Raw genomic sequence first — 139,201 nt, forward strand, 5'->3', positions numbered from 1 at the left:
ACCGGGAACGGCACCAATTTCCCGAAGACTCTATCATATGTCACCCAATGAGTTAGCCGAGCTAAAGAAACAATTGCAGAAGTTGCTTGATAAGGGTTACATTCGTCCTAGCACTTCACCTTGGGGCTATCATGCACTCTTTGTTAAGAAAAAAGATCAAAGCCTCAGGTTGTGTGTGGACTATAGGCTTCTGAATGCCGTCACAATCAAGAACAAATATCCTCTTCCTAGGATTGATATTTTGTTTGATCAGCTATTCGGGGCCAAAGTATATTCTAAGATTGATCTCCGCTCGGGTTATCATCAGATCAAAATCCGAGCCGAAGATATTCCTAAGATGACTTTCTCTACCAGATATGGACTTTATGAATATCTGGTGATGTCCTTCGGGTTAACAAACGCCCCGGTACATTTTATGTATCTCATGAACTCAGTATTTATGCCCGAGCTGGATAAGTTTGTCGTGGTTTTCATCGACGACATTCTTATATTTTCCAAGAACGAAGAAGGGCATGTAGAGCATCTTCGCATTGTCCTTCAGCGTCTCAGGGAGCACAAGTTATACGCCAAATTCAGCAAGTGCGAATTTTGGCTCAAAAAGGTGCAATTTCTAGGCCATGACATCTCGAAAGACGGTATTTTTGTCGACCCCAGCAAAATCCGAGATGTGCTAGATTGGAATACCCCTGAGACAGTTCCGGAAATTCGAAGTTTTCTTGGGCTAGCAGGATATTATCGCCGGTTTGTACCGGACTTCTCCAAAATTGCTAAGCCCATGACAGAATTGCTTAAGAAAGGGGTGAAATTTATTTGGGACGACAAATGTGATCAGGCTTTCCAGACATTGAGAAATCTTTTAAACGTCGGCCCCTGTTCTGGCTCAGCCAGATATCACTCGACCCTTCGATGTTTATTGTGATGCATCAGGTACGAGTCTTGGCCGCATTCTCATTACTGCCTTTGGCTTAGCCAGGTATTACTCTGGCCTTGACGTTTGTGTCTAATGCATTAGGTATGGGCCTCGGCTGCGTCCTTATGCAAGATCAGCTGGTGATTGCTTATGCCTCCCGAGCACTTCGCCGGCATGAGGAAAATTATACCACCCATAATTTGAAACTAGCAGCAGTGGTGCATGCATTAAAGATCTGGCGCCATTATCTTCTGGGCAATCCAGTGCATATATACTCAGACCACAAGAGTCTCAAGTATATCTTTACTCAGAATGAGCTGAACTTGCGCTAGAGACGGTGGTTAGAATTGATTAAGGACTATGATCTGGAGATTTATTATCACCCGGGCAAGGCTAATGTTGTAGCCGATGCCTTAAGTCGCAAAGCCAGTTGCAGTTGCATCTCAGCCACAATGGTTTGTGCAACTTTATGTCAGGAAATGGAGAAATTAAATTTAGCTATTGTATCTGAAGGCACAATTGCCAATATCACCCTCACACCTACGCTACGAGATCAGATTGTTGATGCACAGAAAAATAATGCAGGCATGGAGAAGATCAGACAAAGGCTTATGGAAAATGACCCTAGGGCTGCATGTTTTCACCAGGATAGTGAGGGTGTTTTGTGGTTTGATAATCGCCTGGTCATACCTAAAGATTTAGAGCTACGGAAGCGAATTCTTGATGAAGCTCATCTCTCGAGGTATTCAATTCACCCAGGCAGTAATAAAATATACCAAGATTTGAAGCAGCGCTTCTGGTGGACAAGGATGAAGCGGGAAATCGCCAGATATGTGTCGGAGTGCGACACTTGTCAGAGGGTTAAAGCGAGCCATTTGAGATCAGCCGGCCTTTTACAACCCTTGAGTATTCCATCCTAGAAGTGGGAGGATATTAGTATGGATTTTATTGTCGGCTTACCCAAAACTTCCAAGGGTTATGATTCCATATGGATTATTGTGGATCGTCTCACCAAGTCGGCACATTTTCTGCCGGTAAAGACAACACATACGGCAAAACAATATGCCCAATTGTATATGGACCGTATTGTGAGTCTCCACAGGGTTCCAAAGACAATTATTTCGGACCGGGGTACTCAATTCATTGCCTGGTTCTGGGAACACTTTCACGCTGCTCTTGGTACACAACTGATCCGCAGTTCAGCCTATCATCCTCAAATAGATGGCCAGACCGAGAGAATAAATCAGATTCTGGAGGATATGCTCAGAGCGTGTGCGCTCACCTATAGCCAGAAATGGGATGAATGTCTACCCTTAGCAGAGTTTGCTTATAACAATAGTTATCAGGAGAGCATCAGAATGGCTCCTTTTAAGGCATTATATGGGTGAAGGTGTAGGACCTCATTGAACTGGTCAGAAGCCGGAGAAAGGAACTTTTTCGGACCTGATATTGTTTGCGAAGCTGAAGAACAAGTCCGGGTTATTCATGAAAATTTAAAGATTGCGAAATCCCGACAAAAGAGTTACGCGGATAAGAAACGTCGATCTGTCCTGTTTCAGGCGGGAGATTATGTTTACCTGCGGGTCTCTCCAATGAAAGGGGTTCAACAATCCGGGGTGAAGGGAAAGCTCGCACCTCGCTATGTTGGGCCTTTTCTTGTTGTTGAGCAATATGGACCAGTGGCATACCATCTGGAACTCCCTGCCCACTTATCCGCGGTTCATAATATATTCTATGTCTCCTAGCTCAGAAAATGCCTCTGTGACCCTATCAAAATTGTGGATATAGAGGAGCTACAATTGGAGCCCGATCTTGTGTATCCCGAGCATCCGGAGAGAATTGTTGATTTCAAAACCCGAGTTACACGAAATCAAACTAGCAACTTCTATAAGGTGCAATAGAGTAATCACTCCGAGCGGGAAGCTACATGGGAGACGGAGGAATTTGTTCGGACTAAATGTCCGGAATTGCTACAAGCCTATCGAGGTACACACCAATTTCCGACTTACCATTTAGCACCTCCTTTAAATCTCGGGAGGAGATTTCTTTTAGGGGGTAGGATTGTAACACCCAGGTGTTAATCACCTTTACTCAAGGCTAATCACGACACATAAAAATCAAATCGATATGACAAACCAATAGTTAAATTCTTTGTCAAACTTTGGATGGCCCAGGCTGGACCGGTCTGACCGGTCGGACCAACCGGACTGACCGGTTGAGCTAGGCTGAACCGTTTTGAGGGGGCCCACAACATTTAAACCCCCCCCTCTCTCTCTCCCAACAACTCACTCATCCTCACCACGCTCAGGTCACGCTCTCTCCCGAGCTCCCCCTCACCCAAACCCAAACCTTCCCAAATCCACCCTTTCCACTTGATTCCAAGTCCAAGGAAGGATCAAATCGGCGTGGTGGGTCACTCTCTCCACGATTTCCTCCCTGGGGTGGCCAGGATTCAAGTTCTTGTGCATAAAGGAGCTCACTCAAGGTATATACACTTGTGTCGGCCGATCTCTTTTCCTAGGGGGTTCTGGGTGATTTCCTCTGGTCAAAAGTATTCACATGTACCCCTGAACCAGTACCTCTGGGTGATTTTCACCGCGCCAAGGAATCCTAGGTTTTGGTCTGGGACCGGTCTGACCAGTCGGGTGGACCGGTCTGACCGGTAGGGGTCCGGACAGTCCGGCCACTGGTTCGGATACTCCGGGTTTGTGGTGATTTAGACATTCCGGATTTAAGACCGGAAACTCCGGACTTGGGAGTCTGGATACTCCGAGTAGGTGCCCGGATACTCCGAATTTTTGGTCTTGAGTCGCACACAGGCCAGACCGGTCTGACCGGGTTGGTATACCGGTCTGACTGGTGTGGCAGTGACTGAGAGGGGTTAGTAAGGAATAGTTGGTACAAATAAATGAAAACTAATTCGGGTATTGCTTACTTATAATTTTTGCAAATCATGCCTGCATTCCTCATGTCATATGCATGTGCACACGTGTAGCAGCCGCGGCAGAGGAGGTGGTGTACGAGGTGGTTGCGGAGCCACCGGAGCCGCTAGAGCAGGCCCAGCAGGAGGAGAGGTGTGAGGCCCCGGCCCAAGGCCAAGTTCACCCCAGTTCTGAGCATCAGACACAAGGAAAGCCCCGGTGCACATCCTACTATTTCAAATTATGACACCTATATATGTTTTAATTATTTGTGCATTAAGTTTAGAAACTGTTTGGAACCCTAGTTGCATGATCCCTAGACTTCCTTGAGTTATACTAGTATGTATAGGACGATAGAAGTGCTATGCTTAATGGTTCTCGATAGAAGTCGAGTGAATTCTTGTCACTCGCGAGATATAGGATATTTAGAAGTCGAGTAATTTCCGGTTACTCGCGAGAGATAGGATATATTCGTATTCCAGTACATGAGTATTGAATTTGATATGTAATGAATGGAGAATTGAGATCGGACGGGAATGATGAGGATATGTAGGTATGGCAGCAGGACTGGGTTCCTGGGTGTCTTAGTCCCGTCTGAGTTGGTTAAGGACCGGTCGTTGTCGGCAGTGCTGATCGGGAATTGAACCGTACTAACCGCATACCGGGAGTAGGAGGTAGTCGAAACCGGTAATCCGAGTACTGCTTTGTTTTGAAAGTACAAGAAATCGCACCCAACTCCTGGGGCGAGTTGAGTAGTCGCAGAGAAATGGGGATGCCTGTGTTTCCTTTTGGTGGTCTCACGTTGAGCTGGCTGACCATATGTCATTGGGCTGGTTCCTGTAGTTCGAGGCGGGGAGAGGAAAGGTTGGTGCGTGAGGTCCGACGAGGCTTTTGCGTGCCGAGTTTGTTAGGGCCACCTTGCAAGGTTAAATCGAATCGATTCGCCGTGTCTCGCGGTTATGAGGGCCTTGATCTCTTTGCTGCATCGTAGTTCATGATAGAATGAGGAGGATATGTATAAATATGACAATGAACACATGGAATTATTATTTGATTGCACCAACATGTTTGCCATAGTTGATCCATGCAAACATTAGATTAGAGTTAATTTGTATAGAATGTGGAGCTAAAATACTGAAAGTAAGGAATTACTTTAGTCGCTTTTCTGCAAAATAACCACCAGCCAAAAAGTCTTGCATGTCTAGGTATGTGGGCGAAGTTATACCCGCTGGTCGGGTAAGTCTTGCTGAGTATTAGTTGCTCAGGGTTGTTGACACCATTAATTTATTTCAGGGCACCCGACATCGATTTCTGCCCCTGCTACGTCAAATTTATCCGCCGAGATTCAGAGGGGAGGAAAGTTGTGGAGAGAGACCAGTAGACTATAAAGTCGGCGGGTTGCACACTTGTGGGCAGAGTGTGCCGCCTCAGTTTTGTCCAGACCAGTCTGACCGGTCTGACGCACCAGTCTGACGCACTGGTCTGACCGGTGGGACGCACCGGTCTGACCGGTGATGTTAGGCAGAACCTCTAGGGGTAATGTAGTATAGTCCTTTCCTAGTGTAAATTCTAGTTTTATTTGTTGGAAGACTTGTATATCAAGTATGTTTTTAAACCCGGTTTATAAAATTATTGTATCTGAATTTGGTTTGTAAGAAGTTATGTATTATTTGTGTCGCGTTGTTCTATTTTCAAGTATTATGTCGTGCTTGTACCATCTGCGCCCACCTTCGCGTGGGACTACCGGTGTTGTTTCGATCGGGCCGTGGATTAAGAAAGGATCGCCAAATTAAGCCATTAAGCTAATGCTCCCGATGTGTTCAAATGACGGCCATTACGTTTAATTTAGAGTTTTAATTTGTCGGTTCCGTCACAGGACCGGACCGCACAGTCGCGGCTCCCGCCTGCCACCGCAGTACCGCGCGCTCGCCGCACCAAACACCGCCGGAGCAGGAGGGGAGGGCAGCACGGCGGGAAGGGAGGAGGCGGCGTGGCGCACCCCGCACGGCGGCCGGAGCCAGAGAAGAGGTGGTTCGCATGGCAGCCGGAGCTGGAGGGGGGAGGGCGGGGCGGCGAATCTCGCGCGGCGGTCGGAGTGCGAGGGAAGGAGGGCAGGGCGGCGGTCAAGACGAACCTGTAGAGGGGCTTGGTCGGGGTTGGGATAGCCCGTGGTGGCGGCACCACGGGTACAAGCGGCCGGCGCCACGGGTACACGGAGGGGGTGGCCGGGCTTGGGAGCTTCACTGGGGCGAGGGCAAGCTTGTGGGATCCTCGATTTGGGGAGGGGGAGGGCGGTGGCGCGGGGCGCCGTAGAGGCCGTGGGCAGCAGCGCCATTGGCGCGACGGCGAGCTCTGCTCGTGGCCGCGGCCCTGGCAGCACTGGGAGGCGGAGCGAGCACCGGCACGGCCGGGCGGTGCCGGCGCGCAGGCGGCTGAAAGCATCTAGGCCCCTAATTCGAGTTTTGGTAATTAATGACAACGGATTGTGGATTAACAATTTCATTTGAGATGATGAGCATAGGTTGATCCACGGATAAATTGGATTTGATTGTGATCATACGACGTTTTGGAGTTGATATGCAGAGCTCAGGCTCAAGGCAAAGGTATCAAATAGGGCTTTTGCATTTTACCGGTCATGAGGCATTTAGTGGTTGAAAAATGACCAGATTTGTTGGATACATAGCCGTACTATCAAGAGGGGTTGTGTACTCGTGCTTGATGGGTCTCTAATGCCATTTTGCTCAAATTGTCTAGATGCATGCATGAGAGCTAACAAAGTTTGAAAATGGGCTCAAATGTGTGCTGACTGCCCAAGTGCGGACAGTCCGGCCCAGATGGGTGGACAGTCCGCCACACAACTGAAAAACGTCCAGAGACTTGTTTGTCTCTGGTGGGGCTGATTGTTGTAGGGCGGACGGTCCGGCCAAGTTAGGCGGACGGTCCGCCCCTCTAACTCAAGTTGTCCAGACACATGTTTTGTCTCTGGTGGAAAAGAGAGTTGGTCGGCGGACGGTCCGCCCCTGGGGTGCGGACAGTCCGCCGGTCATTTGAAGATTTGTCCAGAGATGGTGCATCTCTGTTTTGGGCTTGATGGTTGAACGGCGGATGGTTCCGCCCCTAGGGCGCGGATGGTCCGCCGATCAGTTTGAAAAGTGACCAGAGACGTTTTTCGTCTCTGGTGGTTTGGAACTTATAACCTCGGACGGTCCGCCCCTAGGGCGCGAACTGTCCGCCATGGCTCTAATGGCTAGTTCTGACACACAATCATTGCACTCTATATATACCCAGGGCGGACAGTCCGGTTTTTGAACCGCGGACGGTCCGCGATTTTGCAGAAAAGAATGTAATGGCTAGTTTTTGAGGGGATCTCTATATATACCCAATGCCCGGCCTTGGGAAGGCTCTCTTGGCCATTTGGACTGCATACTTGACATACTTGAGTTGGTTTGCATTCTTGAGAGTGTGAGAGCATCCTAGTGCATTGCATCAAGAGTTTGAGCTTTGTGGCACTAGGGAAACTTCAAGCAAGCATCATCGACTTGTTACTCTTGGGAGTTACCGCTTCCTAGACGGCTTAGAGAAGTGGATTTCGTGGAGCACCTCCAAGGAGATTGTTGAGGAGCCCCGATTTCGGTTGTGAGAGGTCTTGTGCTCATCTCATCGGAGTGGTGAAGAGCAACTTTAGTGGAATCGAGGTGTGGAGCGGTTCTTTGATTCAAGCCGGCTCAAGATCAAGAGAGTTCTTGATAGAAGAGCGGTTGATTCTTGGAATCCACCTCAACGTGGAGTAGGGGTGACCGGCAAGTCATCGACACCACGGGAAAAATTTCTTGTGTCAAGCTCGGTTATTTCCTTTGCTCTATTCAATTCTTGCATTTACTTTGAGCAATCTACTTTACTAGAGCTTGTTTTGTCTCTTGCCATCCTAGGTTGCAAACCCAAGTTAGATTTTGTAGTAGTATGACATAGAGCTTTTTTGTGTTACTAATTAAATTTTTCTAGTGTTTGTGATTTTAGTTTTAAACCGCATATTCACCCCCACTCTAGTCCGTGTTCCTGATCCTACAGCGGTGCAGCGCGCATGGAGGGGATTGGAGGATCCCGCGCGACTAGAGCGGTTGAGGAGGAGGGTGGGGCGATGACCCCACGCGTCGGTGGTCGGAGCGGGAAGGAGCCGCGGCGGCAGAGCGGGAAGGGGCCGCAGCGGTGGGCAAGCTAGGAGAGCGAGGAGAAGCAAGGTAGGGAGACAAGGATGAGGTGGGACCCACATAAGCCTAGGAATGCTTACATTGTGGTAAAAATTTTGAACCCTTAGAATGCTTACATATTGGGATGGACGGAGTAGTAATTGCAACTAATATATTCTTCTACTATGATGGTGTTGGGAAATTAGGTTGTCCGCACCGGGTACTGGAAGCCATCCGGTACCCGGTCCTGCAGGACTCTTTTGACGTAAAAAGTCCTGCTACGGGGTAATCTAAGTGGCACGGTAAAATAGAGGGAGCTCGCTGGCACACCACATACAGTGGATGCCGCGGATCCGCCACGGTGCGGACGTGGCGTGGGACCCGCACGCGCTTGCGCCATTGCCCAACCACCAGCGCAGAGCAGCCAACCAGCGGTGCGGAGGGAGAGGGAGGAGGAGAGGGCGGCGGATCTAGAGTAGCGGCGTGGCATGGCCGCCGCCACCGCCGTTGGGGGCACCACGCCGCCATCCCACGCGCACCGCCTCGCCGTGCAGACCGGGAAGAGGGACGCCGGGCCGCCACCACCGCCCGCTCCGCGGCGAGGCAAGCTAGCTGTCGAGTGCTCTGCCTCGCATGTGCAGGGGCCGGAAGGAGCCGCGGCCGCGCCAGCGCGCAGGAGGGAGCCGCCGCGCAGGCCTCCGTCGCGCACCGCTACTCTAGATCCGCCGCCGCGGAGGGATGGAGCGGAAGGAGAGGGATGGAGGACGCGCGCCGGGGAAGGAGGACGCGTGTGCCGCCGGCCACCTCCACGTGTACGCCACGCGCTCGCCATGGCACCGCGCCGGCCGAGCTCGAGCTCGAGCTCCATGCCCCGCGGCTTGCTTGCAGAGAAAGGGCTCCGACCGCAGCCGCAGGGGGCGCCGCGGCGGCAACCGCCACCCCTGCTCCAACGATAAGCGCCACATCATCCATCGTCCCCGACTACGTCGGCGGCTGCAGAGGGTAGCGCCCCACGCCCGGCCGCCCGGTGCTTCGCGCGGACGGAGCCGCCACCGCCGTCCCAAGAGCTCGTGCTCCCGTCCGGGGAGCATGAGCTCTTGGGGCGGCGGAGACGGAGGCGGAGGCCGCGAGCTTGGGGGGCGGCGGGGCTCATGGCCGGCTTCCGCGAGGAGCGGCGGCGACCTCGCATGCGCGCTTCCCCGCTAGTGGCGGCCGTGAGGAGCGGCGACGGCCATGCGTGGAGGAGGAGGGAGGATGGGCGAGGGGGCACCGCCTCCGGTCTGTGGAGCCATGGAGGAGCTGCGGGCCATGGAGGAGGAGCGCACGGCCCGCTCCGCCGCTACCACCCGCCGCCCCTCACCTTTCCGTCCATGCGCAGAGGGAGGGTTGCTATGCCGGAGAGCGCCGCTGGCCGGGGGGAGGAGTGGGAGGAGGAGGGGTGCGGGGGGAGGACGTTCGCCGTCGGCAGAGGGAGGCGGCAGTGAGGCGATGTGGACGGAGGGAGCGAGGCGAAGGGAGAGAGAGGAGGGGGAGATAAAAAAAATCTGATATGTGGGCTCGCTGCTGGTAGTTGATATAGAATAGAGGTATAGAGGATGAATGACTGCAGCAAAACTGAATATAGAGGACAGAATCTCGATGATCAGACAAGAATATTCCTTTTAGAAGATGAATTTAGAGTATGACGAGTGCGGACAGCCTTAGGACGAGTCAGTCTTCTCCTTAAGTTGGCGTCCTTAATTTTTTTAACACAGATCTTGAGGAAACACGAGCAAAATAGACTATATAAATATACGAGTGCAGTGCGCGCGCCATCGCGCGCGTAAATTTTTTCTTTGATTCCGTGTGGCAATATATTTTCATTAGCATTTGCCTAAATTCAGGTGGTACAGTGCGCGCGCCATCGCGCCTTGGCCAGCGGGGGATGCATATGCGCGGCGTCTCGCGCGTCTTGCGTGCGTCCAGAACGCGCAGCGAGCGGATGGAGAACCTGGGTGACGGGCGCGGCGGACCAGGATGGCCGGAGTGACGGTGGCGCGGCGCACCGTAGCGGAGGGTCTGCGCGGCGGCGGCTCGGGGCTGAGGGCCTCCGCGATGACGGTGGCCCGGGGCAGAGCACCTCCGCGGTGGCAGTGGCCCGGGGCGGAGGACCTCCGCGACGGTGGTGTGGTGAGGTGGTCCGAGCATCGCGAAGGAGGCGGGAGCCGCAGAGCCGTCCTCGCCTGAACCCGCGCATGGCAGACGCCATCGCTGCACCAGGATGCGGCCCCGCACCGCACCGCATTGCCGCCTCGCGCCACCTCTGCCCCGCGCGTGCCCCTGTGCGTCGCGCCACCCCGCCGTTGACGGCTCCAGGCCTTGTGCTTGTCGGTGGCAGCGGGCCGCCCATGCGCCGCATCTCCGGGCGCCGTTCGCGCCGCAGCGGCCATGCGGCTGGCGGGGCTGGCGCGGCAAGGCGCGGCAACCCGTTCTGCCCAGATCCCGGCGCCTCCCCATCCACCTCCGGCGGCGCCCCAGCCCCTCCCTCTCCTCCACCTGGCTCGGCGTAGTGCGCGCGGTGGAGCAGAGCTGCTCGCGGCGCGCGATTGGAGGCAGAGCAGAGCAGCTCGCGGCGCGGCGGCGTGCGAGTGGAAGCGAGCCAGAAGCGACGGCTAGTAGGGGCTCGCGGCGCACGGGAGCCAGCGGCTCGCGCGGGGTGCGGGCCGCGAGGTGCGCACGCGCAGGCGGCCAGGAGCAGCAGCGGCGAGCGGCGCGCAGGAGCGGCGAGGAGGAGCGTGGCAGCAGCGTGCGCGGCAGCGGGAGCAGCGGGCGGCGTGGGTTCCGGACGGGAACGGAGCGGGAACGGGCGGGCAGCGACGCAGCTGGGCGCGAGGGCGGGCTAGGGACCCAGCCGCGCTACGCACGCACGTGGGAGCGCGCGGTCCAGGAGCGCACAGCCAGCTAGCCAGGGGCGGAGCAGGCCACCAGCAGAGGAGTAGCCACGGCAGCTCGCCCGTGGCAGGAGGAGGAGGTGTAGCGGCAGTTCTGCTCGCGGCTGGGAGGAGGGTAATCAGCGACGCCGCCTCGCGGGGAGCAACCCAGGGGCTGCGGCGGGCGGCGGCAACGGACGAATGGACGCGGAAATGGAGCAAGGAAGGAGACGGACTTTGACCTTATCCAAGAGGGCGGACAACCGACGTGGGGGGCAGCTGAGCTGGAGGCACTAGAACGTTCGAGTTAATAGGATCTCGCCACAGCAGCCGGCTCTATAGTTTGCCCCACGAGAACGGTTTCCTGGGAAGCAAATCGCTGCCGCTTATGCTGAGATGGACGACGTTGATTTTTTTCGCCGACGTGGACGCCTTCCCTGGCCGCCGACGTTCGGGGCATGAACATATAGAAATAACTGATACATTATACATGCCCAAACTCTACAAGGTTGGGTGCGCCACCTCTTCCGGCAGCAGGAAGCAAGCCAGGGACCAATGTTGCACTTCATCTTTGATCGTCAAGCTGACATGGCTTCACATTGCCGGCAGGGGCGGCCCTGACTTTTTGGTGGCCAGATGCGGAACAAAAATATAGAGGCCCCCTTTCACCATAAAAATACAAGAAGAAGTTAAATTGGCAATCCGGCATAACAAGCAGGTGGCGAATCGGTGATCTGCAGACTGCGGCGGCGTCTCGTGAGGAAGTCAAGTGCAGACGGTGCAGAAGTTATCGATTGGTCTTCCTCTTTATTAGGTCTACTCTCTCTATGTAAATCTGCAACTGGGCTTTGTTGGCACTTGCGATTTTTTTAATCTCAAATCAGTTCGTTGCTTTATTCATCTAATTAATCAGATGTCACGCCAATAATACGGATTACAAAGTTTGGGATGGGATCATACCGAATACTTGGATGATTAGGTCCTTTTCAACACCTAAACAAGCTAACTTATAAACATAAGTATTACTTGTGACTTGACAAGTTTCTTAGCATAGCAATTGCCGGAGATGCCTGGCATAGGGTCCGCAGCCGCCTTGTATGCCCGGCAGCGTGATTTAGAAATAGGTAAAGACAGGCAAATACAACTATGCGTTCTAAGACAAAATTGGTATAATTATGGGATACATAAACATTAATCTATAGGGATCTACGTGATCGAGTCGTGTATGGAGGGCTTGTCCAACTCGCATATGGGATGAACTAAGGCTCACATGTCAATAACACAAGATGGACCAAACTAAAAATTTAGATTGAAACCTTACTCGCTTTAGTAATAGATATAGATATATGAATCTGTACTCAGTGGGCTTTCAAAATAAGGCTCAGTTTAGCACTGCTACGCCCTCGAACAATAGCTCCAGCTCCACCTCTGGTGGGGTGGCTTCTTTAGTACAACTTGAAAAATATTTGACAAAATGGCTTCTTCAGTTGATTGAATAGGTTAAATATCCATAGTACTCTTATTTTTTTAGTTTTCTTTCCATTTCTTTTTCTTCTTGTTTCCTTCATCCCAAAATATAAATTCATGTTTAGTGCATTTATTACTCATATTTGGCAGTGATTGATTCTTACATGCACGTAAACTTTCTAAAGACTTGATTTTTTTGGGATGGAGTATTGTTTTCTTTCCTTCCATTCTCTATCCTTGTCATCGCCCCCATCTTGTACGCTCCTACTGCTCGCGTTGCTGCCTCCACCGCCTCACAGTCACGCCAGTGCCTCCTCCTCGGGCTAGCGCCAGTGCGCCATCACCTCGAGCTCGCGCCGGCGACCTCATCCTCCTGCACTTTGGGCAAGCGCCGGTGCCCGCCGCTTCCTCCACCTCGGGCTCGCACTAGTGGCTGCTGCCTCTGCATCAGGTTTGCGCTGGTGGCTGCCGTCAGCGCCTCGATCTTGCGGCACGAGCCTTTGCTCGCGCCACCCGAAGGTCAAAAAGGTAAATGAGAGGGAGGAGTCATGCAGAGCCACGATTTCCGGCTCCTGCTCGCCCAGACTGCTCGAGTCACCACATTTTTTATGGGTTGCTGCGCTGAACCCCTTCCAATTCCACCGTTTGTTATGGCTTCATGAGAAGCCGGATTTGCAGCCACTCAAGAAACCCGGCCAAACAGGCTCTAAGATGTGGAAATAAAATGCTTTTTGTCTCAAGTACCGGCTTAGAAACATAAAACAAAACATGAAGATTCAATAAAAGATTCAATAAATTTGAAATAGATTCACATAGTCACTATCAATCTATTATCAATGACAAGTAATCTCTTAATCCTATGTGATGTCTGTGACCATCCATATATTTGTGTTCTAGCTGATGTGTGCTACACTAGAATTCTCTTTTCATTTTCTAGATTTCTTGAATCTTATATTTAAAGTTTTTTGAACTTTTTCCATGAACTAATATGTATTGTGGGGATTCAGATTCCTTTGCAGTCCAAAAGGATTGTATTTTTTAAAAAAATATACATTTGATAATTATTTCCTTGTAAAAAATTTAAAACCCACTGCCATATCTGCCCTAAACCACTTTGATTGTGTGTATTAGGTTTGGGGGGGAGAGGGGGTAAAATTTAATGAAATTGAAACTTGGGTGTAAACTAGGGTCACAAAAAAATTGAAGAGCTGATGGATAAAATATGGACTATTCGTTTTTTTATTTTTTTGAATGGAGAAGGAAATGTTGAAAAAATTGGGTTTCTCTTCGCCACCCTTTTTACACACACTATAGAATATACCATGGCAAACGTCCTATCACCGTGATTTGAACCAAACCGATAGTGATAGATTCAACGAGCATTACCCTCTTATTATTTCCCATTTTCCTCTTCCTTCTTTCCTTCTCATTCTTCTCCCATCTCCCCCTTTCTCTCCCACACCGCTCCTCACATCCATCGCCTCCCCTCCCCTCCCCTCCACCATGCCCCTCTCCTCCCCTCTATTCCCGGCCGCCCCTCCCCCGCAACGCAGTGTGCAGGGACATGACGACCAGAAGGGCCGCGGTATGTAGCAGCAGCGGGATTTTTTTTTTTGTGAAATGAGCATCACCAGCAGTGATGGTTTCCAATGGGTCTCTGAGCCGGTGGTAATGCCATTTTTTGAACCGAAGGTGATGAGTGCTCTGTACTAGTTATATTACCATTACATTAATTTTTTTGGTAATATAAAGTGGGTGACACTCTATAGATCAGAGATATAGTGACAATGGCAGCGCATGGTGTGATCCCATTATTTAGCAAGATACATTTGCATTCTCTAGAAAAAGAAAAGAAACCATCCAATATGACCGTGTGGTGTCAACTCAACTGTCAATCATCACTTTGACGCTTCACAAAATGCATTATAATGAAATCCACCCAGATCGATTTTCAGCTTTCAAATCTTTTCATGTACACATACTCACTAAGACAATTATGTGGAACAAGAACAACCATTCAATATGCACCGGTATGTATCGGCCAAAGTGGTTGCTTGATCAAAAAAAAAATCAACATTAGCAGAAATAGGCAACACTACCAGTTAAAAGCATTTTAGCAGTAACAGGAACTAGGCACCACGTCACTTTAATCGGTATATGCTTATTATGATTGCATTCCGTGTAATAGTATTCTTTTTTCTTCTCCCTTGGCCTCAATTAAAGAAACGAGTACTGCAGAAAACTTGAGTAATTACACTTTAATCGGTATATGCTTATTATGATTGCATTCCGTGTAATAGTATTCTTTTTTTCTTCTCCCTTGGCCTCAATTAAAGAAACGAGTACTGCAGAAAACTTGAGTAATTTGGCGCATGCCATATTTTAATATATTGCTGAATGAAAATATCATGATATAAAAACGACAGCAAGGCATGTTCTTTATACAGCAACACGGATAAAAAACAGTAGATACAAAGACCGAGCAATAGCTTGAATGGTTGCCTCCTGTGTTTGGCACGATGTGCGCCTCATTATTTTTTGTCATTTTAAACAGTAGCAAATTTGCCTATCAACAGTGAAACACTTATTGTGACTTCACTGATCTCAAAGTATGCTGTGTCCTGCTCTCTCGTATACATGTTTATAAAGATTTTATAAGATAGGGTATTAGGGTGTCCATGCATGCCTTTCATAGGGATAAATGTGCATAAGAGTGAGCGCGCATACATGCCTTGTTTTGAAGAAAATGGCAGGTGACGGGTTATAGATGAGGATGGTTGCTCTATGGAGTCAACTGCATTTGATCCATCGCTCCATGTCTGGTGATTAGGTGAACCGATTAATCCATTTAGCTATAGCGGCTTAGGCCCAAAGCTCCAACAGATCTATTGAGTCGACCCACCCGCAGGTAGCACACATAGTCGGCGGCGGTAATGTTTCTGGTGCACCACCCGAGCTTGAAGATGGTCGTCGTCAGGTCGAGCTTCGTCGTCTCCCTGGCCAGCCTGCTGGTGACCGTGTTCGCTGACCTCGGCGCCACGCGCCATGAGCCTGCTCTCCGCGCGCGGTCATATTCTGGGGGTCCCCGCTGGTGTTCTTGGTTGAGGACGAGCGTGTACCCGGTGTCTGGCAGGCTGCTGAAATCGGCGCCGTCGTCGTAGCGCATGAAGCAGTAGTTGTACCAGACCCACGTGTCTGCCTGGCCTCGACACACCGTGACGAGGTGGCCGGCGGCCGCGAAGACGCAGAGCACGGGAGTTGGACGACGGGACGTCACTGCGGCACTGGACAAGGCCCTAAACAGCGAAGCCGCCGCCGCCGCCGGCGGTCATGGTGTAGTAGTCGCGTGACCGAGGCACCCGGGACAAACACGCCGAGCTCCTAGCTGATGCTGCTCACCCCCAGTACCCGAATTACCCGAAATCATGAAGAGACAAAATATGCATTGAAGTATCCGACCCATTTCTACTGGCCCACAAATTTTCCAACCCTAACTCTAAATCATCCTCATCCATGCCCCATCTTCCATCTCCGCACCAACCTGTCGCCCGCCCACCCACGTAGACCCCCGCGCGGCCGCACAGCAGTAGGCCTCGGCCGCTCGCGCCCCCACGCCGCCGCCTCGCCCGCATCATAGGTGGATGACGCCGGGCGGCGGCACCCGATGATGCCCACGCACCTCGCTGCCATTGTCCTGCATCCAGCCAGCCATCCACCTGCTCCACTCTCGCAACCGCCGCGCTCGCATCGCAGGCCGCTATCACCAGCGCTCGCTCGGTGCCGCCCGCCGCCCTGATGCACCCTGCCAGCTGTCGTCCAGCGCCACAGCACCCCGCCACTCTCGTCCTACTCCACTTGTCGGTCGTACATCGGGTAATCCGAATTACTCGATACCCGAACCTAAATTTTCGGGTATTCCTTTTTTTTGGTGAATTTTGGGTAGCATTTTTAATTACCCGAATTTTTCATTACCCGAGTCACCCAAAATACCTGAATTACCCGAACGCCTACAGCTATCTGTGTCTGTGCAGCCTATGGGGCACGTTGGCGGCCATGGTTGGCGGATGGGCAGCGGCAGCATGGAGGGGGATAGGCCTGGGCAGCGGCGCGGCGGGAGCTGGCTTGAAGAGCGTGTCCAGCGAGATAGAAGGAGAAGTGTCGATCCACATGATCCTTTGGTTTGGGTGGTTCTGATCCGTTGCCCCTCCAATGCAACGTGTTGCGGATTGGATTAGAAGCCCGTTAGGGTCGCTTGTATGGATCAGTTTGATGAACCAACGGGTCAACCCGAACAACCCCTCATCTATAAAGGCGGTGAGTTGACTCGTCAGGGTTGGTAAGGTGGAATTAAAAGGAGAAGAAAGCCCATCCAGTTGAGCTTTGCATTTTGCAACTAGTGAGGGTTTGGCTTGACCAACAAGTGTTAACCTTCTGTGACAACCTTTTTTTTTTTTTATCGAATACGCAGGAGAGCTGCGTATCATTGTATTAAGAAGAATAGAGTTTTACAAACAACGCGAGCTGAATCGCCTGACTCGCCACGCAACCACTCACACAAGCGCTTATATTACACGCCTGAAACAACAAAAAAGGACCAGCGCTGAGGCGTAATTTACGTAACAAACAAACAACCTAACTTACATGCACCAGCATCGATCCACCATAAGCCTTCCTGTCTGATCATATGGATGACCAGGTTAACACCAACTGCAGCGCCTCTGAACACCCGGGCATTCCGCTCCTTCCAAAGATGCCAGGTAATTAGCGAGAAAAGGGTGTCGAACCCCTTCCTCTTGTAGCCTGGAAGTTGCTGCCGCAGATGCCACCACCAGTCTGCAAGGGACATGTCTTGCTCTGGCGCAAGGACAGTGAATCCTAGGTGCTGCAGAATTTCCCACCAAACTTGCAAAGAGAAGGAACACTGAAACAGCATGTGTTCACTCGTCTCATCAGCTTGATCACAGAGCTTGCAGGTAGCATCAGCTTGCAGCCCATGTCGCAACCTTCTATCAGCAGTCCATAGCCTACGATGAAATGCAAGCCAAAGGAAGAACTTGACTTTTAGAGGAGCCCAGCAGCGCCATATAAGCTGAGCTCCATGCAAGGCAGTCGACCCAAGATGCAGGGCACGATAGGCTGATTGTGCAGAGTATCTTCCATCAGCCGACCATCGCCAAGTGAAGCGATCACTTATACCTGGTTGTAGCTGAATGTTGGCTAGTCGATCCCCAAGCCGGTTCAATTCTTCAAGCGCTGTAGCACCAGGTACACCAGTGATATCTCTCGTCCACCGATCCTCTGCAAGAGCTTGAGCCACAGTGCGCACCTTCTTAAATCTTGGAGGCACAAGTGCTAACAGCTTGGGGGCAATGCACTCGATTGATTTCCCTTCCAGCCAGCTGTCCTTCCAGAACAGAATCGAGGAACCATCACCAAGAACTGCGAGAACAGAAGCACGAAAGAAGGCCTCAACATCTGGATCCACACAAATTTCAAGTGCTGACCAAGCCCTGTCCCGATCAGTAAGCTGCAACCACAACCACCTGGACTGAAGTGCAATCCCTGCCAGCTTCAGGTCCAAAATTCCTAGTCCCCCAAGCTCAGTCGGGCGACAGGCTGAAGGCCAGGCAACAGCACATTTCCCCCTCACGTCCTGATCACCACCAGCCCAGAGGAACTTGCGGCAAATCGCATCAATCTCTTGAATGGCCCAAGGTGGCAAATTGTTAGCCATAAGCATATAAATAGGAACTGCAGTAGCTACAGACTTCACCACCACAAGCCGGCCACTTTTGTTCATCAGAGAGCCATGCCACGGAGGCAGCTTGGCGGCCACCTTCTCTATCACCGGCCGAATGTGGGACTTGGGGATTTTCTTTAAGGACAGTGGCAATCCCAAGTATTTAACTGGAAATTCCACAACCGGGCAGGGAAATTCACGCTGAAAGTCCGCCATCATGTTCCCAGGATCAAAGATGGCCGTGACAGAGCACTTCTGCAAATTTGTACATAGGCCTGAAGCCTGACCAAAAATGCTGAGCAGCTTGGCAACAGCATGGCCTTCTCTCTCAGTTGGTGCAGCGAACAGAATCACATCATCCGCATAGAAACTGCACTGATGTTGCACCTCCTGTCTGCCCGAGCTTTCCAGAATACCATGCTCAGCAGCTCTCTTGAAAATCCTGTCTAGAACATCCATGGCAATTATGAACAGCAAAGGGGAAAGAGGGTCCCCCTGTCGAACCCCGCGACAATGCTGTATGGGCTGCCCTGGAATGCTATTGAGAATAATACGAGAGGAGGCAGTGGATAAAAGAGTAGCAATCCAGCCACACCACTTGTTGCCGAAACCTCTTGTCCGAAGCACCTCAAGCAAAAAAGGCCAAGCTAGGGAGTCAAAAGCTTTGGAGATATCCAATTTGAGCAGCAATTTGGGCACTTTACGTTTCCTGAGGAGTGCCGCAGCTCTCTGAACATATTTGTAATTGTCCAATATTGATCTTCCCTTGATAAATGCGCTCTGATTTAACCCGATCAGCTCTGACATGAATGGCCTAAGCCTATTAGCCAGCAGCTTGGATATCAACTTGCCAAAACTATGCACCAACGAGATAGGCCTGAAATCCTTGGCTTCCAGAGGAGTCGGCACCTTCGGCAAGAGCACGATGAGCGAATTGTTCAGACTGCGGAAGCTGCAGCGACCAGAGGACCAGAATGAGTTCAACGCCCACATGACATCATTTCTGATGACCGGCCAGGCAGTCTGATAGAACGCTCCAGTGAAGCCATCTGGCCCCGGAGCCCGGTCAGTAGGTAGCTCCTTAATGCCAGCCCAGACTTCCTCTTCGGAGAACGGTACATCCAGCGCCGAGAGATCAGTAAGAGAAATATCAAGCACTGAGAGATCAATAGTTGTCTCTCTTGGGGTTTCCCGGCCCAGAAGATCAGTGAAGTAGGAATACAACACCTCTGCCTTTTCATCATGTGTCGTTGCAACACGGTCTCCATCCCTCAGGCTAATGATCTGCTTTCGACGCCGCAGACTGCGAGCCTTGAGGTGAAAGTACCGGGTGTTTGCATCACCCTCCCGGAGCTCGCGCACTCGGGATCTTTGCCGCGCGATGGTACGCTCGAGCGACGACAATCCTAGGCACCGTTGCTTGAGCCCTCGACGCAGCTCAGATTCGAGCTCAGAAAGTTGCCTTTTGTCCTGCTCCTGATCGAGCCGCAGAATGACTTCCCGAGCTAGCAACAACTGAGCCTTGACGTTGCCAATATGCTTTGCAGACCAGCTCTGCAATTCCCTACCAACATTCCGGAAGAACTGATCAAGACGCCGGAATGGATCATGTACCGAATCCGGACAGTGCCATCCTCGGGAGACAGCATCAAGGTACCCATCAAATTTTGGCCAAAAGATCTCGAAATGAAATCTTGGCTTCGAGGAGAAAGATGCATTCGTCTGTAGGAGCAGCGGGCAGTGATCGGAAGCATCGGAAGAGAGAGCATGCAACAGGCAGGAGTGAAAGCGCTCCTCCCAATCCAAGGAAACAAGAACACGATCGAGTTTTACCAGTGTCGGTCGCCTGCGCTCATTGCTCCAAGTATAGGTGCGTCCGAACAAGTGAATATCCTGGAGCTCCAAATGATCAACCACCTGCCGGAAGCGACACATGTTACGTCGGTTGATGCGGGCATTGTTTTTATCTGATTCCTCCAGAATCAGATTAAAATCGCCCGCTACTGCCCAAGGGCCGTGACAGGCATCCCTGATAGCTTCAAGCTCCTCCAAGAACAGCTCTTTCTCCGCGTCGGGCTGCGGGCCGTACACCGAAGTAAGCCACCAAGCCTGCTGCTCGGCATCGCTAGGTTGCACCCGAACAGTGAGGGAAAAGCACCCCAACTGAACCTCAGAGAGCGTGGCAGCTCCCTGACGAGCGGCAATGAGAATGCCACCACGTGTATCAGACGCAGGGAGATACGCATAGTCCATAAACTGGACACCAAGCATGCTCATCATGAGGAAGTCAGTTACAACATCCAGCTTTGTTTCCTGGAAACAGACGATGGATGCACCAGATTCTTCCACCACCAATCTAACTGCATCACGACGGGCTCTCGAGTTTAGCCCATGCACATTCCAAGATAAAATGTTCAGATTATCCATGGAACATGACAACCTTGTCTTCTGCTATTCAAGCAGGGGTGGCGTTTGCTAGATGCTGGGCATGTTCACCCGCAGCAGCCTTCCGTGGTGGGAACGCCCCGTTGATAGCATCAACATGCCCACGTAAAAGACCATCATGGAAGACAGTGGAGAGGTTGCGCCTAGCCGCCTCCGACACCGGAGCAGAGTCGTCCAGGATGTCTAAACGTCGCATGAGAAGGACCTCCCCCCGCCGAGCAACAGGAACACGAGAGAGCTTGTTGTTGGCGAGGCGTGTGCTGCAACGTCTTGTCGTAGATTTGTCGGAGGAAGGCAGGGGAGCGGGGCGCGCACGACTGATTTTTGGCGCCATTGGTGTAGAGGTGGGTTTCTGAATAGATTTAGAGAACTGGTCAACCTCCGAGTGGTGGGCGGCGACCACCCGGCCCACAATCTCAGACCCCAGCCCATCAGGCGCGGCAGAGCCACGGCCCAGCAAGTCAGCGGTAGCCGCCGGATCAGCAATGTAGCCCAAATCCTCCGACTGTGCTGATGGAGGCCCATTGGCCTGAGAGACGCCAGCCCTCGCGCACGTTGCCACAGAAGAGCCCAACGGCACCTCCACCGCAGCTTCGACATCAGTACCCGACAGCTGCCGGTCGAGCGTACCGACAGATGCGAGCTGGGAATCCGCCGAAGCGCGGGCGCCTTCCAGCCGCATCGGGTCCGCTGTGCTGTCTGCTCCCCGGATGTCAGGCATGCGGAAACAGACAACCGCAGGATCACTTTGACCGCCAGGACAGGATGAGACAGCTGCACGCCTACAGGCTACAGCTTGGACAGACCCACGCGTCGCCGCCACAACGGGAGGGAGGGGAGACAGTTGCACGCCTTCGGTTTGAACAGGCCCGCGTGTCGCTGCCGCAGAGGGTGGGAGGGGAAACTCCTCAGTCGCGCCAGCGACCGTCTCTTTTTCAGGGAAGTGCACAGGAGTAGCGCTTTCCGAAAAGGCTGGGGTGCCGTTGCAGGCCCCCGTGACCCCGTCAGTGGTGGGGTTCTCCCCGACGCCATCGCTCGTCGAGTCCCCCGCCACGAATGCCGGTGCAGCCGCCATGATCGCCGGCGAGCCCGCCATGGCCGCCGCCGAAGAGCCCTCCATGATCGCCGGCGAGTCAGCCACGGTGGCCGCTGGAGGTGCCGGAAATGGCGAACTCGGCAAGGAGGCCACGGGAGGCCCTACCGCGGAGAAAACCGTGATAGGTGGGAGCTCCGCGCTGGCCGGCAGGATCGCAGTGGAGACCGGCACAACCGCGGCGTGCAAGGTTGCCATGTCAACTTGTGCCGCGTCCCTCGGCGTTGAAGTATCCCCATCAGCGATCCCAGAGTGGATGCGGAAACCATGCATGATGGGGCCTTGACCAAGAGACGTGAGATCCCGCACGGGGTTCCCATCATGGCCATTGTCGCCATCATCGGAGGGGATGGATGGAGACGTAGACGGCGACCTGGGACCAAAATCCGCCATGCTCCTCACATGCACCAGAACCTCGTAGGTGAGGATTCTCCTGCGGCGCAAGTAGGGAGGCAGGTTCCCAAATACGACCTGCTCGAACGTCGGCTCCAGCTCAGCAACATGGAGTGGCCGCGACGTCGGGATGGAGTACATGTCATTGGTCCAAGCGGTGAGCTTGAACGCAGTCATGTCGGTCTTGTTCGATGTGGGCGAGTTGATCGACTCGATCCAACAGGACGGGGCAAGCAGCTTGCTCGCCGTGTCCACGGACCAAACGTGAGGGGGGATGCCCTCAAGCTCGATCTTCACGCGCTGGAACAGCGTGGTAGAATCGGCGTGCGCCAACCGTGTCCATTGCCGGAAGCGGAGCATGGTCCCCGCCACATGGACACCACCGGCGGAGAAGAGCCGGTCGCGAGCCGTCTGGCTGTTGCAGAGGACGATGAAGTTCTCGGGGTAGAAGGGCCGGATGGTCACCTCGGTCGCTGCCGACCCGCCCAAGGCAGCGTCGACGGAAGCGGTGAAGGCCTCCACGGAGATCCTTTTGCCGGCGGCGCCGGCGTGCGCAACGAGCGCAAGGTGGAGACGACTATCCTCAGTCGCGATGTCGGGGGAGTAGTCGATGAAACAGCCCTCGCCACGCCGGCGCACGGCAGGAGGCTGGATCTCCAAAGCTTCCGGCTGCACCGGGCTCGCCGGGCGGCTAGGAGGCAGCGAGGGGGTGGTGCCCTCAGCCGCGGATCCTCGGATGGTGTCAGGAGTCCGAGAACGGTGGCGAGGACGCACAGTCCGTCGAACACGAACAACCCCGGCAACAGTGTTGCCGGTCGGCGAGGATCTCGGGCGCTTGCAGTCGCGAGCGAGATGCCGGAACCCGTGGCAACGCAGACACCGCGTCGGAAGCTTGCAGGTGGCCACGCGGTGGTTGTAGGAGAGGCAGTTGAGGCACCGCCCCTCCATCTCCGCCGGGATCCTGGAAGGCCGTGACGGCGCGCCCTGAGCGTGGCCGCTCTGCCTCGACGCCTCCCTCCGCAGAACCTCGCACCAACCCTCCGCGTCCGGCGGGGAGAAACGGCGATGACGAGGCTGCGGGGGTGGGGGAGGAACCACACGGGGGCCGAGGCGCTGGTGTACCGGAACGCGGCGCGCCGGCGGCACCCGCACGTCCCGGGCCGGGACTCGTCGGGAGGAAGGCCTGCGGTTGTCGTCGCGACCCCGGTGTGGGAGGCCGATGACGAGCTCCGTCTGGCGGCCCTGACGACGAGAATGCGGGCGACGAGACGGGTTGCGACGTGAGTTCGCTGGACGCTCCCGGGGGGCCTCCCGCACGTCAACCTGCGCCAGAGGGGAGCGCACCTGCGAGGGGCCGGCGGCCGTGGGCGAGGAAGGGTTGGAACGGCAGACGACGTCGCGGTAGGACGCTGGTGAAGCCTCCAAGCTCCCGCCGAAGGAAAGGGGGGAGTCCGCCCAGCGCATCTCCTTGTTCCGGCCGGTAGAGGACGCGCCTGGGGAGAACGGTGAGGCAGACGCGGAGAGTGGGGTGGACGACCGCCGTGGAGTGAGGTCGGCCGAGGGGCCGGTAGGAGCGGGGGTACAGCGCGGCGAGATCAGATCGGAGGCATGTGGGGTGGCCGTCGGAGTCGGAGTGACTACCGACGCGGAGGTGGCCGCCGGGGCCGAAGAGACCACCGGCGCAGGCGAAGGCGGCAGCTGGGATGGGGGGGCGCTCCTCAAGGGGGTGGCCGCCAGCTCCGGGATGGTCGCCGGCGCAGGGAGGGGTGGCGGCGGGGCAGGGGTGCCCCGCGATGGGGAAGACAACAGCACCATACTATTGTGTATGGTCCTTCCCTGACCTCGCTCCAGGCTTGAGAATTCGAGCTCGAGCCTGGCTGGAGCACACCTCCCACACCCGCCCCCGCCCCACCGTTGGCAGCCCTCCTCGAGTCTCCGAACCCGTGTCCCAAGACCCAATCGAGTTCCCTGTGACAACCTTTCATAGATAGTTTTGAATAAGAAAGTACAAGACTAAACCTATGGCAAGATGTGGTATGAAATATTTGTGATTATATGAGGGGGACGCCCATCTCTATTTCTTTTACCAAGACTTAGAAGACTTGTGATCCCCATAATAATGAACAATGACCAAAATGCAATCAAGTGTAATGACTGCGCATAAATAATTGCAGGTACTAGGATCAGCGGTATTAAGATAGTTAGGTGTCGCTTTAGAATGAATTTGCAACATGATGTTGATCGAATTGATCTGTTTTAAAATGGCGTAGTTAGGAGTAGGAAATAACCTAGAAACATAGGCAGTTTAGATAGGAACTTCACTTCATCTTTTGGAGCAGTCACCCAACAAATCCCCGGTATCTTTCAAAAAAGAATCCCCGATGACATGAGCATAATTTTCCCATAGTTTCATGAAACACATGTACATTTTCCAGTTTTCACCTATTATGCAATTAGCAGATAACTTCTGAACAAGTTTCAAATAAGAAGGTACAAGACTAAGCCTACGCCAAGATATGGTGCGAAATATCTGTGATTATACAAAGGGAAGATCTATCAACGTTCATCTCTATTTTTTTTTTACCACGATTTAGAGTACTTGCGATCCCTAGAATCAGCATTTGTTAGGTAAACTATGACTTGGCCAGTTGGCCAAGTACTTATAGCTCAAATGCAGTCAAGTGTAGTGACCAATGATCCAGAGAGTTTGTTCAGAAAGTCAACTGTGCGCATAAGTAATTCAGGTACTAGAAGTTCGGCAGTTGCAACATGATGTTGATCGGATTGATTTTGTTTTAAAATAACCTGGTTTGGAGTAGGAAGTCACCTGGAAACATAGGCGCAGTTATATCAAAACTTCACTCAAATTTGAAGCAGTCACCCAACATATTAATCCTTGACAACACGATTTAATTGAACATGAACACGATGAACATGAACATTGGATGCCAAGGCAAATCTGAACTGCGCCCAACATTTGCAGAATCCGTCATCACCACGGCGGCGCCTGTGCCCCAGTAACGCACGCAAACCAGACTTAAGAAAAAAAATCTGCCGCGTATGGACGGTCCTGATGCGGCTGCTACGGGCAGAGACAGTTGACTCGCCGGTGTGAACCGTCCGATGGCGGCCGGATGTCGCCATCACGGCATCGCCATTTTGCTTACGGCGCAAGGAAAGAAGCGGGGCGACTTGGCATCCAAGTTAGCGGCGGGCGTACCCGCGCCCCGGTGGGGCCGGGCCCACGCGTCGGGGAGCGCGTGGGGGCCTAGGGCGGTGGGTGGAGCCGAATAATAATACCAAGTGGGGGGACACGGCAAAGAAGGCGTGCGTGGACCTCGCCCTCATCCCGTCTCCTCCTGCCCCCAATAATTCCACCGCCGCACAAGCTCCTGCCTTCGTCTCGCCTTCACCCGCCGCCGCCGCCGCCGATTCGCTCTGCTCTGGCCTCTGACCAGTCCAATCTCGCCGGAGGGAGAACCGCAAGCAGAAGAAGCGCCGGAAGCAGCGAGCGGCACCCCCACCTCCGGCCACCGCCGGGGATAAAGTGGGGCCGGTAGGGGAGTCCTAGGGGGTGCAGAAGGGATCGGATCGGGAGAGATGAAGCTATCAAATTCTTCTTCGTCCGCCGTCGTCCCTGCTATCGCCGCCGCTACTAACCCTAGGTAAGCCTCGTCGATCGGCGGATCTGCTTGTCTGATCTGATTGCTCGGGGGAAAAAGATCCCCTTGTATGTATGCGTGTATGCTCGATCTATTAAATTTTTTTTAGTTTCTGTATAAACCCTGTTACGTTCGATGTGAATTATATGTGCGATCAAGGTGCGAATTGTTGGGGTAAAGGAGATTTAATATTCCCAAGTTGATTCCATGTATTGTTGACTCGTCAAAAATACATTTTTTTTGGGTCCGTGCCCTCAATTCTTGTTAATTACTTATTAGATTTAAATCCTTTGCCTGTCCATGCGTTGGCTGATTTTCCATCAGCGGATTTTGTGAGAATTATGCTGAATTTTACCCTAATGAATCTTATGCCTCCATGATCTTCTATGCTATAGATATGGTCCCTCGCTGTTCAATTAAACCCATCATCATGTACTACTAATTTGGGCATGAAAGAGAATATTTGGTGCTTTCATCATTCAATGGAAGTTGATGAATCATGTACGGAGTAATCTGTAAGTTAGTAGAGGTATCATGTGTTCTCTCTGACCACAACCAAGCTTAGGTTGATGCCCTGAGAAGTTGCTGCCTCTCTTTCTGTCGATATGCGTGCAGCACACATTTTGCATTTATTGGTCAACTGTTGAGTTATTTTGCATGGAAGGACATTGCTGCATGACGACAAAAGAAATGTGTATGTTTCATTTGTTTGCCCGTGCTTAATATAACAGCCAGTGACAACGCTAACTGATTTTTACCCCTGATCTCACTGCAAAATTGGTATCATCGTTCTTCCTTTTCTGGGTGTCCCGCTATAACCCTATAATTTTCTGTTGTGTATTTGAAATTATGCAACAATATGTCTTACTGACATATCCATCGGTTTTCCTTTTCAGGATCATTGTCTCTTATCTCGTTTGTGATCCGATTCTTTTTCGTTTTAGCCCTGTTGATAATGAGGTTGAGCTTCTACAGAGGCTTTTCTCTTAGATTAGTGTAAATAGTAGACTTGTTCGGGTTTAGCTTGGCTGGAAGAATTAGTCTCTGGTCCGTGTTCATTCCTGCTAGCAATAATGGCTGCGATGAACGAAAAGGTATTGGGTAAATGTGGAAGGAATGTAGGTAGTCTCAAGAGAAAGTGGGAGAGCCCCGCTGCATATGATGCTGAGGCCTGCCGCACCTCTGAATTGCATCAGCGTCGTGCCGATGATTCTGCTGTTAGGTTTCATGTTGATCAAGACCGCAAGGCAAAGATCGTGTGCCACTTCAACAAGCAGGTTTTGCAGAGCTATAAGAATTTCATGACTAGCGCACCACCTAAGCGTATTCTGCTTCGCCAAGGTGCTGACTGGAAAGACTTTCCAGAAAAGATTGTCAAGTTGGCCCAAGCTGACTTCAGGGAAAAAAAGACGATCACTGAAACTGGATATCGGAACCAGCTGTTTTTGCTGGATTTTGTGCATATGACATTCATAGACTCGAAGACAGGTCTTCAGAGGCCGATAGCTTGGATCGATGAAAATGGAAAGGGTTACTTCCCAGAAACATTTCTGCAAGATCAGAAGTTATTTATGAAGAAAGATTTTGGTAACGGAAATGATGAGTACATTAGTGTTGAGCCAAATGGGACACGAGAAATGGATGGACATCTTGGAACTTCAGAAAGTTATGCAGAAAGCTCAAACTTCGATCCAAGCACTGAAGATGTTTCCAGTCCTAAGAGAGCTAGGGCTGAAAAGAGTTCCATAGGAAAAAGTTATGGTGATATTGGCGAAGCTGTTGGAGAAAATGAGCCATGCACATTGTTACCTACAGCCTGTAATCTGCTGTCACACCAAGCTAATCTGGGTGAGGTATCACATGCTCAGCGCACGATGGAAGCCGTGGAGAAACTGTTGTTGCAGGGAATGGGTTCTGTTATTGGATCCAAGGACATCATTGGAATCTACAGAACTCCAGTTTTGGATGATTGCGGACAAGTCCGTTACCATCTTCACCAAAAGCAAGTACATGCTACTGGATGTAACCGTGGAAATGCAAATGTCCGTTATGCATGGCTTGCTTGCTCCAAAAGCACTGTGCATGAAATGATGCTGAATGGTGTTTTGCAAGTTCATAAACCCATCAGGTGCCCAGCCTATGGAGAGGGCACCCTCCTTACACCAGCAAATCGTTCTAATACCTGGTATGTTCTTGATTTATGGATTATTCCACATTTATTGTTAGGATTTTCCTTTCTTTTTCCAAATATAATTGCTGGCACCTAACTCTTTTAACTCCTTATCTATGTTTCTTAGCTGTTCACATGTTCTGTGATCTCACATAGTCACATCTGTCTCTCAGCTGTTCATAAGTTTCTGAGTTATTATTTTCCTTTTAGTAACATGTTGACAAGTTTTAGATGGCAGCTATCAATTACTGCTTCATTTTTCTTATTCTCGTTCCTCACCAAAGTTCATTTTCCTTTACCTAACCGTTGCAAAATCCAATATTTGTATTACTTTCTGCAGTGTGAAATACTCTGATGTTGATGAAAATGGCATTGTCCATATGATGTTGTGCCGTGTTATAATGGGGAACGTAGAAATAGTTCACCCTGGATCTAAGCAGCACCGACCTAGTAGTGACTATTTTGATAGTGGAGTAGATGACCTTAAAAACCCACAACATTACATTGTGTGGGATATGAATCTGAATAGGCACATCTATTCTGAGTTTGTAGTCACCATCAAAATGCCTTCCATAACCAAAGGTAACTAATCGCGACTACTGTGTCTTCAATTTATTTGCTCGTTTTCTTCATGATCTGTGGCAACCCAAATTTTCTTACTGCTAAGCATTTTCTGTAGATTCCCTTGTCACTCAAGAAGATTGTCAGAATTCATCTGATGTGTCACTGGTCTTGAACTCACCCGACTGTTTGTCAGAGGTAAGATGCTTTACATGGGGTATTAACAAGATAGTACTGTTACACTAGAGTCTACTTATGTTGTCATACAGACAAGTTCCACTGTTGGAGCAGCAAAGAGCGTGCAGTAATTCAGATTGCGTGACTTGACTCAATAATTGACTTGTGATTGCATTATTGAGATTATAACTTGGAGCTGACTATATTCGTTATCTATGATAGAATTCGCCAAATATGATAAGTTTCCTTGTGAAACCATGCTATGTTAATTTTGCTGTAGTTTAAGCACCAGTTAACTTCCTTTTATGCACAAAACAGGAGATGAACCTTGAGGCACCTCCAGCATTGGGAGGTGGATGTGCAGCCCCCATGCTAGGAGATTCAATGGAAAAGGCTCCAAGCTCACCTTGGATGCCTTTCTCCATGTTGTTTGCAGCGATTTCTACCAAAGTGTCTTCTGAGAATATGGACATGGTTATTGGTTGTTATGAAGAATTCAAGGTAAGATATCTAGCATTGTCGCCCGATTGAAGTTGCCTTTTCTGCACTATCACGAGTTGCTTATGCTTGCATGTGTGTATTTACCAGAGCAAGAAAATAAGCCGAGCTGAACTAGTAAAGAAGCTGAGGCATGTAGTTGGTGATAGAGTGCTAATATCGACAATAATGCGGCTCCAAGATAAGGTGTGCACACTTCCACTTCCGACGTTTTGGATTGATGTTCTCTTAGATTCATGCTGAAAGCCTGAAACCCTGTTAGCCATAAGGTGTGTCAAGTGGGGGTTCTGGGATGGACCAGGACTGCCGTGCACTCAAGGCCTCGTATCTTTGCAGTGCACAAACTTCTTTTGAAGAGCATCAGAAGAGCAGTGGTTTGATTATCTGTTTATTTACTGTTTTCTGAGGAAAAACTTGCTTTTTTGTGTGTGTGTCTATTTGGCAGCAGTTACCTCCAGTGGGGAGGCGTGAGGCACCCAACACATCGGCGGCCAAGATGATGGCGAAACCGTGAAGTGGGTCGGTGGGCGAGGGAGATAAAAAGGAGCAACCGGCCGACTTGACATAGAAAGGCAGCAGTGATGAAGCCTCTTGCGTCAGTCTGTGTATGGCTGCTGTTTGTTCTTTCCGTCTCGTACGAGTTTATTATGGTGGTGAAGAATTTGTATCTTGTGTTTTGCAAAAAGGAAACAATGCATGCAGTGCTTGGGAACCGATTGAATGGTTTACCAGAGAAGAAAGCCTCCTTGTTTACCTTCCCGTTTACCCTTTCTATAAGAGAACATCGAGTCAGATATTGTTTTAATCAATGTTGTCTTGTGCAGTGATGCTGTCTTTTGAGTTTGGGTCGTGCAATTAGAACTAGCACTTCCGTCGTGTAGCCGTAGTGGCGTTAGCCGAATTCGTCGTGCCCATCAAACAGGTTACAACTAACTCCCTCTCTTGTTACATCCAAGTGTCCAAAACAGAGTCACCGTATGCAATGACAGGAGTTAAAATGATGGAGAGAATTCTGGTGTAATATTTATCTTGCTATTCCTAGAATACAATTGCGAATGAGGATGATTCAGACGTTGGTTGGTGGGGCGTCGGAGTCAGGGTCCCAGCCTGGAGGCTCGATGTTGGGCCAGTCGCCTCTGCAACCTAGCCTGATGTAGAGGCTCTTCTTCCCTGTTCGTTCCCCATCAAGACGCAAACCAGCACGCCATTAGTACTCTTTATTAAGCCTGATCTTGTTGATACTTTCATCCAGCTAACTGGCAGAACTCTTTAGCAGCAGGAATGTGCTAAACTGGTTGGTGTATGCAACAGGTGGGTGGTAATGGTAAGGAACACGTACCTGCCAGCTTCTTGTCTGCCAAGGTCAGCTGCTTGAGGGCGACGAGGCAGCCCTGCGCAACGGCTCGCGTGTACTCCGGGTCCCATCCGCCCAGCTTCACCACCACGTCCGCCTTGGCGTAAGCAACGCTTCCACTGCTGACACTTCGTCGGGCCTCCTCTCTTGCCGCAGCTTCATCTGTTTGTCCAAATGAAATCCAATGAACCTCCAGATCAACCGGTTACCACCATACACGATCAATTGATAGCAGCTTTCTTACCGCTAGCGTCCGATACCGAGAGCCAAACCGTGAACCCAGAATGGAGGTACTGCCATCTGTCGAATCTGCTAGCTGCTCCTTGCTTGCCCCCAAGAGTCGCAACAACAGTGCGGACATGGCTGCAACACGCAAATCCCTTTATCAGAATCTTTGCAAAATGATCAAGTAGGGCTCAACAAAACGAGGCCAAGGAGGGGGTTGAGCCCGAGTGGTTCCTAGAGCCCCCTCCCACGCCGGCAGCCCGGGTTCGATCCCCGGGGCTGGCACCGGGGGGCACCTCTGCAGCCCCCTCCTAGGCTCCTACTGAAAAAAAAAGAAAAAAACAAAACGAGGTCAAGAAAGCAACCTGCTAAGGCTTTCCAGGACAATAGATTCCGCATCAGCTACAGAATCCTCTCCATCCGAAGCCACCCCTGCAAGCAATTGCATTTTGTTATTTCGCGGCAATAACATAACTGTAAATGTCTAGTACATTCATATTTGGATTTCTACTCGATCCTAAAAAGTGCAGATGTACTGCAGTTTTTTTTCTGTGGAGTGAGGAGAGAAGGTTACACGTATCGATGGACTTTTCAGTAGCATTTTCCAGCAGCTCACTTGTGCAAACCGGAAGATACCTGCAGAATCATGATACAAGGAGATATTCTAGAGGTGCTAATGAAGAACAACCGTGACAGTAAACTCAGGAGTAGATCATAAAGTTTAATAATTCATATAATGGGTTCTGATGACTTTTACTAATGGAGTAGAATGGTGTAGCCAAGATCAGAATGTAATTTGCACAGCATACAATCTAATTGTACAGCAGTTGAATCGTACGGTAGTATACAAATGAGAAGCACGCACCCAATGCCCTCAGCAATCTCTTTAGCAACTGCCTCATTGATGTCTGTAGAATCACCAACAATATGGACGCTGATCCCTGTCAATAACTGGGTGATCCCAGCAGTGAGGGACTCCCAGGATTCATCAATATCAGGCCATTTCAACTCTTGCTCGACTTTCTTCAAAATTACCACCAGCTGATCCTCATCAATAAACCTACAAAGTTAAAGTGAGTAAATAATAGGTTCTTACAAGTACGGGTGCAATGCTAAGCAAAATGCATACCATATGGTCTCGGAAGACTTGATCCTATCAAACAGTGTTAGGACATTCATCAAAGTTCTCAGTGTCCCATCAGACTTAGCTCTGATCAATAGAGATGTATCATCAACATCAACGAAAACATCTTTTGAACTCTCGATGCCGAGCTTTTGGACATCCAGTCTGAGCTCCACTTCTCCATTCCCATCAGTGAACTGTACAAGTAATACCAGCTGATTTCTGTTAACAACATAAAAGAATCATGTCCAATAGAGTGTCTTCTACACGATGACATGAAGCTATTCATAGCACATTCACCTACACATATGTTTACAATTGTTCTATTTTGCTTGATTGCAACATGCACATATATTCCCTCGGGTCTGAAACTTATTTTGGTGTGCTTGGAGGGATACAGTAAAGCAGGATTATGAGGTCTTGCTCTTAACCTTTTCAGAATCACAGGAGCATGATTAACTTCGATGTTGCTAACAACAGTGATTGGCTAAGTGCTGCCGTCCTTCACCGTTTTCTTTTGGTCACTACTGGCTATACCAATTCCAATCAGCATATGCTTTGTTTTTAGTCATGCACAGAGTTGAGCTAGCTGGGATTACGTTTCCATTTTCTTAAGAGCTGGATTAATTGTGTAACTTGTTTGACAACATATGAAGATTTGACTAGTAAGCAAAGGTGTTGAGAGGAAATGGGTGCTAAGAGTTTGCAGACAATGGTGTTGCGCGTCAGACTGCATAGTGCTCGCCCAATCCTTACGGGCCTGGGCAGATAAGGTAGCACGCAAACAAGTAAGCAACCCCCATGAAGAGATTAGTCCTACTACTACACGGTGAGAAGAGCACAGCTGCTTGCCTCGTAGTCCTTGGACGGGGCGGCCGACGCGGACACGGAGGCTCGGGGGCGGAGGCGGCTCGCCGGCGGGGAGGCAGCAAAAGCGGAGCGGGGCTGACGAAATGGCGAGGCAGGGAGGCGAAGACGACGAGGTCCGGAGACGCGGCTGCGCTGGTGGGGGCTTGCCTTGGTGGTGAAGGGCAAGGGGATGGAGGAGCAAGCGGGCATGGGCGCTGCCTTTATCATGGCTGTCTCCAAGTCTGTGGAGGCAGCCTCTGCCTCTAACCTGTCGAAGAAGATGACGGCAAGCAGAAGTGAGATGTGACTCTAGGTAGCCGCGTCGGCCTTGTGTGTTGTTGGGCTGAGCCATGGGGAGCTTGCTGGGCTAAACCCACCCTTCTCTCTTCATCGGCCTGGCCCAAACAACAGGCTGCCAAATGTGAGCCAGCTTGTGATATTACTATCCTTCCAAATGTGAGCCTAATTGATCAGGCAATAGGATAATGATACAGCTCGTATACTCATCCATTTATGTATTTAATTTTATAATTAGTCTATTTTTAATACTGCTAATTAGTATCCAAATATTCACTCTATATAAGAACGGACGGAGAGGAACACCTGGTTTCAGCGTCTGATGCGTGGAACAGAACCAGGATCGATGGCGTGCGTGAGGACCATGCTCCTGCTCGTTCTCCTCACTGCCTGCCTACTAGCATCGCCTGCGGCCAGTAAGTTGTCTGGCTGAATCTTAGCCGCATCGCAGATGCCCTGATGACATGTTTGATTTCCGCGGCAGGTCGTCAGCCGCCGCTGCAATCCGGGAGCGCCGCCACCGACGCCGCCGCGCGGGGAGACGACAGCAAGGTCTCCCTGGTGTTCTGCATCGCCGGGGAATGCAACTACTTCGGCCATGGCTATCAGGACTGCTACTGCTGCGGATACGACACGAGGCAGAACTGCCACCCCACACTGCAAGAGTGCAGGGCCCATTGCGCCCACTGCAACCCCAAGTGCTCGCCGGCGCCGGCCACCCTTGCGGCGAAGACGAACGCTACATCGTACAACTAAGTTCTGAAAAACGTGGCGCCCGCTAGCGCTTCAGTACTTTTTTTCTTTTTTTCTTTTGGTTCCTTTTTTGCTTTCATGTAAAGTTTCTGTCGAGATCGATCGGTCAAAGTAATCATTCGTGTCATCGTGTGTCAGTTTTTGGTGTATTTCTATGTCTCTTTTTCTGGGACGATCGAGTTTGTCCCTGTTAACACAACACCCGGTCTCTTTCTTTCTTTTCGTCTCTCTGCTGCTTCGGCACAACCACGGTCTCTGTTCGATCCAATCCTCTGGGTGTCGCATTCGCATCGTAAGTGATCTATTCATATGGCGAGGCCGTTCCTTCGCTCGTCGCGATTCCATGGCCTGGTCGCGCAGGGATTAACTTGATCTGCAGGTACCCGTATGCTTATCCTCGTGCTGCCGTGCATTTTTTATGTGCCGTGCATTCGCATGCTGTGCACGATTAACGCAATACTGGCTGAGCGTTGCTGTCTTCGGATACAGTTTCTTTTTTCAGGTTGTGCATGTGCTTGTCTAAGCATTAGCAGCGTTCTGTGTTCAGTCATTCATCCTATCCCTAATGATATCATAACAAAGTTCCGCCCACCTTTGACAGCAGCAAAGAGCAGCAGCACCATAAGTCCATAACACACTAGGATACCAAGCATTCGAAAAAGAAATGAATCGCTATTGATTTGAATGTTAAGGAGCAGCTGGTTGAAGCAACAAAAGAATACAGTTAGCCGTAGTGTAGCAGCTAAGCTTTGTTTCCAAGAAATTACAAAAAGGAAAGGTCGTAGGTACAATGGAAGAGACAAGATATACAGCTACGCTAGCTAAAATGCTCTAAACACCTTGCAGAGAAGAGAAATCAACGCAGCGAGGTTCTCTTAAATTTCTGTCACCGACAGGCAAGCATCAAAGAGCCAGCGGCAGTGACCGAGAACCTCCAGCAACAAGAATGTTATATCACGTGTCTTCTAAGCGTGCCCCCCAGAGGCCTCAAATTGGAGGCCCTGCTGCACAAAAGAATCGATTAGCCAGCCGCTCCCTTTGCTGCCAATCCTAAAGTCAGTCTGCACCTGTGCTAATCAAATCAGCCTCGCCACCATCCACCACCTGCCCTCTCTTCTGTCACCTCGTGTGTAGTTAACAATGCACCTAAACAAAGAATTCGCCTGCTCAGTAGAGGTTAGCACCTGTGATTGCCCTAAAATGTACGTGGACAACCAAGCGACAACTTGTCATCCCTTGCAAATCTCTGCCCGGAACTGCGCTGCTGCTCAAGCTGTCTACTGGCACTAGAAGGTAGCCGGATTTTCACTCGTTTCGGACGGAACTCTGCTGTGGCATCTCTAGTTCTTTCCACAAACTCTTCTACAGAAAGTTTTGCACCATGAGTTATATTGTTCTGAGTTTCCAACTGACGCCGCTTTATTCTCCAAGAAATGGGAACTCTGTCCTCTCTTTCATCTTCATCAGAAGCAGGATTTAAGCTCTTCTGGCTCATACGGACAGAACCAACAGGACAAGTATCAGATTCTTCTGGGCGCTTACTGGCCCGTTGTACTTCAGGATTCACCTTCTTCAGCCGCCTCAGAACCTGATGACAGCAAGTCAATATTATATTAGAGAACCAGCTTGCACACTATGAAAAGTAGAGAAGTGATAAGAATACTAATAAAGTTTCTCCATCCAAATTACAAACTTGTCTTGGGAAACTAACTTTGGCCTTTAAAGAACTTAGGCGTCACATTGTCAGCTGGAAACTCAGCTGAATGATATATAATATGGCTGAGTCCACTATATACTTACTATCTATCTAAAAATGGGCCATGTCTGAAGACATTCGCGACAGTAAAACACACTATTGAGGTAGCATCACACTTCACTAATCAACAATTCATCATGCTTATGGAACATAGTTTTCCCAAGCCAACCTATATGCTACCAGGAAATATTGTAATTCTACATGGTAAAAGTCGAAAAATTGGCCAATTAAATTGGTTTCTCATTTCAAAAAAACAAGTCCTAGAGTCTAAGGTTAACAAGAATAACATACCTGCTGTTCAGAAAAGTTTGATATCTTTGTGTCAATAGGTTTGTCAAATGATGCGGACCTGCGCTTGACTCGGAAAATTCCAGATTCAGAGTCAGAATTATCACTGCACTCCACGGCTGAAGCATTACATGAACCCAGTCCATTACAAGCATCATCCAACCCGGATGAAATCTCATCAGTAGCGTAAGTTTCTTTGGTCACTGATGATGTGTTTATTGCCTGATTGGAAGTGGAGTAAATCTGGTTAGTTTGTGTGGCATGGACCTAAAAGAGCAAGAATACCAATTAAATAAGGATAGCAGTTAGAAACATGTTTCAATACAAATCCAAATAAACCCACCCTTGCTTCTGAATGCCTGGGCACCTCATGATATGCAGAAGATGACAAATTTGGTACTGCAGGATAACTCTTTCCATCATCAGCTGTCACAATGCCTGAAATGCCAATTTTCCTGTTGCTAAAATCCAGTGTAGTCCCAAAATTTGGGACACGCTCAACATTTATATCAGAGATCTCAGCCTCCTTAGATGAGCCAATGCAGATTCTTTCCTTGGATAAGCAGATATCCTGTTCAAATTTTCTTGATAGAGCCTCTAGCTCCAGGATGTCCTCTCTAACATAGACAACACGGTTGGACTTACAAGAGCAGCTCCGGAGTTCTTGCTCTGCATCCCCAATTAAAACAAAGAATTAGCCAAAAAACATAAGGGAAAAAAATACAAAAGCAGCAACTTTCAGCATAAATTACCGTGGTGTAAGCAGACAGGATCAAAGTTACATCCGCACAACACGTGTGTGATATAGCAATCACGGCGGCACATGCTACAGGACAGATTTGGAAAAGTTTTTGGCTTATAGCATATTTGAGAACCCATTTTAGCAAGTAGGCTACGTGCACGTCGCTGGAATCGCATCAACCGCACAAAGCAGGATTTCATACAATATTGGGAGTATGGATGTTCTGACTTATCCAAGGATCCCGGATCACATGTCAACAGTTTTTGGGACAGAAGCACAGCAGAATGACAAAGTAGCTCCTCATGTGCAAGCAATGGAGTTCTGTTCAAAAGTGCGTAGCGCTTGCTAGCCATAGAACCCAGAGGAAACCAATCACCAATAGCAAAGTTAACAGCCTCTCCACAATTGAAACCTGGGCAATTCAATTTTTTCTTAGAATATAGAAAATACATAATGCGGCAAAGAAATATTATTAAAGAAAAATGTGAGGCATACCATGGCTGAAGCCCGCATGGTAAGAACGAGGGAAAGTAATAACAAACTCCCCAGGTCTTTGTACAGCTCTATATACAGGAACATTGTGATCTAGTAAGACATTTGGAGGGAACATTGTTGTCTTTCCCAGTAGAACATCAAAAGCTGCATCCTCCCCATCACCAATCAAAATGTCCTTGTTATATACATACTGGCTAGCAACCCTTTCAAACCCAGGAGCCGCATCGCCAGGTATTCCATACCATGTCTTAAATGCCCCACAGTGATGGTAATTTATGCTGATCATCAATCAAAATGTCAGGATCCCCAGCCTTTAAACAAGTAGGTAATCATTCTCAACAAGAATCAAGATTTTTACCTGTACAAATAGTGGTCTTCGACATGCCATGCAAACATACTGAAGAGCATCCCAATATAAAGCATTGGATCTGTTACTCCCTGTTTTCGATCAGAGTATTTGAAATCATGACAGGTGCCACAGTAAACAATAGACAGCGTAAATAGAACAGTTATATTACTTACTGGAATTGGCATCTGAAGGAGTCTCAGAACAGAATTTGGAAGCCGTGAAAAATTCTAGACACATTAAAAAAACATCAATCATGACCAAAAGTAGGAAGTATGACACAACCAACCACACACGTGGTGAGCTCAAGAGAATATTCACCTTGAGGTTCCAATTGCTTTTCCCAAGTTGATCATGAGGAGAAGAAGAGAAGGCACTCCCATCAACGTCACAAGCATATTCTACGAAATCCATTTTCCCAAAAGCAATTTCACGCCAGAATTCCTCCTCCACATACCTAGCTGGGAGACAACTGGCGCTGGAATATTTCTTAGAGAACACTTTGTTGGCCATTTTCTCATAGTCTCTGAATGTGTACTTTCTGCAGAGTCACGTCAACTATGATGAGGCAAGGAAAATATGCTAAAACAGTAATGAAAATAGACGAAAAGTGGGCATACCTTCCACTCATGAAGAAAGTGACTGTATCATCTTCAGCCCATTCAGCTAGACGAAGGGGCTGAACTCTAGTCATGAACTTAAAATTGGGCTGTTCCTTCATCAGCACGACACCAGCAGGAACAGAAGCACTTACCGGGGCCACGATTTTGCAAATACCTGAAATAGAAGTAAAGATATGGTAATTATTGAGAAAGTCCATCAAGGTTGTTGGATCAACGAGTGAGAGAATGATGCTACAAAGGAGCTGTACCATATTTTGCAGCCTCAGGCGAAATCTTCTGTATATAAGCAATGGGATCCTCAAATTCCTCCCTGGTGGGACAATACACGGGGCACTCTGGTATCTTGTCGATCCATTCAAGGTTGGACATATCAAACTTCTCCACCTTGCGCTTTGCAAAAGGATCCTTGTCCTGGACATTTCCAGGTAAACCTGTTCCATTGTTTGAATGCAATCTGACCCCGCAGTTTGCAGGGCTCCGCAAGGCATCCCCGCCGCTTCTAGCAGCTACCGCAGGATTGTCGCCCGCTTCGTTCTGAGCACTCAGACGCATCCTCTCGAGCCTCCTCCGCTTCAGGGTCGCAAGGCCATCCCTGACCTCTGCAGGGAGATAACTCCTACCCTCCACCTGAGGCATAGGTAAAGGGGTCAATTTTGGATTCGAACAAGAGCATGTTTACTGCGGTTCAGTATTGCAAGTAGGCATTGACCAACAGAGACAGCAGACTGAATCAGCACCAAAAGTTTGGATGCCACAAATTGGTTCCAGGTAGTACCAAAAGAGCAGCAACTCGCAACCAAGTCAAGAAAGCTGTGGATATTGAAATCAAACACGGCACATTGATATTCTCGGGGTTGTTTCCCTACCACAGCCATAGTCGCAATCAGTCGGCCATCTGGATTTTTGCTGCTATCCAATCTACTTTGTAAACCCAACTATTCATAACAGTTCCAGTTGTTTAATATCACCAAAAAATCATGATTAAATCATGAGCTTTGTTTTTCGCTAGACTAACAACAACAGGCTCAATTGTAATGAGAACACACAAAAAGAATAACGGCGTGTAGACCCTTTGCGAAGAAAGAATAAGAACAGAAAAGAAGAGACGAGAAGAGAAATGTTCCAAGCAGACGCGGTCAAAGGGAGGCAATTACGCACATGCGTTACGACCATGGTGGAGCTGACGGCGAAGAAATTGTGGAAAAGGGCGGTGGGAGGTGGCGCACAATCACGACGGGAACCCCACACGGCAAGAATAGGACGGCGCCCCGTAACTTAACTTGCACAGCTAGTAATTCACCAGGAGTATCCCCAGCCTCATATACTACCATAACCCAGACGAAAAGGAAACGAAAAGCCAGCATGGGGAGAGACCGAGACCGATAGCCGTACGGCGAGGGGTAGAGGCGGGGATGAAAATTCCATGTTACGCCAGGTGGTGGCCGGTGAGGGTAGGGTAAAAACTAGGAAGTTTCGAGTTGACCCGGTCGCCTAGGCCGCGTGAATCTGATGCACTAATCCTAAACGGGAGGCCGGATTTGACGAGTTTTCCCGAGGGGAGGTAAAGGGCTCCTACTTTTCCAGCATTGCGGACCGGGGAATTCACTGGGAGGCGGCAGACCAACGGGATTACCTAATTGGGTAAAAGAGGAACCGCGGAAGCGATTCGCGCGCGCTAATTACGGCTAGCAATGGAAGTTTTCCCCCCGAATTGTCGCAATTGGTGGCAAAATCCACAGGTCGGGCCACTAATTGACTCTAGAGGAGAGAATTCGGTTTGGTTCCTCGCGCAACAGCAGGGGAGGAAAAAAAACAGAGGAAGGGAGAAGACGAATCAAACAGTAACCAACCACGGGGACGCGGGCCGCAGCGGCGGCGCGAGCAGAAGGCGCGCGAGGCGACGAGCGGGCTGGCGGAGGAGGAGAATTGGCGCAGATCTGCGCGGGGAGGATGGGGGGAGGGACTCACCATGTCGCCCGCGTCGCTGGGCGGGCGGTCCGAGAAGCTCCTAGCGGGATCCCCGGCGGCGCGGGTCCCGCATTCCTCTCCGGAGGTCCCCCGGCGGGCGGGCGGGCCGGGGATCCGTAGCGCCTGGAACAGGGAGGAGCCTCCTTCCTCTCCTCCTTTCTCTCTCTCTCTCTCGCTCCCTCCCTCCTCGGCCCTTGGTTCGTTAGTTTCCCGCGCGACGCCAGACGGGTGGGGGAGGGGGCCAGCAATGGGGGTGGGGTGGGGAGGGCTGCGGGCCCCGCCGGTGCGCGGCGGTGGCCGGCGAGGGGTCGGCCGCCGCCCGGGAGGGAGGGGGAGGCGGGCGGAGGACGGGAGGGGGAGGGGGTGGGAGGAGTAAACGGGACGGAACGGAACGGGGGGAGACGTGGGTGGTGGTTGTATTTGTTGCGGGGGAGGGAAGAGTAGAGGAGGGGAGGTTGGAGAGCAACCGGACGACGACGGGAGCGGCAGGGGCGTTATTGGGAAAACCCCAAAGCCGCAAAAGGGCGTGGGAGGAAAGCGCGGAGCAGGCGGGTAGGGCCGTGTTTAGTGCGAACGAAAAAAATTGCGATGGAATCTTATTAATTTAAAGTATTAAATGAAGTCTATTTATAAATTTTTTTTGTACAAATGGGTTGTAAATCACGAGACGAATTTAATAATGCTAATTAATCTATAATTAATCAATAATTAACAGATGGTTATTGTAGCATCACTGTTGCAAATTATGGATTAAATAGGTTTATTAGATTCGTCTCGTGATTTACAGCCCATCTATATAAAAAATTTTGTAAATAGATTCCATTTAATTTTTGATACATGTATCGAAACATTCGATGTGATTTTTTTTAATGGTACCGCCCGCCCCGTGGCCTCACTCCCTCCCTCTCGCTCTCAACCCCCCGGTCACCTCTCACCTGTGCTGCGTGTGTGGTGGTGGTTGTCGTCGCGGTCCATCCGTCCCGCCCGGACCCGAGTCGGTCCACCATACGCCCACCGCTAACGGAACCGCGTTGTTTTTCCTCTCCCGTCCGATGGATCTTCTCGCTCCTCATCCGGTTCCGTCCTTGCCCCTCCCTCCCAACAGAACAACCGCTATTCCTCTCTCTCCCGTGCCCCTGTCGCCACTGCCAGGGTGGGTGCTCTTTATATTTCTTTAATGAAAGCGGAGTATTTTTTTGTAGAGAGAGAGGGAAGGGGGTAGCACGGGCCGCTGCCACCTGCGTGCATGTGCTCCAGTTTTTACAGCCGATGCTATCCACCTGCCACGCCAACGGGCAGGCAGTTGGCCTAAAAGCGCACTACCCTACACCGCTCTGCCCTAGGCTCCTACTGCTGCGAGAACCGGGCAGCGCTCGGGTGGCTAGCACAGCCGGTGGGCGTGCAGCCGGCGCGAGTTGGATTCTCAGAATCGTAACTCGCGCTCTCACCGGGGTTCGCCCCGAATAAAATTTTCATTGCCTCTCATGCATCCATGGAGCCACTAAAAGACTGATGTATCCGTCGCCTACGGAGCCTCGAGGGTTTCTGGTGATCTCTAGAAAAATACGGTCTTCGTATTTGTGTGTAGTTATAGATCTGATTATACACGGGTGGTCTAAATGTGGTGTGTATGTATAGATTGGTACGTGCATGCGTGTATAAATAGATGTTATAGTTGTACTCAGATGAGAGGCGTAAAAAAAATGCTCCTCCTGCTGCTGCTGCTTCAGCTTCACCGGTACGACTCCGTAATTTGCTGCCCGCACACGCACTGGAATGTCTACTCTGCATCCTTGTTTTGTCCTAGCATTCCACAATGGTGTGCCGGCACCAGCAGCAGGTTTCACCTGCATGATCTGAGACGCACGAATGCGTATTTGTACTCATATCATGATATGTTGAATTATCGGATCCCACGCGCCTCCTAATTCATTGGATAAGAAAACGACGGTGCTAATTAACACTTAAAAAGTTCTCTCATCTCCAATTGTGTGGGGGCGTTGCATGGGACTATGGGAGCCGAGTGATTATATTGCGTGGGCGTTGCATGGGAGCCGATTAGTGATTATAGTATTCTCAATTATGAAAGATCCAAATGATATAGTAATTGTGGATCATGTTTCATTTACTCGATATTATAGATCCACTCATGTGGCGTGTATAATTCACTCGGTATAGTATAAACATCATTTTTCTAGATATAGTATAATAATCGTTGGATAAACAAGAAAGGGTATATATTTAAGGTGATACATTATGTTTAGACTAAAAATGTCCCCAAATTAGAAAATAACTACCATGCAAAAAAAAGATAAGAGAAAGTTAGCTGCAGTAGTCGCATTATCGTGACCTGACTATAAATATGGATGGGATATAAGAGTACTCCGAATAAAGTAAATGAGGTTGCAAGATACATCCATACCATAAACAATCCTATAAACTAGAGTTAGTCAAGTAAAGGCATAAGATTAAACTGGTTTTCATTCATAGATGTTGAAAGGGGCCATCTCCTAAGTAACAGTGACGTTTCTAGTGGGCTGACATATATGCCATGGCATACCTGAAATTTTAATCTAAGATCATTAGCCATAGTCAAGAGCCTATTACTAAGTAAAATATATGGATTATACCAAAGTATATATCAAAAATTGTTATAGCATACCGACCCGTTTTCTCTAATTACTTGTGCTAACCGATTAAGGGAAATTAACCAATTGAGTTCAAATAAAGTAGTACAAAAAATGATGATCTAGTCATCCCATGGTCTGTAGTTGAGATGAAATTGACCTTTTTTATATAGTACTACTGTATATATTTTTGGCTAAATTACTTGTAGTACTAGTATTTGCGGTGTGACAGGTGGACAATGTTATCGGATATGGCTCACAGAGGCACAGAGCACTTGAGCAATTTGGGATGAGCTGTATCGGAATTTGAGTTCATGACAGTACCATAATTGATGGGAATATGATGTCTTTTCTATTTAACCTCCACATTCTGGGAAAGATGATGTCTTTTCTATTTAGGGAAATTGATCTGTGGCACATCCCCAAATGATGATTTTGTGCACAACACACTCTATTCTTCGATTTTGTGCACAGCACACTGCGATTTTGTGTTTTTATCTCCAACACACCGCAGCACATAAATGGTCTTCTTTGCCCTTGTAAAAACCGGGCCCACCCGTCAGCTCTCTCCTTCTCCCCCTTCCTCCTTCCGCTCTGCCGCACTGCCCAATGCTGCTGCACCGCGCGGCACCGGCCGCCGCTTGCCGTCCCGCAAGCTCGCCGGCTGCGTTGGAGAGGAAGGTGCAGGGAGGAGGAGGAGGGACGAGGGGCGCACCGGAGCCATGCCCGCGCGCAGCTGTCTCGCCGGCCCTCCTGCGTGCGCGGCTGCGGTGCTTGCCCCCGGCCCCGGCCTCTCCCGGCTCGAGGCCGCCGGAGAGGGGCCCCTGCCCGGCGCGCTCGAGGTGGAGAGGAGGGGCCCCTTCCGCCGGCGCGGTGGACTTCCGAATCCGGGAGAGGGAGGTGGGAGGGCCGGCGGCGGAGCCCGCCCCGCCGCGCCATGGCGTCCGCGCCGCGGGCCGCCGGCGGAGCCCGCCCCGCCATGGCCACCGCGTGGGCGCACGCGGGCGGTTCCGCGGTGCCGCCCTGGTTCCGCGGACACCTCCTCCGCCGCGCGGTGGAAAGGGCCGCCGCGCTGCCATGGCCTCCGCCGTCGTCATTCTCGAGCTCCGCCGGGGATGGCGCGTGCGCGGCTTGTCCTTTTCAGCGGCGTGCAGGGGCGGCACGGCGCCGCGCTCGAGGTGCGGCCGTCGCCGTGCGCGGAGCCCGCCACTGGTCTCGCGTCAGGTGCCTGCGCCGATGAATTGCTCTGCTCCGCTTATAAAGAAAGAGTGTGTAGAGGGGAAGGAGGAAGGGGGAGAGGGAGAGAGCTGACGGGTGGGCCTGGTTTTTGCAAGGGCAAAGAAGACATTTTATGTGCTACGGTGTGTTGGAGATAAAAACACAAAATCACATTGTGCTGTTCACAAAATCGAAGAATAAAATGTGTTGTGCACAAAATTATTATTTGGAGATGTGCCAGGGACCAATTTCCCTTCTATTTAACCTTGCCCCTGCGCGGCAGGCAAAGGAGAACCCAAGCGCTCCAGCAACAGCCTGCTATTGGTGGCAATAAATTCTACTATACTCTGGTAGAGTAGGTATGGTACGCCGGTCCAGCGTACGCGGCGCTTCCTATTGGGCGGCGGACCGTAGGAGCCTAGGAGGGGCAGGGCATTCACCTGACCGGTCACGGCACCACCACCTGCTACAGTGCAGCCAGGTGACTCCACGCCGCGAGCGACCTCCACGCACGCAGCGAGGATGCGCGCGGGCGGGCGCGTCCATTTATTTCGTTCACGGACGCTGGCGCCCAGGCGCGCAGAGGCGACAGGCCAGGCGCCTTGCCGCCCTGGCCCGGCGCGGCACGGTCTGGATGGATCCGCCCGCCCGCCCATCCCGTGGTGGCTCCGGCCACGAGAGAGGAGTCAGGAGTGGTAGAGGGTGCAAGATTTTGAACTAGAAAATCTAAGAACCGGATTCTAAAAAATCGGACTCTAATTTTATATAATTTTGAATTAAATAATTTAAAAATTTTGTTGGGCTGTGAAGAGGCCACTGGGGCCATGACCCATTACCACCTAGGAGGACGGGAGGCATTGGCCCGGACCGAGCCGGTGAGGGGGAGGCGGTGACGGGACGGGACGGAGCGCACGCACAGTAGCTGTAGGTAGTACGTACGGGCGGGCCTGAGGGTGGTTGGACCGACCGACCGGGCGGCCGGCTGGGTGGGGGAGCTGACCCGTCGTCGCCGGCCTTTGTCATGGTCGCACACGAGGCACGCGACAGGGAAATCCTCCCGCGGTTTTTGGTTCCCTGCCGCGGTTTGCGAGCTCGCGTCGTCGCGCGCCTTCCCGCCCGGTTGCCGTTGCTTTCCGCGATGCACTGCCGCGCAGAACACATGAGATAGTGTGCCCCCCCCCCTCCCCGCGGCTCGCCGTACTCCTGCCGTGTTTGGTTCCGGAGCACAAAATGTGCTACAAAAGGAACCTTGTCTGTATAAAATAATAAATAAAATTTATTTGTAAAATTTTTTCAAAAATGAGCGTAATTTTCGCGAAAAATATAATGATAATAATTAATTGATGATTAGCTACATTGATACTACAGTAACTAACCGTCAAAGGTCTAGATTCATCTCGCAATATAGTGTAGGAGTTGTGAAGTTAATTTTATAAACTAACTTTATTTAGTACCTCTAAATATTAATCAAAATTTATACTACTTGTGCTACTGATGAAACCAAACAGAGTCCGGGTAGCCGTCGCCACGCAGCACATGGACACATGATGCTACTAGTATGGATTATGGGTCGATCGAGGTCACTACTGATTTTGATTATCCCTTCCGTTGGGTGGTTGACCGCCATCAGTTGGGTTCGGTGTGGGGCCTTCCTTTCGGGAAGCGAGGACGGATGGAGTCCAGGACGTGGTTGACCTTGCCTTTCTTCTTTCCGTCTTCCCCCGAGCTATAGCAGGAGCAGTCAGCAGGGCAGCAGGCGTAGTACAGGGTGGTGGAGATATGATAAGGCTCCATTCACTTCGCGAAAAAGTGATGAAAAATAATTATAGTATATTTCGTTATTATTTGACAAATAATATTCAATCATGAATTAATTAGATTTAAAAAATTCATCTCGTGCTAATCCGTTAGACTGTATAATTAGTTATTTTTTTCAACTGTATTTAATGTTCCATGCATGTATCTAAAAATTTGATGTGACGAATATTGTACAAATTTTTTTGGAAGTGAACGGGGCCTAATTTATGAGTGCCGCTACCGTGTCGGTGTCCCCATCATCTTCCTCGTTTCGACTTCGATTCCTCCCTGCTCATACCAGAAACCAGATGCAGGGAATCCGACGCCAACCAACATTGAGTTCATCGTCACCGTCCGTTCATCCGTTCGGCAGCAGCCTACATGACACGGACACAGATCTGCCCACTGCCGGCAGGGGCAGGTAAGCGTGTCCTAACATCAGTTTTAACGGAAGTTTCAAAAAAATTTAAGTATAAATTTTATATCATATTATCAATTTTACTGATATGATATTATCAATTTTGCTAACATATCGGTGATAAAGAAGAGAGACTATCATGAAATGAGACACAATTACCTAGTATTCCCTCAATTTCAAATTAACAGTCGTTTTAACTTTGCTAGATTCATATATATTTTACTATGCATCTAGATATAAATATATATGTAGATGCATAATAAAAATTATATATCTAAAAAATTAAAACGACTAATAATTCGGAACGAAGGAGTACTTAGTTTTGTTAACTGTACATGTGTATACTGAGACTGGCCGTGGTGCCTTTGCTGTGCTGCCGATGTAGCTGGTGGCGGCTGCCGCGACTAAGGCTGGACGAAAAACTCGTAGCTCGGTAGCTCGCTCGACTCGGCTCGTTAGTGGCTCGGCTCGACTCGACTCGTTAGGAAATATTAGCGAGCTGAGCCAAGTATTTAGCTCGGCTCATTAACGAGCTCTCTCTCTCTGGGTCTAGCTCTCGGTCTGTCAACCCCCTCATCTCGTCCCGTGATGCCCCTGGCTGTGTGGTCCTGCCCCTACCGCTGCGCAGCCACCCGTCGCCCATCTTCCCACCCTCCCCTCCGGCTCTGCACAGGCACATGGCGTCGCTCGCACCCGACCAGCTGTGACCCACGGTCCTGCCCCAACCCTCCTCACCTGCACTCCCAAGCCGGCGGCCAGCAAGCAGCCCAGCGCCACACGCATGGAGCACCGCACTGTGGCCAGCATCCCCCGGCTCGGCACCGCGGCCAGCGGCCCCACCCCAAGCCTCGTCGCCTCCAGCACTCCAGGAGGGCATGCGGCCACCTCCGGCCAAGCGCCGCGCGTTCCGCCTCCAAGCTCCGCACCGCAGCCGGCGTCCCAGCGTGCCGCTCCTGCAACCAAGCCCGCGTGCCGCTTCCGTCCCCGAGCTAGCTCACGAGCTAAACGAGCCAGCTCGAGCTGCCAAACGAGCCGAGCCGAGCCAAAGTTTCAGCTCGGTCTGATAATGAGCCGAGCCGAGCCAGCTCGTTATCATAACGAGCCAGCTCGAGCTGAGCCAAACCGAGCCGAGCCAGCTCGATATCCAGCCTTAGCCGCGACGACGGCGACGGGTTTTCGAGCCGCTGCGCACGTGGTTGATGTTGTTCGCTCGCTCATGTATCGGATCCTCCAAGACTGTTCGTGCTCGTCAGGTCGGCCCTGCTGTTGAGCGCAACTTTTTCCTGCGTGGCGCCCTTGACGTTTCCTGCCCTTGTTTGGTTAGCGTTACAATTGTAGCGTGAATAATAACAGCTTTGATCACTAATTATGATATCAAACAAAGTTAATTTACAAAATCAACTTTAGAACCCCGCGCTAGTGACCATGAAGAATCTAATGAAATCTTTGATCGCATGATTAGAGAATGGTTACTATAGCATCACTGTAGCTAATCATCGATTAATTACTATCATTAGATTCGTCGCGAAAAGTTATACCCATCTCTAAAAAAATTTTGCAAATAGACTTCATTTAGTACTTCATGCATGTGAAATTCTTTTCTCGGAAAAATGTGCGCACTAGTTTTGTTACCAAACTAAACAAGGTCCAGGATTGGGAGGGAAGGGGAACATGGGGAAGAAGGGCAGGTCAACCAACAGGTGGGGCCGCAGGATCGCAACGCGCAGCTGACGCAGGGGCCCAGATGCCCCGCCCCATCGCATCGATTCGCGCCGTGTCCGGCGCCTTTTCTTTTTCTTTTTTCTTTCCATCCGCTCTTTCGGCAGGTTGGGTCGCGAAAGGCACGCAGGAGCTCGTTTAGTTTTCAAAAATTTTCAAGATCTACAGTAACTTGCAATGTTTAGCCACTAATTTAGAGTATTAAATATAGATAATTGACAAAATCCATTCCATAACCCTCGGGTGAAATCACGAGACGAATCTAATGAACCTAATTATACAATGATTAGACAATATTGTGCTACAGTAACCAACCTCTAATGACAGATTAATTAGCTTTAATAGATTCGCCTCGCGATTTTCCGTCCATCCGTGTAATTAATTTTATAATTAATTTATATTTAATACTACTAATTAGTAGTCAAACCACTCCACAAAATTTTGCCCCAAAAAATTTTGCCAACTAAAGGCCCCAATTCTCCTATTGGCGTGAGGTCGTGAGGGCCTGAGGGGAGTGGAGTCTGGAGTGGACCACCAAGTGCCACGTGCCCCACTTGGCCTGCTCGCTGCCTCGTTCACTAGAACCCTACCTACCCCTCCTCATCTCGCCTGATGAGCTTGCCGGATTGCATTTGTAGCACAGCGTGGAGAGGATTTATTTACATTTTTACAAGTGCCACCACGTGCACACATCAGCTGAATCCAGCGTGCAAGGGCCCCAAAAGGGAAATACTATTACTAGCTATTGGTACTAGTACTAGTAGTAGTACCCCAAATATGTACTACTCCATCCATCCCAAAATAAATGTAATTGTAGGACCAAACACGTAGATCAATACTAGGTACAAATTGCCTCTTGTCTTTTGTAAGAAAAATCTAGACATTACCTTGTCTTTTGTACAAGAAATTTCCGAAGACTCTTGTCTTTTATGGTTATTTGATCAAACTTGCATTCTTTGTGAGAAAAATTTTGAACCATATAATTACATTTATTTTAGGACGGAGAGAGTATGCTACATCTACAATCCGGTTAGGGCACCCGCAACAGGGCCTAAGAATGAATGCAGTGAACCTATATATCTTTTTTTTTTTAAATCAAAGGAAGAATTGTATTATATCAAAGATGAGTACATCATCAAGATACACGCAACAGTCTCAAAGTACTCACGCACTAAGCAGCTCCAAATCTCAATCACAAAACTGTGTAAAAAAATCAAATAGAAGGCCACACAGGCATACGTTCAGCAAGCAGGCTGAGAACAAACGCCCAAAAAACGGCGACCAACATCCCTGTAGGTTGAAACGAGCACAATCTTCTTCTTTCTTCTTGCGTCTTTCTTCTTCCTCTTTCTGCCACCGATGAAGAAGAGATTGATCCCAATCTATTCGATCCAAGACTGATTGACATCAGCTTGGAGGACAGATTTATTCTCACAAGCCCTTCATCGTGGTTGGATCTAATCACGACAAAACGGAGAAGTGGCCGGAGAAAATTATTCCACGATGACAGCACCATTCCCGCCTCGATGACGCCATCCGGAAACCTAATTCTCTATGTCGTCTCTCCAAACAAATTGTGGATACTGTAGATGCCGCCACCTTCTTCATTGGAGCCGCCATGGAGAGACCCAAACCACCATATCTCTTCATCGTTGTCGGAGAGGAGGAGGAAACAAATCTCCCATACCACGAAACGTGACATGGAGAAAATCTAACTCTAATTTAAACTTAATCTATTAAAAATTATTAGAAGAGATAGATTCTAACTCCTTCCAGCCTTCGGCGTGATGTCAGAGGTGGAAAGGGAGAGAGACCAAACGGTGGAGGAGGCGAGATTTGGTGGTGGGCTCCGGGCGCCGCCCGTGTCGACCTCGGGGCGACGCGGGGGCAGAGCGGAAGAGGCATTGCTGGTGCGGACGGGGTTTAAGCAGGTCAATGCTTGAAATCTTGTAATTCATTTCTTCAAAACAAAAATCTAGTAACTCAATCCAAAGGGCGCAACAATGTGAATGGTGTTTGAGGCAACATGGATATATACCACAATTCTATGCAGCCATTTCTACGGCGCTTAAATATATTATTATATTGATGATACCGGCCGACGCGTGAGCATGTGTTGGTGGACCGGTAGTAATATTCCGATTGACACGGCTCCTGATCAGGTGCTCCTCCCTTCCCGCAGAAAGGGACGCGGAAGGCATCTGCTTGCTTGCGGGACCCAAGACCGGACCAGCGCGGGGTCGACGCTGAATCGTTCACACACCCGGCCGGAGTTGTCACGCCGCCGAACGGACGATGACACGGTCAGCACTCTGAGCTGAGACTGGAGCTCGTCATCGCCTCATGGGCCAGACAGCGAATCTGTTGCTGCCTGCCTCGGCCGGTTCACACGGAGGACGAGATACCGGAGGCGGCCAAAACTGTGGTCGTCGTCCGCGCCCGCCCTCCGTTAGTTCCTTGGAATAATGCCAGGGCCCAGGGACGGCACAGAGCAGGAGGACGGGATTAAGGGGAATCTTTCTTTTTCGGGCTAAGCATAATATAAGGAGCTTGCCTGCCTAATGTCCCCATCATGTCATTCCCTTGTGCAATATTGCAACGCTTTTTCAACCGACCCAACCCGTGCGTGCAACTGGAGTGGAGTGGATTGGAGCGGTGATAGAGAGATATGGTGGTACGATCCTTTTCAGAATTAAGATAAAGAGATGGACGGTACTAGTAGTAAGTATGCATGCTTGTAGCTAGCAGCCCAGCACTAGCAGCTTCTTTTGGATCAGCACTAATAGTACCACAGTCTACGAGTACATGCACATTGGATCAGTCAATGGTTTTGTTTGGTTTCCTAGAATTCTAGGAATAGTAACACTTTGACCACTAATTACCGTATTAAATAATGACAGTTTACAAAATCAACTCCAAAACACTGCGTTGAGAACTCTAATGAATCTAATAAAGTCTTTGATCGCGTGATTAGAGGATTGTTACTATAGCATTATTGCAGCTAACCATCGATTAATTACCGTCATTATATTCATCGTGAAATATTACACCCATTTCGGAAGAGATTTTACAAAAAGATTTTATTTAGCTCTTCATAGGAATTCTAGAATACGCATTCTAGAAACTCAAACTCTAGAATGCATCCAAACAAGACCAATTTTTCCCTCCCATTTTCTATGCAGCGGAGTAGCTAGCGTAGCTGGCTGGAGCTGCTAACAGGCGATGGCGTGGCGGAGTGTTGGGTTGCCACGCCCGCAGCGGGCGGCTGCAGGATAAAGGTCGCCAAGGCTCCCCTCCTCATTCATGCGTGACGCACCGACAGATCGAGAGGGAACCCACCGCCGCACCGCGCAACCAAGAGGTGTTTAGTTGGTGAAAAAATTTAGATTTGGATACTTTAACATATTTTATTATTACTTAACAATTAATATTCAATTATAAATTAATTAATATTATTAGATTCATAATCAGTTAAACTATGTAATTAATTATTTTTCTAACTATATTTAATGCTCCATACATATATTCAAAAACTTAATGTGATAGGTATTGTAGAGAAAAATTTGGAAACTAAACCCTGCCCAAGTGGAGCAGCCAGCGGAGGAGGGAGTTGGTGTACGCAGGCTTTGCGCTACTGGACTCGTACTATTCCATGCTTCCCTCGTGTTTTTTTAGGAAGGAAAGGATTAGTACTCCCATATGTGCAGTGCATGTACTAGCAGCGCATTTCAACTGACTGAGGAGGATGAGGCAGAGCGAGCAGGATGGACCGCCCACAGCAGGGCAGTGCTCATCGCTTCATCACGGGCCGTTTAGTTGCAAACGCGAAAATTTTTGAGGTCACATCAATAGTTTGATCAGATATCGGGAGGGTTTTTCGGGCACTAATTAAAAAACTAATTTCAGAACTCACTTGGAAACCACGAGACGAATCTTTTGAGGCATTTGACCGCGTCATTAGCACAAGTGGGTTACTGTAGCACTAATGGCTAATTATGCACTAATTAGACTTAAAAGATTCGTCTCGTCATATACATCCAAACTGTGTAATTAGTTTTGTTATTTAATTATATTTAATACTTCATATATGTGTTTAAAAGGGAGGTGAAAATTTTTAGGTGAAAATTTTTGGGAACTAAACGGCCCCCACAGTGGGGTTGCTGTTTTGCCATCTCGAGCACTCGAGCAGAGGAAAGCAGGATGGACCACTCACTGGCGGCGTAGTCCTCTGCATGCGTTTTCTTTCTCTCCCATTTTTTTCTTTTATCGAGGCAGGAGTACCACTAGCTCTGCAACTGCAACTGCAACTGATCTGATTGATCGGGCCGCTGCCTCGGCTGCCTGCCATGCTCATCCAGCACACGGATGCGAGGGGTCTGCGCTCACCAGTCCGCAGAGGATAGCGAGACATGATCGGCGGCGGGCGGCGCGGACGTGTCCGCCATGCCGCCCCGCGCGGCCCTGACGAACATGATCCGATCCGGCAGCGGCAGCGGCAGCGGCATCACCATCAATCCGCTGATGCCTGCTGCTGTTGCGGGGTTCAGAGACTTGAGAGGGGAAACGGCAAATTGCACGCTGCGGAGTACTACGCCGATCCACCGAATAACCCTACAGTTGTTGGTCATCCAGCATATCAGGAGATTAGGCTGTTTGCATTCGTTGTCCTCTAAATTCATTCTCTAAATAAAATATTTTTATCTTGTCACCGAGATTTTTTCCTCTATATCCAATTTCCCCGTATCCGTTCATACTCTATATCCATCCTCTATATCAACTACCAACACACGGACCCATGTGTCATACTCTATTTCTATTTTCTCACCCCCTCTCTCTCTGTTCACCTCCCCTCCCCCACGTCTCTCTCGCTCCTCCCCTGCTTCTCCTCTGCCGGCGAGCAGGTCTCTTGCTCCTCCCCATGCCTTCCTCCTCGCTGCCTGCAGCCGAGCACGCCGCCGCCGCCCCGCAGCCTGTGCCGAGCTGCCCGCCGCCGAGCCCGCCGCGGCCGCTCGCAGCCGAGCTCGCCGCGGCCGCCTCCCACACTCCTCGGCACCGCCCGTCCCCGAGCTCGCTGCCTCCGCCCCCTCCTTCCTCCTCCCTCCGCTGCGCCGAGCTCGTCTCCTCGCGAGCGGAACTGGGCGCGAGCGAGCGGAACTGAGCGGAACATGGCGGCAGTCGTGGTGGGCAAAGTTAATGTATCTAATCATGGATTAATTAGGTTCATTAGATTCGGCGCGCAAAGTTACACCCATAGTGAAAAAGTTTTACAAACAAAATTTATTCAATGCGTCATGCATGCAAGATTCTCTTTTCGCGAAATTTTTTGAGGTGGAAACAAACATGGCCTCGGTCTGCGTTCACCAGTCCGCGGGGGCGTCGCCTGCAGCTGCGACTTGTCCCCGCCCCTGGCGGGCCCCTCGACTCGAAGGCTCCAACAATGCCAACCGGTGGTCGTGGCATGGCGTCGCCTGCAGCTGCGACTTGTGATGTAGGAGTACCAGTAGTCCAGGCGCCGCGACCACCACCGGTGCGCCCGCTTCTCCGCTTCAGGTTTGTTGATTCCGGGACGATCCGCCGCTACCGGTGGAGTGGATCGGGTCCCCATTCCTGGCCTTTTCTTTCATTTCCCTTTTCTAGCGGAGGATCATCGGCTGCCGCACGGCGCGGCGCAGGGATCGGATCGGAATATCTCGGATTCGCGACTTGTGATGTAGGAGTTGGAGTACCATACCACCCACCCACCCTCCCCGTCGTCCACACACGCACACACATGGTGGATGCGTCGTGCACTCGTGTGGCGCTCACGGGCCGGCGACGGGAGATACCAGCCAGGCAGCGGCTGCTGCGGGGATCAACCGAGATTCGCCGGCCGGCCGGGGGTGCGTGCGTGCGTGACGAGAAGAACCGAGAAAGCGTGGCAGCATCTGTGCTGTGGTGGGCTGGCTGGTGGCACTGCTTTTCTCCCGCTTTTTCTCTTTTTTTCCCCCTTGATGAAGGAGGTCTCCCTCCTTTTTCCCTCGCTCTCGCCGTCTCCGCGCGTGAGCTGAGGCTACGAACTACAAGTACCGGGCAGGCAGGTGGACGAGTTGCTCCGATCCTCACAAGGGGCACCTGACCTACCCACCTCATATCTGCCTGCCGGCTGCCGCGCCACTTGATTCGCCTGCGGAACAGTTGAAGATGTGTACTCATACTTGTTTAGTGACTTTGGTTGGGTGAACCGTATTGATACATGGCAGAATTAATTATCGCGCTTGATGCTACTCCGTACTAGTAATAGAGGAAATCAATCATCGTTTGGTTGCTTGCTTCCAAGATGTGATACGCGTGCATGGATTTTTTTTCCTTCTACGTGCCACTCTGGCGGGCAAGTTGTGGGTCCTTGCAGCCACGTAAGTACAGCTAGAACCTTCCAATCACGGCTAGTACTGTACTAGTGGCGCCAAGCGGTCGTAGGACCCCCGGTCAACTGCTCTCGCCCGTCGGGCCGGTCCGAATGGGTCCGATTCAGTTTTTTTTTTGTCTTGATGGTGGGGACGCGTCCGGTGGTGTGCAGTACTGTACTCATGATCCAATCGCAAATACTCCTACTACTGACGTGTCCCGTGCGGCTTTATTACCCAAATCCGAAAAGATATAGTATTAACATGCTACTGTAGAACCGTGGGATATACCACTATATAGATCTTGTTTGGTTAGGGGGTGAAAACATTTTTATGAAAACTTTTTGTCCCTTTAACCACTAATTAGAGGAGGTATTAAATAAAATCTAATTATAAAATAATCTTCATAATCATGGTACTGTAGCATGTGGTGTAACTAATAAGACTTTTGAACGCGCGCTTAGAGGATAATCAGGGGTGGTACTGTAGCATCACTGTAGCCAATCACGATGGAACTTGGCTCATTAGATTCGTCTCGAAAAGTTACACACATACTTTATGCATGCATTCGTCTTTTTGTGAAAAAAATTTGAGGATGTGAACCAAACATGGCCATAGATAAAGTGTACCAACAAGTACTCCGCCTAAGAAACTGCGGCGCGCAACTTTTTTTTTTCTTAGCAGAGAACAAATAAAAGCGAATCTATTCGGAGACAAAAACAAAAGGGAGCTGGTTTTGGTCACACAAGTCATCATATACGTATGTACTACTCCATCCTTAAAAGAGTGCAACTCTTGTCTCTCAAGAGTTAAACAATTTTAAATTTATCAAAATTAATAAGAAATAGTACTAATATTGATGTTACAAAATAAGTATAGTTAGATCAATCATGTACAATGATATATTTTTATACTTAAATCTATTCAGAGATATGAATATTACTAATTTTTTGTATAAATTTGATTAAATTTGATATCATTTGACTTCTCCCGAAATGAAAATTGCATTCCTTTAGGTTTGGATGGCTCTGAAAAAATTTTCATGAAAGTTTTGCGCCACTTTGATCACTAATTAGATATATTAAATAAATCTAATTACAAAACAATCTCCACAACTATGGTACTGTAGCATGTACTGTAGCTAATGAGGTCTTTGACCGCATGATTAGAGAATGATTAGAGGAATATTATTGTAGCATTACCATTGCAAATCATGAATTAATTAAGCTCATTATATTCGTCGCGCTAAACTGCACTCATATGTGAAAAAGTTTTGCAAATAGCCTTCATTTAGTGCCCCATGCATTGAAGATTCTTTAGGTGAAAAAATTTTCAAGATGCCGACCAAACACGGCCGTGCCGTGTTTAGATCGCGAAAATTTTTGGGTTATGACACTGTAGCATGTTTCGTTTTTATTTGGTAATTAATGTCCAATCATGGATTAATTAACGTCGTTAGATTCATCTCGTGGTAATCAGTCAGACTGTGTAATTAGTTATTTTTTTAACTACATTTAATACTTCATGCATGTGTTGAAAAATTCGATGTGACGGAAAAGTTTGGAAACTTTTTGGGAACTAAACGCGGCCGTAGTAGCAATCAGCTTACCTGCTCTTCTCAGGCTTGACGAAGGGACTTCAATCTGGAAGGTTCTACCAGTAGGTGCGACCACGAATCCGTCCACCCCAACCGTGGACTAGCCAAAGACCAGTCTGCACCCATCAGGCGTCGGTCGTGCAGACAATAATGCAATGCACGAGACGGCGAAACGGGTCGCCGACGCCGCGGAGTCGCTGGACAATTTCTTAGTAACAAGGCCTAGGGGCCGTTTAGTTTCCAAACTAAAATTTTTTTGGGTGTGTCACATCAACAGTTTAATCAGATGTCGGGAGGATTTTTCGGACACTAATTAAAAAACTAATTTCAGAACTCACCTGGAAATCACGAGACGAATCTTTTGAGATCTTTGACCGCATCATTAGTACATGTGGGGTTACTGTAACACTTATGGCTAATCATGCACTAATTAGATTTAAAAGATTCGTCTCGTCGTGTACATCCAAACTGTGCAATTAGTTTTATTGTTTAACTACATTTAGTGTTCTATGCACATGTCTAAAGAGAAAGACACAAATTTCAAGATAAAAATTTTTGGGAACTAAACGCCCCCCCCCCTAGCCGATCGGCGGCGGCGGCCGTAAGGCTGTTTCCAGCGGCTCCCCCAAAGGGATGCGCATGTGCAAAAAGGGCAACGAGTCGGTACTGTAGCGCTTCCAGCAGGTACCGCATGCGGATGCGGGAAAAGGGAGAGGTCACCCACGAGACCGCATTCCTATACATTCTCTCTCCTCTTCGCATCAGTAAACCCAACGGCCACTCCCCACCTGCCCCCACCCGTGAACTTCATCCTCCCCCGTTGGTGCGCTTTCCGCGCCCGGATGCCCTTTCTGCTGGAACGGACTCCATATTCCCGCGACGTGGTGGTGGGCCCGGATGCGTATCGGTGCTGGTTTCCGCATCCTCAGCGGGAGAGCTGCTGGAAACAGCCTAACGTTCCGGGGTCGGAGCTGGAGTGCTGGACAACTCGCCGGTCGTCGACGAGGCAGACCGCGCGCGAGGATATCTGTCTATCCGATCCGCTGGGCTCTTTCCGAGTTCCAACCGTGGAAACCCGCGGCGCGCCGCGCTTCACGATGCGTGGTCGGCCGGCGACGCAAGCTGACGGCGCGCCCTCGTCTTCGCCGCGCTTCACGATGCGTGGTCGGCCGGCGACGCAAGCTGACGGCGCGCCCTCGTCTTCGAACCCTATTGAACCCAACCGGCTCCGATGGACAAGGGAGTTGTGAAGTTAAAAAAAACAAAAACAGAGCATGGGACGGACAGCCAATCAAACAGTCCAGAACGGCTGGAGAGGCATGCATCGGCAGCCGCGTAAAGGCACATTTAGTACAGGTAGAGGTAGTACAAGTAGCTTGGATCCGAGGCAGGACCTCTCTCACTCCCGCGTACTTGCAGTATAGATCAATTAATAAAGTTTGCATATGGACACTGATATGAACATATCCCGTTCCTTAGGGATAGCTTGGCTACATGCATGGTTCAATGCAGAGTTCGACACCAACGACGATGGATTATATGATTGAGGCTCGTTCTACACTCAGCTGTATGTGAAGGAGAAGAACCAAGATGAAGGATGACCCCGAAGCCTAGTTATTACTTTCATTTTTTTCATGTCACGAATTAGCCTAGGGGGCTTGTAATGAAAATCCGTACTACAAATTCTCTAGATTTATGTAATCATTAAACCCATATTCGACTTAATATTAGATATCTACTGGGGATGAGTTCTGTATGTGATAGTGCATGATCCAGGAACTATCATGACGATACAAGGAGTCAGATTTCTCAACTCGAGAACCCGGTTCGTTTCATTAACATTAAGTTGAATGGTTGAAAGTTCAAAGGATTTATGTGCATATATGTGTTCCCGATTTGAATTATCGATTTCCAATCGTTATCGACATATTCCTAACCAAAATATATCTTTGCCACAAAAAAAATACAGTAACATAGGCGGTTAGAGAATTTTCTCGACCGTTCCCGACTGCTTTTATCCTTAGGATGCAACATACTATTAGTCAGTCTTCCTAAAATAAAACTGATTATTTGGTGTTACTTATTGATTTCTGAGCCCAAAAATATCTATAGAGAACCTGGAATTTTACAATTACTTATAATTTTTACAAGATGCCTAGAAGAACGATTGATTATAAAAGTTTCCATAAAAATCATCTCGTTTGCTCGCAAGTCTAAGGGGTTGGATCAAATCACTGCTGATCCAAACAAGACACGGGCCATTTTTGACGCATACACTATTACCGAAGTTCGACTTTCGTTGATCTATAAAACCGGATGTCCATTTTTTTTTGCACCCTAGGCAGTTGAGAGTTTTGGACGGTGGTGTTGACCTACATGGCGCCCATCCTACGACATGCCGTCATGTCAGCCACGACAAGTTCAGGGGTTCAAATGGACTTTTATCAAAAAATACAAACATTCTCTTGCAAACCAGACCCAATAACCCACTTCACTGGAGTACTGGACCAGCCAGTATGTAGCAAATTCACTTTTCGTTTTTCTACAAACACATGGGATCCATATATGACATGCTCAGATCTAATTTCCAAGCATATTCATTTGCTGGTGTTCGGATGAAAGCATGCGAAGCCACATGGGGAATGCTGCGGTGTGAATAAACTTATACATGATGAAGCATTAAACGGGGAACAGGTGAAATTTGTGCGAACACAACAGAGGCGAAGTTCTATGCTGTTTGTTCAATGTACTCAAGAAACATGATGCCATTGTACGAACATGGAAACCCCAACAAGCATTGGAGAATTTAATTCAGTATTGCAAAGGCACTCCCTTGGGATTAATTGACATGTGACTGATGCCTCAGGCAAAAGGACTTGATCCTTTCAAGTCCTTGCTTCAGTTTTGCTGGATCCGAAGCAAAGATTATGCGCAGCCAGTTTTCAATGCCTAAGGCAGTCCCTGCAAATCAGCAAGAAATGTTTGTGGTGCCCACAAAATGAAGAACGGTGCACTTGCCTTCTTTAGTTAAAATTGAGAATATTACTACATGGGGACCTATGAAAATATGTCATCTTGGAGCCTCAATCTAAGAAATTAGTGCCCGGTGTTATTTTACACATACTTTTTGCTAGCAGTGCTCTAGACCCAGCAAGTACTTGGTTACTGATCAATCAAGTACTGATTATCTTTTTTTTATAACATTCTCAATGAGTGGCATAATTATGCAGATCTATAGTCTACACAATATACTATGAAAATATGCATGTTTTTGATACTTTGATGTTATCACTTTGAAATTAATAGAAGTTCCCTTTTCCGAAAAAAAAGATGTAAAAAGAACTATTAGCCCTCCTGCTACCACGTACCAGGCAACACCATGACTGATTCCTCCTTTGCCAACTTTCTACAGAAATCGACGTCATCACTAATGTCTGACAACTGTGATATGTCTAGTTTCACCTGCAGAATAGGTTGTCAGCCTATTTTTCTTTCAAGCAATGTAAAAAGGTACTTCTATTTGTCTTACCATCATAAAAAATGATCCTTCTGCTTTGCAGGGACAGGTAATACACTTGATTTCCTTTATTTCGCTGTAGCATATTTCTGCGCACTCCTTTAACAACCTGATAATCTTGCTAAAGAACTCATCATGTGTGTTCTTCATAATATGAGGAATAGATCCCTGATGAATTTACATCATTTTTTTAGTTTTTAACCTATCATAAACTTGTATTTTAAAATAGTCACCTGGCAACTGTTTTTAAATAACCTTTTTGGCCAAGCCATGACTAGCTTGGCAAGACAACACTACAATATGAAACAACAATACACAAAGGCTCCTTGTCACACCACTCAACACCTAGTAGGTAGCGTGCCACGTCATGATATTTTATTGCGAGGCATGGCAGTATTGTGTTGTCTTGCCATGCTGCTCATTCACCAATAATGGATCAGAAATGAAATAAAACTGAATCTACCCGACAACATAGACAATGGAACATTTAAATCGTAGAAATAATGAGAATACTCTACACTATTGTGACTACTGAAACTGACAAGGTTCCTAATAATGCTTTAGTAAGAATATGAACCTGCCGAAGAAGTAAAACCTGGGCATAGTGAATTATATGATTGATCCCTAAAAAATCAGATGCCTAAGGCAGCGAGCCAAGAATTAAGATTGAAAACAAGTTGAGATGTAAATGGCAGATATACAAATTCGTTCTGGTAACCTAAGAGAAACTTGGTAAGTAAGACATTAAGAAAAAGAAAGCACACGACATTGAGCAGAATTGGACTTAAATCTTATCAATTGGGATGCACACATGGTCACACAGCACACACTAATCTAAGCTTAATTCCTAAGAGAGTTTAGTACAATGCAACAAATTGCGGTGAAATTTTTTCTCTATTTTCCTTGCGGTAAGATGAGCTCAAATTTTGCCTAGGTCAGATTGACCACCACAAGTTGGCAAATGTAGGAAACAGCATATGACCAGTAGATGTAATAAGATACTAATAAAGTGCAGGTATATACGATTATAGCTATGAACCAATTGGTGACTTAAAATTGTCAAATGTGCCTAGCACAAGTTTGTGTTGAAGTGAAACAAAATTAAACCCTGTCTAAATAGACTCTAAGAATATGAAATAGTAGAACTACAAATTCCTGGTATAGCCTTGCTGTTTCAAAATAAAAAAAAATATCGCTGATCTGCCACTTTACATATCTATCGAATATATTGCTAGAGCCAAGAAACGGAAAAACAAACTCTTCGAGAGCATCTAGCTGAATATAATATGGGATACATTAACCCAAAGACTAACCTGAACAAATGTTGCAGGATCTGTTGTTAGCATTTTGAAGCTTGTCAGTGAATGAAAAACCTATCATTGAGTTCAATTTAGTACAAACAGTTAGCAAAGATATTCCTAGAGTCACATGAAAACAATAACATCACACAAAAAATTAATTCTAGAAATAACACAAAAGTTTGTGCACAGATAAGCATGCACTATGTATCCAGAACCAGAAGGAGTAAAACAACTATATAAGGACTCATGGGGTTTTATTTTTACCATATTGTCAACCACTAGGATGACCTCTTCTAACTCTGACTTGCAGCTCCTTCATGCACCCAAGTGTAAGAGTTATTCTTTGAGCCATTTTGAAACTACCTCAACATGTAGATTAGTTGGCATAGAGAAATTTTTCCATAACATACATATTTGCAATCCTTTACACAGCTATAGTGTTGAGTATATTTACACAGCTATAACATTCCAGCAGCAAATATACGTCATATGGGAAATATGAATTCTCTAATTCTCTAAACATAGAAACAACCTGAACTGAAAAAACAAATAATAACTATATCACGTCAGGCAACAACAAATGCCACCGACAAAATTTTATGACAAAAAAGATGTGTAAATGATTTTATGAATCACCTTGGTTTCTTTCAGAATACATTTAGGGTCACAAATTGCTATCCAGCCAAATCTCCAGCCAGGTACTGCCCATCTCTTTGATATAGCTCCAAGTGTGAGTATTGGAACAGTATCCCCAAAAACACCCATTGGCACAAAAGGAGTGCTACCATAGACAAGATGCCCATAGACCTCATCAGCAATGACTAACATACCAAGCTTGTTTGCTGTACCTGCAATCTAAGTTAGATACAGGCACATAATAAGCTCTATAACACGAATAACACAAGGCTACCTAGCATTATATAAACAATTTACTAACCTTGGACAAATGCTCGTAAGTATACACAGTGCCACAAGGGTTGTTGGGATTAGTAATCACTATTGCAACAGTATTCTCATCTGCAAGAGCTTCAACAGCTTCCAGGTCGACCTCCCAACCCCTCTCTGGAACAAGATCATAATGGCGTACTTCCATCTTATGAAACACTGCATGTGCTTCATGTTTTGGGTAACCAGGCCTTGGGAGCAATATATTGAAACCTTGTTGGCCAAGAACAGACATCACAGTCTCGATTGCTTGGGTACATCCAGAAGTGAGGAGAACATCATCAGGGGAAAGCTTGTAAGGCAAATCACACGATAAGTACTCTGCAACAGCTCTGGATTTAAGCAGAACGTAAGTATTGACAAAGGAATATGACTTACATGTACATACAAGGAAGATTTAATAAATATTTTACTATAGATGACGGATTCACAATTTGCTGTTATGCGACAATGTGTTTCTCATGAATTAGTTCGGATGTGTGAACAAGATGGATAAAGAGGCAACATTGCAGCAGACTCTTGTGAAAAGTATATATGCAGATTGGACTCAGAATGCATTTTTGTAAGATTATAATTTAGTAGGTTTTACAAATATGTTGAAATAAAAGCTAGTGGTTACAGCTGCGCTCATGAGGACCCTGATATATGCATCTTTGCTGTTTGTCAAGCTCATATTCAATATGTTATTACCACTATTTGTAATCATTATTGGCACATTGCTAGGACATTGACATGGTATGCAAGATGATACTTTGACTAGTAATTTCGGGGTTTTTACATTTTTACCATTATAACGAATTGCACACATCAGATTATCACTATTACGATGCCACCTACATCTATACCATAAGAGAGAAGTTTGACTTACAAATTTACCACATTTGAGGATGTGGCAGCCACGAGACCGGTCCACGCTGGCGCTGAGTCAGCAGGCACCGACGCCGTTCGGCCCCCGTTACTGCGCGCTGGGCCCGGTTGACGCCGCCGCCGCTAACCCTATCCGGAGGGAGGGAGGTCGATCTCGCCCGCTCTCGGGGCCGGCTTTGGGAACGCGCGCACGCGTGCTCCCACTGTCATTACGCCTGCATGCATGCGTCCATGCCAATAATGCAATGCCCCAGTTTAATGCCGGGATCCGTTTCGCAGCCTCGTGGGGACTAGGGAGCTTGAGGTTCTCGAGCGTCTCCTGGTGGTAGGCGGCGTCTCCCCACGAGGCTGCGAAACAGATCCCGGCATTAAACTGGGGCATTGCATTATTGGCATGGACGCATGCATGCAGGCGTAATGACAGTGGGAGCACGCGTGCGCGCGTTCCCAAAGCCGGCCCCGAGAGCGGGCGAGATCGACCTCCCTCCCTCCGGATAGGGTTAGCGGCGGCGGCGTCAACCGGGCCCAGCGCGCAGTAACGGGGGCCGAACGGCGTCGGTGCCTGCTGACTCAGCGCCAGCGTGGACCGGTCTCGTGGCTGCCACATCCTCAAATGTGGTAAATTTGTAAGTCAAACTTTTCTCTTATGGTATAGATGTAGGTGGCATCGTAATAGTGATAATCTGATGAGTGCAATTCGTTATAATGGTAAAAATATAAAAACCCAGTAATTTCTATAAGAATTTTTACATAGTGGCGATTAAATATTACATAAAACTATGAAAGTACTTTTCTTGATGAATCGAGTAAAACTGTAAAAGCTAATACGTTGTCAATCTATATAATTCTTATCGGTATGGTCAAAGTTAAAAGGAAAAGGTATGACTGAGACCTAAAAAAGAAGTACTCGTACACTATTTGTAACCATAAACGAGACTATATTCAGTTCAGAAAGATCTAGAACAACATAAGGTACTCAAGCGTCATTATTTTGCCAAGGAAGGACTGTAACAGCAAGTAACGAGACCAAGAATGGGTCTCTCTGGGCACTAACCGGCAAGCTGCGAGATTCGTGTCGCGGGACGCGTAGCCGTCGAAATCACCGGAGCGGAGGGCGGCGGCGACGGCCTCCACCGCCTCGGGAGCGGTGCGGAAGGAGAGGGACGAGGAGGGGTCCCCGTGGCTGAGCGGGATCACGGGCCGCGGGCCGCGCTCGTCCAGGCAGCCGTGCAGGTCGCGGAGGTGCCTCTGGATGCTCCGCTCCCCGGCGGCCGCCACGGCCGGGTTCGGCGACGCGAAGCGCCATCTCCTGCTGCTCCCGCCGCCCTCCATCGCTGCGAGGCAGGTGCTGCTCTGCCGGCTTGGCCACCGCTTCGTCCGTAGCGTCGTCTCCTGATGCCGTCCGTTTTTTTTTGGCCTTGTGTAATTGAAACGCAAATCTTTCCGAAAGAATCTTACTAATTTGAAGTACTAAATGAAGTATATTTATAAAACTGTTTGTACAAATGAGTTGTAAATCGCGAGACGAATCTAATAATGCTAATTAATCTATGATTAATCTATAATTAGCGGATGATTACTGTAGCATTAATGTTGCAAATCATGAATTAAATAGGCTCATTAGATTCGTCTCGCGATTTACAGTCCATACAAAAAATTTTATAAATAAACTTTATTTAGTACTCTATGCATGTCGAAACATTCGATGTGATATTTTTTTTTGTGTTTACGGATTTATGGGTGGGAACTAAAACTAAAACTAAACAGGGCGTTAATTTCGAACCATAAGGGGTGGCGCACTGGGGGCCCTCCTGCTCTGCTGGCTTGGCCACTGCTTCAGCTGCTCACAAGTGCTGAATTTGATTCCACTTATTATAAGCTGTTTATATATGAAAAAAAATTGAAAATCTTATCCAAACGTTTTACTTTTTTTTCTTACCACAAAAGCTTTTTAACACATACTCCCTCCGCTCCAAAATGTAGGCCATTTTGATTTTTTAGATTCATATATTTTGTTATATATCTAGACATATATTATATCTAAGTACGGCTTACTGTAGCTGATGAGGCATTTGACCGTACGATTAGGGAATTATTAGGTGCGGTTACTGTAGTATCACTGTAGCCAATCATGATGAAACTTGAATTATTAGATTCATCTCGAAAAATTACATTTATTCATGAAAAAATTTCACAAATAAATTTCGTTTAGTACTCCATACACACATTCGTCTTTTTTGAAAAAAATTTCATCATGTAAACCAAACACGGCCCAAGAAGAGCCCATAGGCCAACACGTCCCGTCCAGATCCATCCGTATCCGTGCTTGGCTGCTTGCGCTTCCGCACTTCCGCCCCACAACTCCACCCCGCTTCCTCCTCTCGTCGTCGCCCCGACCCGCCCCCCCACCGGACGAGACCGAGGCGCAGCGGAGCTCCATCCGGGCTTCGATTCACCTCCTCCCGTCCCTTCTGGTCGGTAAGGAATTCCTCCCTGCGTTGCCTCAATCAACGGATTACCCCCCGTTCTGTCCATCGACGCTAGAATCAGTTTCGTCGCGGTGAGCATCCAAATCCGAAATTCTGAGAGTGGGTGCCTGTCATGGGTTTATTTGCGGAGCGGCGGAGCACTAATAGCTGTATGATTTCCACGTTTTTCTTCAAAGTGTTGAACTGTGAGCCCCCTATTCGCCGCGCTCGATTCGTCCCCATTGTAGGTTAGGTTACCACTGATACCGATTTGCCTTGCCCCCACGTAATATTGACTAATCTGATTCAAGATTCGTAATCCTTTCGATTCGTGAAAAGAGGACTGCCGAATCGCACCCCCTGTTTTGTTTATTGTTATTACTGCCACTGTTAGCGCTAAAGCACGCATCCGATTCTCCTGTTAGCAGGTGACTGCGAGCTGCGACGACAATGGACGACGGGGACCTTGATTTCTCCAACCCGGACAACTTCCTCTGCCCGACCGTCGGCAACCGATCCCCCCAGCAGCTGCTCCATGGACAGCTACTTCGACGACATCATCAAGGACACGGAGCACCACGCGTGCACCCACACCCACACCTGCAACCCGCCCGTGCACGACCTCTCGCACACCCACACCTGCGTCCACGTCCACACCAAGATCGTCGCCGCCTCGCCTGACGCAGCTGAGACCGCCGAGTCGCCCTCCGAGAACAACAACGCCTCCAAGAAGCGCCCCTCCGGGAACCGCGCCGCGGTCAGGAAGTACCGCGAGAAGAAGAAAGCGCACACCGCCTCGCTGGAGGAGGTGGTCCATCTCAGGGCTCTCAACCAGCAGCTCATGAAGAAGCTTCAGAACCATGCCGCGCTTGAGGCCGAGGTGGCTAGGCTTCGCTGCCTGCTTGTGGATATCAGAGGCAGGATTGAAGGGGAGATTGGCGCCTTCCCGTATCAGAGGCCTGTCAAGAATATCGATTTGGTGTCTAGCGTTGACCAGGGACGCTTTCTTGGTGCTGCCCAGGTTGCCAACTCCTGTGATTTCAGATGCAACGATCAGATGTATTGCAATCCTGGAATGCAGGGTGCTATGGTGCTCAGGTGCTGGGACAAGGTCCCTGTGATGTCGCAAATATCCAATGCATGGGAACTGCAAAATCTGGATCCACAAAGCTTCCTGTTTGTGGGGGTATGGATACCTTACCGGCTGGCTGCTTACCAAATGTTGAAAAGAAGTACAAGTTAGTTACTCCCTGTTTGCTCCTTTTTTTTACAATCTTATTTCTTGCTAGTACCTAGATGAACTTTTAAATATAAATTAGATAGCAGTCGATGCATGTTTGTGAATTATGGTTGTAAAGTTGAGAAGCTTTTGTCGTCTATAGGCTAAATTGAAGGACGGCAAATGGCATAAGTCGAATTTCATCCATCAAGCAATTATTTTGCGGTCAAGTGCATTTCCAGTGTATTGGCGCATGATATTATTGCCGAAGTTGATACTCTTTTTAGTTCCCATCTTGCCAACCCATAGCTAGAGGTTTATTGGTGCATTTCCAGCTGATTGGTATTTCCAGCTCATCTGCTACCTTTTTAAACTTCCCATCAGCTGGGATTGTTTAACACTGTTTTCCTTTCATGCTTCATTATCTTCCTAGTGGAAACAAGTACTTATGGCTTGGTTTGAGGGCAGTGTGATACTTTTTAAGGTTGGCCAACTTGTCTGACATTGCTTAAAGAGTAGTCATTTTGTTTTATTTCACTTTCAGCACTAATTCCAATGGTTTCATGTTTGGTCAATTAAAAGCTAGTATAGTGCACCGAATCCTTTTTTCAATGCATTTCAGTAGCGACCTGTGAACCATTGCTAACAATCTTATTTCTTGCTAGTACCTAGATGAACTTTTAAATATAAATTAGATAGCGGTCAATGCATGTTTGTGAATTATGATTGTAAAGTTGAGAATCTTTTGTCGTTTATAGGCTAAATTGAAGGATGGCAAATTGAATAAGTCAAATTTCATCCATCAAGCAATTGTTTTGTGGTCAAGTGCATTTCCAGTGAATTGGCATCATATTATTACTGAAGTTGATACTCTTTTTAATTCCCATCTTGCCAACCCATAGCTAGAATTTTATTGGTGCATTTCCAGCTCATCTGCTACCTTTTTAAACCTCCCATCAGCTGGGATTGTTCAATACTGTTTCCCTTTCATTCTTTGTTATCTTCCTAGGGGGGACAAGTACTTACGGGTTGGTTTCAGGGCAGTTTGATACATTTTAAGGTTAGCCAACTTGTCAGACATTACTTAAAGAGTAGTCATTTTTGTTTGATATCACTTTCAGCATTAAGTCCAATGATTTCATGTTTGGTCAATTAAATGCTACTATAGTGCACTGAATCTTTTTTTCAATGCATTTCAATGGCGACCTGTGAATCCTGCTATGTCTGTGTCGCGAAAAAGAGAACAGCGCTATGTCTGAATTATGTTTACCAGAAAATAGTAAATTGCGACACTACATTGCTCATGTTTCAAGGACAAATGGCATGTAGATTTTATACTCTTAATAGTTCGGATGTTGTATCAGGGTGCCATATAGCAGTGGTGTATGGACCAATACCCCTCAAATATTAGCTAATTATGAGTGTTTTGTTCCTATAATTTTGTATTGGCGAGGCCTTTCTTCTTTTAAGCTAGTTGGTTTTTCTCCATGGAAACTGTGCATTTAGTTCTAAGGTAGTATTTTTAGATAGTGCCATTATGTATTTTGCTGTTGGAAAATGCTTCACATATTTACGTTAAAAAAAAGCTTCACATACAACTCATTCGTACGACTCTTTTATGACAAGGTGTCTTGGACCCTTTGATTAATAAAGGAACAACAAACCAAGTGATCTCAACTATCTGATCTCTTGGTTGTAACAGTTGTATGAATGGGTCATATGTATAGCAGGGTTGTTCGCTGTGCACCCGCTTTGCCCACTTGTTTATGCTGTGTTTCTATGAGTTTTGATTCGTTGTTTTCTGTGGGATGTCCATTTGATTCTCCAATCGCCAATATTTGCAATGAGGGCTGTAATGAAGTTATATGTGTAACTGGGTGTAGCTATTCTATTGCTCATCTCTCATTAGGGAATTTATTCAAGAAAAAAAAACAAGAACTGGCATCTTATTCTTCAAATAGTTATTACTTCTCTTTCCTCTTAATGAAACACTTGCACGTTCACAAAAAAAAGTCCTTATATACATCTTGGCAAGTAGTCCCTAGATATGTACTCCCTCCATTTTTTTATGTAAGTCGTTGATTAGCTCAAAATTACACTAGACAATGTCTTACAAATAAAAACAGAGGGAGTACCTAGCACTCCATAGCCTGCCTTCTACCTAATCCAAGAAACAAAGACCGCTACACTTTACAATGTTTTATATTTTGATGTCTAATCCATTGCTTTTTGTGGGACACATTTGATTCTCCAATTGCTCATAATTTGCTATGAGGGCTGTTCAGTGAAGTTATAAGTATAATTGAATGTAGCCATTGATCATCTCTCATTAGGGAATTTATATCAAGAAAAGAAAAACAAGATATAGTATCTTATTCTGCAAATAATCCTTGTATCCATCTTGACAAGTAAATATGTACTTAGCACTCGAAAGCCCTTTTTATCTAATTTGCGGTAAATGAACTCTCTACTGTTGTACAGTATATTTATTGTTTGGTATCTTTTCTGCTGCTACGATTTTTTAACGTTCTACACTCAAGTAACACACATTCCATTGCTCTTTTCAAGGACCTCTGACGGTGATTACGGTCTCTCTGCAGACTGTTGGGTTGTGCCTACCGCATCCAAGGAACCAAGCAATCAATGTATAAATTACTAGCTTCTATATGTAGGACCGTATCTGGTTGAAACTGTTTTGTGTGTGATTTTGTCGCCGATGATGCTTCTGCGGTGCCTGAGGCGATTCAAGTTTGTTAGCTCTAAAGCTGACATGAAATCCTCATGTTAATTTTGCCAAGTTTGGATACTGTCTCTGGCCAAGTGCCGAACAGAAGCAGATCTGAAGGAGTTGGAGTAACTAAAATATGGCATCAGTGCTTTAGACACTTGTTCAGATTTGGGTAGAGACCTAAGTTTAATGTGAACATTATCCTGTGCTACCATGTACCTTTTTTTTTCGAGACGGTGTCTGAGCACGTTTTTCATTAAGAAGAAAACAGTTACAGACACAATTTTGATGCGGCCAAACAGAGCTTGGTCAACATAAGAATACAAAGGACTAACAACAGAGAAACATTGAAAAAAATATATATACAAGCGAGAAAACACAATGATAACACGAACAACAGCAAGCAATATGGGGAGGACACTCCAAACTTCCACTCGAACCAAGACCACCCGAAGAGTTGAACCTGCACAAAGGATGAACTGTCGCTAGAGATGCCAAAGGTGAGGAAGCACAAAGCATGAGACGGTGGCGAAGCATCCACCGAAAAGCACGACCACGGCGGCAGACCATCTGCCAAGCAACACCGGTGGCAAAGCATCCACTAAACAGCACAACGGTGGCAACGCATCCGCCAAGACCAACAATCCACCATCTGCAAACACTAGTAGACATCACGATAGGGCGGCAAAGCATCCGCCACGACCACGACCAAGGCAACCAAGACAACAGCGTGGAAAATGAAGCAATGCAAGTACGACGGATGAGCTACCAATCAGGGACCAGCCATGGGGGGCACAGGGGAAGGGGCAAACGAATGATGCCTCCAAGAAGGGAAACGACGTCCGAGGACGTCGCCATTATCGGCCTGCAAGCAGTCAAAGGCTTTCGCCTCAGCCCCACCCCAGAGGTTAGGGCTCCACCCCAGCAACGACGACCCACCACGAGCAGCGCCGATGTGATGGAACCACAAAAAGTGGCGGGAACCACACCAAAGGCGCGGCGACCAATGCAGTGAGAGCACACGTGGTACACATCAACAGCAGCACGGCGACGAAGGGGAACGACGACGCCTCCCAAGACTGTACAACAACGCCTCCAGCGAGGGCAACGACGCCCGCAAGCGCCGTCCTTGTTGGCCCAGCACAACACTGGACAGGGCTTTCACCCGGATTCTTGGGAACGAGACGATGGCCGCCTGCCGCAATCGTCAGCAGACGGCCGTGCCCGCGGACGGCGGCACCATAGGAAGAGACCCCCCTGGGCGACGCGGCCATCAATGGAGGAGGGCAGCGGCCAGGGCCAAGGGAAGAGGGCAGCCTCCCTACCCCCAACCCACGGTCGAGGGCAGCGCCCCCCCAGGCCAGAGCGGCCACAAGCTGCGGCCGGGGAGAAGCCCCGAGCCCGGAGGAGATCCACACCGGGGGGACGCCGGAGCGGCGCGTAAACGACCGTCGGGGAGGCAGCAGCCCCCAACCCGCACTAACGGCCCTCCAGCGGTGGAATGGCAGCCATGGCGGACGTCGACGAATAACCCCCGGCAAAGCCAAGGACGCGCAGATCCGAGCCCAGGGAGGCGGATCTATCTCCGGCGGCCGGCGGCCGGTGACCGGCGGCGAATCCCGGCGCCCAACGACAAGGTTTTGTGGAGCAGGAGTGGAGAGGGGGAAAAGGAGAGGGAAGGGGAGAGGGGAAGCGCAACGCGGGGGCCGGCTTCGGTGCCGCCGCGGCCGCCGGGGACGAGCGGGCGGGGCTGAGGCGGGGGGCGGCGCGGCGCCCCCGAGTCGCCCTGGAGCGAGCGACGCGGGGAAAGAGAAGGGGTGCTACTATATACTTAGATGCATTCCCGGAATTTCTTTGTAGATTGCTATATGTTCGTGATTCCAGTAAATGATTGGATTATCTTCCGGATATTTCACCATTTAATTCGTCAGTAAATAATCACTGCATCGTTTGGAGCTTGCACATGAGTCTAGCTCTCGTCGTATCGTACTCCTGTGATGCTGATGGATGTGGTCCGTTTTCTATCTTAAAACTTCCATTTTTGCATGACCTTTCCTTGTCTCAGGTGCTCTACTGCTCTAGCATGAAGCTGCTTGTTCATAAAATTTCTAGAGGACAAGAAAGATGATCTTTTCCTTGCAAATACTCCCTCCGTATCAAAGTACTTGTTGCAGTTGATTTTTTTTACAAGTTTGACTGCTCGTCTTATTCAAAAAATTTATGTAAATATACAAATACATAAACTGTGTTTAAAGTACGTTGGATGATGAAGTGAATTATACATAAGATTTTTGAAATTGACAACTTTTTTTTGAATAAGACGAGCGGTCAAATTTGTGAGAAAAAGTCAACGGCGACAAGTATTTTGATACGGAGGGAGTATGATTTTGTGGGAGTATATATCTATTCTTCAATTATAATAAATCATTAATTTGCAGATATTTGGTCTTAGGTACTAGCTCCGTTCCAAAATAAATATTTTTTTAGAGTTTAAATTTTATTTCAAAATAAATATCTTTTTCGCAACTCTTTATCTCTCTCCATTCATCCTCACTTTTTGTGCAGTCTCTATCTCATCAGTCATCAGAAGACTGATGAACTGATGCGTGATGGTGCAATCAACGAAAGGCGCGGCAAAATGGCGTTCTAAGCACGGCCATTGACTGGTCACGCGTCAACACCCGTTGACTGACTTGTGGGCCGGCACCAACGCAGTCGCCCTTGCCCCCACCTCAACCTTTTTCTCTCTCTCCCTGATTCATCGACCGAACTATTATCCACTAGGCACGCTCGCTCCGAACATTCTAGCACATCGACGTGTATGACCCGGCCTACAACCAATCATACCGCTCCACGTGTCCGCTGCCGAAGTCCCCCACGAGATCCCAGCCCTTGCAGGACGCAGATCTGGCCATCAGACGGCAGAGGCCACCCCTGGCTCGCGCTCCACGTCAAGTCCGCTGCGTCGCCCAGTGACAGCCCGACACGTGGAGTTACTCCAATCGGCACCGTCCGTTCGTCCACATGGCGAGATCCGCAAGCGTGGTCCGGGCGCTCGGGTCCCTGGGTGCGGGCCGTTTAAAGGGCGCTTCCGGCTCCGGGCTCGAGCGCGACGAACAACTCATCACTGGATTCGCAGAGTGGAAGCGGCGGCGAAGCAGGGGCACGATGCGCAAGTGGGCGCTCTCCTCCGCGCTCCTCCTCCTCCTCCTCACCACTCTCCCCGATCCAGGCAAGTCCCTGCCACTGGAAGCCTTTGTTTTCCTTTCTCCAGTTTTTTTTTTGTTTTATTTGATTTTGCGCCACTACGGTGAATTTACGTAGCCACCTGTCGAATCCGGTAGTTTACCCTTCAATTCGCCTCACTTACTGATTTTGCTTCTAGATGTTCGGTGTCAGTCGCTTGCAAAACCCCTGGATCCCGATGTGATGCGCTACTATTGTGCCGCAATTTTCTCCCCGGAACATTGCGATCTGTTGAAGCAGAGGTTAAGATGCGTTGTATGATAGAAACGTGGTTCCAGTAACTTGCTAGATCTTAGTTTCGCGTTACGGCGTGGTGAGCTCGTGGCACCTCCGATCTAATGTTAATAGCAGTCTCTGTTTTGATTTTGAGATTGCTGGCCTTCTTAGCTCTTAGATCCGTCATTTGTACCGGCAAGGTTCTGTGCTTACGTAGGTTATCCCATCTGGGGTTTCGATAGGGTTTATACTATCACTTGATCCATTTGTATTTGTACCAACCAGACAGCCCGTGCTTGTTTTGGGTACATCCACTGCTTACTGTGACCGATGTAGAGTCCTCTAATACCATTCTTAGTAAATTTTGAGGGCGCGCTGCGCATGTCTCTATCATACTATTGTTGGTAAATTGCAAGGATGCTGTAGTGTAGTGTATAGTCTCTCTGGTTCCAATGTTTGTTCGGTGCTTGATGCCTATCAATTCTTCTATTTTTATCATCGTCTGACCCTTCCTATGCTGCAGCTAAGAAGCTGCAAGTGAATGCTGAGGAGAGCGGTGATGACCTAGCCAATCCACCAAAGGTAGAGGAGAAGCTTGGTGCTGTTCCTCATGGCCTGTCCACCGACTCTGAGGTTGCCCAGAGGTACGCCGGATCATCCGATCAATGCTGGTAGTCACCACATCGCATTTTGTTGATCTTTGTATGAATAAGATGAGTTAACATGTGCAGGGAAGCCGAGTCAATCTCGAGGAAGACCCTCAGGAGCTCAGCGGAGAAGTTTGAATTCCAAGCTGAGGTGTCCAGACTTATGGACATCATCATCAACTCGCTCTACAGCAACAAGGACATCTTCTTGAGGGAGCTCATCTCCAATGCCTCTGATGTATGTATAACATTTAACACCTGTTTAGTCTACATTTTTCGTTGCTTTCATCTAACTGTGATCTTGTTCATGTTTGTAGGCCTTGGATAAGATTAGGTTCCTGTCCCTTACCGATAAGGAGGTTCTGGGTGAAGGTGACACTGCTAAGCTTGAAATCCAGGTACAGTGTGCTACAACTTTGAAGGTCCATTTTGGTTTGCATCCTATCTCGATCTAGAATTGATCTTGAAGGCATCTGATCTGTGCGCATGTAGATTAAGTTGGATAAAGAGAAGAAGATCCTCTCCATTCGGGATAGGGGTATTGGTATGACCAAGGAAGACCTGATCAAGAACCTCGGAACCATTGCAAAATCTGGGACCTCTGGTACTGCTATTTCATCTTTCATACTGATTGCATCACTAAGTTTTGATAAATAAACTTCGATTGCACTCTCAAATAATGTGAATTGGTTTCCTAGAAAAATATTGTTAATTGCTTCCAACTTTTGCAGCTTTTGTGGAAAAGATGCAGTCTGGAGGTGACCTCAATCTGATTGGACAGTTTGGTGTTGGTTTCTATTCTGTGTACTTGGTTGCTGACTATGTCGAAGTGATCAGCAAGCACAATGATGACAAACAGTAAGATGTGTCTTTGTATATTGTTTTTGGTTCATCTCTTCATTATATTTGCAGTCAGCTTAATGTTGCTGTGATTTTGTACTTTTAGGTACGTGTGGGAATCCAAAGCTGATGGAGCATTTGCTATCTCTGAGGATACATGGAATGAGCCCCTTGGACGTGGAACTGAGATAAGACTGCATCTGCGAGATGAAGCAAAGGAGTACCTGGAAGAGGATAAGCTCAAGGTATTACCATCTTACTGTCATTTATCAGGACATAATAATTGGCTTCTGCTTCGAATATACAAAGTGCACGTGGGTGTTATCTGCATTTCAACTTGGAAGTCCAATAGTGTAGTATGAATGAATGAAGCATCTTTTATTGGACTTGATACAAATAACGTAAGAAGCTCGATGTGGTACTTCAGATGCTGATTCTTATTTATCAGTCTCTCATATACTTCACTGTGTCATTCATCTGTATTCACCAGAAAATTTTCATGTTACTGTGCGAGGGTGTTACATACTTATTTTTCCGGTTCACATAAGATGAAAACATCTGTTATAAACGTTATACAACAAGTATTTCTGTTATTAGTACATCTCATATTACCGTCGTTAACTTAAACTTAAATACTCTGTTTTGCAGGATTTGGTGAAGAAGTACTCTGAGTTCATCAATTTCCCCATTTATTTGTGGACAACCAAGGAGGTTGATGTTGAAGTGCCAGCTGATGAGGAGGAATCAAGTGAAGAAGAGGAATCCAGTAAGTCAATGTTGTTGTTTTTTTGGATGATGGACATGTTGTGAATGCTGAGTGCTAACACAAGTGCTCTGTATGATTGTATCAGCCCCGGAAGCTAAGGAGGATGAAGACACAGAAGAAGATGAAGAGAAAAAACCCAAGACAAAGACAATTAAGGAGACTACTTCTGAATGGGAGCTTCTGAATGATGTGAAGGCTGTATGGCTCCGTAGCCCCAAGGAGGTCACTGATGAAGAATACTCAAAGTTTTACCATTCACTAGCTAAGGTAAAGAGACTGTAGTAATGGATTTATTGCACAAAAATGAAATCTTGAAGGTAGTTTTATATGTGCATCTTGTCTTGTTGGAGAAATGTTGTGTAATTTGTCAATTACATTGCAGGACTTTGGTGATGAGAAGCCTATGTCCTGGAGCCACTTCACTGCTGAAGGAGATGTTGAGTTCAAAGCTTTGCTCTTTGTTCCCCCGAAGGCTCCACATGATCTCTACGAGAGTTACTACAACAACAACAAGTCAAACCTCAAGCTGTATGTTAGAAGAGTTTTTATCTCTGATGAATTTGATGACCTTCTTCCGAAGTATCTCAACTTTTTGAAGGTACCGTATTGCTATTTTAAGAATGCCTACTATTTGATTCATTGACATGGCAGACAAATCTTAGTGTTATTCTCCCTAGGGTATTGTTGACTCAGACACACTGCCCCTGAATGTGTCTCGAGAAATGCTTCAACAACATAGCAGTCTGAAGACCATCAAGAAGAAGCTGATCCGCAAAGCTCTTGACATGATTAGGAAGATTGCTGAAGAGGATCCTGATGAGTACAGCAACAAAGATAAGACAGGTAATGAAAGGTTTTCTATAAATGTTAAGCCACACAATCTATATTTTTATGATGATTGTCTATATTAAAAAAAAATCTTCTGTAATCAGATGAAGAAAAGAGTGAAATGGCGGAGAAGAAGGGCCAGTATGCCAAGTTCTGGAACGAGTTTGGCAAATCAATCAAGCTGGGTATCATTGAGGATGCGACTAACAGGAACAGACTTGCTAAGCTTCTTAGATTTGAAAGGTACGTCTGAATAGGTTATTCAAAAAAAAATACAACTTAAGTAACATGTGCATTGGCCCATTCAAAAGCTGATCTTTTCGTTTTTGGTTCCAGTACCAAGTCGGATGGCAAGCTTGCATCTCTTGACGAGTACATTTCAAGGATGAAGCCAGGACAGAAAGACATCTTTTACATCACCGGAAGCAGCAAAGAACAGCTGGAGAAGTCTCCGTTCTTGGAGAGGCTAACCAAGAAGAACTACGAGGTGTGTTTCAGATTGGGTGTCTCTCTGGGATCTGTAATCCTGGATATGAATTAACACTGCAAATTGTGCTTGTTGGCAGGTCATCTTCTTCACTGACCCTGTGGACGAGTACCTGATGCAATACCTGATGGACTACGAGGACAAGAAGTTCCAGAACGTGTCCAAGGAGGGTCTGAAGCTGGGCAAGGACTCGAAGCTCAAGGACCTCAAGGAGTCGTTCAAGGAGCTGACAGACTGGTGGAAGAAGGCCCTGGAGAGCGAGAACGTGGACTCGGTGAAGATCAGCAACCGGCTGCACGACACCCCCTGCGTTGTTGTCACCTCCAAGTACGGGTGGAGCGCCAACATGGAGAAGATCATGCAGGCGCAGACCCTCTCGGACTCGAGCAAGCAGGCCTACATGCGTGGCAAGCGGGTGCTCGAGATCAACCCCAGGCACCCCATCATCAAGGAGCTCCGTGACAAGGTGGCCCAGGACAACGAGGTACATCTCCTTCCTTTTGCTTGCTTTGCTTCCAAGGACTTAGGCTCTGCTCTTCACCGGATGCAACCACCCATGGGCATTCGATTGATTGACGTGTGTTCTCGGTTGATGAACAACAGAGCGAGGGGTTGAAGCAGACGGCTCGGCTGGTGTACCAGACGGCTCTGATGGAGAGCGGGTTCAACCTGCCCGACCCCAAGGAGTTCGCGTCTAGCATCTACAGGTCGGTGCAGAAGAGCCTGGACCTGAGCCCCGACGCCACCGTCGAGGAGGAAGACGAGGCGGAGGAGCAGCCGGATTCCGAGGAGAAGTCCTCCAAAGATGAGGCCGAGCCGTCGTACGACAAGGACGAGCTGTAGATGTCTCCCTCTTTTACGGACTGTACTGTTTTAATGTAGCCGCTGCCTCCGTTTAGGTGAGGAAGAAGGGGAACTCACAACTCACTGTCTGTCTAGGAATGTCGTGATGGATTCGAGGGACGTCCATTTTCCAAATGCGAAAATGCATCATGATACGGGATTTTTGCCTGTCTTTGTACCTATACAAACTTTAGTTCCATCAATCAAATTTAGCGGTTGCCTATCTTTGGTCCCTCTATATACACATCCATCCATGTGTTGAGTTCTGGCTTCTGTGCCTGTCCTGATATCTACATCTCCTAGTGCCCGGAACAGAGCTTGATCTACTGAACAGTAACACTAGAACTCTAGAAATAATCCGAATCCAAGATGTTGGCATGATCAAATCAGCTCAAATGTACACCGCAGTTCTGAGTGACTAAATGTACAGCTGTTTTAATTTCTCTTGCCGGAATTGCTTAAAAAAAACAAGAAAAACTCCTGCCGTATGGGGAAAAAGGGTGTTGCCTCTTTTCAGAGTGCGCTAGGGTCTAAGCTAAGCGACACATAAACATTCTGCTTGAGATCACCAGCAGCGCACGCTAAGCGACACATAAACATTCTGCTTGAGATCGCCAGCAGCGCACGGATATCGCCGTCGCCGAGACGACGACCATCACGAGGGCAACGGCCACGTTCCTGCTCGTCATCAACCTTTCGGCACCTCCTGAGAACGCCATTGTCGGGTTGGAGGGTGGCAGGCCTGCTGCCTCGGGATTCTCGCCGGATTTTAGGCTGCATCGCAATGATCATAAACATTAGCTCGTGAGCTAACATGCTGTACGTACATGTCAGGCTTGGCACGATTGTTATATCTCTCTCCGAGACAGATAAAAGAAATGCATCAGCATCATGACGGTATGATACTATACTAGTGACTTGGAGTAATTGCTTTTCATTTTAACAGATGTGGCGCCCTAATGATTGGACTGAAAACTACTACTAGTACTAACAAGTTGCGTCGCACCAACCAATCAGATGAACTCAGTGAAATCACGAGATGATCAGATTGGACTACTGGTGCCCCCAGGCGGCCGTCACCGTTGTCCATTGTCGACTGAAACACCCAAACAAACAAGTTGCAGGCCCGAGACAGCGATTTGACTTTGCATGATTTGGGGATATCATTTTAAATTCGATCGTATTTTGTCATGACGACCTGGACAGGTGAGGTGTGGCTTTCTTGTGTCCGGGAGCGAACGACGAACAGACGAGGCCAACCTGTCCACATGCACGTCCGCAACGAGCGATCGAGATGCCAAATGGACACATGAACAGATGGAACGTGCCCAGCCCGTGCAAACAGGGAAGAAATTGGGCATGCACGGACGCGTGGATATGATACCTGGACGGGCAGGCGCGGCCCAGGATTTGAGATTTGGGTATTCGAAATTTTCAAAGGACAAAAAAGATGAAACTATGTTAAGGAAAAAGATGGCCTGAAACTGCATGTGCTTATGTCTATGCAAGTTACTGGATGAGACTTGATTTGATGAAATCCAGTGGTTACCTTGGAGAAGTAATGCGAGGCAGCAGCAGCAGCAGCAGAGAAGGGGCAAATCGAGAGGTTTTTGCACGCAAAGCATGCCTTGCCCTGAATATATCTACATTCACTGATTGCGCATACTTGTAAAATGATGGAAATTAGTGTTTCTTGTTCGGTTTGCCGTCGAAGACGAGAATGTAGATATATTCAGACTTTGACACGGAGAGTAATGATCAAACAACTAATAATGGATTTGACGCGAGATAAACAAACAATGCATCCGGGCCGAAATTGGGACGAGATTTACCATGGATTTGGGGCAAGATTTCCTTGGGGGTTTGGGACATTTGTGCTGGTGCTACCGCCAAATCCGGGCCAAAATTGAACTCCTTGTTGTGCCGTGAACGGTGGCAGAGAAGCTTGTGACGGCGGCACCGGTTGCGCGGGAATGGCAGATGCGAGCGCAGGAAGGGGAAGGGAGGGCGTCGGCGTGGGATGGAATCGTGGAGGCGCAGCTGATCCAGTAGAGGACACAGGAGAGTCTCAGTGCGCATTTCGTACTGGTGTCGTAGAGATGACACTAGTTTTTTCTCTTTCCTAATCTACTGCCATGTCATCTATTGTGCCACCCTATTAAATGTAGATGACACCTCTATAACACTTGCACTAATACTGGCTTAAGCACCACGGTACACAATCAGGAATCTATTTCAGAGTGAGCTAACCAAGGTTAGAGGCAGTAAGGATCCTCTGAAGTCGCGCGCGAAGGACGTGGGCGTCCGGGGAAAGCAGGCATCATGATTTGGGCGGGGACGCATGGGCATGTGCCCTACTGATTGGCTCCGCAACATGCTTAGGCAAACAAATCGAGAGGGTTTTTGCACGCAAAGCATGCCTTGCCCTGTTGCTTTTCTACAAAGGCCCCATACACTCCCCAGTCTTTATGTGATAATTTGCATGTACCCACAGCTGATCTTCTCAAAGAAATTTACAATAATTGCTAGGGAACCTGCATCGCACGCTAAAATAAGAGTTGCAAAAGAGTTATGCACCCCCAAAATAAATAAAGGTGAAATATTGCAGGTAATTCCAAGTCCAGAGATAGGGAGTTTGGGTGTCCGTACCTTGCGCTTATTACGGCCGATCAGCGTCATGCAAGTACATACATGCGAGCCCTCTGTTGCAATGAAGGCCACCAGGAGAATTAGTTGGGAATCCTGCAGAACAGCAAGTGCATTTTCCAAGACCCTCTACGAAGCGTGCGGCAGATACAGCACTAGATACAGCAATACAACTAATACAAGTGCGCGCAACCATTTATAGTACATATTGCCGATCATTTCTTTCCTTGACGAAATCCAAAATCAACAATATCAGTTAATGTACATTACTAGAGCCAAATCTTCAACCGTACCCCACTAACATTCACATGGCAAATCATATTTTACACCAAACACAACTATGGGTTAGGCAAAAATGGGAAAAAAAATCTAGAGAGGGCATACAATTCTAGCACCCGTTGCACAGTTTGTGCAATGTGTCACGGCAATTACTGACTTTGATAGGCTAAGGATTACATCTTTTGTTTACATCCCCCACAAATTCTAGACGAATCTGCGAACACAGTATCTTATAAGCTAAACCAAAGCCTAAAAATTTTTAGAGAGGCAAGAAGGTAACATGGTTAGAAGAAATCAGCATCCCACAGCAAGCAACACCATCTATGTGTACCAGTGCTATATTTCAGCATCAGATCATTTGAACACTTCCTTCAATGGAGTGTTTGGGACACGGATGAATTTTCCAACAAAAGCCAACGGCCAACTGCATGAATAAGGGAATAGTTAACTATAAGCAAGGTACAGTCATTTATCTATAGGAAGAACCATCACAAATCAATTCCCAACTATCTTCATTCAAGCTGCTAACAGCTTAACAATCGAATTTAGAAATAAAAAATTATAACAATACCAATAATTTCATGAATTTCGAACAAATTCCATCCCGAAACCTTGGATCAACCAAGTCATCAATGAACAAAATTAGACTACAGTGGGAAAGATAAAACTCCCTCCCCTCCCTTTCTCAAGCTATTGCCAACCTCATCTCCCCTCCATTGAATACTCTCCAGCAAGCTGGAGCGGCTCTTTCATCTCCTCTCATTGCTACCTCCCCCCCCCCCCCCCCGGTCTGACACCCAACTCAAGCACAAAGGAAATCAAAGCTAAGTACACCAGAGCTATGTGCACAGATTAGTTCCTCGCAAGCTACCATCACCTGCAACAAGGAGTTGCTGCAGCTCCCAACATCACCCCCCTGGGCCATGTCCTCACTATGGCCTAGTGTCCACTTCAGTGCCTGAAGTGATGAGGAAGATGGAGATGAATGAGTTTGGTTTTTTAGCAAAGCATGGTTCTGTTCATCCACAATGCTTCCATTGGCTATATGGCCTGTGCTTTCATATATGTAATGTGTTTTCATGATTTTGTTGAACTATGAATATATCTATATGTTATTAAGCTTCAATTTATTGTTTGTACCAACGTTGCATCATGTTGACCTGTTTGGTAGCAATAGTGTATTGACTCTGCTTAGTTTGTAGGCCTGTTTATATTAAATAAAGGATTATTTGCAAGTTATAATTCTTTCATACCTCATCGGCTATATAGCCGATAGACTGCTATCTTATAATATCCTGTTGTTTTTCTCAATGCACACCACAGCAAGCGGGCTGGAAACAACTAACGTTGAAGGACAGTGGCTCCAACATCCATACCTGCTTCTCAATATTATCATCACTCCCAGCTGCGGTCCCATGGAGCAGGATCCATTGTATCTTTTTTGTCATATTCCCGCAATACCTCGCTAAACCTACAATTCAGATTAAAAAAGAAGAATCAGATTTATTGGTTTCTTAGACTGAAGTTCTCAGTGCTAGTTTTGACACTCACCGTCGCCATAGTTCTGGTTGCATTTTAGGGCTCGTTAGTAACAATTCGAGAATCATAGAAAGTTGTTCTTCCAAATAATGGGAATACAGTAGATCTAATTCAGAATGCAACTCGAATGGTTCTTCCAATTCCTCCACCCCTTGTTGGCTGCCTTCATCCTTCATGCAAGTATTTGTAGTTTGTTCCTCCTTCACCTCTCGTTTGCTTCCTTCAGCCTTCATGTAAGTATTTGTAGTTTGAAAATCAGACAAACAAAATGTTGAAAACAGAAGAAACAAAAAAAATGTCTTTAACCTTGGGCTTTCCATGTTCATTGATTTGCCGAGGAAAAATTGACAGACTATACAGATTTCCATGATATTGTCCATACTTCTTGTCAGTAGCATGACTCTCACCCCCCTCATCTCCCTTATCCCCAAGAAACTTGTCAGGAAGGTACATTAACACCTTTTTGAGGAGTGGATGTCCCTTTTGGAAAATATGCTGTCTCTAGTCTTGTCCTTCAGGAGTGTACCCCAATACAGATAGTAGGTTCCATCGCACACCTTCAGGCGCAAAACGATGGATCTTATGAAGGTTGTAAACAGACCAGCTCTGCTCAATGGGGGCTTCAAGGCTTGTGTAGTTAATGCACAGTCCCAGAACAAGCTTGGATCCTCGAACGAGTCATGTCTTCTTAACAAACTGATCAACTGCGTGAAAAAAGCTATTAGACCAACTTTATCAATCCTAAATCTCTGAAGGATATCAGAAATGTAAGTTTCAAAATCCTTTGACATTGTAGCATTAGTGCATTTTCCACAAAACGGTGCACAAATTGCAGCACGACCATTTAAGAGAAATATAGAACTTAATCCAAAAGCTCTATCATACGAATGACCTCTAGAATGAGCATCAATTATATCACTCAGAACATCTGTTGGGAACCGAGGTGGCCCTAATACCCACTAAGCTGAGGACCTACACCTAAAACACACACTAACTCACTCTAGGGTCAGTTAGCCTTTTCAATTTCTAGCTAGTTAGTGTATAAGGTTCTTTCGATGGCAGAGCTGCCTTCTCACTTCCGGGTGGCAGAGCCCACCAACAGATGAAGCTGGCTTCTGGGAGGCAGAGCCTTCCTACGATGAAGCCCAGACCCTTTGTGATCCTAGGTGGTAGATCCAACCTGCGATAGATCACAACTTATACACTAAGTACTTAGAAACCAGGAGACTAACACTTACAAAACACTTGCTTTATTACAACACAATAGTATTACACAAGACACTCTTTAGTGGCTACCTAGCACTCACCCTTTCTCCTAGCACTACCACCTCACTTCTACCATACTCATGGATGGATGGCATGGCAAAATCATAGCCCTTGATCTAAATTCTACAGTCTTCCATGAAAATATCTAGTCCTAGAAATATCTTTGATTTATTTAATTTAGATATTCTAGAGAACTCTATGGAAAATATCTTATCCTTGAATTGTGGAGAAGAGTGTAGAAGTTTGACTTGCTTCCTTCAACACTCCCCCTCAAGGCAAACTTCTATCCAAAGTAGTCCTGCAGACCATGCCGAGTGCTTCTCGAAATTTTTCAAATTTTACCTTATTGAGACTCTTCGTGAGAATATCGACAGTCTGCTCATCTGTCTTTGTAGGCACCATCTCAATTTCTCCCTTAAGGACCTTTTCTCTTATGTAGTGATAGTGAACTTCTATGTGTTTGGTCCTTGCATGGAAGATAGGATTTTCTGCAAGCCGAATGGAAGATAGATTATCATAGAAAATCATTACTTAATATTCTGTTGGCTGGTGAAGATCCTCCATCAACTACTTAAGCCAAGTGCTTTCTTGCGCTGCCATTGCTGCTGATCGATACTCTGCTTCGGTACTAGATAATGCCACAGTTGGTTGTCTCTTGTTTGTCTCTTACTGCACCATGATATAGCTCCGGATCCAAGACTAAAGAAGTATCCCGTAGTTGATCGTCGTGTGCCACAATCTCCAGCATAGTCGGCATCACATTATCCCATCACCTGGCAATCATTTATCTTCTTGTATAGAATACCAAAATTGATGGTGCCATTAACATACCTAAGGATATGCCTGACTGCATCAAGGTGTGGCTTCTTTAGATTGCTCATGTATCGACTGACCACTCCAACTGGATAGGAAATATCTGGCCGAGTCAAGGTAAGATAGATAAGGCTCCGACCAGTTGTCGATACATAATCACATCCTCCAAGTCCTTCCCTTCATCTTCTTGTAGCCTCACATTGGGATCCATAGGAGTAGACATGGGCTTACAGTCAATCATCCCGTATCTTTGTAGAAGATCCTTGGCATATTTCTATTGACTCAGAAATAGCCCTTCTTTTGTGCGCTCCACCTCAAGTCCAAGGAAATGTTTTAACTCTTCAAGCTCCTTCATTTGAAATCGTACTGAGAAATTTTCTCTTGTCCTTTGTATTTCCTCGGACAAATCTCCAGTTATTATCAAGTCATCAACGTAGACTAGAACTATTACTATTCTACTTTCTTTTTCCTTGACAAATAAGCTAGAATCTGACAGAGCGACTTTGAAACTACTTTGTACGAGAAACTCACCGATCTTCCCATACCATGCTCGTGGGGCTTGCTTCAAGCCATAAAGTGTCTTCTTTAGTTTGCAAACATACTCGGGGTGAATCTCGCTCTCAAAGCCCCTTGGTTTCTCCATGTAGATATCCTTATCAAGCTCGCCATGTAAAAAAAACATTTTTGACATCCATCTGCCACAACTTCCAAGACTTGCAAGCAGCCAACGCGAGCAAGACTTGAACAGTTGTGATTTTTGCCACTGGGCTAAATGTTTCCTTATAATCCAGCCCACACTGTTGAGAGAAACCCCGAGCCACAAGTCGAGCCTTATACCTTTCAACTGAGCCATCTGGACGAGTCTTTATTTTGTAGACCCATTTGCAAGATATAGCCTTTACTTCATTTGGCCTTGGCACTAAATCCCATGTTTGATTATCATTTAGTGCCTTAATTTCTTCCTCCATCGCCTTACGCCACTAAGGACCTTTTGATGCTTCTTCATATGAAGATGGCTCAACAAGTATAGGCTCATCAACAAAGGCAGCATTTGCATACCTTGGATTAGGTTTGATCTTCCTTGTTGTCCTCCGTAGTTCTTGAATAGGCTCCTCAAGCTCTATTTGTGGCAATTGAGGGTCCTCCAGTGTCATATGATGTACACCGATCTTTCATGGGCTCTTGGCTTTCACTGATGAACCCTCTTTATTTTCACTTGGAGTTTGTGCCTCCTCCTCGTCTTCTATAATTTCTTCTAGAACCTCCTCCAATCCTTTAGAATTAGGTAACTCAACCTTTTTAGATGACCACCAAGCAGAAGCTTCATCAAACACCACATTTCTTGAGGTGTGGCACTTTCCTGTGGTTGGATTGCAGCATCTCCACCCTTTTCATGCATCATCATATCCGACAAAGATGCACCGAATTGCCTTCTTCTCAAACTTGTTCCTTAGCTGATCAGGCACAAACACATAGCAGACACAACCAAATATTTTGAGATGGCTTACCATTGGCTTCACCTTCCATAGCAACTCATGAGGAGATTTGAATCCTAGCTTTGGTTGAGGTAGCCTATTAATGATATAGGCTACCGTCCTCATACACTCAGCCCAAAATTTTCCAGGCACATTCTTGGCATGGAGCATACTTCGGCAAGTTTCAGCAAGGTGACGATTCTTGCGCTCTGCTAATCCATTCTGCTGTGGAGTATTTGGGCATGTCAATTGCCTTCTTGTCTTGTGCTCTTGAAGATAGATAGTGAACTCATTTGACAGATACTCTCTTCCACTATCAGTGCGGAGGCATAGAATTTTCATGTTGAGTTCACCTTCTACCTTAAACATTGTAGGAATGACCATAGACTCGGCAATAGTAAAAGTGCACCATAAGCTTAAGATGCGGCAATAGCAAATAAAATATTATTTTCTCTCCCTTCTTGTCGCATCCAACTCATGGCACGCACGAAGGGTGGTAGATTCTGTGGAGTTTTTTACACCCATGGGGCCCACATTGTTGTACATTCTAACCATAAGCATTGTGGAGATTGTTTTAACTATTGCTATTTTTCATGAGCATACCCCTAAAGTTCTACACATTGGCCTTGCCCTAAGAGCTTGAAGATGAGAGATGACAGAAGTGAGGTGGCGCTTGTGCATGAGAGCACACGTGAAGGAAGTGATTAGGGATATCTTAGAGAGAAGATTATATCCTGATGGAAGGACGAATTAACAAAAGATGTGGTAGGCTGGAAAAGAATATTTTTAGATGAAAAGGACAAGAGCTCAAGAAGGTTTTTGCAAAGTTTTAAAATTTGTTTTTAATTAATGAGTGATTTATTAGGGTGCAGTTTACGGATGTTACATAATCCCTAATTTTTCTTACTTATTTTCTATTGATTGATAGTCTTTTCATGTTAACTACTCGTTGAATTGATTTATTTACAGGTGAAGAGGAACCCATACCCTCATGAGGAGTGTCACAGCACTAGGAGGGTAGGTGCATGTGTAGGGGTGACACAGTTTTGGGTGTGTGACCAAGTGATTGATTGGCTAAAGGAATATGGAAATTTGGGACCCACAGAGCTGAGAAAGAAGCTGAAGGAAATTCACAAAGTTGATGTGACCTACAGGAAGGTTTACCTAGGTAAATAATTTGCAATGGATAAAATTTATGGTCCTTGGGGCAAAAGTTTTGACAATCTTTATAGATTTAAGGCTCAGATAGAGGAAAACAGTCCTGGGTCCTTTGTTGTGATTGATCACCACACCATCGATAAGAAGATAAGGTTTAACAGGCTCTTTTTTGCTATGAAACCTTGTGTTGATGGCTTCCTACGAGGTTGTAGGCCATATTTTGCTGTAGATAGTACATTTTTGAATGGAAGTTTCAGGAGTCAGTTGTGCATAGCTTGTGTAGTCGATGGGCATAACTAGATGTACCCAGTAGCTATTGGTGTCATTGACTCGAAAACAAATGAAAATTGGGTGTGGTTCATGCAGAGGTTGAAGGAAGTTATAGGCACCCCAGTTGGTCTAAAATTTAGCACTGATTGTGGGCAGGCCGTAATGCATGGGGTTAGTGAGGTATTTCCAGAAGCTGAACATAGAGAGTGTATGTACCACCTAGTTCAAAATTTTAAGAAGAGGTACAATGGTGATATTTTTGATGAAAATCTGTGGCAGTCTGCCTATTCTTGGAGCCCTTACATGTTTGAGAAACATTATCAAGCAATGGCTACATACAATCCAGAGGCTATGAAATATCTTCAGGAAACTCACAAGAAGTTGTGGACCAGAAGTCAGTTCTCCACATTATCAAAGGTGGATCATATTACCAAGAACTTGGCTGAGGCATTCAATAACTGAGTAAGCATTCAATAACTTTCTTTGCAGTGATAATTTTTTTCCCTCCTAGTACATAACCACATATTGCTATATGTCAGACCCGGGGCAGCGGGACTGCTTATAGGCATAGAATGTTCTAGAGTAAGGGATAGCTCATGGATGTACCTTACCTCTTTTGTAACTACTCGGATAAGCGTAGAACTAGCTGCAGTACAAAGGAAACTACCCGATCGTGTTGTAGTAGGACTCCAACTGTACTCGGCTAGGAATTTCCATATAATCCTGTCCACCCGGATATATAAGGGCGGGCAGGGATCCCCTCAAAACAATCATCAACATCTAAGGCAATACAAACCACACAGTATGTAGGGTATTACACAAACTTGCGGCCCGAACCTGTCTAAATCTTTGTGTTCTTTGTACCATCGAGTTCTAGAGCAGTAGATCCCTACCTACAAACCCTACTGCTAAGGGTATCCCTGAGCAGGCTTGGCGGTAAACACCGACAGCTGGCGCGCCAGGTAGGGGATTCGGCGAGTTCACCAACAAATTTGATGGCCGGATCAAGCGACGCCAATGACATGCCGGAAGGCACAACCCTCGTTTTCGGTTCTTGGGCATACACGGCTAACGGAATGGGAGGCTTCTCCAGCCACCTTGTCACGCCTAACTCGCCTAAATCAAAAACCCGCTCCCAACTCGCCGACATCCGCGAGTCCGCGGATCTCGACGAGAAAAGAGTTCCACCCGAACTCGACTCGGACAACCCAGGAAACGTGACAACTCAAAACCGAACTCTTGGTTTGGTCGAGTTTGACACAAATTCTGACTCCGAAAAGCCTCACTTTTCCAAAACTCTTGGAAAATACCTGGCTCATCTCAAGACGATCAAACGCCATAAGATCAAAAACTCAGAACTACTCGCTGGAGTAGATCAAGTTTCACGGTCAATCAAGGGTTGCATCAAACTTGCAGAAACTGCTCTCGGCCCATCTACGTCGTGGAAGATCCCCAAAGCGTTAAACCCACCACAGAAAAGGACAGGCGATATGCTCTTTGGGATCGATCGGGTGAGTTCGAAGCTTGCCGACTGCATTAAGATGGCTGAAAGCACTCTGCAAAACAAAAAGCAGAAAGCGGGAGGAGGAATCTGCGGGGGAGCTGGTAAGACAAACCCCCAGCTTATTCGGAGGGGACCGTCTATCTCCAGGATACCTCAGAGCCCTTCACCGAAACCTGCTCACACTCGGACTATGAAACCAGTCGAGTCCAAATTCGATCAGGACTTTGATCGCTTCATGAACAGTCTCGAGAACTTTGAACCGTTCGACGATCTCGAAGAATGGTCAGACAACATCGAGCTGTTCATGGATGCTATGGCCAGCCCACCCAAACACGCCGATGCTCTTTGGGAACTACCCAAGCTTAAAAAGGGAAAAGCCAAGGCTCCAGAACAATCCAGCGACTCGATCTATGACAAACCCTGGATTAAGGAGCCTGAGGGACTAACTCCTACTTAATCATGGCTACACTGGATGAACGAGAACGCCCTCCGTGTAGAGATGGGCATCCCACTTCTCGCTCATCCAAAATATACATACTCTAAAATCGGTGGGTTAACCGACTCCGAATCCGAGTACTCTTGCGATCCGGGGGAACAGCTGGACGACCTAATCCAGTATAGTAAACAAGTCGAGTCCAACTCGGCTGAACCTCAAGTCCGATCAGGACTCCCTTCCTAACTTAATTATATATGCAACACCGCAAGGACGGACAGTGCACCTCAGGAAGGCACAAGATCCTAACGCTTCTGCCTCACAGCTGGCGGACCTGCCCTACCAACAGAGCACTCCTTTAGACCCATCTTCAAGCAAACAAGACCAAAAAGTTCAAGACCTCTGCCGTGAAATCCTCATGGTTCGCATCTCTGAAGAACCTGAGGGCGATCCCACGGAGCATCTCAATCTTGATGACTACAATTCCGAAGATCGACGAGTACCTTTCCGACAACATGGAAACTACTCCCCCCACAATCACTGAAGCTCAAGCTGCTACCAGGGAGGATCTACCTGCTCCTCGCCCTCCTCTAGCGGTGACTGTCACCGTCCAACTGGACGGGCAGCATCCATCAGAAGACCTCTACAAATGTCGTCGCCAGTTCAACCAGAAGAGGGCGTTCAGGCGTCAGCGCCTCGCTAACACCCTACAAGAACAACAAGGCGACAACTATGACTACTCCAACTGCGACCTCCGCAGTGTGATCAACGTTGGGCGCGATGCGCACAACATCATCATCTCAAGGAGAAAGGAACGGGAGGAAGTCGAAGCATACAACCCTTCTTCCAACTACCGCATCCCGCCAAAGGCTTCCGCATCCATCAGCACCCGTCCTCAGGGTAAACCACGCACCCAACATCAAGGTGAATCGTCTCAGAGTGGAAACAGGATCAACAAAGTACTGCTACGCAAGTACTTTATCCACCCAAAGAGCTCTCACACAATCTTCCAGTGTGACTCACTCCGCAAGGCCCTTGGAGCACCTCTTCTGAAGGAGACCCTACCAATAATCTAGTCGACCTCTGCATCGACTAGTTCCACCTCGAATTTAGTCAACCATCATATCGACTAAGTTCTTTCGTCGAATAAAGTTTTATTCAGTCATGTAAACCATTGCTCACGTCCAACAAGCAAGGGGTAGGTCTTAATAGTCAGAGTCTGTCACTTTACAGTTATCGTAATTTCGACAAATCCAAATAAAGTTGATTTCTCATATATCGACTACTTGGCTCTCGCTCACACAACCAATACCCCATCTCGAAAATCCTTGCTCAGCTTTAGAGCAGCTATCGAGTAGTTTTTGTGGTTCATACTCGAGTGTTTTTTGGGCATTTACGTCTTGGGCAACCCGACGGGGTTCGTACATAACAGTTCTGTCCTAAAAGACACTCTAGTCCTCCGGAAGGACAACCTACTTGTCCTACTCGAGTAGGTCTTGGATACTCTTTCGGCACCTTCATCTTGGGCAACCCGACGGGGTTTATACCTAACAGGCTTGCCCTAAGAGTTACTCCAGTCCTTGGTGAAAACGACACCTTACTCGCCTTACTCGAGTAAGTTTTGTATATCCCTTCGACATTTACGTCTTGGGCAACCCGACGGGGTTCGTACCTAACAGTTCTGTCTTATGGATTACTCTAGTCCTTGGTTAAAAGAACACCTTACTCGCCCTGCTCGAGTAAGTTTTTGATATCCCTTCGACATTTACGTCTTGGGCAACCCGACGGGGTTCGTACCTAACAGTTCTGTCTTACGAATTACTCCAGTCCTTGGTTAAAGGACACCCTACTCGCTGGCTTGAGTAGGTCTTGGATACTCTTTCGTCACCTTCATCTTGGACAATCCGACGGGGTTAGTACCTAACAGACTTGCCTTAGAGTTACTCCAGTCCTCAAGTAGGACACCTTACTCGCCCTGCTCGAGTAAGTTTAGGATATTTTTAGAATATTCATGTCTTGGTTAACTCGACGGAGTTCAATCCTAACAGTCCTATTCTAGAAATCAATCCAATCTATTAGTAGGACATACTACTCGATACGATCGTGTAGTTTGGATATTCTCACAAACAGTTGCATACTATCTGGGTAACCAAACAAGGTCTATCCTAACTGGTCAACTACGTAAATCCTTCAAGGAGTACATATGAGTTCTTGATACTCTAAAATAAGTCGACACAAGTTTCCCGCTTGCTTAGTTTACTATGGGAATCTTCGATACAAAATCTTTTTGCCTCGAGTACTTGATGGGTACTACTCGCTTGCTTGAGATACAAAAAGAACTCCTGTTCTCCCTTAGTACCCTGAGTAGTTGTCGAGAGCTGCCTGTCTTCTTATCTATCAAGAAACTTATTATACCTCCTAAAATACTCAATAAGAGTTCTCCCCCCGATTGGACAACAAAGTCCATATTAGCCGCATGCTAATTGAAAATTTTCCTCCAAAAAGGAAATTTATTCTAAGCTACGGCTTCTTTCATCTTCTAGTGCTATTCCCACTTGGTTAATCCCGAGGGATTCAATCCTAACCGGTCAGCACTATGGTTTCAGAACCATACAAACTCGATTATATTCGAGAAAATCTTGCCACCCAAGGCACCTACGGATACAATTCCTTGTATCTGCTTTTATGACTGAGTGGGCCCGATGCTGCCTACACTCAGGACCCACGAGTACAACCACTCGACACAACAAAGGATTCCACAATCCTACCACCAAGTACTTAACACTACACAAATATCCAACATTTGTTCAAAGTACTTCTGACTCACACGCCAACTCAATTACAAGAAAAGTTTAAGGAGACTCTGCCCTGCTTAAGGTTTCTACAATCTGATCAGCCACTCCGGAAGTTTTCGCCAAATACTAACGGAACTAATCATCAGAACAGCTAGCCTTGGCTCCTTGTCCAAGAGCGTCCAGACGAGTAGTTGGCTAATAAGATTTCACCAGCCCAAGTACGTGACCTACGTACAGGCGGGTGATGTGGGAGATAAACCTCTCGAAGGCTCCAGGCACCTTGTGAAGCCTCACAACCAGTGTTAGCGGCTCACCTCCATCCTTTTGTGGGATATCGATGGCCTCCGTCACCTCCTGGGCAGCATCTCTGACCTCTTTCAGCTCCACGAGCTCCTGCTGCATCGAGTCTCGAGACTCTGATAAAGTCTTGAGTTGTTGCAGCATTGATGCTGCTTCTCGGTCAGAGTCCTCCTTAATCTTCTTAAGCTTCTCTATCTCATCTGCGTTTCGGTACATAAGAATCTTTAAATCCAGTACCAAGCTTTCCTGAATCTCTAAAAATTTGGCACAAGTTGTGTACTCGATAGAAAGAAAATCTTATAAACACTAAGCAGATCTACTAGTCGAGTGCATATCAAATGCTAAAGACTAACCTTTTTTAGATTTTAAAAGCTTCTTCAGCTTTCCCTCAAGAAAAGTCTTCTCAGACGAGAACGTTTTAACCCTCTCCTTGAGAGCATTTAGCTCTGTCTCATCTTGGGACTGGACACCCTTCTGTCCCAATGCTTCCTGAAAAATCAAAAAGATCAGTATACCACTCGATCTACTACAAAAAGTACTCGAGTATTCGACTACTTCCAGCAGCTTGAAAGCATGCTCCACCTTGTCTCGCGGCAAGTCACTTCCTGACGTGATTTGGGAAGTACTTGCCACAACCACAGCCCTCTTGGGCACTTCTTCAATTCTTCCTACAGTATTCCCTGTGACTTGGGAATCTAAAGAAAGAACATGCTACTTAATCACACTAAGGGCAAATAAAAGGATAACTTTCCTACAAGGCACTACAAGCTTACCTGCAGGGGTCTCTGCAGGCTGTTTATCATCACCTCCCTCAGGAAGCTTCTCGCCTTCTCCTCCTTCTGGAAGCTTGCTGCTTCCGTCACCTTCTGGGATTTCATCATTGCCCCTCTCCAAGTTCGGCAATGGAGAATCCAGAAGCATAGCATTGGCCATCGCCTCCGCATCGCGAGCACTCATCTCAGGAGTATTTGGGGGCTTTTTCAGCCCCGACTGGGAAGCTGAGTGGCTCTCAGCCTCCACATCTCCATCAATGACCGCATCTCTGCAAAAACAAAGTAGTTACAAACTACTAGATTCAAAACAGATCCTACACATACAAGTTCTAAAGAACTTACGCAGGAGCTCTTATTAGGGTAAACCCCTTAATGCCAAATTTACGGGCAGGCTTTGTGATCACGGCCAGCTTACCTGCATCGACGGTCTTATCCACATTGGAACTACTCGCTGAAGGAGTAGCTCCGATCCCACTTGATGGGTCCACTGTGGTGGAGGGGACAGTCTGTCCCACCGCAGTATCATCCCCAGATGATGATATCCGCGGCATTTTAGCCGCCGGACTTTGAAAAAGTATAGCACAATTAGCAAATCGATATCAAAAGTACTCTATTCTAAAGACAACCAGCTACTTACCTATCGGTAGTAGTTTGGGAGCAACCGCGATGCTTCCTTGCCGCAGTTTGAGTACTCCTAGGCTGCACAGATTGGGTATCGATGCTTGGAGTAGGGCGGAGATCCCTATCACTCCTCCCTTCAGCTTCCTCCTCATCTGCATAATCAAAATTATACACAAGTATTGTTCGTATGAAACTTCATATGGACATATTTATACTTGATTAACAGATTGAGAAATTCGGAAGAACAAAAGGGTGAATAAATGCCTGGTAGTGAAGGACTACTTTTAAAGTGCTCCACGTCCTCCTACAGAAACCAAAATCCTATCAGGGTCACACTAAGGTAAAGTACTCGATTTCTACGCATCGACTACTTTTATCAAGTACCTGCTTCGGAGGATTCACAACAGAAAATGCACTAGGAACAACTGGTATCTTCTTTACATTCCTTAGCAGTCATTGTACTCGACTGAATGCTATATCATCCGAGATCTCTTCCTTCGAGTATCTTAACGGATCAGTTATTCCTTGGTACTGAAACCCAAGCGATTCCCGAGCCTGCAATGGCTGGATTCTTCACTTCATCCAGTCAAACATGACTGCTTCCCCAGTCAACATATTCTGTCTCAGAACGGCAATTCGTTCGAGAAGTTGGGGGATCTGACTCTCATCGACAGGTTTTTTATTCCATTCAGGCCACTGAATTGGAGGTCCTGGAGTAATTGGTGGAAAGTTTCCTAACCGGTTCTCGACATAGAACCACTTGGGTTTCCACTCGATCACCTTATTACTAAGACTATATGAGATATATTCTCTATGTTTCCCTTGCCTAAGTTGGAGACCTGCACCTCCTACTACATCTAAGACGTAGGAGTCGGGTTGAGGCTTCAAATGGAAAAAGAATCGGAAAAGCTCAAAATGGGGCTCGATGCCCAGGAAAGCTTCGCACAAATGCACAAAGATAGAAATATGAACAAAGGAATTGTGGGTCGGATGATGTAACATAAGAGCCCAAAAAAGAAAGAAGAGTAAGGAAACCCCAATCCTCGTTCCAAGTACGAAGTAAAAGCAACAATTTCTCCCGTATTTTCATACAGATGATCTGAACCCAAGGCAGGACGCCATTGGATAACAGATCTGGGAACTAAAAGACCCTGCGACACCAGAGATTCCAAGTCAGCTTGGGAACACTTACTTGTGTTCCACTCTTCATCGCGGGTTGGCTCCGAAGCCGCACCCTTCCCCTTGGTTGCCTTCTTGGGTGCTATCCGGAAATCCACAGATCGCTTCACGCGCATAAACTGGCGGAAACCCTAAGAGGAGGATGGGGAATGACAAGGAGCAAGAATTTTTTGGATCTAGGAGCTTGAGAGCGAAAAATAGATCTGAGAACAGTAAAAGTGAATGGCAGCCGGTGGGGTAAAAACCTAAGTTACCGTTTCATTTTATAATAGTGGTGACAGCATGGTAAAACACCCAACAGGCCAACAGTTAGTTGCTAATCACGGAAAAAGGGGATTTGAAAGAGACATTCCTTTTTCTGAGATTACATTCTGGAAAAAGAAAACACTCACATCCCTAGTCAACTACTCGACTCTTCTTTCCTTAGCTGGGATTACATTCCAAAACAAGGAAAAGTACTCGACATAGTACAACTACTCGATATTACAATTTGAGTACTTTTTTAACTTTACAAACGACTCGGGTCTGCACGCACACTTCTTGGCTTACTAAGAAGCCTATTGCAGCTAGATCGGCCTGAGGCCGTGACAAAGTACAAACTTGTTATTCCCATCAAGGGAATAATGATACTCGTATTCTGGGAGAAAAGTTTCAAGAGTATGGAGGCAGATTACAGTAATCACCTCGCAAGTCCTCTTGTAGCATCTTCTGGAGAAACTTCTCCTTCTCCCAGAATACGTTGTGGTAAGATTAAGCTTCCCCGTCAGAGATGTCAGTTCTTAGGCACCCAGAAACAGGCAACCCCAAGGATGACACAACAAGACTCAACCCAGTGACCCCAAATCTGCCTCATTGGATGATGCAAGGACATGATGTCCAAAATGGATCCGATGAGAGCATTGGGGGGATGCAGGATGAGGTAGCAGGGACTTTTCTTGTCACTCGCAAGTTTTCTTCTAGCATCTTTTGCTGGAACGAACTATACAAATCTCAGGAGGGCGAGAGCAAGAGCACCAAGGATAAGCCATGGCTGCTACACTTTGGTGCTTCTGGCAAAGGTCTCTTCCCTGCCTTTTATAGCCACAAAGGGGCTTACTGAGAAGACCCCATGAATCAACAGTGCACGTTTCACGGACGCATTCATGGCAGCATTCATGGACGCAGTCAAAGATGTAATAATACAGATTCTCCAAACAGTAACGTCCCACGTGAGCACTGAATAAAGAACCGTACATCCCGGGTTTTATTCCTGAAGTTATTTTGGGTGCAATCAGTGTGGCGGATCCAATTGTATCATTTTTTGGGATTTTACCCGAAAAAGAGGTCTTTTCGGATTCTGGATCTGATGAATCCTACAAATAATCTGAAGGATAAAATCTGATGCCACGACTTAAATCCTTAATTCCAAATCTACGTTCAGGGGCTACTCGCAGGAAAAGGGATTTTGATTTAAGGCTCGGGGGCTGCTAGATATAGGCATCAGAGATTTATTTTTCAAATTTTTTTGGAAAATAAAAGAGACTGAAGTGACCCTCAGCCTGATTATGCGATTCAACCTAAGGCTCGGGGGCTACTCCATATGGAGCGCGAGTACTTCGCGTACCATATATGATCAAGATTTTGGGGCTTGAGCACCTCACAGCCTCGAAGCAAACGGAAGTACTTGAAGGACTACTCGACATATCTGAAGAAAGGACCAGAAGCAAACTAGAAGGATGTTCTGATCACTTGAAGTACTCGAAGACGCCCAAATAAGTACTCGACGCCTGCAGAACTCGGCTACGAAGAGCTCGGGGGCTTGTCAGACCCGGGGCAGCGGGACTGCTTATAGGCATAGAATGTTCTAGAGTAAGGGATAGCTCATGGATGTATCTTACCTCTTTTGTAACTACTCGGATAGGCGTAGAACTAGCTGCAGTTCAAATGAAACTACCCGATTGTGTTGTAGTAGGGCTCCAACCATACTCGGCTAGGACTTTTCATGTAACCCTGTCCCCCCGAATATATAAGGGCGGCAGGGATCCCCTCAAAACAATCATCAACATCTAAGACAATACAAACCACACAGGACGTAGGGTATTGCGCAAACTCGCAGCCCGAACCTGTCTAAATCTTTGTGTTTCTTGTACCATCGAGTTCTAGAGCAGTCGATCTCTACCTACAAAACCTACTGCTAAGGGTATCCCTGAGCAGGCTTGGCGGTAAACACCGACACTATATTCGCAGGTAAAGGATAAGAAAGGCAAGAATCTGGATGATCTGATGGATACCATTAGACATATGATCTTGATTAAATGGAATCAGAGGAAAAGGATTGCCCACAAATTTGAAGGCAAGATTTTGCCCCATATAGTCCAAAATTTGAGGGAAAATAGTTACAACCTTGACATTGAAGTGATCACAAGCTCACCTGATAGTATTGGAGAAATTTGTGCTAAGGAGCGTTCTGCCTCTACCTACAGGTTCGTAGTCAACTTACTTGAGAGGATATGCACCTGCAGGGCTTGGCAAGGGTCAGGAATACCCTGCAAACATGCTATTACCTACATCACATCAATTTCTGATGCCCACCTAGAAGACTATGTAAATGAGTACTACTCTGTTGAGAAATTCAAAGTTGCATATCAAAGTTCTATCCCTAGTATTCCTGACGAGTCCTGCTGACCCAGAGCCACACATGGTTTCTTCATGCATCCTCCATTGCTTAAGTCAACTGCTGGAGGAAGGAGAAAGAACAGAATGAAATCAGCTTTGGAGGGAGGTAGTAGCAGCAAGAGATCAGGTACTGAGGAAGGTAATGGCAAGAGGAGACATAAGTGCGCAATATGCCTCGAGTTAGGGCACCACTGGTACAAATGTAAGAAAGGGAATCCAGAAGATATAGCTGCAATGGAGGCTAAGAGGTAACCTTCATAGACATTAGTTCACTTTATTTCTGTTTTAGTTCACTTTACTCCACCTGTATATCAAATAAAATTTTATTTCAAGGGTCCGACAGGTGTGAGCACCGGCCAGGCGCGACCGCAGCGCTGGACGGCGGAGGGCGGACGTGGAGGGCAACGGCGGAGGGCGGGGGTGCGGCGGCGGCCGGCCGTGGCGCGGTCGGGCGCGCGGCTCGGGTCTGACTGGCAGGTCCCACACGAATAGGGGCCTCATTTGCAGGTCCGACTAGAGTTGAGGCTCATTTTAGGCTCTCATTTCTTGCTGGTCGGCTTCTAAAATCTAATGTAGGCTTTATTTTCCAGACCTGGCTGGAGATGCTCTAAGATTTTATTTTCTGGATGCCTTCCGTCGTCCACAGCATATGAACTGCATCGCGGTCGCCCAATACATGAGTGTTGCTGTCTCTGCTCAACGATCGTCGCAGTTGCTACCTGCGCCGTGCGTCACGCTCACGTTTGCACTCGTCATCTGGTCGTAAATGCGTGCGGGTACAGTACAACCTTGATTGAATGATGAATGTGCGGGTCGGGCCAACAAAACAGCCGGTCCAGCAGATTATTACGGCAACAAGGCTATCAGGACACGTGTTCTTAGTGTTAACATACGTGACGACGAGACGAGTAGTGTGTGGATTAGAAATGAGCTCGTCGACGCCGCGTCGTTGAACACGGCTTGTGCATGCCCATGCCCTTCTTTGCTCTGCACACCCCCGAGTCACGCGTCTCACGTGCCAGGAGGCAGGAGGATGCTCAAAGACCAACTGCCACGTCGTCTCCTCGTCGCACTCGGCCACTCGCTGGTAGCACCCGCTGTTTGGGCCTGCCGCGTGATTGAGCAAGCAGGAACCAAGTGGAATCTGATCGAGTCACGGAAGTGGGTGGTGGCCCAGCAAGTCAGCTGCGCCCGTTGTTGGGCCGCGCGATTGAACTGTATGGTGGGCCACTCGTGGTGGCGGGGTCGTGTGGATGTAGAAATAGGCTTTAACGTGGCCCACAACGTACAACGCAATCTCTCTCGACCTTTCTCCCCCTTTCTACAGTACACGAGAGCGGCGGCGGAAAGGCGATTCCGTTCTCGGCGTTGATTCCGCTGGCTCCTCCTCGCCTCCGGTGGCCCCTTCGGCGCTGGAGGTGGAGAGGAGCTGCGGGATCCATCGCCGATGTACATATTCCTTCCTAGTGTATGGTGCTTGGGCCTAGGCGGCGTGCGGAAGGTGGAGGCGGCGCTGTCGCTACGGAATAAGATTCGCCGGTCCTTCCTCTACCTCGTTGTCCTGCGTTCCGGCAGCAACGATGGGCTGGGCGGCTGTCTTCTCGCCGGAGCTTCGGATCTCGGCGGGTTAGGGTTACCCGTGCCGGCGAATCGGCATGTGATTTTCTTCCGGGGCGGCGTCTCGGGCGGGCGACGGTGTGGACGTGCGGAGGTCTCCTTCGGCATCTACGACGGCTTCCCCGACTTCGCCGGTGGTGTCGGCTTCGGTAAGATGTACGAGTTCGCTTGTTCTGGAGATTTGCTTTCTCTGGAACGGTTCGAGCTCGACTTTTGTCCCTCCCTCTTCTTCTTCGTCGATGGGGGGAGGTATGTCTACCAACTCGAGTTGCCGGGTTGGGTCTCGTGTCCTTGTCTTGGTGGATCAGTCCCCCTTCAGGGTTCTTCGTCGTCCGGCGGATTGGAGCTTCAGGCGGTTCTTGAGGCGTCAGGTTCCTCAACATCCGACGATGTGTTGGCCTTTGGTCATCTTCAATAGCCGGATCGTTCAACGATAATAATGCATGTCGTCTTCGATGTGCGGCTTAAGACGGCAACTACAAACTTTGATACTTCGCCGGGGAGGAGGCCGGACTCAGGTTGCGGATTCTGGTCGCCAGTGGCGAGGAAGACCGGGAGATGGTTACAAGGACTAGTTTGTAATTCTTGTTTCTATCGAGTGTGTCTTTGTAATATGGGCTGTAATCACCAAGTTTATTAATGAAATTTCAACCCGGTTTCTCAAAAAAAAAAACTCCATCCATTTCATCATCACAATTCACAGGACGAACAACGCAACATGTTGGAGTGTTGCAGTTCATCCAAAAAAAACCCATTTTTCTTTCCCGTGGATTGCGGGGGACTCATCCCGTTCCCATCCGTGACCACAGCCGTCAACGTTATAGTATGCCACCGTATACAGATACAGGTAGGTATATGTGCTGTTGTCTTTCCAAAAAAAGAAAGAAAGATAGGTACTGAATGTGCTGTACAGTTATACACGACAGCCACAGGGGCTTTCTCCATCCACCCACCCACCGGTGAGGTACAAATGGAATGGAGCAAGAAAAGGACTCTAGGCACAGCAGCTAGCAAGCTCGCTAGCTGAGGTACACACATACAATAAATTTATAATTTTCAAAAAGTACAGTACATACATATATATATACAGACATGCATCCGTTGGGTGGCCGGTATCTTATCCAAAAGCATGTACCACAATGATTGGTTTTGTGTGATGCCTGTGGCTTGCTCACTTCTGGAGTTGCTTGGTTGGTTAGTTGTTGTCTTCCTAAGCTGGGAATTACTCCGCTTGCCTTGCCTAGATCGATCTATTAGCATGGTCAGCGCGTGCGTGCTCACGTGCTTGGCTTTTGGAACTCGAATCTATTATTGCGGGCCGTTTGAGAGGGCTCGTCTAAAATGGTTTCACCGGTGAAGCAAAAAAAAAGGCTTCTTGTAGCTTCTATTTTATAGAAGAAGAAAAATCTAGATGATACTCTTAACCTATCACAAAAGATCGATTTACAACATTCAACTACAGACCGGATAATAAGAGCTATCCAACTATCCAAATCAGACAAATTTAGCCCTTATGGTGGTTTCAAACGTGGTTTTGTATTTTTTATATAAAAAAATAAAAAATCTAATTAGATCTAAGTAATTGAAATTAATTCATTTTAAATCAGAAAAAATAGAAAATATGTATAGTATGTCTACTATTGATTTATTTGAATCTTATTTATTTAAAAGTAATAGGCATAACTATAAGCAAACAAATACTAAAAATTTGAAAAATGAACCTGAATAACTGAGAAGTAGAGTGCCAATAGATAGGTTATATTTTTATAGAAAATTTGGTACTAGTTTCATATTTTTTTTCTAATTTAAATAAATTACTCATGAATTTTTTAGTTTGAATTTGAATTTTTATTTTTTATAAAATTAAAAACCACCTTTGAAAATTTGCTAGGTTTCAACAGTTGGATGGTCTCTGTTACCCGATTTTGTGGTTGAAGGTTGAAATTGGACTTTTGTAATAATTTGAAGGTACAAAATGGATTTGTTTTCTTTTTTTAATGGCTAACAAATAGTTTCACGCAACAGTATCTCATTTTACGTAAAATAGCTATAATAAATCTTTCCAAACAGGCCTTTAGTTATGAAGTAACTTATGACGGACTTGAACCTGCAGTAGCTAGCAGGGAGGGATGGAGGGTGAAACGTCGGGGTCGATCTCGGGCTCTCTTTCAAGGTGACATGTAAAGAAAGTTACCTGTCACCATACTCTAACCCCAACCATACGCAAGAGCCCGGTCGGTCTTCAGAGAGCAAAGGTGTATCACGCAGACAAGTTAGAAAAAAAGAGAGAGAAAAGATTAATTATTATATTACGATGGTGATGATGGAGTGATTCGATGCCTTGCTCTGAAGTCTGAACTATTCCACTGCCTTGTGTGGTGTCTATATGTGTACCCTTCTGACAGATGACACGTACGACGGAGTCGTTCAGCACTCTTCCTGTTCCTTTTCTCGACTGGAGTTGTGTCCTTCTGTGCTGAGGTGATTGGAGGAGGCGTTTTTTTTAGAGAAAAAGTGATTGGAGGAGGCGTTCCGATCCGCGTCGTGGCATTCCTGGCCCTTTTTTCGTCCCCTCCAGGCCTCCACAGAAGCCATTTTCACCCTTCCTATCTCAAAGATATATACTAGCCTACGCGTACACATCGTCTAAGAAACGAAGTCGATCGCGTCGTCTCTTGTGCGTGCTCAAACGTGGCCGTGGACGGCACAGATGTACGCCGGCGTCAGCAGGCCGGGGGCACCGGTGCACCTCGCTCTGCTGGCTTGTTCTTCCGATCCCTGCTGGCTACTTTCTTATAGAGCACAGTAGATAGGGAAACCTGTCAGGAGCTTCGGCATACGGCGACGCAGTACCGGTAGGGGCAGGTGTATTGCAGCCATGGAAGCAGGTGCTGCGGGTCTCGCTGCACTGATGGTGCTGGTCAGCTGGGCGGCGGGTCTCGCCGCCGCCGCCGCCTCGGCGTCGCTGGCCACGTCGCCGGTGCCGTTCCAGGCCGGCTACATGCCGCTGTTCGGCGGCGACAACCTCGTCCGGTCGCCCGGCGGCCGCTCCGTCCGCCTCAAACTCGATCGCCGCACCGGTAAGAAGCTAAGCAGGATGATGCATGCTGTTCTTCTTTCGATCTGCAGCGCTCTTTTTAGCTAGCTTTTGTTCCCTGTTCCTTTCCTCTCTCCTTTCCTTCGTCTTCGTTCGTTCCTAGCTGGTCATGGAGATCGACTGATGATATGATGATGATGATCGTCAGGCTCCGGGTGCGTATCCAAGTCGGCGTACCACCATGGATACTTCAGCGCTTCCATCAAGCTGCCCGACGACCACACCGCCGGCGTCGTCGTCGCCTTCTACGTAAGCCGCTGCTACCTCTTTCTCCACTTCTTGCTAGCCGATCTCGATCTCTACAGATAGCTTAAGATTAATGGCATCCAGCAAAACTGCTAGAGTAGTCTAGTGATATTTGGAGGCCATATTATTCCATCTACAGTATCACCAAAACTTTTAGTTCCCTGAAAACCAAGAAAAATCGAGGCCCTACCAGTCAGCGTGTTGCGTGTATCAGATCGATCAGGTTTCTGAAAAAGTCTTGTCCTGCACACACACGGAATTGATCTGACCACCGGCCATGGAAATTGGCGTTGCATGACCCGGGTGCCTACACAAAGTTGGTTACCAGAAAGTAAGGTACCCGGGTCGCTTAGCTACGGCGGGCACGCCTGCACAAGAAAAGAACCGCTCGACCGAAAGGCCTATTTGCTGTACTCGCTTGAGACGTACGTGTCGACGCATCGTCCGGATGAATTCAAAGTGGCGCGTGTTGGAGTGCTGTATTTTGGTCTAGACATCTTTCTTTCTTTTTTTCCTTTGGCCACAAGTATTGGACTACTATACTTTTTTGTTTTCGGCCAAGTGCTGGACAAGACAAGCAACGTTTTCAACTTTTGGTCCAAAAAGTTTTATCTGAAAAATATAGCTGTGCACGAAACATCTGTAAGGCTTGGTTACAGAGAGATGTATATATGTGCATTTCACGAGTTACTTTAAGTTCAACTTAAATTAGTAGCCAGTACAATTATACATGTATCTCGTTGGTCTACCTTTGGTTGCCGGAAAAATTAAAGTAGTTAGTACATCATAGGCTTAGTGGATATGATGAGTGGTTGATGGTTAGTTATGAGTAGTTGCTCTAAGCCAAGCAAGACATGCCGATTATTGAAGGCGACGATGCCCATTACGCAGTGGCCACCCATGCATGTCCCATGATTTCACCCTTAGCTCCATGCTAGTGATCGACTTAGTGGAGATGTTAGGAGACATGTACCTATCACGTACGCACTCACATACAGTAGGTTAGCTTCAGTATCAAAGACGAAATGGGCGGCGCCGGCGCCGGCCGGCCGCCGGTGCCGCGTCGCCTTCAGCTACCCTTTAGCTTCGTTCTTGACACGCACTGCATCTTTAATCATGTTAAGATGATTATTGGCATTCATCTATCTTAACCATGCAATTAATCAGCTTCAGTGCTTAATAATTTGCAGCTGTCGAACGCCGACGTGTTCCCCCGCAACCACGACGAGGTGGACTTCGAGCTGCTGGGCAACCGGCGGGGCCACGAGTGGCGCGTCCAGACCAACGTCTACGGCAACGGCAGCACCTCCCGCGGCCGCGAGGAGCGCTACCTCCTCCCCTTCGACCCCACCCTCCGCCCGCACGCCTACGCCGTCGCCTGGACCCCCACCGCCGTCGTCTTCTACGTGGACGGGGCGCCCATCCGCGAGGTGGTCCGCGCGCCCGTCATGGGCGGCGACTTCCCCTCCAAGCCCATGTCCGTCTACGCCACCATCTGGGACGGCTCCGCCTGGGCCACCGAGGGCGGACGCTACAAGGTCGACTACGCCCACGCGCCCTTCGCCGCCGACTTCTCGCGGCTCGTCCTCGCCGGCTGCCCCGCCGGCGCCGGCGCGAGCTGCGCGGTGGCGGCGATGACGGCGGAGTTCGCGGTCATGACCCCCTCCAAGCGCGCCGCCATGCGGCGGTTCCGGCGGCAGCACCTCCTCTACACCGTGTGCCACGACCGGTACCGGTACAACGGCACCGTCTTCCCCGAGTGCGACGACGCCGAACGCGACGACTTCCACAAGTGGGGCGAGTCCAAGCGCGTGTCGCCGGGCCGCCGCGGGTACAGGCAGCACCGGCAGCCGCGCGCGGACAAGGCCGCCGCCGGTCGCCCCAGCACGTGGCCGACGATGGGAGCCCTACGTGCAGACTAGCTAGTACTAGTATGGCGGTCGATGTGTGTGGACGTGTGGTGCGTGCCATTGCCATTAGGAGATTGCTGATGAATCTATATATCCTATATAGATAGCATCCACTAACTATTTCTCTCTTCATGCAAGGTGTCCACATCATTCTCCACTAAGTGTCTCATTAAGTTTCAACTACCTTATTAATTATAAAACATGTTCATGTCATCTCTACAATATGCAATACTTTTAGTCTTTAATTAACTAAAATAAAATCATATACATAAGTTATTTTTTTCATCACCTATTCTTCTATAATGTGATCAAATATTATATTGGTGTTTTTTCTTTTAGCTTATCGATTTTTAGGAGATTCAATAAACAAGAAAATGTCCATATGATCTCTACTATGTGCAATACTTTTAATCTTTAATCTATTTACATAAAGTCATATACATACTCTATTTTTGCAATACTTTTAATCTTTAATCTATTAAGGTAAATACTCATATACATACTCTATTTCTTTGAGCACCTATTCTTTTATAATGTGATCAAATATTCTATTGACGTTAGTTTATCGATTTCTACCAGATTTTGATAAAAAATAACATGCACGTAAAATTCATATCAACTATATAGCCTATATAGATGACACCTACTAAAGTCATTAACTCTATTTCTCTTAACGTGCAAGTTATTCGCATCATATAGGAATCCATTATATCAAATGCCACATCAACGTCCACTAGGGCCATCTATTTATGTTTTCCATCGATTTTTTTTGTGAATGTTGCCATGCAATCATCTTAATTTTTCTACTTTCAAATTTAAATTTAAGAAATCCCGCAGCAATGCGCGGGGTATCACCTAGTTAGTTATATTAGTGGACGTCGAGGATATATCGGGTGCATAGCACTGTATGTGTACAGGTGTTTCTTACTCTGCATTTTTCAAGATGCAGAAAGATACAGTCATGCGGGCTTGCAATAGATAGATTGCGTGGTTCCATTTCCATGCTCATTTTTCAGTCGAATATATCTCTATCAGGGCCGTCCCACAAAATTTGTGGGCCCTGTGCGAAATTCTAATTTAGACCCTAACTATAGTAATAACATAACTAAGGTTCATTGTATCAAATAGGCTAATATATTGATTGTGCATGTTACTTGAAGTGATTTCTTCAACCACTTTTGTCAATTGATGTTCGGTCAAGATGCAAGAAAAGAAATGAGATATAGAAAAAAAAACTTGAGCCAACAGAGAAACAAATAGATTGGATTGGGGTGATTTGTGATCTAGTATGATCTTTTATGGGTGAACTCATGGATTAATCAGGGGAGGAGAATTAAGCGCATGGTTGTTGATCCTTTCTACGGGGAAATAGGAGATGGTTTGCATGCTGCAGAAAAAGTTGGAAGAGATTTATGGCGAGGAAGGAAAATTATAGGTGTGCAGTGTGCTCTTTCCAAGAAGTTTAAGAGGAAACTTTTGATCAAATCATACTATATCTACTGCTACCACTACTAGAGAAAGGACCATCAGCACCGGTTGAAAACGAACTTAGATACTGGTTTTACAACCGGTGCTACCAAACCGAGACCAATGTGACTGCCTAGAACACCGGGTAAAACACCCGGTACCTAAGGTACCCTTTGGTACCGGTTGCCAACCGGTACCAATAGCCCCCACGCCCATTCCGCTCACATCGCTCCAACCGGTACCAATAGCTCCCACGCCCATTCCGCTCACATCGCTCGCACCCCTCCCGTTACGCTCCCCGTTACGCTCGCATCCTTTCCCGTTACACTCGCACCCCTCACAGATAGTACTGAATCAACCACTAAATATTGAATCCATCGATACAAAATTTACAGATCCCACAAATCATTCGAAGAATCAAACACAAATAATGAATCGATCGATACAAAATTTATAGATCCCACAAATCATTTACAAGATCGATACAATCCATACAATCCCTATTTCAAAAAAAATTCAAAAAAAAGGGAAAAAATCACCAAATCCGTCTCCCGCAGCGGCGGCCCGAGCGCCCCGCAGCAGCGGCGGCCCGAGCGGAGGCCCGAGCACCCCGCAGCGGGGAGCTCTAAATCGACAGGCACGAGAACTCGCTCCACGTACCCTGATCCGCGCAGTGGCCTCCTGCCCCGCCTAGAGGAGCTTGGCGATGTCCCTCCGCATCTGGCGGAGCTGCAGCACATAATTTGCGCAAGAGGAAAGTCCCCTTGTGTTTTCTGCCAGGCAAGCAGTGAAAAGATAGGCCAGAAATTAGCGGTGTTCAACATAATCTATCAACTTTCTATTAGTGCAAAAGAAGGGCACTTTGCTTCGTTTCTTGTCACTTGACAACATAATTTGTGTGCACAATGGAGGAAAAAGGAACTCAAAAGAGGAATCAATGACCAGTGCCAAACCAGATTGGTTTGCTTAGTTTCTTTTCTATTGGATTGAATCTGCAAATCCAACAAAAGAGAAAAAAGTAGCTATAGATTTGAGGACAGACGAATGGCAAGAGACTCACAGTAGGCAGAGATCTTGAACTGCTCAAGCGCATCGACGCTGGCCGCCTTGGCCATCGCCTGCGCCTGGGTCTCCACACCGGCATCCCACCGCACCATCTCGGAGCGCCTCCTGCCACCGGTGGACAGCCTTGAAAAGGTGGCCGACGATAACCCCCATGGCTTGGCGGAGGCTGCAGCCCCGAATGCACCGACGCCGACGCAGCCGTCCTGCGTGGCCGGTCGCCAGCGACCAATCCTGCGTGTCCAGTCGCCGACGGAGACTTTAGCGGCGTCTACGCGAGAGGCGCCGCCGCTCGGCGGCCGGCAGCGGCCTGCGCTCCCCAGCACTCCAAAGGAAAGGATAAGGTAGAGAGATGAGAGTGTGACAGTCCCCGTTTTAAATATAAACCTAAGTCGGGAAAAACAGTTTAAAATGCAAACCTCAATTCAAACCCAGGTGAAACTTCCCGAACATACCCCAAATTGATGGCACAACTAAGTCATAACAAAAAAGTGGAGACAAGGTGAATTTATGCACATGAAATGACAAGTTAAACCCCCAAATTTTCAAATACTTAAAAGCCAAAAATCCTTTTAAATAGACCAAAAAGTCAACTCTCACACCTTAGCTCAAATGAACTTTTGCTCAAAACAAAAGTTCTAGAGTTTTACAAGACAAACAACTTTTGTATTCAAAGTTTTTCAAGTTACAACATGAAATTTGGAGAAAAACCCGAAAAACAGTTGGTTTATGGGGTTTTCATTTAAACTTGGATTCAAATTTTTAACTTTCAAACCGAGTCTCAAATGGGAAAACGTCTGACACCAAAGTTGTAGATTTTGACACGAGGAACAACTTTGGTATTCAATACTTTTCAAGTTTAGTTCAAAATTTTTGAATTTTCCTCGTTCAAACCTCGCCCTCTCTCTCTTTCTTTCTCTCTCTCCTCTCTCCCCGCACTCAAGCGCTGAGCAGAGCAGTGCTCGCTGCGCCGCCGGTGACACCGCCGCTGTGCGCTAGCCTGCCGCAGCTCGCTGCGCACGCATGCCTGTTCGCTGCCCGGCCATGATGCTCCGTCGAGCCTGCGTCGCTATTGCCACCATCGCCTGCAACGCCGCTGCGCTCTGCTCCGTCGAGCACGCCGCGTCGCGACAGCCGCTCGGCGACAGCTGCGTCCGGCCGAGCGCCGCGGCAGCTGCCCGCCAGCTCGAGCTGCCCGGCCTCCCCAGCACCACCTCCCCTCCCTCGTGCGCCTATATAAGGCCGAGCTCGGACTCTGCTCACGCCATGGCCGCCTGCCATTGCCGCGCTATGGCCGCCGACCCACAATAGCCGCCGCGGAACCCCGCGCCCTCGCCCCACCTCGCACCAGGCCCTTTCACTTTGTGGAGAAGCCTCGCCCCTTCCCTCTCCCCCTCTGGCTCCCAAGAAAACCTGAGCCGAAGCCCTGCTCGTCGCCCAGAACGGTGCGCCACAGGCCGCCTACGCGCACACCGAGACCACCTACAGATTCCCTTTGAGCCCCTGGTGCTAATCCCCCACTTCCCCCTCGCCGCTGGCGAGCGACCTCGCCGGATTTCGGCCCCCAAGGTCCGCCCCTCCCCTGTTAAGTCCGGCGGGGACCTATTTGCAAGTCCCCAAAACTTTCTAGGGGTATATATGCGAGAGTCGGTTTTCTTTTTCTTTTTGTTTCCAAAAACAGCGAACTTGTAAAATCGATATAAATTCGTAGAGAAAATCTTAAAAATGCAAACTCAACTGTTTTGGAATCCTTGTTACAATATCTACAAGTTTTGTTACATGCACATCTTCAGAATCTGTCTACATTTTAATCTAGGAAAAAGATTAAATTAAATGGGCTATGTTTGTTCTAGGAGTTATGCTCAGTATCTATAGCTGATTTTTGGCTAGATGTTACTTTCTGCAATGTGTAGACCTGTGTAAAAATCTGAGCACCAATGGACACCCCTAACTAGATGAAATCCTAGTCTTTGCTAGATCTAGCATAACACCTTGCTATTTATTTCTGGATGTTATACTATAGATATGTGCATGAAATTTTTTTCATGTTTTTGTAATGCTAGGTAAACACCACTATACAAGTTTGGTTAATTTTTGATCGGTCTAGCTATATATGTGATTTAATCCATGTTTAATAGTGCTATTTCATGATAAATAGTTCTGGTAACTAGAAAAATATGAAAAATTCACAGAATACTTTACACCATGTTAGAAATATTTAGAAAAAGTTTTAACACCAGAACTTGTATACCTTGTTATGTATAAATAGGTTTTTTCTAGTAGTGTCTATTTGTTTTATTTTTCACGACTAATTTGCTGACTAAAATTTGTTGAAACTTTTACAGTCGGATTCTTAGCATATCTGGAATACTATGTAAAATCATGAGCACCATTACTATCATATTTTCGTCCTGTAGAAATGAATCTTGTTTATAGAAGAATCTGTGTATTTTAATTTTCATGTTAGATATGATTAATGAAAATGGCTGAAACTTTTATAGTAAGCTTTTTGTTTAGTTTTGTTCTCTGCATAAAAATTCCAACACCATAAACTCTTCCTAGTAATGATAGTAAATAAACTAAGTTTCTATGTGAAAAATGACAAAAGACAAAAATAAGAAATCCAACTTGCTCTATAAGTTTAAGCCAAGTTAATTACTACTCTATAAACGATTGCCCAAGTACATGTAAATGAAATATTTTATAACTTTATAGTGAAGTAAATAATAAATTGTTACGGTCACACAACTCATGCATGTGCATTTCATATAGATACGCCTATTCTCGCCGACGGTACGTACGAGCTGGTGCCGGAGTCCGAGAGTGAACAGCGTGAAGCCCACTAACTAAAGCCGCCGAAGACCCGAACCAAAGTTCGGAAGAGCCCAAGGCTAACTTTGCTTAGCAAGGCAAGCCCCGGAGCATGTCCTATCTATTTTAAAATTTATGCAACTTATTCTTATCTACTTGCGCATTTAAGTTTACAGGAGTTGCTTGGAACCTTAGCTGCATGATCCTAGGTACCTATGCTTGAACACTAGTATGTGTAGGTCGCTAGTTGGCTAGGCTAATGGTTCGGTAGAAGTCGAGTGATTTCCTGTCACTCGCGAGCTCATAGGAGTTGAATGTCTACTACATACTGCAACTATAAGGCTCACGGGCAGGGCTGTGGTACTTGTGATGCCCCGTCTGTTTAGTGAAAATGGATAAGGCCGCAGTGTGTGGTAGTGGTGGTTAAGCATTTGAACGTACTAACCACATGCCGAGAAATATGGTAATCGGTAAGCTTAAGTACCTGATCGGCCCGGCGAGTGGACTTTACTTTCACCCTCTTTGAACTGGGTTCACATGCGGCCACATGCGGGTACAAGAAGGCGCACGCCGGGCGTGGATTCTTGTAGTCGAGGTGGGTGACCCTGATCCACAACCCGGAAAGAAAGGGGAAATGTTGCACGTGTGACTCTGGGAGTAACCACGTGACGTGTGGTTAGGTCTGCATTACAAGGTTAACAAATTCGATTCGAATCGTCCGCTTCTCACGGTTTGGGATTGCTTAACCCTTTTGCCACATATAGTAAGAAGTGAAAGATGATGATGATGATGATGATGATGAATATGGTTGGTCGGATGATGAAAGATAATTGTTTCCCACCATGTATGCTATTGGATAGATGCTCACCTAGCATGGTTAATTGAACTAGAATTTGGAAGCTAAAACCTGAAATTAAGGATCTACTCTTTATTGCTTTTCGGCAAAACAAACCCCTCAAGCCAAAAGCCTTGCATGTCTAGATTAAGGGCTAAGTATACCCATAGTCGGGTAGGCCTTGCTGAGTATTAGTATACTCAGCCTTGCTTGTGGCTCAACTTTGTTTTCAGGTGATACGTTTGAAGATCAGATAGCTAGCTCGACTTGGCCGGGTACTTTACCTCCTGGTTGGTCGGTGGAGTGGGATACGACTCTGGCCAACGATGACAATGCCGAGTGATGTCATATACGGGCTTCATCATGACATCTTGTATCGTCGTTTAGAACTCGCTTTATTTCCGCTGCAGTTAAACTCTGAACTACTTTCAATTTGAATTTCAAGTACCTTTCTGAGATTTCGAACTTAGTTTGTAATAATTAAGTTAAGACTCGGTAATGTAATATATTTGTGAAATGTTGTACTCTCTGGACTCACCTTCGTATGAGTTGCATGTAAGCTTTGGGTTTCGAATGCAGCTCAGGTGGTTTTATCGGGACTTTACCCGACTGGACTGTCGGATTACTCCGTTTGAAGTGCGTGTTAGCCGGGATTACCTTTATGGTGATGGTTAGCGCACTTGAGCCGGATTAATTCGGGCCGTTCTGCCTCAGAGAGGAAGAGAAATGAGAGTGGTAGAGTAGAGAGAGGACGCCAGAAACTTAGAAATATCTGGACGGAGAGGCCGTGCACCGTGTTTTGGTACCGGGTGGTGGTTTCCACCGGTACTGAAACTCGACTTTTAGTACCGGTGTGTGCTATCACCCGGTACTAAAAGATATCCCTTTCATTAGTTCTGGGTTCTGGCAAAAACCGGTGCCAATTCTTAATCATTGGTACCGGGTTGTGCCAGGACCCGGTGCCAAAGGCTCTCTTGGATACCTCGGACTATTGATTCAGATCAAAAGTACCAGCTGGTCGTTGCACCCGGTACTGATGCTCATATTAGTACCGAGTGAAACAATAAGTGGTATTTTTGGTCTGGACCGATGGCCCGTTTTCTAGTAGTGTACTAACACTAGTAATTAGCACCTAGTTTATTTTTAGGGGCCCCACACTTTTGGGGGCCCTGTGCTAGTGCACAGGCCGCACCCCTGGGGACAGGCCTGATCTCTATACGTGCTATCTATTACTCCCTCCATCTCAAAATCTACATTTAGACTCTTTTAAAGTCACATATCGTTATCGCTATTGACTAGAGCGTAGTGGATCGTACGTGGTGCCCTAGAGCGTCACTATCGTTATTGCCTGCTTGAATCAACCCACTGGAACTTCATATGAAGAGTTACTTCTTACGTTAGTAGTTTTGTCTAATAAGTAAAGCCACTCTAACATTAATTCTATATTTAAAATATTAACAAATATATGCACTAGAAAAACATATTTTATGGTGGATTAATGAATCTAGTTGAATGTTATAAATATTGATTTTTGTTTCTATAAAATTGATGGTAATTAGACAAATTTGGCTACAGACAAAGCTAAATTGAACTATATTTTGAAACCGATGGACTAGAGAGTTGCAAGCAATCCATAAATGTTTATATGCATGGTTTATTTATTGCATATAAATATTTATGGATTGCAAAGTTTGTATCTTGTGCTTACCGGCGCCTGCAAAGTTTGTAGGTTCACAATGCATCCAATGCAAAGGGTTCATGCGTTATGCCTAGCGGCCAAAATTGCTGCACCAAAATTAAGTGTGGATCAGTTTAGGCTCATCCTTTTCTTTTTTGAGCGGAGTTATGCTCATCTTGATGTAGCCATGTAGGTACAACCTGGACTGGGTGGTACTTGCATCTCATTCAGCCCTAGTTACATAGTAACGTTGCATGGAGATACAACATGCACATTCTCCCCCTTTATCATTTTTCCAGAGATGGTTGACATGTTATTCACCTTCCAAAAGCACTCGAGATTAACTTATGTTTCCTTTACACGGGCTAGTCTATTCGAGTTGCTTACATTAGTTCCATTGCACAATTACTCACTTGCAAAGTTGCGATCCACACTTTACTGCAGCAAATGTATTAGGGACTAGGGGTAATTCCAACTCATGGTGTTCACAGATGATGTCTGTGCTGCCACATAAGCAAGATAGCTTCTTTCAAAATGGGTGGAAATATTCTCTCCTCTCCACCTATCATATTTGTTCTCCGTCTATCATAAAGAAACTGCCTTCTAATGTAGATTTTATAGTGTCTAGTATATTGGATTTTGCATTGAAACCAAATCTTGCATGAGTTCTTATTTCTTCCCCCTCCCTTTTTTCTCTATTTTATTATAGTGCCACGTAAGCAAAAAAAAATTATATAGCAACCTACATACAGGGTTGGGAATGCGCTTATGGCTACACAAGATTTCATGGGCCTGTCTGTTTGTTCGGAAAACCGTGGTCCACGAAAGGGCAGTCAGGCCCACAAACGAAGACCTCTCCCGACTCTGACCCATATGGCCCACAAAGGAACAAGAACGCCGTTGGCGTGCAACTGCCCAGCCCAACCCAAGAGCAGCAAACCAACCAACGGCTAGTATTGGGGAGCAGCGAGCGGCGCCGGGGACGCCCGCCTCCTCTCTCCTTCGCCGTCTCCGTCCGTCGGGGACAACGGTAATATGACCGTTGTACTGCCACGACCCCAACCAAGAACCAAGGCTTTAAAGCTCCCCACGCGCCCCCTCCGCCGCCGTCTCCACCCCCCGCTTCCCCCGATCATCTCTCTCCCTCTCGCACGCCGTCTCTCTTCCCTCGCGCCGCCGCTTCAACAGCAACGCGCGCGCGCCTCTCGCCAAGGAAACCACCGATGGAGACGCCGCTGTCCAACAGGAGGATCACCCGCTCGCTCGCCGCCGCATCAGCCCGTGAGTTCCTCCCTCCCATCTCCTCCCCACCCCACCTCGCCCCCTCTCCGTTAGTCCGTTTCTCGATCGCTTCTTGCATCTCGACGCGTTCTTGAATGTGCTTTTCCTGACGACGCGTCTTCAATTTTGCGCAGAGAAGGGCGCCGCCGCCGCGGCGGACTCCACGGCCCTGTCCTCCCGGGCCAAGAACGCCGCCGCGGGGGAGCCGCAGGCGCGCGCCGCGCTGCACGACATCTCCAACGACTCCCCCATCGTCGGCCTCGCCCCGGGCGGCCTGCACGGCTCCGACAAGACTCCCGCCTCCACCGCCGCCAAGACCCGCCGCAGGGCCCCGCGCCGCACGCCCGGCTCCGGGGAGGCGCTCCTGCGCGGCCAGGTCCAGGCGCTCCTGCACAAGGTCGAGGAGGAGCAGGGATGCGCCCCCGCGGCTCTCGTCAGGCCAGCGCGCATCCAGGCGCTTCTTGCGGTCTCCAGGTCGCCGGCCCAGCTCCTCGCGCCCACGCCGGCCAACACGCCGCAGATCGGGCCCGTCTCCGATGCCATGGAAGGCCTCCTGATGCCTGATGTCCCCGTGGTGCCCTGCGTACTCGAGGAGGAGGAACTACTGCTTCCTAAGCTGCAGGTAATCTAGTTGTCCATTCAGCAATTTCCAATTGATGAAATCATTCTGATTTGTAGTTCAACGTGCGTGGTAGAATTGCCGTCCAAGATTTTGTTCTGAGTAGTGGATTTCCAATTTCAATTAGGAAAGGTCTATTTTTTGTTCTCAATCTGATACAGAAGTTTGTGCAGCGTCTTATCTAGCTTTACTCTTAGGGTTCTTGCTAGTGTATGGTACGTCTCAATTCTGCACCACCTGGTTTATAACAGTATGTGGCAATCTAGGTACATGGTACAGTTACTGAAATATCAGGCATGTGCATTGTTAATTGAATCTCTAGGTCGTCCTGAATGTCATGAAAATTCTGTTCAGTATGTGGCAATCATAGGATTCTTTCTGCTTTCGTTAAGATCATAAGTCCATAACAGCGAGTTGTAATCAAGCCACATGATGCATTTGTTGCTGATCATAAGATCTCGGCATTGTTAACTGAATCTAGCTCGTCCTGAATGTCATGGCACTGTACAGAACTGAAAATGATGCTGAGGCTTCTTCCAACTTGTCGATCGTCATAGGATTTGTTCTGCTTTCGTTAAGAACATAACAGCGATTTGTAATCATGCCACATGACAAATTTGCTGCTGATCATTATCTCTGGATTGTTAACTGAATCTACCATGTTCTGAATGTGCTTCCAACCTGAATAGCAAATTCATTTCTTTCCTCTAACGAGCAGCACAATTCTGTCCTCTAACCAGCAGTTACTGTTCCACATGTTCCTAAGCTGCTTTGCTGCTCCCCTTCTTGTGCAGGTAATGGCTGCTTCCCTGCCGCTCCCTCAGCCAAAGGAGAACCTCGGCGAGTGCCAACTGAACCGTGCGCTGGTGTTCGATGATTCGCCTGAGAAGTCCGACGTGTCCAATGGGTCGGCTGTCTCGTTCCAGGTGAGCAGCACCGGCAGCTGCACAGACAAGTCGTCATCATCATCACCTGAGGACGACAGCTCCTCGGCCTGGTCAGTTCTGGTCCACGCCAGCTCTGAGAAGGGCGACGAAGAAGAGCTCGGCGTGGAGGAGGACCTGGGAGAGTACACTGAAGAAGGGGAGGACCTGGGAGAGTACACTGAAGAAGGGGAGGACCTGGGAGAGTACACTGAAGAAGGGAAGGAGTGGGAAGAAAATAGCGACGACGACTGCTTCGATGACCTGTGCGAGGAGATGAGCAGGATGACCGTGGTCGACGAAGAGGAGAGGAAGGCAGGGCTGCCACAGTTCGAGGGGAAGCACACCCGGTTCATCTACAACAGCGACGACGAGATCGAGCGGGAAGAGGTGGTGGACGCAGCTGAGGCGAGGGCGGAGCTCGGCGCGCTGATACTCAGGGGCCTGCCGGTGCCGGAGGGCAAGCACCTGCGCTTCCACGAGGACGATGATGATGATGAGTGAAGCATGTCAGTCGTGGTCGGATTCGGGCATCTGCAGTGGTTGTCGTTCCCTGACACCAGCCAAACATTCTTTTGGGGTCTCTGTTTCTACATTCTGATTCTGTATTTTGATTCGTGTCTCGGTTCTTCGGAGAACACAAATTATATCCCCAGTTATACTGAATAAATCTGCTATGTGGCATTCGTGCACGGTGCATGAGAAGTTTCTATGTGGCATTCCCGTAGCCATCTTTTACGCCATCATTCTCTCTCTGCTTTTTTTTTTTTACCCGGCGAAATCAAACTCCCACCAAGTCAAACTCCATCCGGCCCCGGCGGCGTCCAGGACCGGGCAGAGTATGTACCTGGCGCCGAACTGCCGGGCGCACACGGCGCCGGCGCATCGCTGGTGGACTTCGGCACGACGTGGAACACTGCGGCGTTCCGTTCGGCGGTGGATCACCTGTCGCAGTTCTCTGGCGAGGGCGGCGGCGGCGCCATGCTGTGCGTTCCGGCAGGGAAGTGGCTGAGCATGACGAGCCACTTGACGCTCTTCATCATCCTCGGATCCCAGGTATTGTATGAGTGCAGAGATCCTATCCATGTTCTCAAAGAAAATTTTATACATATCTTCTGATGTTGGAGATTTGTGCAAATATGTAACCACCGCGTTTGGGTAATTCGGATAATGAAAAATTTAGGTATCTAGATATGCTACCCGAAGCTGATCTGGAAAAAAAAATACCCGAAATTTTGGGTACCCTGAAATATCGGGTTCGGGTTCGGATTTTCCCGAAATACCCGAACCACTGTGCAATTCTGCACTCTAGTGGGCTGCAGCAAACCCTCCTGCTTTAGGCATATTTTTATTTTTTCTCTCTAAAGTCTTCCTTGAAAGCAAACGAACGACGCGCGCGGAATATGGTGTCTGGGCTGCCAGATTCGTGTTTTTTGGGCCTATTAGATGTGCAAACTGGGCCGCTAATGGATCTAACATACATGGCCTAACTATCTATCGGAAGCGGGAGATAAGATATAGGAGTCACCCCCTCTCCGCGACCAGAACGACCGCGTCGTCCTCGTCTCCACCAGCCAGCCAAGCCAGCAACCGCATCGAAGCAGCCAGCGGCCTAGGGTTTCCGCGCCAAGGAGCGAGCGACGAGGCATGACGACTGCGGCGCGCCCGACCTGGGCTCCGGCCAAGGGCGGCAACGAGCAGGGGGGCACCCGCATCTTCGGGCCCTCCCAGAAGTACTCCTCCCGCGACCTCGCCGCGCACACCTCCCTCAAGCCCAGGTATGCGTATACGCCCCCTCATCCACCAATCCTTGATCCTTCCATGGAATCAAGTCTTCCTCGGCCGAGATTGCCTGCTTGCTTGGAGATCTGGCGGCCGCGATTTCTTCTTTGTTTCTCTCCTAACCTTTCCGCGTAGCTCGACGGAGGGCTCAGATTGGGGAAACGGGCTAGGTTTTGTCCTAAGAATTTTGGGTCCCAGGGCAATAGAAAAGCGGGGCCCTTAATATTTAATTCAAATATGTAAATAATAATTAGTTCATGTTATTGTGCTCTTAATTTCTCAAACCATTTGGACAAACATCATTCACAGCTAGTAAACCGACATTGAAAAATTATCTTATGAAACTTATGAAGAAATATAAAATGGAAATATGCATATGCCAAACCTAGGGGGGTTATTTTCGATGAGGGGTCATTCCTGGCAGCGTGTTCAACCCCACCACGACCACAATCGCCAGCTACTAAATCATCAGCTCCTCAACCCTTGCGTTTACTTCGTTGCCGCCACCCGACCACTTAATTCTAGAGTGCTTAGCCTCTCTGCGGTTGCTAGTTATTAACCCGTTTGCGCTACCTGATCACTTTCAGGAAACAACATGCTTTTGCTCCCCCTCATGATCATTTTGACCGCACCATATAATTTGGACTGTACATTTGCAAATTGAATAGGGATAACTAGTGTCTATGCAAGGTTTGAGTTGTCTTGATACCGAGCTAGTAACTTCTTCCTATGAAACTAAGGCTAAAAAATGTTCACTTCTATTATATATCTAGTCTATTCTACAATTCATATAGCCATTGACATTAGGTCAGCCTGAGCTTCTTCCCTCTATGACTCACTACCTTCTCCTGAATATACAGGAAAGAGGGCCAGCAGACCCAAGAGGAGTTACAGAAGAGGAACCTCAGGGAGGAACTTGAGGATCGTGAGCGCAAGCACTACTCTTCCAAGGATAAGTCCTACGCTGGTATGCCTACCTTTTGTTTTCCCCTTTAGACGGTCATCTAATTGTAAATTGTAAGTCCTAACATGCATCTTCTTGCCTGCAGAAGAGAGAGACCGGCGGAAAAGTTCAAGCCAGCTGCTATTAGAAGGTTGGTGGAATGAATGCCGCATTGATATCCGTTTATGCTCTGGCTTAGTGATGACTTATTCCTTTCTTTCTGTAACTCACAGGTTCAAAGAGAGATGCCGAGGATAAGATAGTTCCACGAGAAATCGATGCAGATGACTCTGATGTGGAGCCTAAAAGTGACGACGAAAGGTCGGTATCATTTTCCTTCATGAACCTTGCTCTTGTGAAATGCTGCTGGTTTTTTTTCTTGTTTCTACCTTAGCAGGATTTACCTGACTTGTGACTGCAGTAAGTATTTGTAGAATGGGTTAAAGACGCCTTTTTGTTTTTTTCCTGTGTCACCTTCAGTAAAACATCCATAAGAACACACACTTGTGGAGTACCGATTTATGTCTGTTATTGGCATTGCCTAACATAGTAGCGTGTTCAGTTTATTGTGCCTATTTTGTCTTCACTTCAAGTGAGCTGATAAATAAGGCAACACTGTTTAGGAGTAATTGTTTGTCCCATGTTCTCATAATGTAATAAATTTTGCTTCACTATGTTTTGTTGCTCTTATACACATTGAATTGCAAATTCTATTCAGCAATGAAGACGAAGATGACGACGATGATGACACGGAAGCACTAATGGCAGAGCTTGAGAGGATTAAGAAAGAAAGAGCTGAGGAGAAGCTTAGAAAGGTTTGTTAATTTTTGTATCTCTATAATGATTTTCCAACGTGATGCCCATTTAGGTTTTGGAAGCATAATGGAAATGGATGAATTGCAGGAGCGCCAACAAGCAGAAGAGGAGGCCAAGATGAAGGAGGCTGAACTGATGCGGGGAAACCCTTTGATCAATGTCAACAATCCTGGCTCCTTCAGCGTCAAGAGAAGGTAAGATGCTGATGTTTAGCTTCTCGTGTTATACCATGTCATGTAATAAAAATCCACAATCGGCTTCTGGTGAGCCTAATCTTTCTCTGACATGTGTGGTTTGAAGGTGGGATGATGATGTGGTATTCAAGAACCAGGCACGTGGAGAGACCAAGACTCCAAAACGGTTCATCAATGACACCATCAGAAGTGATTTCCACCGCAAATTTCTTCAGAGGTACATGAAGTGAGGCTTCTGCTGTGTATGGTTGAACATGTCCCTGCCGTGGTATGTCAGGGGCCTTGTTTCGGGGCTCATCATCTTGTGATAATAGATGTGTTTGTGTATGAGCGAGAGACCATTGTGCTGTATGAAATAACTTGCCCTTTAAAGATGTCTTTGTCTCAAGTCTGAAATGATACCTAAACCCTTTACCAGATGGGGAAAGATAAAGGAAGCTAGTGCACTTTGTATGTTTGATGATGGGGTGAATGTGGGACAAAGCTGCAGAAATCCATAGAAGCATTGCGGCTGTTTATGGTTTGTTTTAATTTTAAGCAAAAAAGAAGGTGACAAACCAGCACCGCAGTAATGGGTACACATGATACTATTGTGCAGATGAAAACCTAAATTAGATAATACAGAAGACATGGTCGGTTATTTGGGCCTGATGATGTATGTGCTCTTGGCATGGTGATGAAGGAATGTTGACTCTTATTTAGCTGATGTTGCTCACTTTCGAATTTCTGTGAGGCCAAAGATTATTAATTATTAAGGACCCGAAGTGCACAAGACTTGAAGAAATTGCGGTGCACAAGACTTGTGCGGGCGATCATCTTGGCACACTTGATGAATTCCTCGCCGTCGCCGCATGGTCACCCCGCCTCCATCAAGGACCACCGGGAGTGGTGCTGGTTCTGGTCCTGGTCCAGCAGCAGGAGAAAACCCAGAATCAACTTCCAGTTCGAATTGTGGTGCTGCCTCCACGGGCGGCGTGTCGTCGACGGCAGTGGCAGCAGGCTCCTCATCGTCGTCCTCCAGGCTCCAGCAGCAGCAGGTCCTTGAGCTGCTAGCTGTCGCCGCGGCGAGCAGCCATGAACAGCCGAGGATCTAGTTTGGCCGACGGTGGCAGGCATTTGCTGCAGTTGCGAGGATTATTGGTGGTGGTGGCTCACGAGCAGGGCTGTCGCCCTCGCCATTGTTGGTCAGGGGCGTTATTGTTAGCTACTCACTCTACTACTCCCGGGGCGGGGAGTTAAGCTAGACTTTGTTCACTACTTGAGGTCCTGAGCCCACTGGATTAAATCAAGCAGGAAATCAAGCCCTTATTTATAGTTTCAAATAAATAGACAGAGAGTAGTACCTGCTTGACTCAGTCAGAGCTGTCATCCATTTGTTATTCTTGCCAGGAAGCTGCAGCCAAGACAGTACTGAGTACTCTCTTCATTCCAAATTATAATTTATTTGCCTTTTTTGATCCCAAGTTTAATCACTCATCTTATTTAAAAATTTTATGTAAGCATAGTCAAATTTAAATCATTCTTGAAATTTTTTTATTAATAAAGTAAGCCACAACCAAAGAAGTAACATTTTGCACAAATTTTTGAATAAAATAAATGGTAGTAAAACTTAGAATTAAAAAAGGTCTAACGAATTATAATTTGAAATGGTGGGAGTAAATTTCATTTCCCTGTGATTTCCATGAAGTTGCAGTTGTCAGGTACGTACTGTGCCGTCAACTCCGTGCCGCTTGACTAATTGCATTGTAAATCACGTACCGTTTGTCGAGTCTACGGAATTTAATTCCTAATTGCACTGGCGCCGGAGGGCAGGCACGAGGCACCTGCGCTTCCGCGAGGACGAGGAGGATGATGAGTGACGTCGTGTTCGGATTCGGGCATCTGCAGTGGTTGTCATTCCCGGACACCAGCCAACATTCTTTTGGGGTCTCTGTTTCAGCATTCTGATTCTATATTGTGATTCGTGTCTCGGTTCTTCAGAGAACACAAAAATTGTATGGCCAGTTCATCGGAAATGCAAGATATCCCCAGTTACTGAATAAATCTGCTCTGTGGCATTCGGCGCACGGTGCATGAGAAGTTTCTATGCTATTCTGTAGTTTCAGATTTCCTTGCGGCGAAATTGGAGGCCTTGTATTTCTGCTATAGCCCTCTGTTTCTTCTTTTGCGATCAGTTCTTCAGAAAGCTTTTTTTGAAAAAAAATGTTCTTCATACGGCAATAGTTGTGAATCAAACATACCAAGTTGCTGAATCCGTCTGTCTTGATGATGTCCGCCTTAACTTTGTGTGATTATGCCCTTTCGATTATGTTTCCGGTCATTGTTGTAGACATAATCGAAGGATGATCTTGTATTCTGTGGTCAGCTTCAGTCCCCGTCCCTTTCCATGTAATTCAGATACCGTCGAATAAAAGCAACTGGAACAGTACTATCAGAACACTTTCACCCTTTTTTTATTAGGACCAAAACAGTTTTTAGTTCAGCACTGGGACGAAAGAATTAACTTTTCTAGCTGATGGAACGATAAGACTGGCGCAACAGGATAGGAGGGAAAACCAAAGAAAACGACAAGGGCCTTGTTTGTTTGGTTTGCGCGCTAGGATTCTAGCGCGCCTTTTGTGGTCTCCGCATGAAAGACTAAATAAAGTCTATTTGCAAAAATTTTTTAGGGATATGTGTAATTTTTCGCGACGAATCTAATGACGGTAATTAATCGATGATTTGCTACAGTGATGCTATAGGAACCATTCTCAAATCATGCGGTCAAAGATCTCATTAGATTCTTCAGGGTCACTAGCGCGGGGCTGAAGTTGATTTTGTAAACTAATTTTATTTGACACCATAATTAACGGTCAAACTATCAATATTTAGTAGCACACTACAAACCAAACGGGACCAAAGATAGACAGGTAGGACTGAAAGGGACATGTACACATGTGGCCCTGTTGACCATCCGTTTGTTTTCATATGCTTTTTCCTGGCATCGCGTTAAGCTAACCTGTTCAAAATTTTACTCATTCAGTCCTGCCGGCCTCACGCCATGGTTTAATTAACTAATATTATGATTTTATTTTGAGAAACTAAAATTGTGCTATAAAATGTCCTAACTTTTTGTACTACAAAGCAGAATTCGTTACCGCAGGAGTATCAACCTTACATAGCATTCTTGCAACAAGGAACGATTTTGGCAGATTCCCTCAAAATGAAACTTATTTTTAATATAAAAATAAAAATATTTCCCCCTCAAACTTATACCCTAAAAATCCTGAAATTCTACAAATAAAATTGCTCATATTGGGTTCCGAGAAGTAAGTAATTTTAAGGCAAAATAGACGATCTCATCCTTGAACTTTCACTGCCGGATCAAGTTCGTTCCTCAATTTACAAATCGACCAATCTAGTCCTTAATTTTTCTTTTTTGGTCAAATTTATCCTTATGCTGACGTAGCGCTACATTCTGGTATAAGAATAATGCAAAACGTCTTGTTACCGTTGCCTCCTTCCCCTCCTCAACTTCCACGACATTGGAAATTATTTTGTTGGCGATTTAACATAATTGTTGGAAAATAAGCGAATTATACTTGAAAAAATGGCGATCACTTGAGCAAGAAATATATTAAAAAATACTAATTTTTTGGCCATTCATAGAACATAAAAAGTAGGAAAAGATGGCAGACACCTTCCATATTTTTCCATTAATAAATAAGGAGCAGAACCACAAATACAGCCTTAATTTTAACCTCACCGCATCATGGTATTCAGGTGGTTCACGCCAATATGGAGCATAATATCTACACCAGAGAATATTAAATAAGAGGAAGAAGCTAAGGGTAAAAAAGAACAGTTTGTATTACTCTCATGCCAATATGGAGCATTATATATATGAACATAATGATAAGTTTGATCTAAAAACAGAACTTAAGGAACTAGATTGGTCGATATAAATGTTGAAGGATGAACCTGACCCTCATGCCAAAGTTAGGGACCCAAATGTTTATTTTACATAATTTTTACATATTTTTTACGATTATCACTCAAATTCAGGAAACCAAATGACAAAATCTGACCACTAACCCTATCGATGAACTTTTTCAAACCGAACTGCATGAAACCACAACAACAAAGACCATATGAGAAAACTAATAACGGCCTTACTGAGCCATCGAAGCCAAGAGTTTGTCAAAAAAAAATTAACAGTTTTCGTGGCACTGCATTGAAGCTCAGTTGCCAGCATAATGTCATTCACATGTGCGATTTTACCAAAAAAAACATTCAAAAATGAAATTATTTTGTGAAAGAACATGTAAAACCAGGGGAAATCTGCCCCTACAATCATTTAAACTTCTAATACATGGCATTACCAACTCCAAGATGATGCACTAGATGGATTAAGCTCGTCCTATCTTTCCTTTTTTTATTATAGATGTTGGGCTAACAACTTTGACCAAGAATTAAACGTGGTGTCGCCTTCCAGTCACGCACGAATTAACGGAATTAACATGAGCCAGTTACCATCTAAGTTGTTCTAAGCCAAGCCTTTTTTACCTTTCCCTGTCAACGTATAAAACTTTATATAGATCGACGGGAGGCATCAGCTATCAATCAAGTGTGCGCAGCTATAAGCTAGTGGATGGAGCCGAGCTGCCCTCCCTTGGCCGGCATGCGGACTCATCGCAGCTAGCGCGTACACACTCGCCGTCGCCATCGAGGTGACGGCGAGAAGAGAAGACACGACTCGCAGCTGCGGAATCAATCCGAATAATCTATGTCCTGGTTGTGGTTTAGTACCTTGCTCGTACAGTCTCCTCGTGGGGCCCACATGACCGGTATATATATATATATATACACACACGCCGGGTGGTTATAAGGGGGGCTAGGAGGGGATTAAGCCCCCCTACCTCCCCAAGATCTATAGATACCCCCAATATCTATAGATACCCCCCTCAGCCCCCATTCAATTTAGGCATGAAACAATGAAAAAGAAGAGAAGAGGAGGAAGAAAAAAATAGTAGATATGAGCCCTCTCTAAATATTGAGACTAGATTCGTCACTTATACATCGATGAATGCGATGTGGCCGTGGTGGCTTAAGCTGGTAGAGAATTTGGCAAATTAGTCCGCGACACCTCAGCAGCATGCGGCAGCCAGAGCGCGGTCCAAATAAAAACAAGTATTATAAGTAGTTCTATCCGAAGAAGAGAGCGGGTGTCTCGCGATGCACCCACGGCAGCCGGCTGAGAGGTATTGCGTCCGGCAACTATTGCCCGAGCTTGCTACTAGGCGCTAAAGCGCGGTCCAAGTAAAAACAAGTATTATAATTAGTTGTACCCGAAGAAGAGAGCGGGTGTCTCGCGATGCGCCCACAGGTAGGGGTGGTAAAAGGCTCAACATTTTGAACTAGAAAATCTAAGGACCGGACACTAAAAGAGCCGGGTTTTAATTTTATATAATTTTGAGCTAAAAAAATTTAAAAATATTGTTGGACTGTGAAGAAATCACTAGAGTGACTCATGACCACCTCTAACCACGGCAGCCGGCTGACAGGTATTACGTCAGTGTACTATTGGCCGAGCTTGCTACTGGGCATTAAACCTAGCGGGCTCCGCCACTATCACAACACTCATCTGGCCGGCAAGCGGACGCATCAATTAACCTTGCTCTAGAGCGTCTCCGCAGACCGCAGTACCCGTTGTTGTTGCCTGCTGGTCATGGTCATTAACCTCCATGCCCTGCTGACAATCGCAGGTCAGGATGACCCATTTGCAGCACCGATGGAGTGGAGGGAGTGATGATGGTTCAGGTCGGCAGATGACCCATTTGCAGCGCCGCAGGCAGAGCAGCGGGCCTCCCGTCGGCGGCGCTGCGCTCCCGAGTCAAGCGAAGCGAGGCGAGGCGGGTCTCCCACTGGGCCCCGAAACTACCCCTCCGCAGTCCGCACCGCTCCACTTGCTGCCGCGCTCCCCTCCCCTCTTCCGTGCGCGTCCCGTCCACCGCGCCCTCCCCCTGTTCGCCCTCCCCTCCCCACCGCTTACGCCACGCCGAAATCACCCCGCCGCCGCCGCGGCGCCCGTCCATGCGCTCCTCCCCCCACAATTGACCCACCCGACAGGCCCCCCATCCGCCCCTCCCCCATGGATCGCACCATCAGCAGCAGCAGCAGCGCCACCACGGCGGCCAGCCAGAACCCGCACCTCGGCGTCAACAAGCTCGGCCGCAGCATCCGCAAGGCCACACCGCCGCCGCCGCCGCAGCAGCAGCAGCCCGCCGCCCGCCCGCCGCAGCCCCAGCCGCAGGTCTACAACATCAGCAAGAACCAGTTCCGCGACATCGTCCAGCAGCTCACCGCCGGCACCCCGTCCCCGTCGCCCCCGCCGCCGGCGCAGCCCCGGCCTCAGTACCACCCCCACCCCCACCGCCCGCCGCCGCCGCAGTCGCAGCCCAAGCCGCCCTCCATGCGCCTCCAGAGGATCCGCCCGCCCCCAATCGCCACCCCCGTCGCGCGCCCCCCGCCCGTCCACCCCAACCACCACGCCGTGCCCCCCAACCCTAACCACAGCAACCCCGTCTTCCACCGCCCGCCGCCGCCGCAGCCCCAGCCCCAGCAGCACATGCCCGCGCCCGGCCCCGCCTGGGCCGACTCCCCGGTCTCCGCGTACATGCGCATCCTTGAGAACTCCCTCTTCAGCGCAACCCCACCGGGCGCGGCGGCAGCCGCAGCGGCGGCCGCGGCTGCAGCTGCGGGACAGGCGCCTCCGCCGGCACACCCTCACCCCCATCCTTCGCATCCTCACCCCCCTCCTCCGCCGCCCGTGCCCTCTCCCGGGATACTCCTTTCCCCGAGCGGCTTTCTCAACCTGCTCTCGCCGACGCCCAGGTCGCCCTACCCGCTACTCTCGCCAGGGTTTCAGCACCCGCCGCCGCTCACGCCCAACTTCCCCGCGCTCTCACCGCTGCCGGGGACGGGCATCCTTGGGCCAGGGCCCATGCCGCCGCCGTCGCCGGGGCTCTGGTTCCCGCAGTCGCCGTCAGGGCTCCTTTCGCCATCGGGGTTCATGCCGATCCTCAGCCCAAGGTGGAGAGATATGTAGCAAGGGTGCCTCCCCCTCCGCAGCAGCTGCCCCTGTGAAGCAAGGCGGCCGTGTAACATTTGACGGTAGGGACATAGCCACGGTGAGGTCAGTGGGGTCGTCGGCCGGAGTTGGCTGGAGGAAGACACAGGTGGGTTGCAACTTGGGACACCAATATTTGTTGATGTTACTTACTGCTTGTGCGAGTGGCTATATATTTGTAATTGTATAACTGGGGAAAATTTCAATTCATTCACTTTTCTTAGCTGCAAAATATGGACAGGTTAAACTGGGCATGTTCTTAGTTTAGGTTCTCGGTGTTTAGGCATGGTAACCTGTAATTGTAAACCTGTAGTTCAGGAAAGATTAGCTCTTTCGGAGAATTCTCAAACTGATGCTTGTTGTTGGTCTACCTATTAAGGCATGGAGTGTTCTACATTTTTTTTCTTTCTTTTTTTTATTGAGAAGATGAACTTACTGGACATCATCTGTCATGAACTATTGGAAGGGTTTAGTCGAAACCCTTAAGATTGGCATATTGTTATTATGATTATAATTTAGCACTCACAGTATCATGCTATCCTGTGCTAATTAGGCTCATCTATGATGCAAATGTTGCTTTTTGCTCATTTTGGCAGTGTGGCAGTAGCATTTTCTGATCTCCAAATTAGTAATATGTAGTTCAACATCGCAATAGGTATACAGTAGCATTTTATACTCCTCAGCAGGTACTGCACTGTATACCTTTGGTCTTTGAATTTGACACAGAAATCATTGTCTTTTAGTTATTGCCTGGGTTAGCACAGGACAAGATAATACTGTATTTGGCCATGCCAGGGTATAAAAGGAAATCTATTCATATTGGTACAGGCTTTGTATAAGTTACTAGCTTATTCTTCCTTACCCACAATACGGAAAGTACACATAAGGTTATGCAACATCATGATTGGAGAGATTCTCCTTATATAGCTTATCTTGGAAGTTTTCAATGCTCAATAATGCCTAGATTGATTTTTCTTCAAGTGGTGTCCTTAGATGCACACCATGCGGGGAGTCCCCAAAGTTCTGTTTTTTTGCCCTAGTGGGAACTCGCGGGCCGATCTGAATGGTCTTCTAGGTCATGATGCATGGGTCCTAGAAAAAGTAAGTGTAGTTTCAAGTGGGAATTCTTGTACTACCTACATGATTTTGTTGTTTTATACCATATGGCATACTGTAGTTTGTTTGTGTCCTCTTTAGAATTAATATATGACATATTCTACTGGACCCCCTCGGTAGGCAATGCTAAAGAGGGAATAACTAAAGGATGGTCCTTATTGTTCACCTGTAAGAAACTAGTATTCTTTGTGCGCTGCATCTCCTAAGTAAAGATTGTTTTTGTACAAATGTGTTCTATAAAATTACTGTTTCACTTTCTAAATTGTCCGTGTGCATATATGCAAGGATTCTATGTACTAAGTCAGTTCTTTTACCTCTTTCTGAAATGATTGAGGAATTCACACCTGTATCTGTAGAGGTTCAACTAGACTTGACACTATGGCTTGCTTGTTACTGATGAACCTAGAGCAGCTGCCAGATCAAATATTTCATCTTTGTATATGTTCTGATGACTTCTGTGGAACTTCTTTTAGTCTTATTGTCTAATTATTTCTATGTTATTTTCTTGCATTAGGATACTTTTCACGGCATCTGCATTCATGATACGGTCGTACCGCATTGAAAGAAACTCTGAACTGTGGTGCTCATCTTTGCCAATCGTTCTGCTGATGTGCACATGCACTGTAATGTGATGGCAGACGTCAGGCCTAAGATCTAACGTTCGGTGTTACACCACTTCGCCGTTCTTGCTGCTGGAAAGGAAAGTTATGTTATTTAGTTAGCTACTTACCTTAGCTTCGGTCCAGAAAGAAAATACTATATTCCCTTTTTTCTAAAAAAAACACTAGCGGTTTGTACATGTCATTGCTGCTGATGTGCGCTTTCTTGCTGTGTCTGGTTTCTATTGGGGGGCCTATGGATTCCGGATAGTTTACCAAAGCGCTTTTCAGTTTGCTACAACGTATGCTTCTCCTATTGTTGTTAATAATTGCTAGTTTTATACCTGTATGAACTCTGAACTTTCCAGGGGTTTGCTGATTGCCAGGCATGTTCTCCATGCCTGTCACCTCGGTTGACTTAGAAGCATTGAGAACGGTATGGATATGCTTGAAGTATTCTCCAGACTATCATTGAATACTAGCAGCAATCAACCGTAAGCTGCACCATTTCCTTGTTTTATTGAGCTTGCAAGCTGTACCAACCATCGCAGAAAAAAAAAAGATGAAAATGTGACACAGGCATCTAGTAGCTTGCTGGATTATTTCAATGAAACATCCAGTTGATTAAACTGTCTGTGTATGTACTTGGCGTGCCCGCGTGTGGAACAAGCAAGCCTGCCAAATTTTGAGGAACTGGGTGCGCGTCTCTACGGTCAAGCAAGGAACCTCTCGAGTGATGTGGCATTATTCCGTTTAAATTCATTGAATTTTCTTTTTGTGCCGGCCCCACAGAGCGTTGACTTGCCCGACTGGATCTGGTGATCTGGTCGCTGGTCAATGAAATCTGAAACCTACCGGCCGGCCTCTGTGTGGGTTTACTGACAGAGGCCGGCTGCGAGATCTGTCTGTTGATCCGAGCACTAACCCGAGTAAAGTAACTCCGGTGGCTGTCACGGTCTCATCATCACTCGCTTACTTGTTTAGCTCGTCGCCTTCTTTTCCCCTTTTGTTCTTCTGTAGAAACCGGAGGGCACTTCCAAAAGAGACCGGAGAATATCGTGAAAGGGGCGGCGGATCGGAGCGTGACGGCGACGTGCGTCGGTCCGTCGCCTGCTTGTTTGCTTGCCTTTTGCTTGATGAGTATATAACTATGTATCAGTCGTAATCTGTGCTATCTTTATCCATGGCATTCATCTGGGTTCGATAGGAACGAGGCCAAGACGATGTGCGCTTTGGTATCAAGCTGCTGCTGTCTACACCATTGTGCTGCTGCTGCTGCTCATCCATCCTAGCAGTATCTTCAGCCCAGCCGCTGTTTTTGCAGGGGATCAGGGGATGGATGGACTGGACGGGGGACGCGCCGGCCTTGCGCATCTAGTGCTATCTGGTGTGGTGTGCCTCCAACCACAGGGCCGGTGTCCGGAATGAATGATGAGGGTGAGGGTGATCGCTGCTGCCATCTCAACTGCTCAAGGGCCGGCCGCCTGGAGCCTGATTGCGACGCCGGCGGGATCGGCGCAGAAATCTTTGACCTGGAACACGGATCACAGGAGCAAGCCAGCAGCTGCCCGGTGCCTCGTGACACCAGGCGCCGCCAGACGGGGCCGGAACCGGAACAGCTAGCAGCGACTGCAGGAAGATGTAGCCATGGTAGCCAGGTGCTCCACCTTTCTTCCACACCCGTGTTGCGCTTCCTTTCAGTCCTCTCGCTCTCTATGTGTTCTGCGCACAACGTATGTCCGCTCGGCTGCATGATGCTGGGCCTTTCAGATCCTTGGACCCTAGCATCTGCGGTAGCGGAGGAATTCGATGGCTTCTAGGTTTTAGCTGTTGGGATTCCATCCAGTGATCCTGGAATGTTTAGGCTAATGCAGATGGCAACAGTTGCAGGAGGAACCGGTAAGTTATTAGCTGCATGATTCAGCAACAGTAAATAGTAGATTATGAATATTCAGGACCTTCGTGTTCGTCTAGATATTGCCATTAGCAATCCAGAGCGCTGCGCTGATCCAGCATACTCAGATAATAATTAGGTTTGGCAATAACATGTAATTAACACGAAAGAATAGGTGCTGAAGAATGTGCAGCATAAGTAGTACAGAACAAAATAATAGGTAGGGATGCAATGCAAGTAGCTTTCTTGCATCTCTAGGGAATACAGCTACTCACGACGCCTTTTTTGTTTTTAGGTTCACAACCCTCCCACCAAAAAAAATACAAATCATTAACCTGAATCACATACATACTGATTACGAAAAATAAAGGACTTTGCTGAAGCCATCTCAAGAGTGGCTGCTCAGCTTGGTGAAGTGAGCTTTCTTCTTCAGTAGGCTCCCAAATTTCTTCAGAAGAGCCTTCTTCTTCTTGTGGACGTGCTGATCCTGGTTGAACGACGATGTCGGACCATGGATCAGCAGCCCATTCATCTGATCCACGAGCCCGTCATCCCCTGGCGACTCAATGTCTTCATCGTCGTCGTCAACTGACTCGGAATCATCGTCCCTCTCTTTGGACAGGTCATCCTCTATGATCTTGCTGTTCTCCAAGGAGTTGGCGTCCACTGCTGATATGATACTCTCCTTGTCACGCTTCACCTGCCTGACCGTCTCCACTTCCACATGCTTGATGTCCTCCACTTGGATGATGCTCTCGCCATTGTTGTCGTCGTCGTCTCTGACACTATGATGCATGGGCGAGCAGATCAGCTTCAGGAGCGCGCTCGGCTGCTTCTCTGGGCTCCTGGCGACCGCCCCGTTCGATGCCTCCCCTCCTTTCCTGGCCGTGGCCTCGGCGAGCAGCGCGGCGAGCTCGTCGATCCTCGCCTGGGCAGCCGCTTCTCGTGCCCGCATCTCGCTGTTCTCCCGCGCGATGCTCGCCAGCTCGTGCTCCTTGTCTTCCAGCGTCTCCTTCAACCGCAGGCTGCTGATCTTTGCCTCCTCCGAGGTCAGGTTGGCCTCGGTGATCTTGGACTCGAGCAGCCTCAGCTTGTTCTGCAGCTGCATCTTCTCATCCTTCGCAGCCTTGGCTTCGCACTCCACGGCTTTCAGTGATTCGAGCACCTTGTCCATTTCCAGCTTGGTGATCTGGGCCTTGGACTTCTCGGTGCTTTCGTCTTCAGCTTTTCTCGCTGCCACCTCTGCAAGCAACTTCGAGAGCTCGCTAGCCTTCTCCGACGCGGTTCGCTCTCTTAGGCGCAGCTCGGTGACTTCATGGTTCAGAGCAAGCAGCTCTTTGTCCTTGAAGGACAGCAGGTCTTTGAGGTGTGAGCTCTCTGCCTTTGCTTCTTCAGCACTTGAGCTAGTGTTCATTGCCTGAACTTCAGATTCTTGCAGCTTACTGAGTAGCTGGGTTCTATCTGCCTTGAGCTCCTGCACTTCCTTCTCTGAAACTCTCAGAGCCTCCGTCAGCCTGCTCATCTCTGTCTGTATAGAGCTTATCCCATCATCCGATCTCTTGAGCATATCCACAAACCCTGCCTCTTTCGAGATCCATTCATCCTTCGAACTCTTGGCCTCCGAACCCATTTTCTCAACTGCTTTCCTGAGGCAGGCAGTCTCGTAGTTCGATTCATCAAGCATCAGCTGGTACCTGTCCTCTGCATTCTTCATCGCCGCCTTCAGTTCTGATGCCTGAAGCTGGGCATTGTCTAGCTCTGCTTGTTTTGCGAGGACTCTCTCCTTGGCCTCTCTTGCCTCTGATGAGACTTCGCGTAGTGCAGCTGCCAAGTCCTCCACAGCCTTCTTCACCTTATCCCTCTCATCTCTGGAATCGTCGAGCTCCTTGAGCAGCCTGTTCTTGTCTTCAGTGAGTTGGCCAACCTGAGCACTCGCCATCTTCTCCGTGCCAATAACCTCTCGATGTGCCTCACGTAGAAGCTCGTGTTCAGACCTCAGCCTATCAATGGCCGCCTGCAATTCAGACGCCTCCTTCGTCGCGACGTCGAGACGCCTGCTGGCCTCGAGGAACCCCTCCTCGTGCTCGTTCGCTTCCTTCTCCAAGGACGCCACCTTCCCCTGAAGCTGGAGGACCTGCGACTGCTTATCCTGGAGCATGGACGTGCAGTCCTCGAAGGTGTTGGTCAGTGACGCCAGCGACTCCTCGTTGCGTCTGTTGAGCCGCGAGACTTCTCCCAGGCGGGTCTCCAACGCCTCCGCCTTGCTCCTCCACTCCTGCGCCGACCGGCTGGCGTCCGCCTCGGCGCCCTTGGCGTACGCGAGGTCAACCTTGAGCCCCTCCAGCAGCGCTTCCGCTCCGGCGAGCTTCTCCTCGAACGCCCTCGCCGTCCGGAGCTCCGCTCTCAACGCGGAGGCTTCGGATTCAAGCTTCCCGATGGCCTCCGCGGCTTCTTTCTCCATGGCCTCCAGCTCGGCGTCGAGGCGGGACCTGAGGCGGGCCACCTCCGCCGTCAGGGCCTCCACCTTCTTGGCGTTGTCGTTGGCGATCCTCTGCAGCTCATCCGCCTGATCCAGGGCCGCGTTCTTGGCCCGCGCCGTGGCCTCCAGCTCGTCCCTGACGCCGTCGAGCTCCCTGGAGGCGGCGATGAGGGAGGCGACGTCCTCGGCGTGGCGCCGCTTGATGCTGTCGTACTTCCGCCGCCACTCGTCCTCCGTCCGGTGGGCGAGGTCGACGGCCGTCTGCTCGCGCTCCGTGGACTTGAACCGCTCCAGCTCCAGCGCCTCCTCGGCCCTCCGCCGCGCGGCCAGCGACTCCTCCAGCTCCCCGAGGGCGTCGTCGGCGAGCCGCCTGGCCAGCGCCAGGTCCTCGAGGATCTGGGCCTTGTCGTTCTCGACGGCGGCCAGGCGCTCCCTCACGTTCCTCAGGTTCTCCTGCACGAGGCTCAGCTGCGCCTGCAGCTCCGACGTCTTCGCCAACCTCTGCTGCTTCTGATCATCAAGCAAGACACGGGGCACACATTTAGACCAGAGATTTCAGGAACGCATGGTCGATCATCTGGTAGCAAGACTCTGTGAATCCGCGTCGCCTTTGTCTTACATCGGTGGTGGCGGCGGCGCGGGATGATGCCGCCGCCGGCGCCTTGAAGGACCGGCGCTCAGCTGCTGCGCCGGGCGACGGCTTTGCCGGCAGGTCGATGGACGCCGAGGACCTGTCGAGGGGGGCGCCGGCGGCGGCATGGTGCAGCGGGGAAGGCGCGCGGTCCGCCGGCTTGCCCGGAGCTCCGGCGGGCTTTGCTAGCCTGCTGACTCGAGGTGCCGACGACGTCGCCCTGCGGCTAGACGGCTGTTTGTGGTTGGAACCTTCGGAGAGGCCGCTTGGGCTGCATTCAGTAATCCGACCGTTAGTGCAATGCAGTCTGTTTTAGTGGCATCATGCAGCCTGTTTCGCATTTTTTTTCAAAATATTTCGTTTTAGTGGCATGTGCCGGTTGAGAGTTTCACAAGTGTTTTGTTCAGGAAATGTCAGATGTATCCACAGAAGAGTTCCAACAATTTACATGGATCGATTCGAAAGCAAAAGATTATTGATTACTAGAATGAAATGGGATGAAACATTGGCTTATAAGAAGAAAATAAACGTTAGATGCTTGCTTAGAGATTCAGCATTAAGAGCAAAGGCAGTCACGAGAGCACATGACAAGTAGTAGTTAGTACTTAATAGTACAGTAGGAAGGAAAGATACAGGGTGAGATGTTTGCTTACTTGGGCTTGGAGGCCAGCATTGTCAACTGCACCTGCGAGCAGAGGCAGCTTCTGAACTTGGTTGGAGTTCAGGATCCAGAGCTTGGATGCAGATGGTGAGATGGAAGAGAGAACAGAAGAGGGAGGATTATTTGGAGGACGAGCCAGGAGGAAGAAGAAAGCTCTCATGCGATGACTATGGTGGTGGAGGAGACGAGAGGTGGTCGTGCAGCGCATGTTCCAGGCACACCAAGAAAATGTGGGTCAGGGATCGTTCCCCTGTTATGGTTGTGGCAGGCAACGTGCGGGGCTGTTCGTTCAGTTGTGCCATGGCCCCGTGGAGATTCGTGGCAGCCCACTACATGAGCTTAATCTTCTGTCAGCTGATTAAGCAGGCCTTTTCTCTTGCTTCTCAGAGGGTCCCCCAAAGGCCCATTGAATTGGGCCTTGTTTTGTCCAAAGGAAAACTTCCTAGGCCCATGGGTCCTTACATTCTTCATTTCAAGTTACAGTGTCTGAGTCTACATTTCCTCTCTCAAAACTCAAAAATGAAATAAACTGGAGTCAGATTTACTCTCTTTTTTCTTTCAGCGAACCGGTGGTATACTTGTGGTTGAGAGCCGGTGAGCTGGCAACCTACCTAGTACTACCTAGCTACCTGTAACTTCCATGATTTTGTTGGTCATCCACACGGAAAACAACACGATTTTTGCACAGTAAAATAGGCGCCGGTACAGGGACCGAAATGAATTAATCTACCTCAGCCACCCTTTGAACCAAACGGCATTTTTGTACTAGCACTGGATAGATGGGTCCGATTGCGGCAGATGAACCAAACGCCGCGTGGGTTGGTCATGGATGTGAAATTCAGGCAGGGGGCAGCAAAAATGAAAGGTTACCCATGTCCCTGGCTGCCTCTGGCCTCCTCTGTTCTGGCTGTCTTTTTACAAGGGGAGAAACATATACAATTGCAGAGGTAACACTCTGCAAGACTCGCAGAGAAAAGTTTCCCATCTGCGATCTGGCCCGAGACATTCCTATTCCTGTTGCTCCTGCACGGCGGAGGACAATTCGGATGCCCGCGAGATAAGAATAATTATTGTGACATCATGGCATCCTCCATACAGGACGTACCAGCTCTACGTACTTTGGAGGTGCTGATGGAGCTGGAGTCCCCCCTTTAATCTATCCTGTAGGCCCCTGGCTAGCAGGTTAGTTGGGCAGGCACATGCTCCACATCATACATACACTCCTCAACTTTTAGTGACGCCCAACAAGCCTTTCAGCTGTAAAAGTTGTTGTTTATCTGTACTCCCTCCATATTGGTAAAGTAAGTCGTTTTGGACAAAATTTGGATCAAACATTGGGAATATAAATCATCAATAATTTTTTACAAATGTGAAAATTATATGAGTAGATTTGTCTTGAAAAATACTTTCATAAAAATTTACGTATATCACTTTTCTATAAATATTTTTTTAAAAAAATAAAAGATCAAAGTTATGTTTTGGAGACCGTGTCACTGTCCTAAACTACTTCATTTACCAATACGGAGAGAGTATGTCTTGTTCAACTCCGGTTTAAAAAAGCAGCTATCTCTTGATGTGTGTCATCCGGTTCTAGGATCGTTAGTAGTGACGCCCAACTCGTGTCTCGAGGGCTAAAACACCAAATACCTGGAAATAAACTAGTTGAAGTAGTGATCTACAGTCTACCCCTAAATAAATCTTTCAGTGTAGGATGTGCCTATTGCGGTAAAAATAGTAGCCTATATAAGTCAGCTGGCTCATAATTTCAAAAAAGAAAAGAAAAAGTCAGCTGGCTCTGCTAGCTCATCCGGTTATTGCATTGTACGAGTACAATCCCCAACTGTGAGCCACCGAGAGCCTAGATTCAGACCAACAAAAAGAAAAGGACAAAGCCAAGCAAAAACAAGTGGTCAAAAGGGCAGAACACATGGACGACGGATGCTCTTTGCTCTCTAAAGGGAAGATACCTGGCGTATGGTCAGTGAGTGATGAGTGCATGCTACCAAACGGAACGTGACCTAACCTAACCTCACCCTGCCATCGCCTAATGGTAATGCGAACAATGTGAGATTGTGAATGAAGGTTCAGTTTCAGAAATGGCAGTGCTGCCTTTTTTATTTGCATGTTTGAGCAAGATGATAGGACAGGATGGGAATGGACATCGACTTCAGCTGCTGTTGCTGCATTGCTGTCGGCCGGCGTTGCGGTTGCTTCCCCAACTCCCCCTTACGCAGACACTACAGCGGAGCAAGGTTCCAAATGCGGTTGATCAGTCGCCTCGATTGGGCTGCTATCCTAGTGCTTGCTCCATGCATGGCCCGCATGATTCTAGCTTTGTTTTCTCCTTTGCTAGCCACACTACTCTCCAAAACCCAGACCAGAAGGATGTCACTTGATGCCAATGTGGCACCTGCGACTGACGTCGACTAGACTACGTTACGACTTATTATATATACGAATTAATACACTGTACTGGTGTGGTCCATTATAAATATATTAGAGTAATTATCATGTAGACCTATAGTAAAGATAGGATTGGTTAGGAACTTGCCTCTCTCTTGCAAAGGTAGAAGGAACCTCTGCAGCTGAAGGAGAGAACACCCGTCTGTCTGTCTGTCCGTCCGTCCGTCCGCCTGCTCTTTCTGTGTGTGAACAGCTGAATTTGCGCCCGAAAGTTCCTCTAAATCCATCCGGCCGGCATCACAGCTCGATGATGAAGAATGCTGCACCCAACTCAATCAAGAGTCCGTAGCAGTAGAGCGATCAAAATGCAAAATGCAAAATTTTTATAAATCGCTTGCATGATATACTAAATGTAATCGAAAAATAAATCGCACTACACAAATGGATTGTAAATCGCGAAACGAATCTAATGAGCCTAATTAGAATGTAATTAGACACTAAATTACTACAGTAATGCTATAGTAAACATGCTCTAATGATGAATTAATTAGGCTCATTAGATTCGTCTCGTAGTTTACAAACGAGATTTATAATTAGTTTTGTGATTAGTCTACATTTAATACTTCAAATGTTGAAAATTTCTTTAAAAAAATGTAAAAATGCAAAATAAACTAAACGAGGCCTTGGTTTGGTGCTCACAATTACAGTGGCCACGCACACCACCACACCCTGTCTCGTCCCAGGACGCACTCTGCAGGCAGTACTACGAGGTACTGTGAAGAACATGCTCCAGCAGAGGGTGATCTGACATTCTGATCCCACAAGTTCCGTCAGAGTGGTTGGAGGTCGCCATCCTGCAGCCGGGGGGCCTCTCCGTACGGCCCATGGCATTGCCTATTTGCCTTGCCTCCCCGGTGCGGCCACTGCTGCTGCCAGCGACGTCTCGGGCAACAGCTCCCCCGCTCGGAGTCGGAGGGTTGCGACGTCGCTGTCCGGCAACTCGTCACAGGCCGCACGAGACGACGGGCAACGGGGGCGCAGCCGCAGGCCGCAGCGACGCCGAGCCACCCAACTCCCATCCCATGGGCTCCAACCATCCAGCGGGCACGAGGAGGATTCACATGTCATCTGCGGTTGGAACAGCTCACCGTTGGGAAAACGGACGAGCCAACCGAGCCGGTGGACACGCACAAGGGCATCATGCATCCGACAAAAAATGTAAAAAGCCTGGAGCGGATTAAACAAAATCTGATGCCGCCAGAAATGATTTGAAACTTTGCTGTCGTCGGTGTGGTAAGAGCCGATGATAACCCAACCTCCGGCGCCTGCCTAAATGATTCCAATCCGGTCACACCTGCTGCACCTTTTATGTGCCTGATCCCGATTTGATCGATGCCGTCTTCTTAAGCAACCACCAAAGATTAGGAGCCTGCAACCACACAGAGACAATCATGAGCCAACTCATTTCATTTCACTTCACTTCATTGCAGGTGTTCAGCATTATGATGATATGAAATGCATTATGATGATATGAAATGCATAGAATGACTTGTTAACACTAGCATCATATCCAGGTTAGGTCACTGGCACAGTGCATTGCAAATCAAGGAGCTGTCAGCTGGCAGAGTTTTAGAAACGAATAGCCAGCATTCTGATTAGGAGGAACTCCATTTACACACAAGTGAACTGCCACAAACGTGGAGATAGGTAGTAGCAGCCAACACTATATAGGTCCAAGTTAAACGTAAAAAGGAGAAAGAAAAAATCAAGACACCCACAAACTTCTCCAATCACCACAAATACAGGCATCGGCAGTAAAATGCATAGGAAGCACAACACCGCGTCAAACGAACCAAAAAGAAAAGAAAAATCAAAACGACACTAATAGTACAGACGCTGTTCGGCTACTTGCTGTTTTTCTTTTTCAGTAAGCTCCCAAACTTCTTCAGCAGAGGCTTGTTCTTTTTCTGCTGCTGCTGCGGTTTCGTCGGGGACATTGCCGCTTTACTTGCCGTATCTTCTGGTACCATCGTTCCATTTGCGGTCTCGGTGCTGCTGCCCTCCTTCTTGGAATCCAATTCATCATTCGACGACTCAGTCTCCTGCTTTCTGTTTTCTGCCTGTTCTTCCTTCTCTGCAACTTTGTCACTCTCCTGCACACTGCGATCAATCTTCAGTTCCTCTTGTTCGACCTTGCTGTCATCTTTCTCTTCGTGATCCATGCCTCCGTTGTACTTCATATCATCTACGTTGACTTCCAGGTGCAACTTTTTATCATCAATTTCTTCCGTATCTTCATTTTCTGCAATAGAACGGGTAAATTCTTCACCCACAGAATTGTGTGCCTCATCCACGACAACTAGCTTCTCTTCCTCCTCAGGATGCTTCTTTATCATAGCTTCGGCAAGAAGAGCAGACAGCTCCTCTATTTTCTTCATGGCATCAGCTTCTCGCATCCTGAATTCATCATTCTCCTGGGTTAGGTTCTGCAATGCATTCTCTTTGTCAAGTAACCTCTCCCTCAGCAGCGAACTCTCGGCCTTTGCTTCCTGCACAGCCTTGTCGGCTTCAGCAACCGCTGACTCCGTGTATGTCAGTTTCTCTTGAAGCCTCTCCATCTCAGTCTTTGCTTCCTGTGCAGCCATGTTGGCCTCAGCAACCGCTGATTCCATGTGCGCAAGCTTCCCTTGAAGCCTCTCCTTCTCAGTCTTTGCCTCCTGCACAGCCTTGTTGGCTTCAGCAACTGCTGCTTCTGTGTACGCAAGTTTCTCTTGAAGCCTCTCTTTCTCTTCATTGACTGCTTCAAGCTCGTGCTCTGCACCTTGCAGTGATGCAGCAACCTGCTCGGCTTCTACTTTAAGAGCAGCAATTTCTTGTTCAGACTGCTTGCTTGCTGTGATAAGGTCAAGCTCCTTAGAATCACATTGATCTCTGTACTTGCTCACCTCAGCCTTCAGCTTCTCGACTGTTTCCCTTAGACCAATTATGTCATGTTTTGCCTCATGGAGCATTACCTCATAACTCTCTTCCGTACTCTTTAGAGCCATCTTCAGATCACCTATCTGTGCAAGAGCATGCTCGTAATCATCGTCTTTCTTCTGAAACCTATTGTGTGCTTCATGTGCCTCGCAAGATGCCTTATCCAATGCAGCAGTAAGATCCTCCACTGCCCTTTTCTCTGTCTCTTCTCTATGTATAGCATCTTCCAGCTCACTAATGAGCTTAGCTTTCTCCTCGGTCAGGCCTTCTATCTTCGTGTTAGCAGTCTTCTCATTGTCCAGAGCCTCTGAAGCAGCTAGTTCTGCAGCCTCAAGCTTGTTCCTCAAAACATCTATTGTTGTCTGCAGTCCAAACACCTCTTGCTGCGATGCATCCAAATGCTCGTTGGAGTCATTTACTTCTGCTAAAAGCCTTGCCACCTCAATTTCTAAGGCGGTTGTCTTTCCTTTAAGAACTTCAAGTTCTGATTCTCTATCTTGCAACATAGAGTGCATCCTGTCCAGCTCTTCAGTTGTAGAGGCAAGGGAGTCACTTTTGAACTTCTCGGACAGAGTAACTTCCTCCAGTTTCATCTCAAGTGATCCTGACTTCTCCTTCCATTCTTCTAACTGCTGGCGGATGTCTGACTCGACCTTCTGAGCATCAGCTATCTGTGATTTAAGCTCCTCAATTGTATTTTCTGCCTGGGCCAGTCTCTCCTCAAGGACTTTTGCCTCCTCAAGCTTAACTTTTAGAGATGAAACCTCAGACTCCAGATTCTTAACAAGAACCTCAGTTTCACGGGTTTTACTCTCCTCGCTTGCAGCAGTTGAATCAAGCAACCCTTTCAATCGAACAACTTCGTTTGAGAGGATCTCAACCTTATCCGCATTGACCTCAGCAATCTTCATGGCATCATCTGCGTGGCCAAGTGCAGCCTTCTTGGCCTCGTTCGCCATCGAAAGATCACGCCTGAGCCTCTCCAGCTCCTCCGTCGTGTTGACCAATGTCTCCAGGTCGGCAGCGTGCTGGCCGCGCACGCACTCAATCTCCCTCTGCCACTCCTCCTCCCGCCTCTGCGCCTCGTCGATGCCTGCCTGCTCGAGCTCATCTGCTCGGAACTTCTCGATCTCGGTGGCCTCCTCGGCCCACCTCTTGGCCATGAGGGCATCCTGGAGCTTCTCGTGGGTCTCATCAGCGACTCGCTTGGCCTCATTGAGCTCCCCAACAAGACGGTCCCTCTCTCCGACGATGAAGGCCAGTTGATCCTTGGCCTTCTTCAGGTCCTCCTGGGCGGACTCAAGCCGCGCCTGCAGTTCGGTCTCCCTCCGCGGCTGCTTCTGCAATCCCAGGGACAAAATCACAGTGACCAACCACCACAGTTCGCACCAAGAACGACACAATGTTGAACAATGCAGCACCACCATTTGGGTGATTCAGTGACCGAGAGAAAAGAAAAACAGTGCAGTGAAGTGCAGCGCACTTACATCAGGAGGCGTGCCGATCTTGGGCACCCGGCGCTCGACGACGGGCTTGGAGTCCGCGGATCTCGGCGAGCGGTCGAACGAGAGGCGCGGGCGCGCGGTCTGCGCGGGCGCCGACGGCGGCGAGTTGGGCTCGGACTTGAACGGCCCGGCGCCGTTGGCGCGGGAGCGCGGCGTGGACGGCGTGCCGACGCTGCTCCTCCTGGTGCCGCCGGGCGTGGACGGGCGGTG

At 47.9% G+C, this 139,201-nt stretch overlaps 11 protein-coding genes, 3 long non-coding RNA genes and 1 pseudogene across 20 annotated transcripts in view; 8 read left to right on the plus strand and 7 right to left on the minus strand.

Moving 5' to 3' along the window:
* The first annotated feature begins 25,386 nt into the window (after positions 1-25,386).
* Positions 25,387-29,956, plus strand: LOC120690282 (inactive poly [ADP-ribose] polymerase RCD1-like). 3 transcript variants are annotated; one of them, XM_039972875.1, is made up of 7 exons: positions 25,387-25,730; positions 26,624-27,912; positions 28,238-28,479; positions 28,577-28,656; positions 28,954-29,136; positions 29,224-29,319; positions 29,579-29,956. In XM_039972875.1, the coding sequence occupies exons 2-7, from the start codon at positions 26,801-26,803 to the stop codon at positions 29,645-29,647; spliced, it is 1,782 nt and encodes a 593-aa protein (XP_039828809.1). In that variant the 5' UTR covers positions 25,387-25,730; positions 26,624-26,800; the 3' UTR covers positions 29,648-29,956. The 3 variants fall into 3 exon arrangements, with proteins under 3 accessions (XP_039828809.1, XP_039828810.1, XP_039828811.1); XM_039972876.1 differs by having other exon boundaries at positions 29,582-29,956; XM_039972877.1 differs by having other exon boundaries at positions 29,396-29,892.
* An 82-nt stretch (positions 29,957-30,038) lies between these two features.
* On the minus strand, positions 30,039-32,967 carry LOC120690284 (probable inactive shikimate kinase like 2, chloroplastic). The gene is made up of 8 exons (XM_039972878.1): positions 32,688-32,967; positions 31,842-32,032; positions 31,578-31,772; positions 31,287-31,348; positions 31,078-31,144; positions 30,732-30,850; positions 30,473-30,649; positions 30,039-30,303 (listed from the first exon to the last, which is right to left on the minus strand). The coding sequence occupies exons 1-8, from the start codon at positions 32,910-32,912 to the stop codon at positions 30,200-30,202; spliced, it is 1,140 nt and encodes a 379-aa protein (XP_039828812.1). The 5' UTR covers positions 32,913-32,967; the 3' UTR covers positions 30,039-30,199.
* A 1,419-nt stretch (positions 32,968-34,386) lies between these two features.
* On the minus strand, positions 34,387-40,263 carry LOC120689624 (lysine-specific demethylase JMJ706-like). 3 transcript variants are annotated; one of them, XM_039971980.1, is made up of 11 exons: positions 39,143-39,172; positions 38,233-38,611; positions 37,982-38,138; positions 37,683-37,902; positions 37,538-37,591; positions 37,374-37,453; positions 37,016-37,293; positions 36,531-36,932; positions 36,122-36,447; positions 35,782-36,000; positions 34,387-35,322 (listed from the first exon to the last, which is right to left on the minus strand). In XM_039971980.1, exons 1-11 carry the CDS (start codon positions 39,155-39,157, stop codon positions 34,930-34,932), a joined length of 2,523 nt encoding a protein of 840 aa, XP_039827914.1. In that variant the 5' UTR covers positions 39,158-39,172; the 3' UTR covers positions 34,387-34,929. The 3 variants fall into 3 exon arrangements, with proteins under 3 accessions (XP_039827914.1, XP_039827913.1, XP_039827915.1); XM_039971979.1 differs by having other exon boundaries at positions 35,782-36,045; XM_039971981.1 differs by lacking the exon at positions 39,143-39,172 and adding an exon at positions 39,953-40,263 and having other exon boundaries at positions 34,410-35,322.
* An 18,014-nt stretch (positions 40,264-58,277) lies between these two features.
* On the minus strand, positions 58,278-63,673 carry LOC120690745 (nicotianamine aminotransferase 1-like). Its single transcript, XM_039973537.1, has 7 exons — positions 63,396-63,673; positions 61,467-61,806; positions 61,166-61,384; positions 60,542-60,601; positions 59,241-59,396; positions 59,080-59,173; positions 58,278-58,672 (listed from the first exon to the last, which is right to left on the minus strand). The coding sequence occupies exons 1-7, from the start codon at positions 63,671-63,673 to the stop codon at positions 58,551-58,553; spliced, it is 1,269 nt and encodes a 422-aa protein (XP_039829471.1). The 3' UTR covers positions 58,278-58,550.
* Positions 63,674-64,641: 968 nt separating this feature from the next.
* Positions 64,642-69,039, plus strand: LOC120689639. The gene is made up of 2 exons (XR_005681372.1): positions 64,642-64,819; positions 68,597-69,039. It is a non-coding gene; the product is annotated as an uncharacterized LOC120689639 (long non-coding RNA).
* Positions 64,844-67,613, plus strand: LOC120689638 (annotated as a pseudogene).
* On the minus strand, positions 66,674-70,947 carry LOC120689640. Its single transcript, XR_005681373.1, has 2 exons — positions 70,588-70,947; positions 66,674-68,975 (listed from the first exon to the last, which is right to left on the minus strand). It is a non-coding gene; the product is annotated as an uncharacterized LOC120689640 (long non-coding RNA).
* Positions 70,948-71,765: 818 nt separating this feature from the next.
* Positions 71,766-76,867, plus strand: LOC120688213 (endoplasmin homolog). The gene is made up of 15 exons (XM_039970406.1): positions 71,766-71,988; positions 72,742-72,862; positions 72,950-73,103; positions 73,183-73,263; positions 73,358-73,469; positions 73,597-73,723; positions 73,812-73,950; positions 74,354-74,471; positions 74,557-74,738; positions 74,854-75,069; positions 75,149-75,314; positions 75,404-75,542; positions 75,636-75,786; positions 75,866-76,270; positions 76,390-76,867. Exons 1-15 carry the CDS (start codon positions 71,781-71,783, stop codon positions 76,627-76,629), a joined length of 2,559 nt encoding a protein of 852 aa, XP_039826340.1. The 5' UTR covers positions 71,766-71,780; the 3' UTR covers positions 76,630-76,867.
* A 23,643-nt stretch (positions 76,868-100,510) lies between these two features.
* Positions 100,511-104,275, plus strand: LOC120692180 (probable xyloglucan endotransglucosylase/hydrolase protein 27). 2 transcript variants are annotated; one of them, XR_005682502.1, is made up of 4 exons: positions 100,512-101,032; positions 101,198-101,298; positions 102,486-103,290; positions 104,065-104,275. XR_005682502.1 is itself a non-coding variant. In XM_039975422.1 (3 exons), exons 1-3 carry the CDS (start codon positions 100,831-100,833, stop codon positions 103,215-103,217), a joined length of 1,035 nt encoding a protein of 344 aa, XP_039831356.1. In that variant the 5' UTR covers positions 100,511-100,830; the 3' UTR covers positions 103,218-103,362. The 2 variants fall into 2 exon arrangements, 1 of the variants encoding a protein (XP_039831356.1); XM_039975422.1 differs by lacking the exon at positions 104,065-104,275 and having other exon boundaries at positions 100,511-101,032; positions 102,486-103,362.
* An 805-nt stretch (positions 104,276-105,080) lies between these two features.
* On the minus strand, positions 105,081-106,102 carry LOC120691150. The gene is made up of 2 exons (XR_005682121.1): positions 105,733-106,102; positions 105,081-105,445 (listed from the first exon to the last, which is right to left on the minus strand). It is a non-coding gene; the product is annotated as an uncharacterized LOC120691150 (long non-coding RNA).
* Positions 106,103-112,150: 6,048 nt separating this feature from the next.
* LOC120692506 lies at positions 112,151-114,586 on the plus strand. Of its 2 annotated transcripts, XM_039975833.1 has the most exons (4): positions 112,151-112,339; positions 112,474-112,961; positions 113,753-114,015; positions 114,073-114,586. In XM_039975833.1, exons 1-4 carry the CDS (start codon positions 112,282-112,284, stop codon positions 114,383-114,385), a joined length of 1,122 nt encoding a protein of 373 aa, XP_039831767.1. In that variant the 5' UTR covers positions 112,151-112,281; the 3' UTR covers positions 114,386-114,586. The 2 variants fall into 2 exon arrangements, with proteins under 2 accessions (XP_039831767.1, XP_039831766.1); XM_039975832.1 differs by having other exon boundaries at positions 112,152-112,339; positions 113,753-114,586.
* Positions 114,587-115,412: 826 nt separating this feature from the next.
* On the plus strand, positions 115,413-118,118 carry LOC120691336 (protein CWC15 homolog). Its single transcript, XM_039974377.1, has 7 exons — positions 115,413-115,659; positions 116,524-116,630; positions 116,713-116,757; positions 116,840-116,927; positions 117,325-117,421; positions 117,510-117,616; positions 117,723-118,118. The coding sequence occupies exons 1-7, from the start codon at positions 115,529-115,531 to the stop codon at positions 117,844-117,846; spliced, it is 699 nt and encodes a 232-aa protein (XP_039830311.1). The 5' UTR covers positions 115,413-115,528; the 3' UTR covers positions 117,847-118,118.
* Positions 118,119-123,381: 5,263 nt separating this feature from the next.
* On the plus strand, positions 123,382-126,959 carry LOC120691429 (protein HAIKU1-like). The gene is made up of 2 exons (XM_039974498.1): positions 123,382-124,833; positions 126,355-126,959. The coding sequence occupies exon 1, from the start codon at positions 123,747-123,749 to the stop codon at positions 124,701-124,703; it is 957 nt and encodes a 318-aa protein (XP_039830432.1). The 5' UTR covers positions 123,382-123,746; the 3' UTR covers positions 124,704-124,833; positions 126,355-126,959.
* Positions 126,960-128,664: 1,705 nt separating this feature from the next.
* On the minus strand, positions 128,665-131,389 carry LOC120689078 (WEB family protein At3g02930, chloroplastic-like). Its single transcript, XM_039971417.1, has 2 exons — positions 131,360-131,389; positions 128,665-131,322 (listed from the first exon to the last, which is right to left on the minus strand). The coding sequence occupies exons 1-2, from the start codon at positions 131,387-131,389 to the stop codon at positions 128,722-128,724; spliced, it is 2,631 nt and encodes an 876-aa protein (XP_039827351.1). The 3' UTR covers positions 128,665-128,721.
* A 4,710-nt stretch (positions 131,390-136,099) lies between these two features.
* LOC120687720 (WEB family protein At3g02930, chloroplastic-like) overlaps positions 136,100-139,201 on the minus strand; it is a 4,038-nt gene continuing 936 nt past the window's right edge. The window contains exons 2-3 of the mRNA XM_039969749.1: positions 138,974-139,201; positions 136,100-138,826 (exon numbers count right to left, since the gene is read on the minus strand). The exon at positions 138,974-139,201 is cut by the window's right edge and continues 115 nt beyond it. Coding sequence (XP_039825683.1) covers positions 136,412-138,826; positions 138,974-139,201 — 2,643 coding nt within the window. The 3' untranslated portion in view covers positions 136,100-136,411. The remainder of the gene's footprint in view (positions 138,827-138,973) is intronic.

Source organism: Panicum virgatum, chromosome 9N (genome assembly GCF_016808335.1).
Source record: "Panicum virgatum strain AP13 chromosome 9N, P.virgatum_v5, whole genome shotgun sequence".
NCBI classification, from domain to species: domain Eukaryota; kingdom Viridiplantae; phylum Streptophyta; class Magnoliopsida; order Poales; family Poaceae; genus Panicum; species Panicum virgatum.

Bases quoted from the DNA above. Each gene is read 5' to 3' on its own strand.
- LOC120691336 (XM_039974377.1), top strand. From the start codon at position 115,529: ATGACGACTGCGGCGCGCCCGACCTGGGCTCCGGCCAAGGGCGGCAAC. The intron at 115,660-116,523 runs GTATGCGTATAC...CTGAATATACAG, and splicing joins CACACCTCCCTCAAGCCCAG to GAAAGAGGGCCAGCAGACCC. The intron at 116,928-117,324 runs GTCGGTATCATT...AATTCTATTCAG, and splicing joins CCTAAAAGTGACGACGAAAG to CAATGAAGACGAAGATGACG.
- LOC120689078 (XM_039971417.1), bottom strand. From the start codon at position 131,389: ATGATCGACCATGCGTTCCTGAAATCTCTG. The intron at 131,323-131,359 runs GTCTAAATGTGT...CTTGATGATCAG, and splicing joins ATGCGTTCCTGAAATCTCTG to AAGCAGCAGAGGTTGGCGAA.
- LOC120690282 (XM_039972875.1), top strand. From the start codon at position 26,801: ATGGCTGCGATGAACGAAAAGGTATTGGGTAAATGTGGAAGGAATGTA. The intron at 28,480-28,576 runs GTAACTAATCGC...CATTTTCTGTAG, and splicing joins AATGCCTTCCATAACCAAAG to ATTCCCTTGTCACTCAAGAA. The intron at 29,137-29,223 runs GTAAGATATCTA...TGTATTTACCAG, and splicing joins GTTGTTATGAAGAATTCAAG to AGCAAGAAAATAAGCCGAGC.
- LOC120690284 (XM_039972878.1), bottom strand. From the start codon at position 32,912: ATGATAAAGGCAGCGCCCATGCCCGCTTGCTCCTCCATCCCCTTGCCC. The intron at 31,349-31,577 runs GTGCGTGCTTCT...ATGATTCTGCAG, and splicing joins GAGATTGCTGAGGGCATTGG to GTATCTTCCGGTTTGCACAA. The intron at 30,851-31,077 runs GTTGCTTTCTTG...TGCGTGTTGCAG, and splicing joins GTCCTGGAAAGCCTTAGCAG to CCATGTCCGCACTGTTGTTG.
- LOC120692506 (XM_039975832.1), top strand. From the start codon at position 112,282: ATGGAGACGCCGCTGTCCAACAGGAGGATCACCCGCTCGCTCGCCGCC. The intron at 112,340-112,473 runs GTGAGTTCCTCC...AATTTTGCGCAG, and splicing joins GCTCGCCGCCGCATCAGCCC to AGAAGGGCGCCGCCGCCGCG. The intron at 112,962-113,752 runs GTAATCTAGTTG...CTTCTTGTGCAG, and splicing joins TACTGCTTCCTAAGCTGCAG to GTAATGGCTGCTTCCCTGCC.
- LOC120690745 (XM_039973537.1), bottom strand. From the start codon at position 63,673: ATGGAGGGCGGCGGGAGCAGCAGGAGATGGCGCTTCGCGTCGCCGAAC. The intron at 61,385-61,466 runs GTTAGTAAATTG...TATCTAACTTAG, and splicing joins CTTACGAGCATTTGTCCAAG to ATTGCAGGTACAGCAAACAA. The intron at 60,602-61,165 runs GTGATTCATAAA...ACTCAATGATAG, and splicing joins GTATTCTGAAAGAAACCAAG to GTTTTTCATTCACTGACAAG.
- LOC120688213 (XM_039970406.1), top strand. From the start codon at position 71,781: ATGGCGAGATCCGCAAGCGTGGTCCGGGCGCTCGGGTCCCTGGGTGCG. The intron at 71,989-72,741 runs GCAAGTCCCTGC...CCTATGCTGCAG, and splicing joins CACCACTCTCCCCGATCCAG to CTAAGAAGCTGCAAGTGAAT. The intron at 73,470-73,596 runs GTACTGCTATTT...CAACTTTTGCAG, and splicing joins TGCAAAATCTGGGACCTCTG to CTTTTGTGGAAAAGATGCAG.
- LOC120691429 (XM_039974498.1), top strand. From the start codon at position 123,747: ATGGATCGCACCATCAGCAGCAGCAGCAGCGCCACCACGGCGGCCAGC.
- LOC120692180 (XM_039975422.1), top strand. From the start codon at position 100,831: ATGGAAGCAGGTGCTGCGGGTCTCGCTGCACTGATGGTGCTGGTCAGC. The intron at 101,033-101,197 runs GTAAGAAGCTAA...GATGATCGTCAG, and splicing joins CAAACTCGATCGCCGCACCG to GCTCCGGGTGCGTATCCAAG. The intron at 101,299-102,485 runs GTAAGCCGCTGC...AATAATTTGCAG, and splicing joins GCGTCGTCGTCGCCTTCTAC to CTGTCGAACGCCGACGTGTT.
- LOC120689624 (XM_039971979.1), bottom strand. The intron at 37,294-37,373 runs GTAAAAATCTTG...ATTGATGATCAG, and splicing joins GAAGACCACTATTTGTACAG to CATAAATTACCATCACTGTG. The intron at 36,933-37,015 runs GTATGCCTCACA...TGAATTGCCCAG, and splicing joins CCATGCGGGCTTCAGCCATG to GTTTCAATTGTGGAGAGGCT.